Source organism: Homo sapiens, chromosome 13 (genome assembly GCF_000001405.40).
Source record: "Homo sapiens chromosome 13, GRCh38.p14 Primary Assembly".
Classification (NCBI taxonomy): Eukaryota; Metazoa; Chordata; class Mammalia; order Primates; family Hominidae; genus Homo; species Homo sapiens.
The window spans coordinates 80076786-80185313 of record NC_000013.11 but is presented as its reverse complement, the minus strand read 5'-3'; the positions used below and the strand labels follow the sequence as shown (position 1 = coordinate 80185313).

Genomic DNA, 108528 nt, shown 5'->3' with positions numbered 1-108528 from the left:
AGATGGGTCTGTAGAAAAGGAAGATTAGAAAGACTTAGCGATGCTTGAGGTTGGGACTGAGGGGACAGGCGGGAGGGAAAGAAGGAGGATCTGGGACAAGTCGCACTGGGAAGAGAGACTAGAGAGGGAACAATGTATAAAAGAATGCTTGGACATCACGCACCTCAGACTGTTTGCCCATTTTATGACAAGAATTATTTAGATCTTGTAGGATGGAAAAATTGAAAGTGCCGTTTTCTGGCTATTTGGAACCACTGTCGAGTTTATATTGGGGTCAAGCGGCATTGCAGAAGAAGATAAGGCATCTAGGTTTTAGGTCAGGTGTGATCTGGAGAGGTTTTAAGTTCTTGAGAACACAGGCTAAGGGAGAAGAAGGAGGAATGGAGGGTGGAGAAGATAAGGCATCTATGTTTTAGGTCAGGTGTGAGTTGAAGAAGTTTTAAGTTCTTGAGAACACAGGCTAAGGGAGAAGAAGGAGGAATGGAGGGTGGAAGGTTGCCCATAGTGAAGGAGGCAAGCCCAGAGAAAAGAGAGAGTAGAGACATGGAGGGAAGGGGTTTGGGGGTTCTTAGCTTCCAGGAAAGCGGGAAAGGAGTCGGGGCATGGAAATAAGGGGTTGGGGCACAGAGATAAGAGGTCAAGGCGTGGAAATAAGGGATTGGGGCACAAGAGATAAGAGGTCAGGGTGCGGAAAGAAGGGATTGGGGCACAGAGATAAGAGGTCGGGACACGGAAATAAGGGATTGGGGGTTCTTGCCCCCTAGAAAAGTGGGACTTGCTGCTCAGGGTCAAGGAGAAGGGCTTGAGGGGTTCTTGCCCCTGCCCCAGAAAAGCGGAGAAGGGGTAGAGACACAGAAGGGGTTGGGGTACTTGCCCCTCCCCCAGAAAAGCAGGACTTGCAGCTAAGGGTGAAGGACCAAGGCAGGCATCCCTGTGTGGTCTGACACCTCTGAAACCTCAGTGAATAATCAGAGAGGCATCCCTGCAATGATTAAACACCAAGTGAAGGCTGCCTTCCCAGTCCGTGACTGGCACCGGAGTTTTGGGTCCGTGGATAAAACGTGTCTCCTTTGTCTCTACCAGAAAATGAAAGGAATTGAAATTAAGAGAAGGGAGAGATTGAAGTGTGGTGCCAAGATTGAAAGGAGAAAGAGGTTGAGGGATAGTGAGGGAGGTTGGAGAAGAGAGTAAAAAGAGGCCACTTACCCGATTTAAAATTGGTGAGATGTTACTTGGGCTGGTGGGTCTGAGGACCCGAGGTCGTAGGTGGATCTTTTTCACAGAGCAAAGAGCAGGAGGACAGGGGATTGATCTCCTAAGGGATGTCCCCTGATCTGAGTCATGACACCAAATTTCACGTGCGTCCGTGTTAAGAGACCACCAAACAGGCTTTGTGTGAGCAATAAAGCTTTTAATCACCTGAGTGCAGGCAGGCTGAGTCTGAAAAGAGAGTCAGTGAAGGGAGATAGGAGTGGGGCTGTTTTATAGGATTTGGGTAGGTAAAGGAAAATTACAGTCAAAGGGGGGTTGTTCTCTGGTGGGCAGGAGTGGGGGTCGCAAGATGCTCAGTAGGAGAGCTTTTTGAGCCAGGATGAGCCAGGAAAAGGACTTTTACAAGGTAATGTCATCACTTAAGGCAAGGACCGGCCATTTTCACTTCTTTTGTGGTGGAATGTCATCAGTTAAGGCAGGGCAGGGCATTTTCACTTCTTTTGTGATTCTTCAGTTACTTCAGGCCATCTGGGCGTATATGTGCAAGTCCCCAGGGATGAGATGGCTTAGCTTGGGCTCAGAGGCCTGACACCAGGATCAAGCAATTCTCCTGCCTCAGCCTCCTGAGTAGCTGGGATTACAGGTGCCCGCCACCACATCTGGCTAATTTTGTAGTTTTTAGTAGAGATGGGGTTTCACCATGTTGGCCAGGCTGGTCACGAACTCCTGACCTCATGTGATCCGCCCTCCTCAGCCTCCCAAAGTGCTGGGATTACAGGCATGAGCCACCATGATGGGCCTCATGTCAGCTTTTAACTGGATTATTACAAATTTCCTAACTAGTTCCTCTCCCGATATTCTCTTCCTCTTGCAAATTACTCTCCCAAATGCTGTTCAGGTTGTCATCCTGAAGAAAAATTGGATCATATCACTCTGGCTGCCAGCCATTCTAAAAGAGAAAAGCCCCAACTTTTTAAACCTAGTCTATGAAGTCTTTTACAAATTGGCCCATATCCCCAGGCCTTTGCTGTCTTTTTCTCTCACTTTAAATTCTAACTGCATAAACTTTCTCTTGTTCCTTGAATATGCTGCACCCTTTATTCTTAGTGACTTTGCATTACTATTCCTTATCTCTGGAATGTTCTTTCCTACCTATTTGCCTACTGAGATGTAAAGATCCTGCTTTAGGAAGTCTTTTCAGACAGCTTCAGGCAGAATCAGTTTCTCCCAGGCCTTAGGCAAAATTCCCTCTTCCTATCTCTATTAGCATTTTATATTATTTCGGCTCATTTACCTACCTACTCCTTAACTTGACTTTGTAAACTCCTGGAGGCCAAGGCCTTTGTATTAGTTCTCTTCCTAGCCTCCACGTAACATTATAAATATTGGCTGAATGAAAGAAAGAATGTGTTTTAAAGAATTCCGTTATCATTTGGTTTCCAAAATGCTAAAAATGGCATTATCAATGTATATTAGATGGAGCTACCGTATAATTGTGGGTCTTGAATTACACTTTACATTTATTTCTGACTACCTGATGTTATATTAGAGAAAATGATTTTACCTTTCAAATTATGTTGCTTTCCATTGACAGAAATCTTGAAATTAAAGATTTGTTTTCAGAGGAGGCAAAAATAAATCTATGAATTGAGTTGAAAATTATGATTAGGGCTAGGTGTCAGCCAGATTTCAACGAGCAACAGGTTTTTTTTACTTGAATTCTGAATTTTGTCCATGGAACTGAGAGTACAAATGCCTGTTGTCAAGGAACTCACATGCTGTTTAGCTAATACAACTGGGGCACTATTCTTGCTTTGATTTGAAGGTTCCATCAGCAGTTTGCTTTTGGGTGCTTTGATAAAGTCATACTGTTTCTTGTGATATTGGAGACAGCCAATAATTTTGTGCATGGTGGGTGACCACTGCCTTCTTTAGGTAATCCTGTGTTAGTGAGGTCAAGGTCTGGATATTAACATCAATTGCCAGGTCTGACCCTTTTCCCTCTCTGGGACCATTTGTAGTTGGAGTCCCAGAAGGGGAAGGCCCTTTTTTTCTTCTCATTCTTCATTTTTTACTTACATGACATTATCCGCTTTTGTAGGTCCAGTTCCTAGCATATTTAATATGGTTAATGGCCCTCAAATTATACCTCTAGCCTGATAATTTCTTCTAAACTCCAAATATCCATTTAGCTATATTTATATCTATATTATATCTGTATCTCCATTGCCCACTGAACTTGACTTTCCTCATAAACTCTGCTTGTCCCCTCTCATTCCCAACAGAAATGGCATCACAATGGCATCACTTGAAATTTGCAAGTCACCTTTGTTTTGATTGTTTCCCTATGATTTCCTCTTCCCTTGCAACATATCAATTCAATCACATGCTCCTTTGTGTTTTACCAGTATATAAGTCTTCAATCAGTCTATTTCTCTCCATCTCCAGTATCCACCCCAGTCTAGCAGTGAGCAGCCTCCTTTCCCTGGACCAATCCATTAGACATTTGCCTAGCTTTGCATCCACTCAGGCCTGCCTCCAATGTGATCCCCCAACGGTAGCAGAGTAGTGTCTTTAAAAATAAAAATGTGATCATACATCTCTTTGTTAAAAAAATTATACAAATATGTATGTATACATGTATGAGTGTGTGTGTGTGTGTGTGTACGCGTGTGTGCATGTGTATACATCAACTTTTATATAGTGCTCATGATACTCAGGTACTCAGTTTTTTGTCTGTTCTCACTGATTCAATTCTTGGAACCTTTTGCTGCAAGTACTGTTATTATCCCCATTTTACATATAAGGACACTGAAGAAAAGACAAGGGAAGCGCTTTGCTCCATGTCCTACTGTTAATATGTAGTGACAGACACATGAATCTGGGCAGTCTGGCTCCAGAGTCTGTTCTTTCTTTAAAAACAATTCAGTGGCTTTTGTTTATCCCTAAGAAAAGGTGCAAAATTAGCAACATGTTCCCTGAAGCACTTCATCTGTCCCCTGATTAGTTAGTTCTTCAGCCTTTTTAAGTGACACTCTTCCCATTCTCTCATTTCCAGTTTCACTGACTTTGTTTCAGATTCTGGAATGTGCCATTCTGCGTCGTAGCACAGGGCCTTTGCTACTGTCACCTCTCTGCCTGAAGTGTGCTCAGTCCTTCTACCTCATCTCCCAGAGCAGGGCTTCCTGTATCTCCCCAGAACCCACGCAGCTCTTTCAAACCAGCTGTCGACTTCACACTTGCCTGAGCCACGCTTATTTTCTTGCCTATGCTGCACATAAGCGTCGGGAAGGCTGGGACCTTCTCTCTCATATTTCTTGCCTGCTGAAATTTCCAACATTTAGTACACATACCTGTCAAAAAATAGCTTGTCAAAAAATAAACAATTCATTATTTATTCCTTTATTCACAGAAATTTATTGAGTGCTTACCATGTGCAAGGCAATATATTATGTACTAGAGGGCTTAATGGAATAAGACAGGTTTCTTTACTCTCCTGAGTTTTATATTATTTCTTTAAGATGAAAGGAAAGAAGTGTAATGGTTTAGAAATGTCTTTTTTTTCTTACTCATCCTAGTTTCATGGCTGATGGCTGAGACCTCTATAAAAAAAGATTCAGTAATAAGAGAAAAGAATACAAATTTATTTAATATAAGGTTTATTTTATTTATTTATTTATTTTTGAGATAGAATTTCACTCTTGTTGCCCAGGCTAGAGGGCAGTGGTGCAATCTCGGCTCACTGCAAACTCTGCCTCCTGGATTCAAGTGATTCTCCTGTCTCAGCCTCCCGAGTAGCTGGGATTACAGGGCCTGCCACCACACCTGGCTAATTTTTGTATTTTTAGTAGAGATGGGGTTTCATCATATTGGTCAGGCTGGTCTCGAACTCCTGACCTCAGGTGATCCGCCCGCCTTGGCCTCCCAAAGTGCTAGATTACAGGCGTAAGCCACCGCACCCGGCCTATTTAATGTAAGTTTTATGTGACACAGGCACCATCTTCATGAAGGAATGAAATCCTGAAGACATGGGTAAACCCTCTATTTTTAATGCTAGGTTTGATTTTTTAAAAGTAGGTAGTCATGTAGAAAAATGATTGGATAATAAAGTATGAGCTAATATAAATAAACTGGGGGAAAACTTAGCAAGCCCCTTTTGTTCAGAATCTTCCCTTCATTCTTGTGTCTTCAGAAAGAAGGATGTTCTTTACTTGGGCTAGGAAGGATCTTTCTCAAATTAGGTTCTTAAGACCCACTTCAGGGGAGAATGGTGGAGGAAGGTAACCTTCCTGCTTCTGTGCTTTTTTCGGATGCCAACATCCCATATCTTGGGGTAGCATGTCTTGAACACTATCAGAAGAAAGGATTGAAGACAGAGGAGAGAGAGAGAGAGAGAAAGTAAAAGACATAAAGTACCATGAAAACAGAAAAAATTTATAAATGGTGAGAAAATGCTCAGACTCAGAAATACCTAATAGATTTAGTTTTTAGTAAATGCATGATGGATGTAGTTTTTAGTTTACAAATGAGAATACTTCTATTAGGTATATATTATATATATATAAGTATGTATATGTTATATATAAGTATGTATATATTATATATATATGTATGTGTGTGTGTGTGTATATATATATATATATATTTTTTTTTTTTTTTTTTTTTTTTGAGACGGAGTCTTTTTGAGACTACTGTGTCACCCAGCCTGGAGTACAGTGGCGTGATCTTGACTCACTGCAACCTCTACCTCCCGGGTTCAAGCAATTCTCCCTGCCTCAGCCTCCCGAGTAGCTGGGATTACAGGTGCCTGCCACCATGCCTGCTTAATTTTTGTATTGTTTAGTAGAGGCGGAGTTTCACTATGTTGGCCAGGCTGGTCTTGAACTCCTGACTTCAGGTGATCCACCTGCCTTGGCCTCCCAAAGTGCTGGGATTACAGGCATGAACCACTACGCCCGGCCAGTATATTTGTTTCATTTCAAATTAATTTAGATGAAGTGAAAATTTGAGTTCCTTGTTCTAAGCCCAGAATTATCTCTCTGGCTCTTTTCAGATAAACTCATACTGGGATTCCTATTATTTCCTAAAATTTACCACAGACAAAATCAAACTCATCTCCTTTTCTTTTAATTGAATGCTTCTTTAAGATTCCCCATTTTCATTAAAAGCATCTACACTACTCTGCTTTATCCTTGATTCCTCCTATCATCCTCACTTCCAACTAGAGAGCATGTTTATTAGTTCTTCTGCTAAGCAATCTTGTGTTCTATCACAGTATTTCTTAACTCTATGACAATTCTACAAACTAAGACTTTATCTTTATTTCCATGAAGGTAAGAAAAGTGTAACTGGTCCAAGGTCACATAGCCATTATATGACAGCCAGTAGCTGAATCAAATTCTACTTGAGAGTAAAGTTTACGTTGTTTTGTAACATGATGGCTTCCTAACTTCCGAAAGATCCCCAGGAACCATTTCAGCCCTCAGTGATCTCTAACTTCTCCAAATTTTATAGCACTTACTATCTGTGGAACTCATACATTCAAGCATATAATTCATCCCGATGTATTTAGCTACATTATGTGAATGCCTTATATACCAAACAAAATGGAAAATTCCTGAAAGGCAGAGATTATATCTTGTATTTTTATTTTGTTTCATAGCCTATAAATAGAAATGTACATAGAGTTGCCTCTCAAATTCTAATTCCAACTTAGAATCTTTGATTTTATATCTACCTGGAAGGGCCATCTAGTCAATTGGGATTGTCTCTCCTGCCATGTAAGGTATTATAGATGATTTCCATTTTACAACTAGGTACATGGAGACTTGAAAAACTATATGACTTGTCTAGAATCTCCCTGGTAGGAGACCAGAAATCAAGTTTTCAGATTTTGGGGGCAAAAAAATGAAGTGAAAACTGATAAAGCTTTAAAAAATACATTCTAAAGAAAAGGATAAAAATGTTTGGCAGAGTTGGCCAGGCATGGTGGCTCACGCCTGTAATCCCAGCACTTTGGGAGGCTGAGGTGGGCAGATCATGAGGTCTGAAGATCGAGACCATCCTGGCTAACATGGTGAAACCCCGTCTCTACTAAAAATACAAAAAATTAGCCGGGCGTGGTGGCGGGCGCCTGTAGTCCCAGTTACTCAGTAGGCTGAGGCAGGAGAATGGCGTGAACCCAGGAGGCGGAGTTTGCAGTGAGCTGAGATCGCGCCACTGCACTCCAGCCTGGGCGACAGAGCCAGACTCCATCTCAAAAAAAAAAAAAAAGGAAAAAAAAAGTTTGGCAGAGTAATTTTTTTTTCCTAATAATTCTGCTCTCACATATTTCAAATAAGGACAAGTTATATCACTTTACTCATAGAAAGTAAGTTCTGTCACTGAAGTCTACAATGTTTCCCAGATTTGTGAATTAACAAGCCCGATGAGCTGCATCTGTTTTCAGATGTAGAGAACATATGAAGAGCGAATCGCAAAATACTTCATAAATGCCTGCAAGTGTCCTTAAAGAAAATGCTGATAAGTAAAGGATGGGCCCAAGCCAGGTGCTTGAGAACAGAAGACAGGGGCTGAGTCATTCACATGAAAGGGAAGCAAGCTTCAGCCTGGGGCTGCCAGATCATAAGGGGGGAAAAGGAGAGACAAAAGAAAATCAGAGTAGTAAGAAAGAAAAAAACAAAATGTGAGATAGACCACAAGGAAAAAAATATATATATATAAAAATTGGTCCAAGGTTACATAGCCATTATATGACAAAGCCAGTATCTAAATCAAGTTCTACTTGTCAATTGACAAGTATTATCAAATACAAGTCAATCAATATTGTATATATTTTATATATAAATATATATTAATATATTTATATTTTAAAAGTTTAGTTATATATTTATATTTATATTATAAATATATTTTATATATTTAAACATATATATTTATAAAATATATGTAGATATACATCTATATATATAAAGCAAAAATAAAAATAAAACAAGAGAAACAAGAGAAAGGAAGAAGCCTAGAGCTCACCACAACAAACAAGAGACAGAAGAGGAAATGGTAACAATTTTTAAAGTTCCCAAAAGAAAACATACCTACTTTTAATCAGATCTTCTCCATTTTCCCTTTCAGCAATGTTCCATTTGGCTGGGCAGCTTCCTAACTGATTGCATATGCCACCTCCTCTGTAACTTTCCTTAAATTATCCCTGGTTTGAATATATTTTGGAAACTTTCAGTAAATGAAAACATTTTTTTCCTCTTTTTGAGTAATTTCTCCTATAACCTTAAAATTTAAGGATTTTAAAAACTGCTTTTAATTGCAAATAAATAGCTTATAACTTATATTGTGTATAAATATTTGATAGTTATTACATTTATTCAATAGAGGTTGTTGACCGCTTATTATGTATGAGACTTGTTTTCAGTGCTGTGTTCCTGCCTGCTCTCAGTCAAGTGGCTAATAAACACCTTTACACAAACTATCAAGTAGCATTCACTGTAAAAAAAAAAAGTAAGTAAACTATTTTACAAATAGTTTCAGACCTACAGAAAAGTTGAAAACAGTACCTGAACAAAGAGTTCCTGTATATCCTTCATTCAGTTTCCCCTGTTGTTAACCTTTTACATTACTATGGTACATTTATTACTACTAAGGAATCAAATATGTGTTCATTACTGTTAACTAAACTCCATACTTGATTGCATTTCATGAGTTTTTTCCTAATGTCTGTTTTTCTGCTTCAGGATACCACATTACATTTAATCATGTCTCCTCAGGCTCCTATTGGCTCTGATAGTTGCTCAGACTTTCTTTGTTTGTAATGACTTTGACTTTTTTTTTTTTTGAGACGGAGTCTTGCTCCTGTCGCCCATGCTGGAGTACAGTGGTGCAATCTCAGCTCACTGCAACTTCCGCCTCCTGGGATCAAGTGATTCTCCTGCTTCAGCAGCCTGAGTAGCTGGGACTACAGGTGCACCCCACCATGCCCAACTAATTTTTGTATTTTTAGTAGAAACAGGGTTTCACCATGTTGGCCAGGCTGGTCTTGAACTCCTGACCTCAAGTGATCAGCCTGCCTCAGCCTCCCAAAGTGCTGGGATTACAGGAGTGAGCCACTGTGCCTGACATTTTTTAGGAGTATTGGGGAGGTGTTTATAGAATGTCCTTCAATGCGTATTTGTCCAGTGTTTCATCAGAGTCGAACTGAGGTTACAGAGTTCTGAAGATAATGTCAGGGAAGTGAAGTGCCCTTCTCACAACAGTATATCACAGGGTGTTATGAGCTAGATGTTTGTGTCCCCTCAAAATTCATATTGAAATCCTAATAGAATAACCAATGTGACAGAATTAGGAGGTGGGGTGGTTGGGAGGGGATTAGCTCATGAGGGTGGAGCCCTCATGAATGGGATTAGTGCCCTTATAAAAGAGGCTCCAGAGAGCTGTTTAGCCCTTTTTCTGCCATTGTGCAGTCTGCAGTCTGGAAGAGAATCCTCAGCAGAACCTGACTGTGCCAGCACCATGATTTCAGACTTTCAGCCTCCAGAATTGTGAGAAGTAAATGTTTGTTTTTTAAGCCACCTAGTCTATGGTGATTTGTTATAGCAGCCCAAACTAAGACAGAGGATATGGCATCAAACTGCTGAATCACTGGTGATGTTAATCTTGATTAGTTGGTGAAGGTAATGTTTGTCAGTGTTCTCCACTGTAAAGTCACTGTTTTTCCCTTTCCATATTCTATTTACTAAATGATTCAGTGAGTCCATCCCATACTCAAGAGGGTGGGATGAGGAGTAATGAAGCTCCATCTCTGGGAGGAGGGCATATCTACATATATTATTTGGAATTCTTTTGTAAGGAAGATGTGTCTCTTCCATTTATTGATTTAATCAGCTATTTGTAGAATTGATATGGGTTTATTTATATTTTGGGTTAGACATCCAATATTATGTTATTGTCACTCCAATTGTTACACCTTTGGAGATTAGGGGCTCTTCCAAGTTGGCTCTTGTGTTCTTTAACATGTCCTCATCCTCTTATTTTTTGAGCAGTTCCTTACTTTTGGGTACCACACAATGCCCCAGGCTTACCATGTTTATTTCCTACCATAGTCCTATAACTTTTCCAATGAGCCCTGGTTCATTTTATTGGAGAATCGTATTAGAAATTGAGTGAATTGGCCAGGTGAGGTGGCTCATGCCTGTAATCCCAGCACTTTGGGAGGCTGAGGTGGGTGGATCACCTGAGGTCAGGAGTTCAAGACCAGCCTGGCCAACATGGCAAAACACCTTCTCTACTGAAAATACAAAAAATTAGCCAGGCGTGGTGGTGGATTCCTGTAATCCCAGCAATTTAGGAGGCTGAGGCAGGGAGAATTGCTTGAACCCGGGAGGCAGAGGTTGCAGTGAGCCAAGATCGCACCATTGCACTCCAGCCTGGGCAACAAGAGCAAAACTCCATCTCAAAAAAAAAAAAAAAAAAGAGTGAATTAGTCTTCACTATAACATTGTAAAGTTTCTGGTTTTGCCTTTGAAAGATTTCTTCCCCTAAGGGCCAAACTGTCTTGCACAGAAAGGAATATCTTTTTCTACTGTAAAATGCTCTTAAGACAGCTAAAGGAATTTTTAAAAGAGTAGTCAGAAAACTAACGGGTGTTTGGTTAGACATTCAATGGGAACAGTATTTATTATCTGAACAATTTAGAAAGATTAACGGGAAAATCATTATTAAAATATTCTTATCAACAAAGCAACTCTTGAAAACTCAAACCAAAGCTGTGTCTCCCAAATTAGTAAAACCTCAACCATCACTGAGCTTCTGAATCTCTTTTTTTTTTTTTTTTTTTGAGGCGGAGTTTCACTCTTGTTGCCCAGGCTAGAGTGCAATGGCACAATCTTGGCTCACCACAACCTCTGCCTCCCGGGTCCAAGAGATTCTCCTGCCTCAGCCTCCTGAGTAGCTGGGATTACAAGCATGTGCCACCATGACTGGCTAATTTTGTATTTTTAGCAGAGATGGGGTCTCTCCATGTTGGTCTGGCTGGTCTCAAACTCCTGACCTCAGGTGATCCACCTGCCTTGGCCTCCCACAGTGGTGGGATTACAGGCGTGAACCACCATGCCCAGCCACTTCTGAATCTTTTAATGGAATAAAGAACAATGCAAATGTGGAAAACAGGTATCTATTAGATGCTTTTCATTCATAAGTAATCTTTATTAAATTAATATTTAAAATTTTTGAATAATAATTATTGCTTCCACTTATTGAGAACTACTCACTCTGCTGACTACATACTTATTTTCTCATTTAATAATGCTCAAGAGATAGGATTTGATATGCACTATATTTATATTCCAAGAAGCCAAGACCATGTGCAAAAACCAAAGCAAAAACAACAAAAACTTTACCTTTCGTCTCATCCTAAATAATTAAAAGCAAAAGGTCAATATTAGATTTTAATCTTGCTCTTTTTTTTTTTAGAATTAGTTATATTTAAGAAACAAAAGGCAGGCAAAAGCTTGAAACAAAATACAACTATGGCACAATGCTTAAAAAGGGTCAAGCCCTACTCTTTCATCTTCTGATGAAAAAGCTGGAGTTCACCAATCTGGCAGCTTTCCCACATCACACTGCTGGTTAATGGCAGAATAAGAGTGGAACTCAAGGCTTTCGGTTCCCAGTTCAATGTACTTCCTCTAATCCAGTTCTCTGAGTCAACGTTTTGAGTCAATACCATATTGGAGAATAACTTGAAACCATCAGAACACAAGTGCAGAGCAAGGGAAGATACAGACCCTAAAAATGCTGTATACAGATTCACTCCACCTTCTCCTGGCTGTGAGAAGAAAGGCCTGTAATATCAATTTATACAGCATTGCCACAGTCAATGTGAGATGACTCTCTTCCTTCTCCCTACTTCCTTCCCTCCCTCCCTCCCTTCCTCCCTTCTTCCCTCCCTCCCTCCGTTCCTTCCTTCCTTCCCTCCTTCTTTTTTCCTTCTTTTTTCTTTTGTTGTCTCCTTTCTTCCTTTTATTTCTTCTCTTTTTTTTTCTTTTCTTCCTCTTTTATTTTTCTTCTTTCCCCCTTTTTTGTCCCTGGGAGCCAGGGACAGAGCAATAAAGAGCAGACTAAATTCTCAAAGAAGGCTGGTAACTATTGCTCTTCTCTGCTAGTTCTGCTGTGTGGGGTGTGTGTGTGTGTGTGTGTGTGTGTGTGTATATGTGAGTGACAGAGAGAGAGAGTGAGAGAGAAACAGAGACAGACAGAGATAGAGCAAACTGAGGTGAAGGGCTAGGTTTTTCGGTTTTTAATATTTAATCCATTATGAATTGGTATTGTTTTAAATACAATACAAATGAATTTTGTTACTAGAAAAATGAAATAACATGAAAAATAAGAGACTAGAAATATAATATTTGATACCTTCTTATTAGATTTAAAAGACATAATTTACCCAGTAAGTTTACTATAAAAATTTCTAAATGCTCTGGGTTTCTGTATTTACTTTATTTCTATATAAACAGTGAAAATCAGTTCCCACATTGGCATCAAGATGCAGGCAATGCTTTGTATTGTGTAGTTCTCAGCAGCAGCACAAACCATATTCAGCTTACACATGGTTTGCCTTCAGATTACAGTCATACCCACACCCCACCCCAAACCAATTAAATTAGAATCTTTAGGAATGGGGTCTAAATCTGGTTGTTGTTTGTTAGTTTGTTTTTATCAAATCTCCAGCTGATTCTAATGTGCCATCTTATAAGGACATGCTGTCATGACAGGAGGTCTGGAAAATGCCCCTTGCAGGCTCCTGATGTAAGTAAGCCCTCCAATGATGCCTCCAATGATTGGAGATGAATTTCGTTTTTTTTGAGACTGAGTCTGTCTCTGTCACCCAGGCTGGAGTATGGTGGCGTGATCTCAGCTCATGGCAACCTCCACCTCCCAGGTTCAAGCGATTCTTGTGCCTCAGCCTCCCAAGTAGCTGGGATTACAGGTGTCCGCCATCACGCCTGGCTAAGTTTTGTATTTTCAGTAGAGGCAGGGTTTCATCATGTTGGCCAAGCTGGTGTCAAACTCCTGACCTCAAGTGATCTGCCTGCTTTGGCCTCCCAGAGTGCTGGGATTACAGGTGTGAGCCACTGCGCCTACCTGGAGATGAATTTTCTTTAGTGAAGCAGGACCTGCGTGCTCCTGCTGTTTCTTAGATTCTCACTAAATCCATGGCCCTTTATTCTAGATAAACTTAACACGTGACAGGAAGTAGATATTAGGGTACTATTTGATTGCTGGGGTGAGTAGAGAGGTAGGGTATAAAAATGATGACCTTTTTAAATACTACTCATTATAGTTGTCAGGATCATTTACTTTTAGGAAATAGCAAACACATTTGAATCCCATTTTATTTAAAGTCAAACCAAAATGATGTCTAATTCCCATAATTAAAAATATTCTTTCGTTCACTCAACAAAAGCAGTAGCATAGGCACTAGAGATGCATTGGGCTGTTAGACGGTGCTGCTACCCTTGCAGGCTTAATGATCACTTTTAATTTTAGAGACAGGAGTGTTAATAACTTTGTTTTTAAGAAGTAATTCAATGTGAATTTGACCGATTAATTTTACTCAGACTCAGAGGGATTAGCAGATGCTAATGAGTCAAGACCATACAAGGATTGACTAAGTCCATTGAAAGACCAGGGTTTAACTTGTCCAGTACTAATCGCCCCTAGGCTTTCCTCCTGCAAAGCTACGTGAAAGCAGCCACAGTTGAGTAATTCAGGTCATGAACCTCGAAGTGGCCAAAAAGGTCACCTGCCTACCACAGCATGTAAGCTGTGATCTCAAGATCACTGATTATGCCAGGGGAGGGGCTGGTGCTACTCCAGCCATGAATGCTGCAGTACAAACCATGCCACTGACCTGCCATATTATATATCTGCAGCCATACAGTTTGGACCCCAGAATATTTCCTTCCCTAATGGTAAGTGCTTGGCTGATGGACCAGGGTTGGAGCTAAGATTTCGTCCATCATGTGGCTATGAGATCCCAGCCCCTGATTGTGCCAGAGGAGGGGCTGGTATTTCCCAGTCACTCAGTTTAAAGGTCTGAGGCTCTTCCTCTGGAGACTAGACTTTTGGGAGTCTCTGTGTACTGCCCTAGGATGTGACAGGTCACAAGAGAAGGGCACGCCTGCTTTTGCTCCTATCTTTGAGAATTTTTTGAAAATATAAATCTTATTCTGACAGCCTTGGCAGTGTGCTACCTGACTATTTGCTAGGTTTCTATGACATCTACCAACAGCAGGAAGCATAATGAGAGTATGCCTTGTGGACTAACTTTGCCAGAGAAACTAAGACCTTAGGAGATGTCAATCTAGGGGGCACTAGGAAAGGTTAGGGAGAATCCCCTTGTATAAGGAGTCCAGGAAAACTCTCCACAGCTAAAATTAGGGCTGTGTAATCTATCCACTTTCTGTTCTATGGAATTAGCAGGTATTACCCAATTCCATAGAAGTATGGCTTGGAGAGTTGCTAGCACATTGTGAGTACTGCCTTCCCTGGCTCATTCTTATGGGGAAAAAAATTATTAAGAAATAACCACATGCCAAAAACTGTAGAAGATAAGCACTAGGGATATGAAGATTAAAATAGAGTCTCTGTTATCAAGTAGCTAAGGCTGGTGAAGGAGACCGCTATGGACTAAACGTTTGTGTTTCCCTGAAATTCATATGCTGAAATCCTAACTCCCGATGTGATGTGATTAGGAGATGGGACCTTTGGGAGGTAATTAGTCATGAAGGTGGGGGATTAGATAAAATCCCTTCAGGAAGGGGATTAGATCTCCAGTAAAAGGAACCCCAGAGACCTCTCTTGTTCTCTTTCCCCAGCATGAGTATAAATGAGACGATGGCAGGCTGAGATCTGAAAAAGGGCCCTCACCAGAGCCTGACCATGCTGGCACCTTGGTCTCAGACTTCCAGCTTCCAGAACTGTGAGAAACAAATTTCTGTTGTTTATAAGCCACCCACTATGGTCTTTATTAGGATGGCCCTGACTAAAAGACCCACAGCTAAAATGCTATAATGCTGTAATGAGTTGTGCATAGAGTGCTCTGGAAGCACAGAGTATGAAATAGCGAACACTATTTGAGAAAAGTCCGGCCAGGTGCAGTGGCTCATGCCTGTAATCCCAGCTCTTTGGGAGGCTGAGGCGGGCGGATCACCTGGGGTCAGGAGTTTGAGACCAGCCTGGCCAACATGGAGAAACCCTGTCTCTACTAAAAATCCAAAAAAATTAGCTGGGCGTGGTGGTGGGTACCTGTAATCCCAGCCACTCAGGAGGCTGAGGCAGGAGAATCGCTTGAACCCAGGAGGTGGAGGTTGTAGTGAGATGAGATCATGCCGTTGTACTCCAGACTGGGTGACAAGAGCAGAGCTCCATCTAAAAAAAAAAAAAAAGAAAAAAAGAAAAGAGAAAAGTCCGAGGGGACTTCACATTCACAGAGGAAATGACATTTGCATGTGCCCAGAAATGTTGGGTTTTAAAAAGAAATCCTACTCTGGCAGTCTTGGTAGTGTGCTATTTGACTGTTTGCTAGGTTTCTATGACATCTACCAACAGCAGGAAGCATAAAGGGGTCATGACTATGGACTAACTTTGCCAGAGAGATCAAGACCTTAGGAGACCAAGGTCTCCTAAGAGAAACCGAGACCTTGTAGAATCCAAGACCTTCTACAACCCATTTGTGGAAACCTCATGCAGGAACCTCCAACCTTCACTCAGTTAAGATACTTCTGTTTCTAGCTGACATATGGAGCTTTTTTTGGAAGATTGGGCTCTACATACATGGTACCCTTGACATTTGCAAAGGAAACATTTTGAGACATCCAGAATCCCTAAATTCACAAAAACTAATTAAGATGTAGAGGCTGAACAGTCAGTCAGGCTTACTCACTGGCTAAGTACTTGCTTCTACACATGAGCCATGTAGCAGCACACATAGATGCATACAAACTCTCAAAGGTTGAAAGTACAAATGCGGTAAGTCTAGCATACTTTACAGACGGATCTTCCTAGGTGTTAGCAGGATCATTCCAGTGCTCCAGAGGGGCAGTGATACTGTGGGCCAGACAGTGAGAGAGTCATGATCTCTGCGAAGATGACCAGGGCAGGGCAGAGGAGCTTGCTGCATCCTTGGTTACTTAGAAGATACAGTACAAGTTACACAAAAGGAGGGTATTGGGGTCAGGCCTCATGTTACAAGACCTAATGGGCCATCATGGGCCAAAATAGATTTATTTCAGCTGGAAAGAATTAATGAATGTGTATCATTTATTGAATGCAGTCATTACGTTCCTGGCACAGTGCTAAGAGCAGCACAAATACATCAACATTCACTTGTCACTAAAAAAGCCCCTGTGAATTAAGCAATGTTACTTCCCTATTTCTGAGATGAGGAAACTGGGCTTGGAGAAGTAAAACAACATACTCAAGGTCATACAAAGTGGGAAGTTATCAAATGGGGTTAAGCCAGGGACATATAGTATCAAAACCCTCTGCTATTGGCTTTTCAACCCTTCTTCCTCTGTTAAAGATAGAGGACTATTGGCAGAGTTTATGCAGAAAGGAGTTGAGTCTTGAGGACTTGTAGTTAGCTGGGAACCTGCTCCTCTTCCAGGGCCTTTGCAAGTCTTACTTGCTGGTGGCCCGGGGAATTCAGGCAGGGGCTCCCATGCCAAACCTTGTCAGGAATCTGGTTTTTGTCTTTCACAGGTTGATGTGGCCCATGACAGGAATTACACGTCAGGGCCAAATATACATTACTAGAAATAGATTACATCAGGAAGCCAGATTTATATAGTTTAAATAGAAGTGAAGAAAACTGGAAGGAAGATACAGCAGTCTAATCTGTGGTTGAATCATGCACCATAATTAAGCCTCCTCATTTCCTACTCTTTCCTTCTGCATTTTGCAAATGTCTCCATCTGTGACTCATCTTTTTTTACAGCAACATCACTCCCTCATATTTCTTTTTCTTGTCTTGCTATTTTCTCCATCAATTCTGTCTCTAACTTTTCTAGGAAGATCCTATTGATTATTAAAATTATCAAAGAATAAGGGGAAAGAGACAATTCTTGAAGAAACATTAGGAATCCATATTATTAAATCAAGTCCCTCAGTAAAGCCAGAAGTTATAATTTGGTAGCTGATGTTAATGAGAACATTATACACATAATTTAGTTTAGCATATTTTATAAGAGCCTAATTTTCAGCTGGAACTTTGCTAGGTGCTGAAAATATCAAAATAAATTAGGCACAACCTTTTTCTTCCCCTAGGAATTAATAGTTTAATGGGTAAGTCCAAGACATAAAAAGATTATTTCAATAAAATGTGGTGTTATGATAGAAGTATATACATGTTATTAAAGGAGCTCCTTATTCAACCCAGGGGCTCCAAGAAAGTTCTTGAATGAAAAGATGAAATCTGAGCTCACTCATTAAAGATGAATTAGTGGGGAGAATGGAGAGGGGTAGGAGAAAGGGTGTTTCAGGTCCAGAGGACCCAGTACATGAGCAAAGGCACAGAGACATGGAACCACCTGGTCTGGTTGAAGAATTTCAAGCAGTGCAATGTTGCTAGAATGCAAAGTTGCAGGTGGTGAGAGGTAGAAGCAAGACCGGGGAAGCAGTCAGGACCACATTATGGGGTGCTTTTATGTCTGTTAGGGAGCATGAACTTCTTTAGGTGATTGAGTGGCCCTGAAGGACTTAAGGAAGAGAATTGACATGATCACATACATGAACATACTAGGTATTTTTGAGTAATCTCTTGGCTGGCAAAAAGAAGGAGAGATTTGAAAGGTGGAAGGCCAGGATCTGGGATGGGATTCCAGAGGAGAAGTGATGGGACCTGCACTGGGCTATCATCATGTGAATGGAGGAGTCATAACCTATCAGGATTTGGTGTAGAAGTTATGGGAGCAATACAAATCTTTCCTGAGGTTCTTGTGAATTGTTGTTTATGAGTAGCAAAGGTTACCATGATAGCGATGCCAAAGCCTGTCTAGGTCTTCCTGTGGTTCATTTTTGCAGACCCAAGTTGAATTCTAGTGCTTTCTTCCTTTGCCTTGGATCCAGGGATTCTACATGCTTTCCTCTCCTTCAGTAACTTCCAGCATTCCCTTGCTCCTTTGGGGGAACTGTGGCATGGGTCTCAGGCTTCTCAGATATCTTCTTGCTTGCTACCAAAAACAAAAACAAAAACAAAAAAAAACACCTTTCCTTCATAGCACTTATGATGATTAGAATTAATTAATAATGCCATCACTGTTTGTTTAATGTCTCCTTCTACTAGTCACTATTATTGGTGGCAAACATCAAACAGCAACTTTGTTAAACTGGAGCATTAAAAGGTATAGGAGAGAGATAGATGAGATTGCCGAGAAATCAAGGAAAGCAACTTTGTTAAACTGGAGCATTAAAAGGTATAGGAGAGAGATAGATGAGATTGCCGAGAAATCAAGGAAGGGAAATTGGCAGAAAGCCCGAGGCTAAGCCGCTGCAAGATAAGCCAGACCACACCAGGGTTCGTGTCTGTTCAGAACCTCACCATTGAGACTGCTGAATTCAGAACTCTTTTAGTACCAGAATTCTTGAAAAGTTTCTATTGCTTCTGAGCTATTGTCATGCACTCTCAAAGCTCAAATTCCTTGAGTAGAGCATGTCTGGTCTTGGGTGCTGGGAGATGGGAAAAGAGTGATTATTTCCCCTTAATTTCCACAGTGGGAAGGTGGGAAGCATGGCTCTCTTCCTCTTCAACTCTTTGGGGCTTCCTGCCAAAAAGTGGAGGGTATTTAAATTCTGAGTTTGTGTCTCTCTATCTCTATATCTTTATCTACATACACTCATGCATATATATTACACACCTGCCATTAATAACAGTGACTAGGCTGGGCACAGTGGCTCATGCCTGTAATCCCAGCACTTTGGGAGGCCAAAGTGAGCAGATGGCTGAAGGCCAGGAGTTTGAGACCATCGTAGCCAACATGCAGAAACCCCGTCTCTACTAAAAATACAAAAATAGCTGGACATGGTGGTGCATGCCTGTAATCCCAGCTACGCGGGGGGCTTGAACCCGGGAGGCGGAGGCTGCAGTGATCTGAGATTGTGCCACTGCACTCCAGCTTGGGTAACACAGTGAGACTGTCTCAAAACAGAAAACAAACAAACAAACAAACAGAAAACCAGTGACTAGTTCCATGAGGGTAGAGAATGTCTCATTTTTGTTCACTGTTGTATCCTCAATGCCAGATGAGTTAACACCAGGCAAGGGCTGATAGTAAGCATTCAGCAAATATTTCTTGAATAAATGGGAGAATCAGTGAATGAATGTACTGTTTTAAAAAAGCATTTTATCTCTAATCACTATAGGATTTTAATAAATCAATATTATTTATAGTTAGAGTTCCTAACCTATAGTTCCTAAGTCCCTTCTGAGATAGTAACTGGAGATGCTCCCACCCTCTGCTTGCTTTATGGAAATTTTAAAGAACCCACTTCTGAACCTCGAATTTTAGCAAAGGTACCATACACCACTTAGTCCATACTTCCCCTTTTCTCTGACTGAAAATGAATCAAAGCAATGCCATCAGTACGCCTAAAGTCAACTGAACTTTTACCTTTCCTTGGATCTCCAGACTTGGCAAGATAGCTCTGGAAGATAGCTCCAGCTCAGGAAGAAGACCCTGCAGCCCATTTCCTTTCAAAAGGCAGAGATGAACATTTTCCCTGGCCGTCTTGAAATGTGAGTTGTCAGTAAGACCTATAGGCGTGGATATCCTACAACTTTAGAGCTATTTGGGATTTGAACCAGTTGTTTTCTCTAATCAGCAACAATATTGAAATTCTAGGAAAATATAATCATGTTTTCAAATAGATGATCTATTTTTGACTTTCTAATTGTTTTAAAGTGTCTGATGGGCCAAGCCATATAACAATGACATATAATTTTTTAAGAACATTACAAACTTAAAAATCATATTATTAAAGACTCACATTGTCATTTGATTTATGTTGCAAGTTAGAAGATTTCATTAACATAAAGTAACCAGTTTAATGCTAATAATCTGTCCAGAAATAACTCTTCTTCCATAGATTTTAGCCTGAAGGATTTTGAACATCTACACACACTTCAAGGATTCTACTGATGTCATCAGTTTCTTGATTAATATTGTCTCACTATGTGGGCTTGCTAGGTTTTTCTACAGAGGCTATATTTCGAAATTCCTTTAATTTTGGTTATTGGTAGTTTCTTGCTTGAACTGGGATTCATATTTCTCCCCGCTGAGAATAAAATTTGTTCTCAGAATAAAGCATATTTGACTCTTTCTAGCTGCCAAAATGTGAAGTCTTGTGGTTAGGTATTTTGGAAAACCGGCAGGTTTTGTTTACATACTGTGGTCTTTCTCCAAATTTATCCCACATCCCACACCCCACAAGTCTAGGACCCCTTCCAGCGTAATTGCTGTGGGACAAGTGCAAGGCAAAGGCTTCCGCAGTCACCAAATCCTTTCCATCTTTGAATCAGACACAGCAAGTACCAGAAGAGCTTCCCCTGCTTAAAAAAAAAAAAAAAGAAAAGAAAAGAAAAGGAAAGAAAATGCTGACCTATAGAAATACCTGAATCTAATTTGCTGTACAAATGGAAACCTTTTCTTTTTAGATTGGATGCAGAAAATGTATTTTCAATGTTTATAATTTAACAATTGCTCAAAGCCTTTCATATGAAAGCAATTTACTCATGTTGGGCCCAATTATCCTAACATGCTTAAAAATTAACCAGTATTTTTCATCTTTAACCTTCGTGCGTTAGTCTCCTTGGATAGGGCCTTTTTACCGACAGTGAATCTGAAATCTAATCACAGAGGTGCTTTATGGATTAAAGTGCTAGAAAATCCTTCTTGTCAGGGAAAGAATATCTTGGAAAGTGACACTGTTTCTGTATATTCTTCTTACAAGGATTAAAACTTTGGGGTTTGAACTAGATTCACCGATTCCATGTAATATTCAACCGGAAGAGATGTTGAATCATGAACCCACACTTATTTTCTGTTACCTTCATTTTGAAAGAAAGCAATGTGGCCCATCTACTGCACATATGTTAGCTAAATCTGGCACCAACAAGCAGTCTAGGGCCATCCACTCTGGCCATTTGTATGGCTTATTCAGTCAATTCACTCGAGAAATATTTATTGAGTGCTTACTCTGTGTCAGGCTCTATGCTAGATGTTGGGGAGAAAGTGATGAAAAAGCAAGATATGTTTCTGTCGAGGAGTTTATAATTCTGAGGGAGATAACATGGGCACAAAGAGTATTATAATTAACAAATGGCTAATACAATATGGCTATAAATACTATGTTGCAAAAAAGAATTCAGTCTTAGGAGGAGCTTGTGGCTGAGATAAAAGGCAGGAAGGAAGGCCTGCAAAAGAAGTGAGAGCTAAGGTGAAGCATGAATGGGTGATGAAGAGGAGATAGGTCAGATGAAGAGGAGTAGGTAGCACGTTTGGGGGAGGAAGTAGTAGCATGTTGGGAAGCCAATAAGTCACGTGTTTGAGGAACCAAACAGGTTTCATTTTGCCAGAAGGGTAAAGTGTAAGGTTGCATGTGATAAAAGATGTTGCTGAGGCTGGGCACGACGGCTCACACCTGTAATCCCAGCACTTTGGGAGGCCGAGGTGGGTGGATCACAAGGTCAGGAGTTTGAGATCAGCCTGGCCAACATGGTGAAACCCCATCTCTACTAAAAATACAAAAATTAGCCATGCGTGGTGGTGGACACCTATAGTCTCAGCTACTCGGGAGGCTGAGGCAGAAGAATCGCTTGGACCCAGAAGGCAGAGGTTGCAGTGAACCGAGATGGCACCACTGCACTCCAGCCTGGGTGACAGAGTGAGACTCTGTCTAAAAAAAAAAAAAAAGAAAAGATGTTGCTGAGAGATCAGCAGAGTCCTATTCACTAGGACCCTGCAAACTCTAAGAGAAAGCTTGGAGATTTTCCTGAAGGGAACTGAGAACCTTGAGAAGATTTTACACAGAGGACCAGCAGGAATTGATTGCATTTTTGGAATGATTATTTTGGCTGTACTGTGGGGACTAAATTGTATGTGGATTGAAGCTGGACCTTGACTGTCATAGAGAAGGACATTGGTTGGTCTGAATGATGGTGATGACCATGGAGATAAAGATAATTTGAACTACTCAAGTGAAAATCACTTGGGTGAATTTGTTGCAGTGACTGACTAGACATGGGAGAGATAGGAGTCAAAGATAAAGCTCAGGTTTAGCTTAGTGATTTTCCTACTGCTGCTGATTTAACACCACTGGCCCAACTTTCATGAATTCTCCCAGGTAATTAGTTTCATGAAACATTGTTGAGTGGGATTTTCTTCATCTCCAGCATTCTTGGGAGTATTCAAAATATCCAACACTTAGATACTATTATATTATGTTAAGCAGTAAATTATCAGAATGACAAAATAAAACACATAAACTATATAAAACAGGAACTAAGAAAATGGCATAAGTGGCCGGGCACTGTGGCTCACCCCTGTAATCCCAGCACTTTGGGAGGCCGAGGTGGGTGAATCATGAGGTCAGGAGTTCAAGACCAGCCTGGCCAACATGGTGAAACCCTGTCTCTACTAAAAATACAAAAATTAGCCGGGCATGGTGGCAGGCGCCTGTAATCCCAGCTACTTGGGAGGCTGAGGCAAGAGAATCGCTTGAACCCGGGAGGCAGCAGAGGTTGCAGCGAGGCAAGATCACATCGCTGCCCTCCAGGCTGGGCAACAGAGTGAGATTCTGTCTCAAAAAAGAAAAGGAAAGAAAGAAAGAAAGAGAGAGAGAGAGAGAAAGAAATAAAGAAAATGGCATAAGCACTGAAAAATTCTGTGACTAATCCTGTGAATACACTTACCTCATTTGCAAATATAGGCTTTCAAGCTAGAAAGCGACAGAGTAGAAGTCTGTGATCAGAATCCATGTTGGTTGCATCACCTCAGGGAGTTCAAATCGTGTAGGACCCTGTGGCACCATCCCTGCCCTGCCTTCCCTGGAAGGGGTAGCACTTCCAGGCCCACTCATAGCCATCTCTGCTCCAATCGGAGCAGCCCAGCTTTTGCTGTTTTATACAATGGGTTTCTATAGAATATTACACTTGACAAAAATAACAAAAAGAAAAAACTCACATGAAAACATTTAAAAATCACCATCCTTTACAACTATCTTCTGAAACTCTGAGAGTTATTAGCCATGGTCAAGCTGTTGCATTTCTCAAGACCCAGTTTCTCTATTGACAAAATAAGATTACAATTTTTCTTTCCTATGTCACAGGATTGTTTAGATGAGCAAATGAGTTTATTTGTGTTAAAGTACATTAAAAAATCAACGTTATTGAGGTATAAGTTGATATAGTTTGGATATTTGTCCCCGCCCAAATCTCATGTTGAATTGTAATCCCCAATGCTGGGTGGAAGTGGGGCCTGCTGGGAGGCATTTGGATCATCTGGGCAGATCCCTCATGGCTTGCTTCTGTCTTCGTGAGAGTGAGTTCTCATGAATTCTGGTCATTTAAAAGTGTGTGGCACTTCCCCCCACCATTCTCTTTCTCTCTCTCTTGCTTTCTCTGAGTTATGTGCCTGCTTCCCCTTTTGCCTTCCACCATGATTGAAAGCCTGCTAGAAGCCAAGCAGATGCCAGCAACCATGCTTCTTGTAAAGCCTGCAGAACTGTGAGCCAATTGCACCTCTTTTCTTTATAAATTACTGTCCCAGGTATTTCTTTATAGCAATGAAAGAATGGCCTAATACAAAGTTATGCCCAGTAAACTGAATCCATTTACAGAACACAATTTGATGAGTTCTGACAAGGTCTGCACCTGTGAAACCATTACCATAATTAAGTTATAGGATATTTTCTTCACTCCAAAAGATTCCTTGTACTCCGTTGCAGTTCATCCTTCCTTCTGCTCCTCTTCCCTTTACCCCCTTGAAATCACCAATCTTCTTTCTATCTGTATAGATTAGTTTACATTTTCTAGAATTTTATATAAATGAAATCATACCATATGTACTATTTGTGTCTGGCTCCTTTTATGCAGCATGATGATTTTTGAAATTTCTTTATTTGTTGTAACAGCGATACTTTTTAAATTGCTGAGTAGTATTCTATTATATGGATGTATATTTCACCCATTCACCTGTTGATGGACATTTGGATCATTTTCTACTTTTGGCTATTGTGAATATAGCTGCTGTGAATATTCATGTACATGTTTTTCTACAGACTTAAAGAGTTATTTGAACTGCAATATGGCATTTAAATAGAAGCTTTCATTATTCAAATGTTAAAATCATTCTGGCTTTCATGAGAAATTTCTGTCTCATGTAAGAGCAATATCTGTTTATTGATTTCTTGGGGACAATTATGGAGTTAATGCACAAATTCAGCATACTCTGAATGTTGTCAATATACAACCTCATTTCAAAATAATTTGCAATGTTTCTTATTATAGATAGGTGCAAATAAAACTTTTTATTTGAAATATAAAATTGCAAAGTTATACAAATTTTAAAAAATATAGAGAGCCCTTTGTAAAAAGGTTTTGATAAATATATAGGTTAATAATTCAGGCTACTATGATATTCCCTTGACACATGCACTGAAATCCCTTTAACTCCATGGGACTTGTGCCCATAAATTGAGAAAAGAATATATGCAGCAATTGTGTTAATTACAATAGAGTTATTGTTCAGATCAAAAAGCATCTCACTGGGGCTGTGCCTGGGGAGTCAGCATTGACCTCTTATTTGCTCTTTGACTATTGAACTTAAAGGAATCTCCATCTGCTTCCTACTTAATATTTTAGAAACTTCTTATGTTGCACTGTTGATCCCAAGGAAGTAGATATATATAAACTATAATATATAGCTAGTGACATACCAATGGTCAAAGAATCTGGTCCTCACCTCCTCCTGGAAGTTTTTCCAGATTGCCAAGAAATATAATTTTATTCTTTCTCCTTCCCTTATGTGAAAACAAGCTTTTTAACATTTTTGAAAAATCCCTTTACTGTCTAGAATATCTACTCTGCATTTTTTTTGTTTTTTACAATATCACACTTCACATGGTCTCTGGAAAACCACTGCATTTCATCAGTTTTACATCATTGTCCAATACCATTCCTGGATCTGTATTTATTATAAAATTTGTTTAATAAACATGGCACTAAGGAGGAGAGAGAAAATGTCAAAAATTCTGATCATGAAAATGGTACTGACCTGAAGATCCTCTCAAATACATTGGAAGACTCCATTCCCCCCCACCGACTGAGATTCCTGAATAAACTTTATTTTATTTTATTTAGACAAGGTCTCACTCTGTCACCCAGGTTGGAGGGCAGTGGCACAAGCTCACTGCAGCCTCGACCTCCCTAGCTCAGAGTATCCTCCTATCTTAGCCTTCCAAGTAGCTGGGATATAGGCCCAAGCCACTGCACCCAGCTAATTTTTGTATTTTTGTAGAGATGGGGTCTTGCCATGTTGCCCACGCTGGACTCTAACTCCTGGGTTCATGCAATCTGCCCACCTCAGCTTCCCAAAGTGCCGGGCCTACAGGCATGTGCCACTGTGCCCGGCCTCTGAACAAATATTAAAAATTGCTGTTTTAGTCATTGATATAGTATGATGCATGTTTAATTAGAAAAACAAAGCTCATGAAAAGTAGCATGTTTGGACTTCTCTCATTATCAAGTCTTCTAATCAATTATAACAAATATAGCGAATCTACTGGAGACTATGATTTGTCTCTTATCTGAGGCAAGTGAGAAAGGTGAGAAGGTGACAAAAACTGCAAACTCCTATTATGAAACTTAACACAATATATTACAATTCTTAAATATTGTCATACCGGAATATGATCTCTTTGAAGGCAATCACTGTGTCTTTTCATCAATATAATCTCATCACTCAACACCATTTCTGGATCTGTGTTTATTATACAATTTATTGAATGAAATAAACTGAGTATACCCCATAAACTTACTGTAGAATAATCTAGCTATGTAACTCTAATACATTATTGACAAAATTACTTCCAGACTTAGAGATGTCAACAATTAAAAATTTAAGTGTGCAGGCATCCATCCTATCTTCCAACTTGGCTGGCACTGATGCACAGGTGGTGAGACATTGCCAGGGCTGGCAGGACCACTCCATGGTAGCTTTTTAAGAGAACAGTTTCAGAGCATAACCAGAGGTCAAGTTCAGCAAGGTCCTTCCAAATGCAGCCAACCAGACAAAGAAAGACCCAGGATGAGCTAGAATGCCAGTCCAGCTGTAAGGGAAAACAGAAATGCCTAAGTTGGAAAGTGATAGGAAAAACAGAAGAATAGACAAGGGAATGTCAAAAGGAACATGACCTAAGTCAGATATGGTGTGTAAAGACATATGAAGGAAGAGAGAGTTTGATTTAGGATAAATCCTCTTTGATGTTGGTCTTCTATTATGGTACACATTTATGTATAGGTTCAGTGTTCCTGACTTTTAGGGGCTGAGCCTCAAATTCCATGGTTTTTTGTTTTTTTTTTTTCGGTGGAGTCTCGCTCTGTAGCCCAGGCTGAAGTGCAGTGGCGTGCTGCACTGCACTTCAACCTCTGCCTCCCGGGTTCAGGCGATTCTTCTGCCTCAGCCTCCCAAGTAGCTGGGATTACAGGCGCCCACCATCATGCCCGGCTAATTTTTGTATTTTTAGTAGAGATGGAGTTTCACCATGTTGGCCAGGTTGGTCTCTAACTCCCGACCTCAGGTAATCCGCCCGCCTCAGCCTCCGAAAGTACTGGGATTACAGGCATGAGCCACGGGACCCGGCCTCAAATTCCATCTTATGATGAAATTGTTGATGATTTTTAGATCTTGAGCTTAATGAAATTTGATGCAGTATTATTATAAAACTATCCACTGGGTTCCTAGAGACACAACTAGCTTGCTGGCTTTTTGGTGTGTTCTCGGCCTTCCTTCCTTCTTTCCTTCCTTCCTTCCTTCCTTCCTTCCTTCCTTCCTTCTTTCCTTTCCTTTTTCTCTTTTAGCTGGATGTCACTATATCCTGTACTGTTGGGTGCAAGTTCCAAATCTGCCCTTAGGTGTGTTTGTATTCTTCATGGAATCTATGCCCACATATGGTATATCCTAGAGCAAGTCCTTAGAGGGCTGCAGGCTTCTTCAGGCCTATTGTCAGCATAGTATAGCCCTGACTTTACACAGTGCATTATAACATATCTTTTCCTGGGTGTGCACTTTAGAGTCATAAGCACATGGAATTTCCTGAATGTCTCTCAAGGGCTTACAACGAGTGCAGGCAAATGTTGAGTTGGGAGACTTTCCCAGAACAATGTGAGAATACCCACAGTTGCTACAAACTGTGAAATAGCATAAAATGCTCCTTTTTATTAGTTACATATTGTAGTTATTGCACAGACACCTCATGAGATCTCAAACGTAAAGACTGAACTCACTATTTTCCCCATACACCCATTCTTTCTGTGTTTCTACCCTCTACTCAATATCAGTACCAGACCCCGAGTCATACAGATTAGCCAGTCTGATTTGCTTCATCTTCTTCTGTTTCCTCAGATAGAGTGAGTTGCTAAGTTCTGTCCCTGATATATTTGCATCTCCCACTTTTGCTTTCTTCCTCCCAACTGAAGCCCCTCATCACCTCCCACATGGACCATTGTAATGCTATGAGTCCCTGCTCAACCTCAGTTCCACTTAGCAGCAAATAATTGTACTACTGGCAGGGTAATCTTCCAAGAACACATGTTCAGATAATGCTGTCTCATATTTACAAAGTCTTTATAGCTTTGTATTGCTTAAAGAAATAAATTCCAACTCCATAGTTTGTTTTGTTTTTTTGAGACAGAGTTTCACTCTTGTTGCCCAGTCTGGAGTGCAGTGGTGCAATTTCAGCTCACTGCAATGTCTGCCTCCCAGGTTCAAGCAATTCTCCTGCCTCAGCCTCCCAAGTAGCTAGGATTACAGGCATGTGCCACCATGCCTGGTTAATTTTTGTATTTTTAATAGAGGGGGTTTCACCACATTGGTCAGGCTGGTCTTGAACTCCTGACCTCGGGTGATCCACCCACCTCGGCCTTCCAAAGTGCTGGGATTACAGGTGTGAGCCACTGCACCCGGCCGACAGCTGTTTTTAACCTATCTTTAAATCTTTTCCCCATAGGAGCCCTCAAACCAATTTTATCCTCCTCTGAGCTCATTTGACCTTTCATACCTTCATGTGCTGTTTATGCTCATCTTTCTGCAATGTTCTCCTCTTTAGATCTTGGTTCTTTGGGTTTTAGCTGGGAATTTGGGGCTCAGTATGTATTTAATGATTAGATAAAGGAGCAAATGAGCCTATTCTTTCCTCGTTGACTATTTATTTGTATAAGATGGAGAACCAGAAGCTAGGTGCCAACACAATCATGTTTTAGATTGTTGAATGATTTTGTCTAGGGGTTGCTGACTGTAGGATCCCTGAGTGCATGAAAGGAAAAGAGATGTCTTTGGTAAAACTTCTGGTCCTCCCACCCCCATCTTCATTTTTCTTTTCTTTTTTTTTAATTTTTTTTATTTTCTTTTTTATTATACTTTAAGTTTTAGGGTACATGTGCACATTGTGCAGGTTAGTTACATATGTATACATGTGCCATGCTGGTGCGCTGCACCCACTAACTCGTTATCTAGCATTAGGTATATCTCCCAGTGCTATCCCTCCCCCCTCCCCCGACCCCACAACAGTCCCCAGAGTGTGATATATCCCTTCCTGTGTCCATGTGATCTCATTGTTCAATTCCCACCTATGAGTGAGAATATGCGGTGTTTGGTTTTTTGTTCTTGCGATAGTTTACTGAGAATGATGATTTCCAATTTCATCCATGTCCCTACAAAGGACATGAACTCATCATTTTTTATGGCTGCATAGTATTCCATGGTGTACATATGCCACATTTTCTTAATCCAGTCTATCATTGTTGGACATTTGGGTTGGTTCCAAGTCTTTGCTATTGTGAATAATGCCGCAATAAACATACGTGTGCATGTGTCTTTATAGCAGCATGATTTATAGTCCTTTGGGTATATACCCAGTAATGGGATGGCTGGGTCAAATGGTATTTCTAGTTCTAGATCCCTGAGGAATCGCCACACAGACTTCCACAATGGTTGAACTAGTTTACAGTCCCACCAACAGTGTAAAAGTGTTCCTATTTCTCCACATCCTCTCCAGCACCTGTTGTTTCCTGACATTTTAATGCTCGCCATTCTAACTGGTGTGAGATGGTATCTCATTGTGGTTTTGATTTGCATTTCTCTGATGGCCAGTGATGATGAGCATTTTTTCATGTGTTTTTTGGCTGCATAAATGTCTTCTTTTGAGAAGTGTCTGTTCATGTCCTTTGCCCACTTTTTGATGGGGTTGTTTGTTTTTTTCTTGTAGATTTGTTTGAGTTCATTGTAGATTCTGGATATTAGCCCTTTGTCAGATGAGTAGGTTGTGAAAATTTTCTCCCATTTTGTAGGTTGCCTGTTCACTCTGATGGTAGTTTCTTTTGCTGTGCAGAAGCTCTTTAGTTTAATTAGATCCCATTTGTCAATTTTGTCTTTTGTTGCCATTGCTTTTGGTGTTTTGGACATGAAGTCCTTGCCCATGCCTATGTCCTGAATGGTAATGCCTAGGTTTTCTTCAAGGGTTTTTATGGTTTTAGGTCTAACGTTTAAGTCTTTAATCCATCTTGAATTGATTTTTGTATAAGGTGTAAGGAAGGGATCCAGTTTCAGCTTTCTATATATGGCTAGCCAGTTTTCCCAGCACCATTTATTAAATAGGGAATCCTTTCCCCATTGCTTGTTTTTCTCAGGTTTGTCAAAGATCAGATAGTTGTAGATATGCGGCGTTATTTCTGAGGGCTCTGTTCTGTTCCATTGATCTATATCTCTGTTTTGGTACCAGTACCATGCTGTTTTGGTTACTGTAGCCTTGTAGTATAGTTTGAAGTCAGGTAGTGTGATGCCTCCAGCTTTGTTCTTTTGGCTTAGGATTGCCTTGGCGATGCAGGCTCTTTTTTGGTTCCATATGAACTTTAAAGTAGTTTTTTCCAATTCTGTGAAGAAAGTCATTGGTAGCTTGATGGGGATGGCATTGAATCTGTAAATTACCTTGGGCAGTATGGCCATTTTCATGATATTGATTCTTCCTACCCATGAGCATGGAATGTTCTTCCATTTGTTTGTATCCTCTTTTATTTCCTTGAGCAGTGGTTCGTAGTTCTCCTTGAAGAGGTCCTTCACATCCCTTGTAAGTTGGATTCCTAGGTATTTTATTCTCTTTGAAGCAATTGTGAATGGGAGTTCACTCATTATTTGGCTCTCTGCCTGTTGTTGGTGTATAAGAATGCTTGTGATTTTTGTACATTGATTTTGTATCCTGAGACTTTGCTGAAGTTGCTTATCAGCTTAAGGAGATTTTGGGCTGAGACAATGGGGTTTTCTAGATATACAATCATGTCGTCTGCAAACAGGGACAATTTGACTTCCTCTTTTCCTAATTGAATACCCTTTATTTCCTTCTCCTGCCTAATTGCCCTGGCCAGAACTTCCAACACTATGTTGAATAGGAGTGGTGAGAGAGGGCATCCCTGTCTTGTGCCAGTTTTCAAGGGGAATGCTTCCAGTTTTTGCCCATTCAGTATGATATTGGCTGTGGGTTTGTCATAGATAGCTCTTATTATTTTGAAATACGTCCCATCAATACCTAATTTATTGAGAGTTTTTAGCATGAAGGGTTGTTGAATTTTGTCAAAGGCTTTTTCTGCATCTATTGAGATAATCATGTGGTTTTTGTCTTTGGCTCTGTTTATATGCCGGATTACATTTATTGATTTGCGTATATTGAACCAGCCTTGCATCCCAAGGATGAAGCCCACTTGATCATGGTGGATAAGCTTTTCGATGTGCTGCTGGATTCGGTTTGCCAGTATTTTACTGAGGATTTTTGCATCAATGTTCATCAAGGATATTGGTCTAAAATTCTCTTTTTTGGTTGTGTCTCTGCCTGGCTTTGGTATCAGGATGATGCTGGCCTCATAAAATGAGTTAGGGAGGATTCCCTCTTTTTCTGTTGACTGGAATAGTTTCAGAAGGAATGGTACCAGTTCCTCCTCGTACCTCTGGAAGAATTTGGCTGTGAATCCATCTGGTCCTGGACTATTTTTGGTTGGTAAGCTATTGATTATTGCGACAATTTCAGAGCCTGTTATTGGTCTATTCAGAGACTCAACTTCTTCCTGGTTTAGTCTTGGGAGGGTGTATGTGTCGAGGAATTCATCCATTTCTTCTAGATTTTCTATGAAATTCTGGGTTGAAAATTCTTTAAGAATGTTGAATATTGGCCCCCACTCTCTTCTGGCTTGTAGGGTTTCTGCAGAGAGATCCGCTGTTAGTCTGATGGGCTTCCCTTTGAGGGTAACCCGACCTTTCTCTCTGGCTGCCCTTAACATTTTTTCCTTCATTTCAACTTTGGTGAATCTGACAATTATGTGTCTTGGAGTTGCTCTTCTCGAGGAGTATCTTTGTGGCGTTCTCTGTATTTCCTGAATCTGAACGTTGGCCTGCCTTGCTAGATTGGGGAAGTTCTCCTGGATAATATCCTGCAGAGTGTTTTCCAACTTGGTTCCATTCTCCCCATCACTTTCAGGTACACCAATCAGACGTAGATTTGGTCTTTTCACATAGTCCCATATTTCTTGGAGGCTTTGCTCATTTCTTTTTATTCTTTTTTCTCTAAACTTCCCTTCTCGCTTCATTTCATTCATTTCATCTTCCATTGCTGATAACCTTTCTTCCAGTTGATCGCATCGGCTCCTGAGGCTTCTGCATTCTTCACGTAGTTCTGGAGCCTTGGCTTTCAGCTCCATCAGCTCCTTTAAGCACTTCTCTGTATTGGTTATTCTAGTTATACATTCTTCTAAATTTTTTTCAAAGTTTTCAACTTCTTTGCCTTTGGTTTGAATGTCCTCCTGTAGCTCAGAGTAATTTGATCGTCTGAAGACTTCTTTTCTCAGCTCGTCAAAGTCATTCTCCATCCAGCTTTGTTCCGTTGCTGGTGAGGAACTGCGTTCCTTTGGAGGAGGAGAGGCGCTCTGCTTTTTAGAGTTTCCAGTTTTTCTGTTCTGTTTTTTCCCCATCTTTGTGGTTTTATCTACTTTTGGTCTTTGAGGATGGTGATGTACAGATGGGTTTTTGGTGTGGATGTCCTTTCTGCTTGTTAGTTTTCCTTCTAACAGACAGGACCCTCAGCTGCAGGTCTGTTGGAATACCCTGCCGTGTGACGTGTCAGTGTGCCCCTGCTGGGGGGTGCCTCCCAGTTCGGCTGCTCTGGGGTCAGGGGTCAGGGACCCACTTGAGGACGCAGTCTGCCCATTCTCAGATCTCCAGCTGCGTGCTGGGAGAACCACTGCTCTCTTCAAAGCTGTCAGACAGGGACATTTAAGTCTGCAGAGGTTACTGCTGTCTTTTTGTTTGTCTGTGCCCTGCCCCCAGAGGTGGAGCCTACAGAGGCAGGCAGGCCTCCTTGAGCTGTGGTGGGCTCCACCCAGTTGGAGCTTCCTGGCTGCTTTGTTTACCTAAGCAAGCCTGGGCAATGGAAGGCGCCCCTCCCCCAGCCTCGCTGCCGCCTTGCAGTTTGATCTCAGACTGCTGTGCTAGCCATCAGTGAGACTCCGTGGGCATAGAACCCTCCGAGCCAGGTGCGGGATATAATCTCGTGGTGCGCCGTTTTTTAAGGCGGTCCGAAAAGCGCAATATTCGGGTGGGAGTGACCCGATTTTCCAGGTGCGTCCGTCACCCCTTTCTTTGACTCGGAAAGGGAACTCCCTGACCCCTTGCGCTTCCTGAGTGAGGCAATGCCTCGCCCTGCTTTGGCTCGCGCACGGTGCGCGCACCCACTGACCTGCGCCCACTGTCTGGCACTCCCTAGTGAGATGAACCTGGTACCTCAGATGGAAATGCAGAAGTCACCCATCTTCTGCGTCGCTCACGTTGGGAGCTGTAGACCAGAGCTGTTCCTATTCGGCCATCTTGGCTCCTCCCCCCCATTTTTCTCCTTCTTCCAAATTAATAGCGTTTTAGCTAGACACAGGGATGCCCAGCTAAATACTGTATTTCCCAGCTTCCCTTGAAGCTAGAAATGGCCATATGACTAAGTTCTGGACAATGCTTTGTAAATAAAATTAATGGGTATCATTTGTGAGATTTGTCCTTAAAATAACTGTTTGTGTACTTCTCTGGTTTCTTCTCCTTTTCCAGATGCTTAGAATGAGACTGAAATGCCATCTTAGGTCTACAAGTAGGGGCCATAAGTTAAAGAAGGCAGAGATGCCACTAGCCTTAGAGTGTCCACTTAACTCTAGACTTTTATACCACTGCACTTTGAGGTTTTCAATTATAGCACCTTAGCCTGTACCCTACCCACTCCCTTTCTTTCTTAAAACAAAATGAAACAAAAATAAATTTTGTTCAGGATAATTACATACTCAATGAAAATTTATTATCTCCTCAGACCCTTTTGCCATATCAGGTGGCCATAGGATCCATTTCAGGCCATGAGATATGACTGGAATATTCCTAGGAGGACCTTCCAAGAAATCTATCATTTTCATAATTAAAAAAAATAGACTGGACTGGTGTAAGTCATTTTGTTTCTTTTTTTTTTCTGCCTAGGAACCATTTATGATGTCATTGCTAAGTTATGCCTTCCCTATTGAAAATCTACACCTCACAATGACTAAAATACTATCAGATTTTGTTTCTACCTAGGACATTCCAAGTCATCAATCTAATGAATGGTACACATTGAGCTACAGCATTGATTTATATGTTTGAATTAGACAAGGCTTTACTCCATAGAACAGCCCTGGACTGACTACCTTAGGATTTCTAAATACCCAAGGAAACAAACAAAACAAAACAAAACAAAACAAAACCATCTTTTATTTTTTATACTCTGCTATATTCCCACTGTCTGGCTTATATAATAAATGTTCAAGAAAATCTGCTGAATAAGTAAATAAATTAATACCATTATAGACTATTTTAACTTTTCAACTCCTTGGGAGGAGTTAATTAGTATAAATTAACATAGCTGGGAATTGTTTTATGATTGACAGACCAAATCCTTTAACATTCATTCTATGATATAATTGAAATACATTTGGAGTTCCTATATGAAAACATTCTGCTACGCACTACGAGACACAGAAGTAAATACATAGGCAAGCATAGGCTCTATTGAGGTTAGAATTAAATAAAAAATTTGTGTGATGCTTTAATGTAATATCTGCTTTATTTTAGTGGACTGGAAAGAAACTTTGAATATCTCTGTGTTATGCCTGTAGTTCTCTGATGGCTATTTGGGTGAAAGAAACCATATACGAATTATCTAAGTTTTAAGATATATTCGTTGATATTACAGAAAGATGAAGATTACCAAGCATTTGTTGAGTTTCTGTTTCACTGGTGCAGTTGGTACCAGGCAGAAGGCTTAGTTGTACAGTCAGTGAGAGGGATTTTTTCTCCTGCCTTGCATTTCACTACCACCGATGAAGGGTATTGCTGATATTAAATATTCAGACAGATCTAATCCAATCACCACTGAAGAACTTTACTAGCAGATAGAGAGCAGTTTACAAGATATTTAAGAATCCAGTAATATGGTTTCTCAAAAAACTACCACACAAATAGTTGTTAGCAGAAAACTGAATACAAAGAATAATTCCAGGAATCGTGGAGGCTGAAAGATATAATTTAAGCCTTAAACTGAAATACATCATTTATTAGACCTCATTCTTTGATCTTTAAACCCAAAACTCTGCGTTCATTGAGATATTCCAGGAATATCTTAACCACAAATTCAAAAGTGTTTTGTCAATATTTTATCATTACAGTTCATAAGAGCCCTTTTGTGGAAAGGAACAAGATTTGTAATCATCCCTATTTGGCAGTTGTGGCAACACCAAGGGAAAGTCATAGGGAGCTGGCCTTGGTCTCTAGGATACAACAGTTGTATTTACTCTAATTGTAGCTGCCCAATCTGAGAAGTTTGCATCAAACTGATGAGCGCTTTCTTCTCAGCATACTAAGCAGTATGCTGAGTTTTAATAGGATCTGGATCGGGTCTAGTGAATACATGGCATTGCAGATGGACTCTGGAGAGCTTGTGATTAGAAAAGTTCTCTGAAATTCCTGTCGCCTGTAACAGAAAGATGGTGAGAATAGAAACCTATGGACATTGAAAAAAAAAAAAAAAAAAAGAAAAAACCTTCTAACTAACTATCCTTTAAGGCCAACCCAAACCACCTCCTCTATGGAGCCTTGCCACATTCCCTCAATCATTTATAATCCACCCTTCCTTTTACTCTCTATAGCATTTGGTTTAGTTTTGGATTTTTTTTTCAAATCCCTTCCTTTAAAACATTATTTTGTTTTAATGGACTTATGGTGACTTATGTAAACATTTTCATTTCTTATACAATAGTCATTTTAATTCTAACCTCAATAGAGCCTATGCTTGCCTACGTATTTACTTCTCTCTCTGTCTTTTGTAGTGCTTAGTAGAATGTTTTCAGATAGGAACTCCAAATGTATTTCAATTATATCATAGAATGAATACTTTGTTTTATATGTAAATAGATGTGCTATCATTCAGGTTTTGTTATTCCATTTATAAAGCACAGAGTAGAGGTAGTGTAGTTCTTAAGGGTCCTAGGATTTTCAGAATATTAAATGAGCATTGGCTTCAACTTAAAGTCACTAGCTGTATTAGCCCCTAACAAGAAAATTGGTCTGACCTTTGAAGCTTTGAAGTCAGCCATTGTCTTCTCCTCTCTAGCTACAAAGTCCTAGATGGCATCTTTACCAATATAAGGCTGCTTCATCTTCATTGAAAATCTGTTGTTTAGTGTAGCCACCTTAATCAATGATCTTAGCTAGATCTGTTGGGTAACTTGCTGCAGCTTCTTTGTCAGCTTTGAATTGAAGAGAATTAGGGCCTTGCTCTGGAGTAGGCTTTGACTTAAGGGATGTTGTGGCTCCTTTCATCTATGCAGACCACTATAATTTTCTCCATACAAGTTGAGTATCCCTTATTTGGAATCCATGGGATCAGAAGTATTTTGGATTTCAGAGTTTTTCAGATTTTGGAATATTTGCATCATACTTATTGGTTGAACATCCCAAATTCAAAAATCTGAGATCTCAAATGCTCCAGTGAGCACTTCCTTTGAGCATCATGTTGGCACTCAAAAATTTTCAGATTTTAGAACATTTCACATTTTGAATGTTTGGATTTGAGATGCTCAACCTCTGTCAGCAATAAGACTATTTCACTCTCTTATCTTTAATGTGTTCACTGGAGTAGAACTTTTAATTTCCTTCAAGAACTTTGCCTTTGGCTTCACAACTTGGCTAACTGTTTGGTGCAAGAGCGCTAGCTTTCAATGTAGCTCAGCTTTCGACATGCCTTCCTCACTAAGCTTAATCATTTCTAGCTTTTGATTTAAGCTGAGAAATGCACAACTCTTCCTTTCACTTGAACACTTAGAGGTCATTAAGGGTTATTAATTGGACTGATTTTAATATTGTTGTTGTTTCAGGGATTAGGGAGGCCCAAGCAGAGGGAGAGAGATGAGGAAATGCCTACTTGGTGGAATAGTCAGCACACACACATTTATCGATTAAGCTTGCCATCTTCTATGGGTATGAGTCATGACACCCCAAAACAATTACAACAGTAACACCAAACATCACTGATCACAGATTACCGTAACAGATATAAAAATAATGACAACATTGGGAATATTGTGCGACTTACCAAAATGTGAGGCAGAGACACAAGGTGAACATGTGCATGTGGAAAAATGGCATCAATACACTTGCTCAATCCAGGACTGCCACCAATCCTCATTTGTAAAAAAATATCTGTGAAGTGCAATAAAACCAGGTATGCCTGCACATATGCTCAGATAGTTTAGACAAAGCCATGTGTCTGTTCAACCATGATTAAATGTCTAATAGGTTTTTGAAGCATTGTTCTGGCCTGGCTGTTTAATGAAGAAGAAGACTTGGTCTCTGTCCTCAAAAGAGTGTATAGTTTAGTGGAGGGAAAAAGAAAAGGGACATCACAATACATGAGATTAGAGGTAGGAATCAGCAGAGTGGTAGCACAGTCATTTAATCTCTGGAGTCGCAGAAAGATAAATTCTGCCTCATCTCACTTATAGCTGTATGTGTAATATACAAAAGTCAAACTTATAGGAACAGAAGTAGAAGGCAGTTACCAGAGGCTGCGGGTTGGGAGGAAGAGGGATGTTGGTTGAAAGACACAAAATTTAGTTAGGTGGAATAATTTCAAGAGATCGAGTATATGTTGATATGGTTTGGCTCTGTGTCCCCACCCAAATCTCATCTCAAACTGTAATCCCCATGTGTCAAGGGAGGGATCTGTAATCCCCCTGTGTCAAGTGTAGGAGGTGACTGGATCATGAGGGCGGTTTCCCCCATGCTATTCTAGTACTAGTGAGTGAGTTCTCACAGGATCCGATGGTTTTATAAGGCAGTTTTCCCTGCTCCTTCATTCTACTCTCTCCTGCCACTATTTGAAGAAGGTCCTTGCTTCCTCTTCACCTTCTGCCATGACTGTAAGTTTCCTGAGGCCTCTCCAGCTATGTGGAACTGTGAGTCAGTTAAACCTCTTTTCTTTATAAATTACCCAGTCTCAGATATTTCTTTATAGCAGCATGAAAACAGACTAATACATATGTCGTGGTGGCTATAGTCAATTACGATACATGGTATAATTGAAAATTGCTAAGAGAGCAGATTTTCAGTGTTCTCACTATACACAAAAAATAAGTTTGTAGGAGCTGGGCACGGTGGCTCACACCTATAATCCCAGCACTTTGGGAGGCTGAGGCGGGCGGATCATGAGGTCAGCAAATCGAGACCATCCTGGCTAACACAGTGAAACCCCATCTCTACTAAAAATACAACAAATTAGCTGGGCATGGTGGTGGGTGCCTGTAGTCCCAGCTACTTGGGAGGCTGAGGCAGGAGAATGGTGTGAACCTGGGAGGTGGAGTTTGCAGTGAGCTGAGACTGCGCCACTGCACTCCAGCCTGGGCAACAGAGTGATACTCCATCTCAAAAAAAAAAAAAAAAAAAAAAAATTTAAAAAAAAGTTTGTAAGGCAATGCATATGTTAAATAGCTTGATTTGGTCATTCATAATGCATACATTTACCAAAACATGTTTTACACCATAACTGTATACATTTTTTTATTTGTCAATTAAAAAAATAAGTTTAAAAAATCAAAATAAAAGTTTTCCAGGAGAGGTGAGATTTGAAGTAGTTTTCATCATGTGAATGTGATTTTGAGAGGCAAGGAGGTTTGGGGCAGGGGAGCAGGGAAGACATAGGACCTTAAATGAATTTGCTGACCTTTGGGGAATTGTTTGGCACTGAAAATGTTTCTGTCCTCAAGAAGGCAGGAAGAGGAAAACTTCAACTGCATTCTGACCGATTTGTACCTACTCTGATTTAGTTATCTTCTCTTTCTCTCTACAGTGAAGCCCAGCAGGTTGTAGCTGTATAATATAATTTATACAGCACATATTTATATCACATTGTATAGTTATTTAAGTGCATTTTAAATCGCCCTTGTCTGATTTTTACAACACCCCTGTGAGTGAGATGGGTGAAGATATTATTTGTTGAAATTATTAAGAGCATGGGCTTTGAAGTCCAACAGGCCTGGCTTCAAATTCTTGCAAGTTTGGGCCAGTTATTTAATTTCTCTGAGACTTGGTTTTTTCTTCTATTTTCCTCTCACATGCCTGTAATGTCACACTTTGCTCTACTGATCAGATCTCTGTAGTGGATCTGACATTCCATTTTACTTGGGAATACAATCTTTGCCAATTTCAGAAGAAGCAGAGAACAGAGATTCAGAGAAGGAGCTTTGCAGTCTTATTGTTTGGGTTCAAATTGTGGCTGTATTCCTTTTCACATAGGTCAGGACCTCTGCTCGTCTTTGGAAGGCAACTTATTGACATCTGGAGACCCAGTTTCCCTCCTGCTTCTCTCTTCTACCCTAGACCACAGTACCCAAGCTTAGGCAGAGATTCCTTCCATAATTCACTGTAGCAAGAGCTGAGACATTGTTATAATATTCATACAATCACTAAAGGCCTGAGATAAACAGAAAACTTAACACTCAATGCTAGCTTCAGTTGCTCCTAGAATCCACAGTCCTCAGACCCCACAGAGGTCCTCTTTTGGGCATTCTTCTCGGTCCACTGTTACGTGGAAGGGGTCAGTACTCCCCAGGATTGACACTTGTGCCTGGCTCTGTACCAGAGAAGCCATCTCATTACAAGTTGGTAGAAGTGGGGAAGTAGTTTTCTCTCACTCTCAGCTAACACCTGTTATTAGAGGTTACCCTCCCCATCAGGAATTCACTCTTCCCAGGATGATTGACAGAGGGCATGCTAATTTCTTTAGGAGGAAACCTTCACCCCTACCAGAATCCCATGCAGCCGTGCAGTACTCTCAACAAGCTAAAATTCTGGCTGGACTCCCAAAAAGCAAAAATTTTGGCTAGGCTACAAACTGCTATTTTTAAGTATTCCACACTTATTTAATAGGGACTTTTTTTTTAATTAATAAAAAGACTAAGTATCTTGTTAAGTTCAAAGGAGGAAATTAATATATAGTTTAAATATAAAATAATATTCTTATGTATTTGACATTATAGGCAAGAAACTTAAAATACCTTCTCACTCATGATTGACATCTGTTTTGTCAGGAGCAAGAAAATCTCCTTCATTGGTCCTGGAAGGAACTGCATAACGTGATGAAACCTTTTTCTATTTGTTTTATTGATGGTTTAGCCCACCTTAAAAATTGGTGCTCCAGCTAGCTACCCAAGGGCCCAGTATCCTAAATATAGCACTAAATTTATCCTCAGGAAGTCACCTGAACTTCAGTTCATAATATATATCTGAGAAAAATTTGAGAGTATGATTTTTTAAATCTGTCTTATTCAGTTTTGAATAATGTTGTACAAGGCACATGAATTGTCCAGTTCAGGTTGGTTTTCAGTAGGTACAAATCTCAGCATCTACAACCTAAACATGAATTGAAGATACCATCTCTGTACCTACTTTGTACTCTTTTAGGCCTTAGCACCTAGTCTTTTTTGGAGAATAGCTTAATAAGAAAACACACACACACACACACACACACACACACCCTGCCAAAATAAACACTAATGAGTTTCAGGTATACCATAGTCAGTCTGTATTTAGAAAAGAGACTTCTCTACTGAAAAAGAAATGTCTTCCAGAATGAGGACATCTTTTTACACTAAATTCAGAACAAGCCAGCCCTTTTGAGTTCTCTCAGCTCCTCCAGAGTCCACTCCCTCACCTTCCTTCAGAGGTGCCACTAGCCTGCCTTTTTGATCAAAGACTTTAGTCCCCAGTGAAGGTTACCAAAACACTATGTTACTTACCTTGAATTTCTTATAAAGGAGATTGTGCTGTAGGCATTCTTAGAGACTTACTTCCTTTACCCAGCATTTATATTTTGTTTGCTTTCAAAATTTCTGAAAACCTTTCTGTTTTTGGTGTATCTCTTGAGCTTTGTTTTATGCTCCAACATGAAAGCCTTTTAAACAATTTTTAATGTTAGTTTAATGCAATAAAAATGGGCTTAGATTAAGTTTGGCATAATTTTATGCCATATTTTCTATTTTATTTGCTTTTTAAAATCTCTAAACTTGAGCTTTTTCTTTTCTCTGTTTTCTAGGAGGAATATAATTTTTTCTTAAATTTTATATAATTATTTTGTAGTAGTTACCTTTGTAATTATTACTCTATATTATACCCTTAGGCCTTAATTTACATGGACAGTATTTATTACTTTCCTACTATGGATAATGATGAAAATAATATACTTTGCTATCTTCCTTCTCTTCCTTTATTTTCTCCATCATGCTATTTTAGTAAAGTACATAAATTTTCTTAGTGTTTTCATTTGTTCATTAAATACAATTACAATGTTATTACTTGGTTTGTTAAATCTAAATAATATTCTTTGATTTCTGATCAATATAGATGAGAAATCAGCATTCTTTACTTTCTGCTGTTTTTCTCTTTTTTCTTCCACATATATATAGACATATATATACATAAATATATATATATACATAAATATATATATATATACACATAAATATATATATATATACATATATATATATATATATATATATATATACACACACACACACACACACACACATTAGACAAAGTCTCACTCTGTCACCCAGGCTGAAGTGCACTGGTGGTGCAAGCTCGGCTCACTGCAACCTCCACGTCCCAGATTCAAGTGATTCTTGAAACAGGGTTTCACCATGTTGGCCAGACTGGTCTCAAATTCCTGACCTCAGGTGATCTGCCTGCCTTGGCCTCCCAAAGTGCTGAGTTTACAAACATGAGCCACCGTGCTCGGCCACCTTCCATATTTTTATTAGTCAAACTATATACACCCACACCCACACACACATACACCCACAGTTTACCTTTGTTCCGTCACCCTAATGTCTACATTTGCTTTGGTCTTCATTGCATGGGGACATAAAGTTCTCACTACTACCACCAGTCTTTTTCCAAAGTTTCCTTTTGGTTCTCTAGTCTTGATTCTACATATTGCCTGAGTTATTAGATGAGAAATATAGTTTGTTACTTTTATATTCAAATAGCAAGTTAGCTGGGCATAAAATCTTTGGGTTGTACTTTTTATTTGCAAAATATTTTGCTGGGGCCGCTCTTACAGTACTGAATGATATCGTAGAAAAGTATATTTAGCCTTATATTTCCCCCTCATAAGTATCCCAATCCTCCGGCCAGCTATCCATGAAAGGCTTTATCTTCAACATTTGTTACTAATGAGGATATATCTCACTGTTGACAACAGTGAGTAATTTTTCCCTGATATATTATGCATGTCTTCAAATAATAGGTTCAAATGATTTGAAATCATATTTCAGGAACTTATTCTTTAATTACACTTTGAAATGTTTCTTCTGTTGCATTATTTTAGTTTTATGCTTTGAGTAAAGAACTCTAAAGTCTGTGTTGTATTTCTTTTGACTGTTTTCTATAGTTGTCATTTTATTTACAATTCTTTTGGAAATTTTCTCTTATTTCAATTTTATTTTGTCACTTTCATCATTTACACACTTTGTGTACCTACTTTATTTTACAGTGTCCATTCTCCCTTATTATCTGTCTAGTGTTACCTTTTATTTGAGACAGTCTTGCTCTGTCACCTAGGCTGAAATAGCAGTGGCACAATTTTGTCTCACCACAACCTCCGCCTCCCGGGTTCAAGTGATTCTTGTGCCTCAGCCTTCTGAGTAGCTGGGACTACAGGCACGTGCCACCATTCCCGGCTAATTTTTCTATTTTTAGTAGAGATGGGGGTTTCACCACGTTGGCCAGGCTGGTCTCGAACTCCTGACCTCAGGTGATCCACTGACCTGGGCCTCCCAGAGTGATGAGATTACAGGCATAGGCCACCATACCTGGCCTTAGTGTTGCCTTTATTTTTGAGATGTTTTTCCCCACCATTTTTCTGAGCAATGCTAGCTTTTCATTTCTTCAATTATTTGCATTAATTGTTGTATTTCTGCTTGGCATCTTGTCATAGACCATTTAATACCTCACCACTAAAATATTTTTAAAAATAAAGACCAATGTTTTTTCACAATAAAGATAAATGTTTAGTCACAATTTACATATTTTAAAATTAACATTTATATAGAACTTACTCTGTACTTGGCATTATTCTAAGCATTTTACAAACATGAGTTCATTTAGTCATCCTAACAACCCCATGCAGTAGATATTCCCTTGAACTCTATTTTACAAACTGAGGAAACTGAGGCACAGAGGTGTTAATTAACTTTCTCTAGAGATTTGTAACTGGGTAGTCTGCTTCCAGACTCTATTGTATTAATAATTATGCTATGCGGCCTCCAGGGTATTAGCTGTTCAATTTTTATTATTTCCTCTTTTTTTTTTTTTTCCTGCTAGTATCTCTTTATAGATCCCATTCTTGTTTTTCCTTTTGAACTCATCATTGAAAAAGGCGTGTTTTTCTGGACCAACTACTACGGGAGTTTCAGATGTAAAGGAGGAACCAGAGCTGTGTTACAGGTTAGCAGGATTTCTGCACATTGGTTTATGTAGCTACTACTTCTCTCCAGCCAGCTGGGTGTAGGTAGATGCAAGACAGTGCAGAGACTATCCTGAACCATGTGCTTCCTTGTATATATGCTGGTGTGTGTGTGATTCCTTATTTAGATTTCCTTCTTCTTTGTCTAAAAATCAACTCAGGTCCAGGGTTGCTTCTGGGGCCAACACAAGTGCCCCAATCCTGCATTGCAAAGGAAGATCTAGATCTAACAACAGACTGGGCCCCTCGCTTCGCAGAGCTGAATTTTGCTCGCTCTCTCCTATCTCAGAAGCTGGCCCTCTGCCTGCTGCTATGGAATTCACTCTGTGGCATGTTCTCTGGGCTTCCTCCCACATGAGTCTTGCTCTCCTCTGCTTAGTCTCCACTGCTTTTGGCAGCCCTTACACCTATTTTGGGCTCTGGGGGGGTTTAGCTGTCTTCTACTTCTGCTGAAAATGAAGTTTGCATTTTTGTTTCCCTTTCTCCTTGTTGCTTTTGGATGTTCTCCAGCAGGAGAAGGGGGATGTGCTTAACTGCATGGTCTACGTTCAGACCACAAGTGCCCCCTTCGCATTTTTATTCTTCCATTTTTTTCCACAGTCAAAGACTCTTAAATTAAAGTTACTAGACCTCTGACAAGAATGGCTAATAAAATGATTATAAAGATTTTCATGAATGAACTGTTATGACTGAGAGAATGGGAGTGAGTATTAACACTGCGGGCCTCATTTGATTAGGCTCACGCAGACAGACTCTATTGAAATCACTTTTTACCCTATTCTCGTTGATGAATGTTACTAGTATGCTGTTTACTTCCTCTACCGAATTGCAAATGAATGCAATTAAAATTCTAAAGCAAAAATCCAAATCCTCCTTGCCCTGATTTAGTACACACCTAAAGTGTCCAGTTTCATACACAGTATCTGTTCAATACATGCAATGAAATAAAATAAAAATGCTCTTCAGTTTAAAGGTTATTTTGTGGTTATGCTTGAATTATTTGAGAAAAAGTATGGCTCTCCTTTGACATTTCCATAAAATATGCAACAAAATTGAAAGTAGTAAGACAAAATATGGTCTTAATCATCAGCTAAACATTTATTTTTAAGGTCATTCATTTCATTGTCAAAATACTCTAGAAAACAGACCTTTTAAACTGTATTTTCACCATACAATGCTGAAATTGAAAATCGGTGTTGTTTTCTATTCCAAATGTTAAAATTATTGTAAAATAAATACCATTCAGGCAATGACAGTTTCAGGAACTCTCTGGAAGTTCTCAAATTGCAAAGTGAAATGTATGCACATATTGTTTCCCTGATTGTTGGACTTGAAGCCTCCCTTCTATGTTCCAGGTAAAAATATTATCCATGTTTTTGTATGATCATTCCTTAATGTTTTATATGCATTTCTTCCCATGTTTAATCCCATTTGATTTATATATGCAGGCTCTAATATTCCATTTCCCTTTTCATTAAATAGTGACTTAAGAAACTAAAAGAATTTGTAGCAGGAAAGAGCTAATCTTGGTGGTGCTAAATGAAATTGATATTTAAGTTGAAACATGGCCTTCCTTGCCTCTCAACCCCCATAATTCCTCTTATGTCTTAATTGTGATTTGTCAGACCTATAATTTGGCTATAATTTGCTTCTCTGAGAAAGTTTAAGAAATGAATCATTTTTTAAAATCCTTATTAGTGAGAATTTTTTTTCCTCTCAATTTTCTCACCTTCTAATTTTCAATACAAATGATGAATCATGAAGTCAGTGGGATTTTCCTAGGCACATTTGCCAACCTTTTTAAATTTCTGGCTTTTAAAGGAGTTTAATTTGGGATTTTTATTACAGGAAGAAATCACTTAGTTCCTGAACAAAATGTGTTGGTGAAATAGATTAAGAACTTCTATAGGACATAAATTCAAAAAAGTTTATATTGCTATATTGTATCTTTTTATTTGAATAATATTCCATTATCTTGTTTTATGTTGATGTTTACTATAGTATGTCCATTTTAAGGTATGTCTAAATTTAAAATTAATAATAAAGTAAAAAAATGCCTTTTACAATTGGCTGCAAAATAACATGTCATATAATTGTCTGATAATGGCAGAACATGTAAGTGCTTTTGTTTTAATTTGAAACTTTGCGTTTGTTGAATGTTGATAGACCCTCAGTGTTAAATGAATTATTGAATGAACAAATGATATTAGAATCTAGGAAAAAGTAAAGTAACCAACTAATCCAGTTTGTCTAGGATTGCCCTGCTTCTTAAACTAACAAACATTTCCTTGTCCTGGAAACCTGGGTGATTGGTCATCTAGAAAATGTGAGTTTACCTTGTATACCTTTTGCTATGTTTAAGAACTGTGGTCAGGAAACTATGAACCTTGGCCAAATCTAGCCTGTTTTCGTAAATAAAGTTCTGCTAAAATGCAGTAACACTTATTCACTTATATATTGCTTATGGCTGTTTTCACACTACAACCACAGAGTTGGGTAGTTGAACAGACTGCATAGCCTATAAGGCCAAAATATTTACTACTATGCTCTTTACAAAAAAAGGTTCTGTATTTTCACATTCCGAATTTTAAATTATACATTTTACACAATTAAAAGAGATCCTTTTAGAAAATTACTTTCGGAAATTTGTGACTAAACTTGATCAAAATTATTATTTATGATTTGGGGTAAAATAAAATGTGTTGACATTCTGTGATCTTCCATTAAATACCAGCTACTGTGCTGACTTTTAGGAATAAATATAAAAATAAATAAGACATTATCTGTGGCCTTGGGAAACTCATTCTAAAGTCAGAGAAATGCAGAGGTGATGTTAGTAAATATATGCAAATTTCTTTAGATGAAATATTTTGGATCAGATGAGATAATGTTTTAAGACAGTGATCATTTTTAAAATTTTAACTAACTTTTTTTTTTTTTTTTGAGACAGAGTCTCACTGTCGTTCAGGCTGGAGTACAATGGCACGATCTTGGCTCACTGCAACCTCCGCTTCCCAGGTTCAAGCAATTCTCCCACCTCGGCCTCCTGAGTAGGTGGGATTACATGCACCCATCATCATGCCTGGCTAATTTTTATATTTTTTGAGATAGGATTTCACCATGTTGGCCAGGCTGGTCTTGAACTCCTGACCTCAGGTGATCCGCCTGCCTTTGCCTCCCAAAGTGCTGGGATTACAGGCGTGAGCCACCGCGCCCTGCCTAAAATTTTAACTTTTGTTTTCTTTTCCACTCGAGTCTATCCTCTATTCATCACCTCAGGGTAAGGATAAAACAGAAAAGAGAGAAAAACAAGAATCTCGGCTCCTTATAAATTTCTTGATTAAAGCTTGAGACTTATACCTGGCACATAGATAAATAGTTCAGTGACAATTCTGTTAACAAATGTTCTCTCCAACACTTTCATGTGCTTTTAAATTCGTGCTAGTATGGTGAGAATGGAACAAGCAGGACCATGTAGGGGAAAGTTTGGATTCAAACCAAACTTGAAAAAGATGACATCTGGGAATCAGAGTTGCTAAGATTACGTGTACACTTAGAGGACTAAGTACACTAGAGGACTTTCTTAGTGAAAACATAGTCTGAGGAGAGAGAGAGAGAGAGAGAATAAGTTGATCTATATTGGAGAAATAGCAAATGAAAAGATTGTTAAGCAAAAGTAATAGGATTTATTAAGATCTTACTGTATGCTGTCATTTAAACTCTGGAGCCAGCTATGCCTGAATTCTACCTTTGGCAATATGAACCATCAAGTCACATTTCTACTTAATTCAAGTTTCAGTTGAGGTTTCCATCACTTGCAGTTGGTAAAAATCCCAAATAATATATATATAGTGCTCCCCCAAATTTCCCTTGAAATAGCAGAGGAAAATAAAAATGAATCTGTAGCACTCTGAAGATGTAGTTCAGGAATGTCCAAAGCATGTATAAAACTTCTTTCAAATCTCCCATTTCATCTTAATCAGAATCTTGTGTCATTCTTTGTAATATCTGTTTTTTTTAATTAAAAGATATGTATTTCAGAAAGAAGGAAAAAATAGAGACTTACACCTCATTACATAAAATTTCACAAAACATTTGCAATTGGTGGTGTCATTCCCATTTTATAGATGAAGAACTCAAAGCTCAACGAGATTAAGTAACTTATTCAGGGTCACAGAGCTATAGATTGAAAAGCCAGTATTCAAATCTAGGTCAAGTTTATTGCCAAATTTTAACAATTAACCTGAGTCTCCATAATCATGGACCAGAAAGAACACATATGTGGGGAGCACCAGAATTGAGACAGGCCAGGTTTATCCTAAAGAAATGAATATGAGGTTAAATATAAGAGTAACTACAACAACTAAACAACCTCTATGAGTATCTAATATATATCAGACACTGTGAGCAAAAGAAATCAAGGGATGGCTAGAAGCCCTTGGAAGGAACTACCAAGTGAACAAGTAACATGAGCGTGTGCAGAAAATTAACTTCAGCTGTACATAGTTTACACCACCAAGGGCTCCTGACGTTCCATGAGCATTGTTGTGCTACTGAACTGACTTGGTATGGTGAGCTACAGAAGCAATGTGATCAAATGGATGACGCGAGAGAGCTGCAGAAAGTACAGTCTGAATTAAATGGCACCATCTTGGGAGACTAACTTACTGTGCTCCCTTCTCTCCTGTTCCCTTCCAACACAGGTGGTAACAGTGGAAATGTAATGCCAGAAAACCTGATTAGCAGAACTTTCTGTTCCATTTTATAGTGATTTCAACCTTGATTAGTTTTCTATCCTGAAACTTGGGACTCACTGGCTGAGTGAGTGATTAAGTAATAGTGATTATCAAATATGTTTTTAATACAGAAACATTTTTTAAATTACCTTGAAAATAAATTTATTACATAAGGTTGCGGCAGAATTTTTAAAAGACTCATCCAAGATAATATATTAATATATAATGCATATAAACACATATGAATACTTTGTTGTACACTTTAAAAAAAAACAGTAAAATACCGTTGTGTCTGAACGGTAAAAAAAAGATATGAAAAGTTAGTTATTACTCAGTTAATCCAGAATTGATAAAACAAGAAAACTCAAATTCTAGAGTGTTTTGTTTTTTAATTTTATGAAAGGGAAGGAATAAGCAGAATTAATGTTTTGCTCATTCAAGTGACAACAAAATTTGTATAATGCTCTACAGGTTATAAAACTCTTATCCGAGTTAGCTCATTTAATTCTTATAATAGAAGGATGTGACTTTCCATAAAGGTTGTAGTTTCAACTAAGCCTAGGTCTCTGAATCAAATTCCATTCCTTTTTCATCCCATCGTCACTTCACTTCACTTCACTTTTACACCATGTAAGGTCTTCATGGACTGAATTCCTAAACAAACAAACAACCCCAAGACGCTACAAAGAACATGGGAGTACAGATCTCTTCAAGATCCTCATTTCAGTTTTTTAGAATAAATACCCAGAAGTGGGATTCCTGGATCACATAGTAGTTCTATTTTTAATTTTTTGAAGAACCTCCATACTATTCTTCATGGTAGGTGCATCATTTTACAATCACACCAACAGTGCCTGTGAGTTTCAATTTCTCTGCATCCTCATCAACACTTGCTACTTTCTTTTTTTTTTTGAGACAAAGTCTTCCTCTTGCCCCCAGGCTGGAGTGCAATGGCACGATCTCGGCTCACTGCAACCTCCGCCTCCCGAGTTCCAGCAATTCTCCTGCCTCAGCCTCCTGAGTAGCTGGGATTACAGGCATCTGCCACCAGGCCCAACTAATTTTTTTGTATTTTTAGTAGAGACAGGGTTTCACCATGTTGGCCAGGCTGGTCTCAAACTCCTGAGCTCAAACGATCCACCCGCCTCGGCCTCCCAAAATGCTGGGAATACAGGCGTGAGCCATGGCGCCCGACCATTAATGGCAATCTTAATAGGTGTGGGGTGATAGCTCCTTGTGGTTTCTGATTTGCATTTCCCTGATAATGACTGACAATGAGCATCTTTACATATACTTGTTGGCCATTTGTATGTCTTCTTTAAAGGCATGTCTATTCAAGTCCTTTGCCCACTTTTTTGTTTTTCTGAGATGGAGTCTCACTCTGTCACCTAGGCTGGACTACAGTGGTGCGATCTTGGCTCACTGCAACCACCGCCCCCTGGGTTCAAGTGATTCTCCTGCCTCAGCCTCCTTAGTAGATGGGATTACAGGTGCCTGTCACCATGCCCAGCTAATTTTTGTATTTTTAGTAGAGATGGGGGTTTCACCATGTTGGCCAGGCTGGTCTCGAACTCCTATCCTCTGGTGATCCACCTGCCTCGGCCTCCCAAAATGCTGGGATTACAGGCATGAGCCACCACACCTGGCCTTGCCCACTTTTTAATTTAGCTATGTGTTTGACTGCTACTAGTTGTAGGAGTTCCTTATATAATTTAAATATAACTCCTTATCAAATATATGATACTTGCAATCCTATGTTCATTGCAACTACTCACAATATCCAAGAATTGGAAATAATCTAAATGTCCATCAGTGAATGAATGGATAAAGAAAACAGGCTATATACATAAAATGAAATACTATTCAGTCATAAAAACAGGGAAATCTTGTCATATGCTACAACATGGATGAAACTTGAGGACATTACTTGATGTGAAATTAGCCAGTCACAGGACAAATACTGCATGATTCCACTTACATGAAGTATCTAAAGTAGTCAAAGTCATTAAAGAAAAAGGTATCATGACGGTTGCCAGAAAATGGGGGAAGAGTAAATAAGGAGTTGCTGTTCAATGGGTATAAAGTTTCAGTCATGCAGGATAAAAATGTTCTAGAGCTTTACTGTACAACATTGTGCTTAGAGTTAACAATAATGTACTGCACACTTAAAAATTTGTTAAGGGTATAGATCCCATTTTATGTATTTTTTTCTATAATTTTAAAAAATGAAAAACAAAAATGAAGAATGAGAGAACTAAAAAGCAAAATCTATTCAAATGATTAGTTGACTATTTCTGAATCTAAATCTACTGCAGATGACAATTCAGGCCATTACTCAGGGCCAGTCTTTGTTCCACTGATAAGCAGTTGGGGCAGTGAGGCAGGAAAGCCACCTGCTGAGAACAGGGTCTAAAAGAGACCAGAGGTGGGATACATGCAATTAACCCTTAACCTCTTCCCGGCTCACCATGATGGAGCAGCTGATTTGCCTGGCTCTCCTCCTCTCTATATTTTCATCTCTATATGCCCTTAAAATGTAGCTGCCCCAAATTCACCTCCTTTTTTGGGGAAAGTAGGTATGTATGGATCTTCATATTCTGATCGTCTTGAAATGAGTTAGGAGAAGCAGTATTTTTCTTTTCTGGTTAACAGTCAAGGAGATCTCTGGTTTATGAGAGTAAACTTGGTTACATTTTCAGCTATAAATGACTGGCTCTCTTAGGAAATACAAATGGACAGTACTTGGAGGCTGGAGGAGTATGGAAAATCTGACGAGGAAGGTGTGGACCTGGCCAGTGGAAAGCATTTTGGTGGGTCTAATGATTTTGGGAAAATCTCTGCAAGGCTGGAACATTTTGCCACACGTAAGTGGTTATTTCCTTAGCCTCTTCTACATTCACTGAGAGCTCTGTGTAGCTGATTGGAGAGTGAGAGAACTGAAAAACAGTCCCAGTATGAGTCTGTCAAGAGAGATGCTTCAGTGTAAGTAAGTTTTTCAGATGTGTTGCATGTAACAGAGCCTGGTTTCAAACAAAATCTGCCTCATTCTGGTCCATTTAATTCTTGGAAACATAATTTTATATATCCAGAAAGTCCTTTGAGCCCTTCGAGGGAGCACTGTAAAGGCTTTCACCACCACCTTACCGCCGTTCTGTCAAAGCAGGAAATCAAGTCCTGCCAAATGCAAATGAGCTCAGACTCCAAAAGGCCAAGTGTCAAGATGCAGAATGCTGCCGGATTTAGAGATCATGCCCCACATAGATATTTGAGGGTCTAACAAACTATAGAAAGTCATCCTGAACATATTGAAAATGTGTGATTTCAGAAATCCTAGCACGTGCAAAACCATTTTTATATTAGTAAGTCAGAATACCTTTCCTTCCTTTTCATGGTGGCTTCAGAACCTCCAGGGAATTTATCAGAGCCTCCTGTTACTATGGTTGTCTGCTTTCTGTTTTGGAAGAGAAAGGCTTCTTTTTGATTCACATGTCATAGCTGTTCTAAAATAATGCTGACTCAGTGTCTGAAAGATAGCATTGGCTTTGCTGAAAGAAAATAGAAACCGGTCCTCTAAAACCTACTGCTGTCCCTCAAAGAGTTAACGGAGTCAGTTCCAAAGGAGTTAGGCAACGGCTGAAACAGGATAATAAATGTGACACTCTCAGATTATCAGTAGCAAATATTTGATCTTATCAAATAACAGAGGAAGTAGTTTAGTTACAAATAAACCAATCTCTCATAAAACAAGTTTTCACACAGGTTCATTTCATTGAGCTGGAGACAGTTAGAGGCCACTTGTAGGCAGAACTCCCACTCTGTACACTCTGTAACAGCCCCTCGTGATTAATGGACAGCCAGGGGGAGGCTGCATCCTGCGGCTCCAGGCTTCATATCAGCAGAACAGCCATAAACAGCATCTCAGGATTATTGCGAGGAAGTGACTCCTCCTCTGGGAACATAGCTGGGCTTGTGCTCCTTCTCCCTCACCACCCGCCTTCTTTCTGTCCCGCTCGCTCTTTTTCCCTGTAGAGCAGAGACCATCGTGTCCTAGAAACTATAGTAGATGTCACTGCTTGGCACTTGCTGTGCAAAGAGAGGACAAGTATGTGGGTGTGAGGGGGAGGTGGAATGCTACTCTTAAAGTAACAGGGACTGTGCTAGCCAGGGCCTCGATGGAGGCTTTTTTGTTCCAGTCTTTGAAACCACTTTGGTGAAGGCATCCAACTTGGAGTCCAGAAAAAAGTACAAACACTGTTTTAGAGTAGGAAAAAAAAAGTTAGAGCTCCTTCTTTCAAAGTAAAATTCTCATTGAGATTAAGAAGAAGTAAAAAAAAAAAAAATCCTGGTAAGATTAGAGTAAATTAGCAAGTAAAAAGAAAAGGAGAGAAAGCTGGCAAATTTTTGGTGTGTGAATATCATCTCTAATGAAATAGAAATATGAATACTTCTATGTTATAATTTCATGGAAAGTTTGTTTTACTCCCCCTAAGGATTGTAAAAATAAAGCATGCAGATTATATGAAATATGGAAATAGAAACATAAAGCTGAAAAAATTCAACCATGACACCACCATTTGAAGGCAACCATTAAGAACACTTTAGTGGATTTTCTTCCAGGCTTCTTCCAACATCTTTTAAAAAGAGATTGTTGAGACCTTAACCATATGTAGAATTTTCTTTCTTACTATTTTCAGCCAACATTTTAGCATAGTCATGACCCCATCATGTTATTCAGTCTTTTCTTATGTATAATCTTCAGGTTGTAAAATATTTATTTTGCAATTTTAACAAACATAGGGCAGTTTTTAGAATAGGTATGTATTCACGCTAAAAAGCAATGCTTGACTGCTTTATTTTTCAGATGTACTCATTTATTAAAAATTATTTGCTTCGAATAAAAAATTTGTTAAATTGTAATAAAAAATTAAAGGGAAAATTCTATGCTATTATTCTCATGGTTAACTCATTAACTTTTATGTTTAAATATTCTGGGAATTGTATTTTCTGCAGAATTAGAAAAGATTCAGTCCCAATCCCCTAGCCTTATAATGTACTTAACCCCACTAATGCTCTTTCAAATGCATAAATCCAGAAGTCAAGATGAATTTTAAAGACATGACATTCACATTTACCCATTGTTCCCCCTCGACCTACAGTACCTGAATTGAGATACATTTTGCTTATATGAGATATTGGGAACTACTTTTGGTGACCATTATCTTTTCTGATCCAGGAACTGGACACATTTTCTCCCAATCAGCCTCAAAGCCATTATACATTCTCCACAGTAATTTCACTGTGTCTCTCCAACAATGCTTCCCTCTTATTTAAAACCCAAAATAAAAGTTCTGCTGGAAGTGTTTGCATAGAAATATAGTTTCTATGCAAAAACAACAGGCAACCCTCTTATTTTTCTTATCCTGAATTCATTTAAAATATGAAACTTGCCTTTTGGAATAAGATGGGTCCTTTTCCTGTTTCCAGAACAATGCCCACGAAGGGTTAAAACACTGTGGTCACTCAGTCCCTGGGGGCGGGGCTGGTGGAGACTGCACTGCCTGCTCCCAGGGCGTGGGATTCAGCTTGTTTCCAAATAGATTTCCTCTAAATTGACTTTCATTTTGATCCCTATGAGACTTACGTTAAAGGGCAAAAAATAGTTTCCTCTTAGAATAAAATCTAGACTTAACTAGATTTTTTTTTCTTGCCCCCAAATAGATGTAATTTAGAATATTTTGGTAGTTTTGAAACCTACTTCTTTTTGCAGAATCCAAACCGAACGTTAATAGGCTTCCAAACATTTTGTTACTTGTACTCAGAACTTCTTGAGAAAGCAAATCCCAAATACTGAAGCATATTGTACTTGCAAAGCACTAAATTTTAGCCCCGTGTCTCTCTTAAGAGATTTTCTTTAGGTTAACGGTAGCTCTAAATTAAAAGAAAGTTTGCAAGATAAAGAAACCTACAATTTGCACTATCAATTTAAAGAAATATTATTTCTTTACCTTTTTCTTCAAAACATTTGTAGTAAGTAAAAAAACTTACTTATGTTGAGTAACATTATATGACGATGGAAGTAAATGAACATTTATTAAGCACGATAGTACCTGCCAGGTTTTATATACACTTAAATATTTAATTTAAACCTTACAACAATAATGGCTTGGGATAGGTATTATTATCCTAGTTTTATCAACCAATTAACTGGGTGTGGTGGCTCACATATATAATCCCAGCACTTTGGAAGGCCAAAGAGGGAGGATTGCTTGAGCCCAGAAGTTCAAGACCAGCCTGGGCAACATAGCGAGGCTCTATCTTTGTGCATGCATGTGCATGCTTGTGTGTGTGCATGCGTTTGCACGCACACACACACATAATTAGCTGGGCATGGTGGCACAAGCCTGTAGTCCCAGCTACTTGGGAGGCTGAGGTAGGGGGATTGCTTGAGCCAGAGAGGTCAAGGGTATAGTGAGTCGTGATTGCACCACTGCACTCCAGCCTGGGTGATAAAGCAAGACCCTGTCTCAAAAAATGAAATAAACAATCAACCTAGTATAATTAATAAAGTCTGGAAGACAAATTATCTCAAATTTGAAAGGGAATTTATTCACTTAACAAAGGTGTTTCTTGTAACATATGACATTGAAATACAAAACTAAAAAGTGAATTCCAATCATAGTGATAAATTCTAAAAAAGGCAAACCCATTTAAAGACGCAATATTGTTTTCCTCCCCTGAAAATTCAAAATTGATATTTTTTATCGTTTCTAAGAACCATGCAAATGTTCGATGGCAGAGTCAGTCTCGAAAGTCAAGGACTAAGTGTGGATATAGTTTCAATACCATAATCTGAGGTTCCCAGCAATCCTCTTATTTTTCTTATTCTGATGAACTAAGATGTTTAATATTTTTCTCGCTCACTCTCCAGTTTCCCTGATTATTGTTATAGCTCCTTGTTGGATAATTTGCCTCAATCCGATTTCTGCATGGTCAAACCACATTTCCATTATTGGAACAGAGGACACGAAAAGCCTTGAAAGGGAGGTAGTTGAAGTAAACATGGGGGCAAGGAAGAACGCCATGTGAATCATCACTGTAGCTACTGTTTACTGAGGGCCAGCTCTGTGGCCAAGTTGGTGCCAGGTGCCTTGCTTGTAATTCTCACAGCAATTCTTATGTCTAGTTGAGGAGTTTGAGGTTCAGGTATTTAAAAACTTGCTAAAGATAAAAGCTAGGAAGTGCTAGAATTGTTATTTAAACTGAAATCTGTCTGACTTCAAAACATTGACGTTTGTAGTTGTAGTGATTTTCTAATATTCTCATTTATCACAGTTCAGAGGCAGATATTGGCAAATAAAAAACAAAAAGGACCCAAATGCATCACATCTAAAAGGTTATCAAGAAACTAGTTTATTAGAGGAGTTTGATGTTCGTTTTTCTCTAGGTCTTGAGAAAGAACTGAAAGAATCATATTTCTTTCTTGGATTTATGAGATCTCAGTCTGCGACTAGACCAGCACTTTCTCAGATCCCTTCAGTTCTGTAATTCTTTTTTTTTTTTTTTTTTGAGACGGAGTCTCACCTGTCGCCCAGGCTGGAGTGCAATGGAGCTATCTCGGCTCACTGCAACTTCTGCCTCCTAGGCTCAAGCGATTCTCCTCCCTCAGTCTCCCGAGCAGCTGAGATTACAGGTGTGTGCCACCACACCCGGCTAATTTTTTTTTTTTTAATCTTTAGTACGTATGGGGCTTCACCATGTTGGCCAGGTTGGGCTTGAACTCCTGACCTCGTGATCCACCTGCCTCAGCTTCCTAAAGTGCTGGGATTACAAGCATGAGCCACCGCTCCCAGCCTTAGCTCTGTAATTCCATGTTCTGTGTTGACTACCTCTTCTAGCTGAATATTCCATAAAGTATAACTAGAACAATTACTTGAAGGAATAAAAGTGCGTGATGATAATTAACATACAGTCTTCTACACAACCCCATTTTCCCCTAAGATTTCCAATGACAGTTGTCTTAAAATTAGGGCATATAATAGAATAAGAATCAGCTGGCTATTAGAGAACTGCATACTCTCATTGGTTTGGTTCTATTGGTTCCCTCAACTTTCAATAGATCCTGAGATGGCCTGATTGCCCTAACATGGTGCCCTAAATGACTAGCCACACTCACTGGGGCTGTCAGGAGTCAGTAATGTTTCCGTATTGCTTTATTTCAGATTTGTATGTGTTATCCCTGTGCTTGATATAAATCATGTTTCAAATAAAACAGCTGTTATTAAATATCTTGGCCTTTTTCCTGAATTGATAATGAACAAGTATGCTTCCCTACAGTTATTGAGTTAGATCAACTCAACATCAGTATATATACATGTTTTTATTACAGGATAATATTTTTTATAAATATAAAACCAATCCATTAAAATTTTTCCTTTTATGTAAAATTTCCTTTGCATCATTTCAAGGCTGAGCCATAACCTAAAACTTCAGTGCAGGATTACACAGGGCTCTGATCCTACAGCAAAGCAACGGGCTTTAAAAGGTGGGCTTTGTGAAGAGTGGTGCTAGTATTTGTTAAGCTCCTTGATCATTCCCTACTTCATCTAATTCCTTCCTGCAGTACTCACACACACTAGTCTTAATATTTGAACAACAGTGACGGGAAGACCCCCCTCATGGAATCATCCAAATTTAGAGAGAAAATATCCACATTTATCATTAAGATTTAGCCTAGAAGCCTGCCTTTGGAAGGAAGAAAATAAAGCAAAGGGGAAAAGCCATCCTTTTCATTCCAGGGGATTTGGGGAAGAGGAGAAGAAACACTAGCGCTTGAAAATATATTTGCTTTCCCTAATGTTTTGGTTTCAGATAGCATCCCATCTTCCCTGCTGAAAAGGTACTGTTTGAGATAGCAGTTAATAGGCAAGAGCTGAGGTGGTCCCAATCCCTACTTCATGTGGTATAAAAATAACAATGTGAAGAAAGGATAAACACTCATGGAAAGCTAGCAGTGTGGACACCTAGCATTCATAGTGTTGCTTTTACATGCTTAGAGTTCAGATTCTGTGCGGGAGTCCTTCACACAGCCTTTAGCAGGTACTGATGGACTTTGGGGAGATTCTGGGGTTCACCCTCCACACCTCAGTCACTCAGAGGAAACGGATAAGGTTAGAGTATCAAGGCAAATTACTGAAACTGCTTTATTTACCTAGCTAATTACCAGAATGAGTCCCAGTCTGAGCCCTCAGCTGAATTTCTAAATCTATGGTCATTGCAATGGTGCCCACAGGCTAGATAGATTCAGTGGTTCTCCACCCTGGCTTTACGTTAAAACTGCCTGGTGAGCTCCAAAGACACTCAAGCTCAAGCCCAAACTAAGACCAATTAAACCAGCATCTCCAAGGGTTAGAGCCCTGGAGCCACTGCTTTTCAAAATCTCCCCAGGTGATCATAATGTACAGCTGAGGCTGAGAATGACTTTATTAGCTGCAGATTACTATTATTATCCAACAGTGGCAAGCAATTTTCACTCACCTTATGCCTGAGTCAGAGATTCTTAATTTTATTTATCACCCAGGGAGAAAATATTTTAAGCACAGAAGAATCTTTCATATACAGAAGGATACATTGTATATTTATTTCATGTTTAAAGGAGTTATATTATGACAAGAGCACAAATTGAGGCATTCTATTAAATCACAAAATAAACATTGTTCTTAGTTCACACACATGCTCTGCTCTTTGTAAGGTGGGAATTAAGCAGGGATCCTCAACCTTGGCACTACTGACATGCTAGTCTTTTTGAGGGAGGCTGCCCTGCACATTGTAAGATGTTTAGTATTTGTCTCGACTTCCTCTCATTTGCTGCCATTAGCATCCCCCTCCCAGTTGTGACAACCACATCCAGACAATAGAACAACATCATAGTGATCCAGACATTTGCTTAAACCAGGAAGAGGGGAGGAAAAGGCAAAAGTAGGCAAACACTAATCCTGGAGCTTAATCCATTACAGTCAAAACTGCTGTCAAGATAAGTAAAATTTCCAGTCTAGCCATCCTTGACAGCTACTTCCTCCTGAGAATCTTTTCTCTTTCATTGTGACTGTCACTGGTTTTAAGGAATGCAACTGTCTGTAACCCCAGAAAGTAGGTGTCAAATTGAGGGCTGTTTAGAACTCCAGGTATGGTCTGGAAAGAAGACATTAAGATGTGAATTAACAAGAGCTTTGTGTTTTTGTAATTTCTCTTTTTCTCTCTCTTTTTTTCCTCACTCTCTTTTTAGATGTCAAGCATGTACATAATTAAAACCAATCAGGCTCTAGTTAATTCTGTGACACTACAAAACATATTTTATCATTAGTGATTATTCCAGGTAAGAAATTATGCTGACAAAGCTCAATTTATGAGAAATGCATCAGAATCATTAAAAGAATCTTGTGATACAAATTTCTGTAAATATATTGTATAGGAAGACAATCTCTTTTTAATATAGGTGAGTTATATCTTTGGATATTAAAATTCGAAATTGAGGCCAGGTGCAGTGGCTTATGCCTGTAATCCCAGCACTTTGGGAGGCTGAAGCAGGTGAACCATGAGGTCAGGAGTTTGAGACCAGCCTGACCAACATGGTGAAACCCCATCTCTACTAAAAATACGAAAATTAGCCAGGCATGGTGGCGGACACCTGTAATCCCACTACTTGGGAGGCTGAGGCAGGAGAATCGTTTGAACCCAGGAGGCAGAGGTTGCAGTGAGCCGAGATAGTACCACTGCACTCCAGCCTGGGTGACAGAGAGAGACTCGGCCATAAATAAATAAATAAATAAATAAAATAAAATAAAATTCCAAATTGAAAATATAATGGACCAGTCTTCAAAAAAATATTTTCTAGAATAGCAACAGTGTACTATCAGTACTATCATTGAAAACTGGAAACATAGATAGGTTAGGAAACACTTTAAGAGGCCAACTAGTCCAAATCCAATTCAGGGAAGATTGAAATACATCTGCAGTTGGATGATCCATGATTCTTATTGTTAGTTTCAAAATTACTCTTTGGTTTTAGGGGTTTATAGGATGCCCCCCACCAAATAAAAATCTTACATAAGCCTTGTGCCTATGTGAAAAGAAGTAACCATTAGTGTATAATTTGATTTTGAATATCCCAAAGCTTTAGGGATTAAACTGGCAAACAAACAACAAACAAACAAAACCTCCCCTTTTCCAGTAGACTGGAAATTTGTATCACAAGATTCTTTTAATGATTCTGATGCATTTCTCATAAATTGAGCTTTGCCAGCTTAATTTCTTACCTGGAATAATCACTAATGATAAAATATGTTTTGTAGTATCACAGAATTAACTAGAGCCTGGTTGGTTTTAATTACGTACATTCTTGACATCTAAAAAGAGATTTCTCCAGGTTTTTTGTAAGATTCCCAATAGGGAAGCCCAACAGAGAACTGTCCTACTGTGACAAAAAATTTTTAAATTTACTTCCTGGGTTTTGAACCTAGCTTTCTTCTTTGGTCTTTGATTTATATCAGGACACACATGCATTTTCACTCTATGCTCATCTCCTTCCAGTTCCGTAAGGAAAATGGATATCTATCCAGGCCCTTGACTTTGAACAATGAGACTCACAAGTTGGTTCACTTGGCATTTACATGGTGTTAGGCAAATAATAGCCTATGTTTGTGTGTGTGTTTGTGTGTGGCGGGGGGCGTTTGAGTGGAGGTCGGGTAGGGGATTGTTCGGTCTCATAGTGACTCTGAGTTTAGGCTAGTGTGTCCTTGTAAATATGTTTTGTTACTTTTTAAATTTAATTATGTTAACATTTATACATATTTGAAAGTTAATGTTTTTCATGGTTAAACATTTCTTAGTTTACAGATTCGTTACTTGTTGCTATTGAAAAGCATTGTGTGTTTCTTTGTAACATTAGCCTAGAGCCTCCCCACAAAGCCATAAAATTACTGAGTACAATAAAATAATATCTAAACAAAGAAATCCATTTTAATATAATTTTATCATTTCTCTAAAATTATTCATATTTAATCTTAGGCTACTTGGATCTGATTTTTGTGCCATTTATTATTTTCTTTTTGAATGGAAAACTTCAAATGTAAAATGAGTAAAAAAGTAACTTGAGTTTTCCACCTACAAAGTTTGCCAAACTCTCAGTTAAAAGCATCGAGTCTCATATGGGAGGAAAGAATTCTAAATGCCAAGCATTCAAAGCTAATTGACTAATAAGAGATACCTTGGTAAGACCCTCGACATTCCAGGACTATGTCTGGAAATCAGTTACCAAATTTCCAAATACTGAAATGTTTGGGCACAAATCTTCCTGGATTGCTACTGAATCACATTTTCATTCACAGTAACGTGTTTTCTATGTCTATCCTTACATCACAAAAGTAGCTTCCTTTCCAACATTTTCCAACTTTTGTCTCTGAGTTGGTGGTCATTACACAAAGAAAAAATGTATTAGAGTCCTGAGAACTGAGAGATCAAAGAGTTGATTTGAGGTAGAAATAGGGGTCGTGCCCCTTCCTTATGCTGGGTGCTAGCACTGCCACATGACATCATTCAGTTGGGCCTTAGCAAAGTCTTAGTCACTGCAGAGGGTGAACTATCAGTATTGCTTGCGAGTAGTGAAATTCACTACTGTTAACTCTGTGGATGTAGAGGGACTTAAAAAAAATTGGATGAGTTTTCCCTCTCCTTCCTCCTCTTTTTTTCTTCCTCTCTTCTTACCCTTCTGGGTAAAAGCAGCTGGATAGCGGTTGAGAACTTGGACTTTGGAGCCAGGCTGTCTGGCTCTTGTTCTACCACTTACCAGCTAGCCGCTTAGTCTTGGGCAAGGTATTTAACTTCTCTGTAACTGAGTTTGTCCATCTGTGAAACCTATCCCTTATAGTGTTGCTGTTAGAATTAAATGAATTAATATATATATAACTTTTCTAGCACTGCCTAATACCTAGTATTCACTAAAAAAACAAAAACAAAAACAAAAAACAAGGAAACGAAAAGGAGCTCCTATTGTATATCAAGTGCTTAGCTAGGCACTAAAAGGGAATCTCTGACATGTGGGATATGCTATGTACATGACCAACACAGCCCCCACTTTATGTCACTCAAGTGCAGCCCCGATAGAGATTGACTGGTACTTCTGATTCCCAGCCTTATTTTTCCCAGGAGAGAAGGTATGATTGGCCCCAACTTGTGCTAGATATTAACTGCAAACTGAGCCTCTGTGGCCATTAGACCAAAGTTTTTTTTTTGGTCTTTTTTTGTTTTTGAGACAGAGTCTTGCTCTGTTGCCCAGGCTGGAGTGCAGTGGTGTGATCTCAGCTCACTCCAACATCTGCCTCCTGGATTCAAGCGATTCTCCTGCCTCAGCCTCCCAAGTAGCTGGGACTACAGGTGTGCACCATCACACCGAGCTAATTTTTGTATTTTTAGTAGAGACGGGGTTTCTATGTTGGCCAGGCTGGTCTTGAACTTGTGACCTCAGGTGATCCACCTGCCTCGGCCTCCCAAAGTGCAGGGATTACAGGCGTGAGCCACTGCTCCTGGCCTAAACCGAGGTTCTTTAGTGTAGCAGTCCCCAACCTTTTTGGTCTCAGGGACCAGTTTCGTGGAAGACAATTTTTTTTAAAATTTTATTTATCCGAAAATAAAAGCCTGCATGTGTCTATCATGTTGGGAAAGATGTCCATTCTTCAGGTCATTAACTTCCCTTGAATAGAATAAAATCTCAGTTAAGCAACAAATAAGACAAATCTCATTAATTTAGGTAGACAGTTGTGCTAAAAGAGACCAAATGAGTAAATTTTAAATTCCTATAAAAGCTCTTTCTTCTTTGGAAATTTTTTGTTTCCTTCAAACCATAATTGATAGTGTCTCCTTGGAAACAATCCTAAGAGATGAGTTGGATTCCTGGGAACCATGCAGTTTAAACTTAAATTATAGTAATATGTTGCCTGTTCCTATTAATGTCAGCCAGTCTTGCTAGTAAAGAACACTTGAGGCCGGGCTCAGTGACTTATGCCTGTAATCCCAACGCTTTGGGAGGCCAAGGTGGGAAGATTTTGACAATATAGAGACCCTGTATCTACAAAAATAAATAAATAAAAAATAAAATATTAGCTGGGGGTGGTGGCACGTGACTATAGTCCCAGCTACTCAGGAGGCTGAGTTGGGAGGATTGCTTAAGCCCAGGAGTTTGAAGCTGCAGTGAGCCATGATCGCACCACTGCACTCCAGTTTGGGCAACAGAGTGACACACTGATGAAAAACAAAAAACAAAAAACAAAAACAAACAAAAAAAACCAAATACCTTTCTACTTTTCTACCATGTGGTAGCTGAATCTGATGGAAAGACATTCTAAGAAATGTGAGCTGAGATGTAAGTTTCTTAGTGTAAGGTAATATGTTGACATTTTTATTTTATGTATTGGTTTCTTGAGCTAGGTTAATGTAGCTCCACACCCAAAAGAGACAGTCAGCTTACTAAGCTTGCAAAGGTTTTGTGGGAAATTCTTTAAGCTCGCTTCACGAGCTCATGTCTCCCTCATGATACCCCAACAATACTGTTGGCAAATGCTTAAAACAGGGTCAATAGTAATGCAGTTCCACTACCCTCTTTTATTCACAATACGCAAGCTACTGTCCCAAGGGTCTTGAAAATGAGAAAGTGAAATAGACTTGGCTCCCAAAGGATTCACAATTCAGTTAGGGAAATTTAAATTGACTTCACTACTCACCACAATGTAGCATGTTATATTGTAGATACAGCAGCCATTTGGGAACACAGGAGGAAATAAACTTTTGGAAGACAGAGGTGTGCAGGTACAGCAAACTGACCACTGGGTGTCCAAGGCTCTGTCTCATCACAGTGGTCGCACCAGCAGGGGAACAGCGGAGGTGATTTTCCACCAAAGCCTGTTAGTGACTTTGGGATGCACAAATGGGAGGAAGGGGGCAAAATATTCAGCTACCATCTCCCTGGAAGTCTGTATTAATCCTGCTGATAATAAAAGGTTTACTTAATTTTACTTATTATTTTTTACTACCTAGACACCAATATGTTTGGAAATAAAGAGACTTGGCTTCCTGGTCCTGCTCTAAGATGGGAGCTTAAACCTATGGAATGTGACACCACTTTGGGCAAAAACAGAATTCTTAGCAAAGAAATCATTGATGTTAAGGTAAATTTATTAAATGTGAGTGAGTTCATCTACTTCTCAGATAATTAAGACATTACTTATGGTGAACAAGCTTATTTATTAGCATGTGTTTCCTTTATGATATTGCATTATGAATATATTATAATTGAACATGCATGGCTGAACTGTTTTTGGCACAATTGCTAGAAATTAGTGTTTAAATGCTCATATATTTTTTTTTTGGTTTGTTTGTTTTTTAATTGACAAAGCATATGTTTTCTGTGGAGCATATTTTATTTTCTGTTGGGATTTAGATATCAAATCTTCATTGCACTAAGACTAATTTTATTTTTTGGCAAGTGCCTACAACTTACAGATTTACTCATCACTATGATTTGAATTAGAAACTCAGAAAATAGAGGTGATACCTTTACAGAGTCATGGTAATAGAATAACAGCTGCCTAAACTTGGCCTGAATACTGGATGATCATTAATTATTACTTAAAATATAAATACTTGGTGGTAAGACTGTAGTGTATCTATTCAGAAACTAAATAAAGATAGACCCAAAGTTACAACTCCTTCAAGTTACCATGCCTGCCCTGTCAATGAGTCAGACATTATGTGAAGAGAGAAACTAAAACCTCCTTATTCTGAACTAATTTCTCAGTCTGTTCACCAAAAGAGATTTTGCTCTCGACTACTGACCTTCAGGCTTTATTCTTCCATTTCCTTCCTTACTTTGTCATGCAATCTCAAAGCTCATTTCTCCAACTATTATCTTGGTTCCTTTGATAATAATTCTACTGCTTCTTTTCTACTCAACATTGCTTTAGGAAACATCTCAAATTGCTACAATACAAATAAATTACTAACCAATAAACATGACTTCAATATTTTTAAGTTATGTTAAGAGCTAGGCAGCTTCCTATCATACTAGGTTTTAAGGTTTCCAGTTTCTGATTCAATTTAGAACAGTAAATTTGAAAACACAGAGCTTATACATTAATAACTGTATTAGTCTGTTCTCGCATTGTTATAAGGAACTACCTGAGACTGGGTAATTTATAAAGAAAAGAGGTTTAATTAGCTCATGGTTCTGCAGGCTGTACAGGAAGCATGGCTGGAGGGGCCTCAGAAAATTACAATCATGATGGAAGGCAAAAAAGAAGGCGGCACCTCTTACATGGCTGGCGCAGGAGGAAGAGAGAGCAGGCAGAGGTGCTACACACTTTTAAACAACCAGATCTTGGGAGGGTTCACTCACTTTCACGGGAACAGCAATGGGGAGATCTGCCCCTGTGATCCAATCACTTCCCAGCAGGCCCCTCCTCCAACACTGGGGTTTACAATTTGACATGCGATTTGGATGGGGACACAAATCCAAACCATGTTAATAACCCCAAATACATCATTTCTATGTTGAGAACACTGCGCCTCTAAAGTTGAAAGCAATATTAAAAAATTAATTTTTAAAAATGCTTTTATTGGATTTTCAGCTACATACAAATAGGACTTAAAATGCATGCAATTCCACTTTAAAAACCATAAAAAATAAAGTCCACATGATTTCTTAATCACTTTCTACTTTTGCCTGTAGTTATAATAGAGTATAGAATAGTTGAAAATAAGTGAGGATGATAATGATAATAATGATGATTTAATATCATGTAGAAATATAAAACCTAATGTGCTAGTTGTGGACATTTGACACCCTGACTTTGACCAACACATTTTGATGGTGTCAAAGGATGTTTTTGAATACCCCACAAAGAACAATCAGCCAAATGTCTATGAATGCTAAACACCTATGAGTAGCTATTCCTCTTCTGAACTCCTATAAACTTCATTTGTGTCTTTATTATGGTACTTATCACTTTATTCCTTGGGATATAGTTACTTGTGCAACTTAGTTCCCCTAACATAGGGGAACTTTAGGGCATGATATGTATCTGATTCTTCTTGGAATGCCTCCATAACACCTATCCCAGAAGTCAACAAATAAGAATGACAGATAGTTTTAAACTTATATGAGCATTCCAGAATTAATATTGACAAATTCATATTGGCATGTAACAGATTTTGGAAACAAAGTTCTATGCACGTGGGTGTCAAAAAGAATAATGCACATTTCTGAATGAAGGATAGCAGATGACTTCAAAGCCACTAGCAGACTGTTTACTTTATCTGGGATCAAGGACCCTGCATGGATAAAAGGCAAAGGAAGTCATCCACCTTGAAAAAAAATATTTTCTTAAAATAGAGGTTTGGTATCTAAAGCTCCTTTAATTCATAGGTTCAGCTCTATGAAATCATTCTCTTTGATGTTTAATCATCCCAAATCCTATAATAATAATTTGGGGAAAAATAGGTTGCCATGGAAAACAGTGTGGGGTAGGGTTATGAGTCTAGCATTAGGAAGATTTGACCTGGTTATAAAATTCATTCATGAAAGCACTGTGGTTAGAATTCATGGGAAACCACCCAGCTTTATGCTTGCTAAAAGGAAGTAATAGGATATAGAGAGAGATGCCTTCAAACAAAGCTGTTATAAATCTGCAACAGACAATTGTAACGCCTAAATTACTTAAACGAAAGCAGATGCTTTTACGTATATTAAATTTGAGTTTTTTGTTTGTTTATATGTTTATTTTAACAAAAGAAAGCAGAGACATTGGAGGAAAGTATACAAATTGTTCTAGATATGCTTTGCTTAAGAAAAAAAAAAATTGTAACATGGGTGAAGAGTAGAAATACTCCACTGCCAATGAATGTAATTCCTCCGCATTCTCTCATTTCACTCACCTTGTCTCTCGTTTGGCCTCAGATTTTGCAGCTCTAGCAGGGATTGTGGTTTATATGAAAAAGTAGATTTTTTCCTTTTAAATGGACATATATATCTTCAGATGTAAAACTTCAGAATTTCAAAATATGATAAAATTTTGTCACTTTATAGGTTTTGATTTAATTTATTTTAAAAGTTTCACTATTCTTTTGATAGTAGCTGACAGATCCAATCCTGTTCCCATATGCTTTCTGCTATTTTAAAAGAAACAGTACACAATTGCCTCAGAGAGGCACCATGTGTTTCCAAAGTGTGAATCTGAAAACCATCCATCTGGGCATGTTGGCATCTTCCTGAATCGTATGTGATTGAAAGAAATATTTTCAACATTTTTCAAGTCTTTGACTACATGAGAAAGAGAATAAGGTAAAGGAGATCTTTTTTCATTTCCAGTTATTGAGAATCAAGTATGATCCTTAGATTGGAATACCTTGCCCACCCTTCTGCCTGGATAGCCCCAATCATTCATCAAGACTCAGGTCACCAGTGGCATTCTTAGTGAATTACTCTGTCACCCTAGCTCTTTATTTGTCGCATAACTAACTCTATGCATACTCATATGAAAATGCTTATTTACTTTGATTAAAATTATTTCTTCAACTGTTGCTTCCCCTATAATCTATGAGCTCCTAAAATGAAAAGCAGATGGTCTTTAATGCAATTCAATTCAACAAATATTATTACAATGCTCCAGATACTAATCTAGAAGCTGCAGAGACAATTCTGAATAAGAAGAGAGCATTTTTGCCCTCCAGAATTTACAATCTAGCTGGGCAGAGAGAAATTGAACAAGTAATTAGACTTAAAGATGATTCTTGGTGAGGAGTTAGGATAACTGCATCTGAAACCTCACATAGACAAAAATAAAGTTGAAAGTTCAAACTTACTTTAATATTGTTTTTATTAATAGTACTTTTTGTGTTGTATGACATAGATATTCAGAGTGATTTTCTAGATTGTTGAGATCATCATACATATTTCTTGTGAAGCTAAGTAATAGTCACTAAATTATGGGCCAGGCATATGGCTAGGTTTATGTATGTATATGTACACACAAGTTATATTATATATAACTTATAGTGAATTTACAAGCCCTCTATGACCAAGTTACTTTATTTTTTGAAACTTAAATTAATCCTAAAAGTAAAGGTTTTTTTTTTCAAATCATTTAAAAAGCAGATAAATTATATTGCATCATTATAGCCTCAAACACATGGTATCAAAATATGGCCACATGTTAATCAATAAAACGAATAACTTTGTGGTAAACTAAGAGACTGAGAAATCTTGCCACTAAACATTAAAGGCAGAGTGACTTCCATGTTTTGATCGTGTTAGAGTTGTCTGAGTCATTTTAGGCTGGCCTAACAGAATACCAATGGACTGGGTAGCTTAAACAGCAGAAGTGTATTTCTTGCAGTTCTGAAGACTAGGAAGTCCAAGATGAAGGTGCTGGCAGATCTGGTGTCTGGTGAGGGCCCTTTTCCCTCTGGTGAGGGTTTGTAGATGACTGCCTTCTCGTTGGATTCTCACATGGTGGACAGCAGAGAGAGAAGAAGCAAGCTCTCTTGTGTCTTTTATAAAGATGTTAAGCCCATTCATAGAGGCTCCACCCTTTTGACCTAATAATCTCCCAAAGGTGCAACCTCCTAATACTGATATTTTGGAAGTTAATATATCAACATATGAGTTTTGGAGAGACATAAACATTCAGTCCATGGCAGGGTGCATAACTGGTTCCATTGTTCAAAGAAAAATTCAGTAAAAATAAAAAATAATAATTCCATCAGATCTTGGTTAAGTTGATTGTCACAGAATTTGGTTCATTAATAAAATAACCTGTTTCTACCCTAAATGGGGATACTTTGATTAAGGTTTCCACTTACTAGTGACCAAATTCCTCAAGAGAAAGCACTGTCTCTACTTTTTTCAAACCTCATTCATAGTATTTGGGTTAGGATTCTACACAATATGAGAGCTTTGTCAAAGTTGAGTAAATCAACTTGGACCTCTTTTCTTCTTATTAAAATGCAACAAATTTAATTAATAAACACCCTTTTATTGATACAGGTATCCCCTGCTATCTGAATTCTCTCTTTTAATGAAAATTATTTTCCTATCCAAACTCTAGAACTGAATTGAAGCTCTACTCTTCAGACCAAAAAAAGGTTGCAGAATATAAATTTAGGCACTTTTTGGAGGGCTGGAGGTCTGTACACTGTTGTTAGGAAGAAACTGTCTACTCTCCAGCAGAGATGAGAAAAAAAGGGGAATTGTTACAAAATTAATATGAGACCAGATTAAAAGATGTATTGAAAGGAAAAGAGAGATTAGAATACCAGCCAGGAGGCAATAATATTGAAAAAGTGAAGTTTTCATATCTTGTCAAAAGAAAATGTTTACTTTTTCAAAGTTTTTTTAATGTTGTATATTATGAATACATTTGAAATCCAAATTATTGTTCAGCCATGTTGAATATATTTGCTACTCTGACCAGTTTTTAGAATGCTCTGATGAAACTTGTGTGATCTCCAAATTTGTATAGTGAAGAGAAAACCCTGAAAATCTTTCACTTTGTCATGCCTGCGCTGAGGGCAGATGACTCACTGTATGAATTCAAGTTAAATCACTTAACCTTTTTCTCTTATTCAACCCATCTGGGAAGCTGAATACAAGCACTTCACTATGAAACAGATGGTGAGCCTAAGCTACATTTTCCCAGATTAAAAAAAGAAGAATGTGTTATAAGGACTAAAAGAACCAAATGTGGAAAAAACGCAGGGATTACACGGAAAAGAGCTATAAGCTGGATCAGACATTTTCACCTGTAAAAAATAATGTAATGCTTAAAAAATAAGTCCTAGGAGATGATATGGGGACAAAGTCAGTAAAACCTTTTCATAAAGCACCATATGTGTAATGTGGTCATGAATGTTGGTATGTACAGTGAGTAAAATGCTATTTGTTTGCTGGTTCATTTACCTGTATGTCTCAGAAAACAAATTTGGTTACTTTAGGATACTTTTAGGTTATCTATTTGATAACTGTAAAGCTAAATGCTAATAAAAACATCTCGAGAAAATTTATGAGACCCATCTAAATTATAGCTCCAGTGAAATTTAACACTAGTTGGAAAACAAAAACTTTCCAATATGTTCTAGGATAATTGTTTTCTAATCTTTTATATGCATATAAATCACTTGGAAGTAAGGCAAGTTATTGCCCCTTGGTAACTTTGGATTTTAACTTTATTATGCATAAAATTATATTAAATTCAAATGTATTTACATGTGGATATTTATATCTGTCACATTTTATGGAAGAAGAAATATCTGTTGCAGCTATTTTGATATTTTGATGAATAAAGTAGAACATATTAAAAAGTATCTGCATCTTCTTATTTCCTGACCAGTTGGGATAAAGTTGGGGAAAATTAGCTTACTATTTAAAAGACATACTTTGCAGATGAGGCTGGATACAAAATCTAAGAAATTCACATTATCAATTTCCAGATGCCACAGTGTAAAAATCCAGACTGTCCCTATTGAAATAACAATAATATTCTTCATAGAAAAATCCTAAAATTTGTATGTCACCACAAAAGTCTCCAAATAGCCAAAGCAATCCTGAGCAATAAGAACTGGCCGGAGGCATCACATTACCAGACTTCAAAATATGCCACAACACCATAGTAGCCAAAACAGAAACATAGACAAATGGAACAGAATAGATAACCCAGAAATTAATCCATGTATCTACAGTTAACTGATTTTTGACAAAGATGCCAAGAATGCTCATTGTGGAAAGGACAGACTGTTCAATAAATGGTGCTGAGAAAACTGGATATCAATATAGAGAGGAAGGCAATAAGACCCCTACCTCTCACCCTATACAAAAATAAACTCAAAATAGATGAGAGACTTAAATGTAAGACCCCAAATTATAAAACTACTGGAAGAAAACAGGAGAAATTTATACCACATTGGTCTGGGAAAAGGTTTTGTGAATGCAACCTCAAAATCACAAGCAATAAAAGTGAAAATAAACAAATGGGATTATAGCAGACTAAAGAACTTCTACACAGCAAAAGAAACAATCAACAGCGTGAAAAAGCAGCATGCAGAATGGGAGAAAATATTTGCAAACTATTCATCCAACAGGGAATTAATACCCAGAATATACAAGGATCTCAAACATCTCAACAGCAAAAAAGCAAAAGATCCGATTTAAAAATGAGCAAATGATCTGAACAGACATTTCTCCAAGGAAGACATACAGATGGTCAATAAATATATTTTTTAAATGTGCCAACATCACTAATTATATGGGAAATACTAACAAAAACCATAATGAGGTATCATCTCACCCAGTTAGGATGATTATTATCAAAAGCGGTTTTTTAAACTTTAAAAAATAATTTTAAAAACCAAAAAAGTTAAGGCTTTAAAGGAATAACAATCAAACCCTATAAAGTTACAAATGGAGTACATTTCTTTTTTAAAAAAATTTCAATTTAATTTTATCTTATGTTACTTTGAGTTCCAGGGTACATGTGCAGGATGTGCAGGTCTGTTACATAGGTAAACATTTGCCATGGTGGTTTGCTGCACCTATCTACACTTCACCTAAGTATTAGGCCCACCTTGTCATATGCAACATTTCTTAATGTCTAGGGCAATCAATGAACAATTGTTGAATCATAAAAGATGTTAACAGTCTAGTCAGAACTAGATTTCTTTATGAGTTGGCCATAAAAACACATTCAAGAAAATGAATGTTTTCCCATTTTTAGACTAGAGCATTTCTGACAGCTCTCTTCCCCACAACAATTTAAATAATATGTAAATCATTTATGTACCAATTATGTTTTCAGTCAATCTGATCCAAGGTTTTCAAATATAGTCCCTTGAGATAGTTTTAAAAAGAATTCTACAGACAAATAAGTTCTGGAGAAGTTCTCAGTACCCAGTAACTTCTTGGAGTTTCATATTGTACATTCATTCATTCATCTAATATTGACTTTGAGAGGATCTGCGGTAAAGAAGCTATTTACCTTTATTGGTCATGAAGCCCTTTCGGGGCTTATTCATATTCTATGAAACTACCACTTCTTAAAACAGACATTGGAAAATTTTGGTGCAATCTTTTTCAAGTGGAAAGATTTCTGTAGGCTGTAATATTTAAGTAGCTCAAGTGCTCAATAATTAATCTTGTATTTAGAGAAGAAGGACAGCTACAGAGATATTGATTAAAAGTGCTAGAATGTTAAAAAATGCTTAACATTTGACTTTTAGTTCATTAATCTAGTTAAATGTTCCTTAGCAGAAAAAATTAGTAGCATTTGACTGCATTTTGTGATAGTACCCAATGTGCTATTTTTGGTTTTGTTTTTAAATAAAACAATATTCAGCTTTCAGAACAATGTGACAACCCAGGTCTCACCTTTCTTTAGTCTAAGCATGCTAAACTCATGGGAAAGTCTTCCAAGGGCTTCTTATCACTTGATCATTGAGAATCAGGCCATCAAGGCAAATAGCAAACCAGAACCTCTTTTCTGCTCTCCTCCTGAAATTGGCCACAAGGATTCCAAAGGGAATCTATTACAAATAAACAGGCCTTTGTGGTTTTTGATGGTCTTGCATTTTCATGATTTTGTGTCATTTTTACTTACAAATATAGAGGACTAAGATCCAACCTCCTGTCCTTTTACTTCTTAACTAAGGCAATATATTCATACACAATACAGGAAATTGTGTTCACTTCAGAGTGTTCATTCAACTATCTATATAGAGTTTTCAAAATACAATTAAAAGTTCATCTGTTTTTCATTACACACCTATTAGAATGGTTAAAATAATAATACAAATAAAATACTGGCTGTGCCAGAGCTGGCAAGCATGTGGAGAAATGGATTTCCTATGAATTACTCTTGTGAATGTACAGTACAGCCACTCTAGGAGTTTGGATGCTACTTATAAAATTTAACATATATTTACCATATGATCCAATGACCACACTCCTGGACTTTTATTCTACAGACATGAAAATTTATGTTCATGCAAAAACTTGTAGATGATGTTCACAGTAGTTTTAATTGTCATAGCCCAAAACTAGAACAAGCAAACCCAACCCAAATGTCCTGCAATGAGTGAAAGTAATCCATAGCATGGAACATTATGGCAGCAATAAAAAGGAACAAACTATTGATATTTGCAGCAATATGAATGAATTTCAAGGTGATTTCATTGAATGTAAATAGAGCCAACATAAAAATGTTACATACTGCATGATTTCCTTTATATAACATACTTAAAATGATGGAACTACAGGAATGGCGAACAAATCAGTGGTTAAAAGCATTGGTGAAGGGGGAGGTGAAACTGTAAAGAGTACAGAATAGTTCCATGTCTCAATTGTGATAGTGCTCATATGAATCTATATATGAAATAAAATTTCACAGAACTACACTCACATGTATACAAAAAAAGGGGAAGGGTATATACAAAACCCTCTAAAATCAACATAAGATCTATAGTCCAGTTAATTGTATTATGCCAATGTCAATTTTGTGTGTGTGTGTGTGTGTGTGTGTGTGTGTGTGTGTGTGTGTGTGTGTGTGTGTTTTTGAGACGGAGTCTCACTTTGTTGCCCAGGATGGAGTGCAGTGGCGCGATCGTGGCTCACTGCAACTTCTGCCTCCCGGGTTGGAACAATTCTCCTGCCTCAGCCTCCCGTGTAGCTGGGATTACAGGTGTGTGCCACCACGCCCGGCTAATTTTTGTATTTTTAGTAGAGATGGGGTTTCACCATGTTGGCCATGCTGGTCTTGAACTCCTGACCTCAGGTGATCCACCCACCTCGGCTTCCCAGAGTGCTGGGATTACAGGCGTGCGCCACCAACCCCGGCTAATTTTGTGGTTTTGATAATGCATTATAGTTACATAAAATGTTCCCATGAGGGGAAGCTAACAAATGGGTATAGGAATCTTTCTGTACTATTTTTGTAATTTCCTGGGAGTTTATAATTATTTCAACATAAACATTTTTTAAAAAACTTTCAAAATTTTATTTGTTTTTAGGAAGGCAGGTGTCTTGAGCCATTTATGTAAATCCAGCTATGTAAAATAAGTTATCTGACCAATCTGAAGTTCTGTCCTTGCCTAAGAACTCCTGATCATAAAGTGTCTTATCATGAAACTCAGAAGTAAGTAAGAAGTCTTGACGTTTTTGGTTATATGAAGCTAGCTGAGGTCTCATAAAGAACAAATGAAGATAATTTTCAACTTTAGAAAGAAAATGTTATCTAAACTGACTTTCTAAGAACAATAGGAGTTAAGACATAAGGTAAGGTTTTAACTGCAGTTTCATGGGCAACACTTTTTAAGCTATGAGAAAATTACTTAGCAATGTTTCCTTTGGTATGAATTCATAAGAGAAATGCAGAGTAGAAGGATAATCAAAAGATGAAGAGAATGATCTGGTTAAGTGCTTACCTGATTCAAAACCAGTGTAAAATGTGTGATTCTAGGTGTGGCACGTGGTGGGATTATCTGTGAAAAATCTTAAATTTCTTACTGGTGACTTCAAGGTCTAAAACTACAGTGTTGATAAAAAACAAAAATGGGAGGCTATATCTAGGATATGGCATGAAACTGAACAGACTCCTGTAGTGACTTCTAGAAAAATATCTATTTATTTACAAAATTTACCCTGGTGACATTTTCCTTATGTAGAGCTGTAGATGCCTGGTATAGTAGCAAAAAAAAAAAAAAAATAAACAAATTGCTTAAAATAATTTTTTCATGATCCAATCATGACTAGATAGGCAGTTATCTTTCTCACTTTGCATTGTCTTACCCACTATGATCTATACAATGTCTCTGCTTTCTTTCAGGCACTTGTTTCCAACAATTTGTTTAAAACCTTCACCAGAATGTCTTAGAGGCCTTATATACCATACCTCAATTTTAGCATGTCATAATCGAGTTTAGGATTTGCTCTTGCAAATCCGTTTCTCTTTCACAGGTCTCAGTCTTGGGTAATGGTATAAACATCCACTCAATCCCTAAACTGACCTAGCTCCTTCATCTAGCTCTGCATCTCATCACCAAATGCTCTCTACTTGCTCTCACAAACATTTCCCAACTCAGATGCTATTGGTCACTGTAATTGCTATCTCCATCTGAGCATGTCATCCCTCTTGGGTTAAAGCCTCCATTGGCTCCTTGTATTGTTGTATTAATTTTCTATAGCTGCCATAACAAATTACCTCAAATTCAGTAGGTTAAAACTACACTGAGCTAAAATCAAGGTGTTAGCCAGGCTACATTCCTTCCTGGAGAATCTATGGGAGAATACATTTCTTGCTCATTCAGGTTGTTGGCAGAATTCAGTTCCCTGTGGTGGTAGGGCCAAGGTCCTCATTTCCTTACTGACTATTGGTCAAGGGACTGTTCTCTGCATCCAGAGGCTGCCCAATTCCTTAGTTTGTGGCTCCCTTACTCCATCTTCCAAGCCAGCAATGGTTGATTGAATCTTTCCCATGCTGCATCTCTCTGATCATTCGTTTATTGTTGCATCTCTGTTTGACTTAACCAGGAAAGACTCTCAGCTTTTAAAGATTCCTATGAGTAGATTGGGGTAATCAAAGATAATCTAGGGTAATCTCCCCATCTCAAAATTCTCAATCTTAATCACATCTGCAGGGTTCCCTTTTCCACATAAGGTAACATATTCACAGGTTCAGAGGATTAGGATGTAAACATCAGGGGATTAGGATGTAAATACTCCCCCATCTTTGGGGGCCATTTATTCTGCCTTCCACAGGTGTGATTGAGTTTTAGGAAAGCCAATAAGTCGGGAACCTTTCCCTTCTAAGTCAAGAACCAATGGGGAGAGAAGATATGCACAAGTCAGACAGACTGAAGGACACAGAAAAGTCACGTTTTATTCCTAATAAGGCTGACTGAAGAATTTAACTTTAGATTCAGGGTAAATGGTCTTTCTAATAGCTCACCTCTGAATTAGGCTTTACCACCCAGTCACTGGCAATAGGGGCAGACAGAACATGATCCTGTGAGCTTTACCTGTAAATGAGATGTGTGTTTGAGCTGCGCATGCTCAGTTCCTTCCCCAAATCTATCTTCCTGTAGCCTTCTCTTCTGGAGAGGAGTGTGAGCAGGGTGGAGTGAGAGAATGTTAAGTTCCTCCGCAGGGAAACATGAGACATGGAGACTAAAAGTGTTCCCTTATCACAGTCTCTGGACTGTGTGCATGCTTTAAAAATCGTAACTTTCAGAGTCCAGCCCCACCCGCTATTCTGGCCTTATTTCCTGTCACTGCCCTGCTTGTACCCTGCCAGGTCTTCTTATTGTTCTTGAGTAGCAATGCCCCGTGTAATTCCCCTTTCTTCTATTTGCCATCTCCTCTACTTAGCTGACCTTTCCAGTCATTGTGTGGCAAACTCTTACTCATGCTTGAAGGCAACTTCCTATGTCTCCTCCTCTGAGGAAAGTTTTCTGTGCCCCTTCAGACTCCTTTCTCCTAATGTGATGCCTTCTCATGATGTATTTCCAATGTCCCACATAGTATTTGGATTTGGAGCATAATGGGACCTCATGAGATGTTTTTGAATGAATCTCATGTTTTGAATGAAATTCATAAATGAATTTCTCTGTTACTTTCTTCCTCTAAGAGAAGTTATTGTCTTACTCATCTTTTTAGCCCCAGCTTTGTCTCCCATGCCTGATATACAGAATGTTCTCCATAAACTTTTCAATAAGAAAAGGCAAATTAATTATTTAAATATTTCTGTCAAAAGCAGAATATATCATTGGAAATGTTCATATAACCATAAACAGATTCTTTGGCCTATTAGCTCTCAATTTTTAAAGGGAACCTTTGATATGCAAATCCAGAGCCCTTCCAGTGGCCAGTGAGATCCTAAACTGTCTAGTGTCAGGACACTTCTTTGATCTGATTATCAAATACTCATTTCTAGCTCTTTCTCCTGTTTTGTTTTTATTTTATAGTGGGTATAACCATATACTTAATATTATACTAATGTTATGTTTGCTACATTATATGTTGGTTTATGTCCTTTCTGTCTAGATGAACTATAAGCCCACAAGGGCAGCCATGTTGCTTTATTGAATAGATCTAACAGTGCCTGCCACGTAATAGGTGTTAAGCAAATACTTGTTTAATAAATCAAAGAATGAAGAAGATAGTGTGAAATGAGAGAAAAAGTAGGACTTTGGGATAAGAGAGGGCTGGATTAAAATAGTAATTCTCCAATTTTTTTAGCTACCTGGACTCAAAGAAATCATTTGATGACTAATATTACCTGTCTTGCACGGATGGCAGGATATTGGCAATAGTATATATAAAATACCTGGCACTTACTAAATGTTCCAGAAATGTTGGCTGTAACTATGGCATTTGCTTTCATTGTTAAAGATTTATAAAAATTATTAATGGAGATCAATTTTCTTAGGCCTGACTGAGTTTGTTTCTGTGTACTTCTTAACAAGGAATGAAGTGAAATTCTATGGTGCATACCCTGTTGTTATCAGCAGAGTCAAGTATCTTTAATGGAATATCATAATATCTACCAAATTTATTAGGAATGCTATGAAAGGATTTTAAACATTCCTAAGCAAGGATTATTTCAAAGTCATCCAAAAAGCTCTCCAAGTTTGCTCTTCCCATTCCACCTCAGAATGCAAGGTAGGAGGGCAATTATAAGACACCTATGGGCTTTTGCAAGGCCAAAATGCTTTTGTATGTCTGTACCATACAATCTGACTCATGAAAGAAAAAACCTAACCCTTCCATTTTCACATTGTTTTGTTTCATCCGTGTCTATACTAGATTTTATAACAAATTCAATTACAGTTCTAAGTCGATGGTAATATAGAAGTTTTCATCTTATATTATTTTGATTATTTTGAATGTAATAATTATTTTGCATTGATATCTTATGGATTTCAAAGAAACTTTGTATTCATTGTGTTTGTAGGATAGGCAGCCATATACTGTGCACTGCAGGCATGTCATATGGATTAACCTTGTACCATCCTGTAAACTAATGTCAGTTTTCACTCTTTGTTACTGAAGCTGTGGCCCCAGACATCCTTGACTTCCCCATGGCTACAGGAGTCAAAGCCTAATTGGTGTGTAATGTAATAGAAGGAATATATATATATATATATATATATATATATATATATATATATCATATATATATTATATATATATATATATATCATATATATATATTTTTTAATTTAGTTCAGTTCTCAGCTGTGCAACTGGTTTTACGTCTCTGCAAATCTCTAAGCCTTAGTTTTCTCATCTGTAAAATGGAGTTAGTCCCACAAGACTAAATGCCAATGTTTAAATGAAAAATCTAAAGATGTGGTAATTTTGGAATGCAGGTACTTTATACATTCTTAATATCATGTGACCAGAACATAAGTCTCTGACGGAGCTCAGTGGTCTTTTAATATACTTCCAGATTTTTCATGTAAGAAACATATTATATATTCATGTAATACGCCATTTTCTCTGCTTTGTTTTCAACTCTTATGATTGAATCTTGTAAAGGACATGCTCTTCCTGCTTTACTGAATCATAGATCATTTGGTCATTGATTCGTTCATTTAACCCCTCTTTTATGGCAGACACTATTCTAGGCATTGGACTTATGGTGTTGAATGAGACAGGAAAAGCTTATATTCTTTTGGGAGTGCCAAAAACTATGAAATTAAATAACTAAACAAAAAATTTAGATACCTGGATTAGGATTTGGGCTATAATAAAAATAAAACAATGTAATGAGTTACAGAGTAACTTGGGGCATACATATATTTGTATTTTAGGGACACCAGTCTTAGGGAAGACTTAGAGAAGACATCTCTAAGACAGACTAAAACCAGGATAAGGAGTGGGCTCTATGAAGTTTTAGGGAGAAAAGAAATCAAGGCAAAAGGAAAAGCTGGACAGGTATGAGCCTGAGGGGCAGAAACAAAAGAACCCTAAAGAGATCAAGTTTGCATGGAGTGCAGTGATAAGGGAGAGGTGGTGGGAAATCAGGGCAGAGAGAAAGGGAGGGTCTGATCAGATAGGGCCTTCGGGGCCAGAGTAAAAGTTTTGGATGGTATTCTTTATATTGTGCAAGATCACTCAGGAAGCTAAGAAGACAATGTTTTGTGAAGGGCAACGATGGAAACTACAAGATGAATTAGGAAGCTGCTAGTTATCAAGAAAAAGCAATAAACGTAGAAGAAGAGAAAAGGATGAAGAGGGGGCAGGTGCTACTCCAGAAAGGGTGATCAGGGAAGACATCTCTGAGGAAGATTTGACATTTGAGAAGGAACCAAGTTAAGTGAGGAGGAAAAGCATTTTAGGTTCCTGGATTAGGCAGTAACAGTACAGATACAGAGAAACAGATGGATGAAGGATGCAGAGGTGACAATATCTGCAGATGGATTGGATGTGTGTGTGGGTGTTATGGAAAGAGATAAATCCTAAGCCTTGAGTAAATGCATAAATAGTGGTTCCACGGACTCAGATATAGAAATCTAGGAAAGGAGATTTTTGAAAGGATGAGTAAATAAAAAAAAATCCCATTAAAAAAGGGCAAAGGACACGAATGGACATTTTTCTCCTTCCTTCTTTCCTTCCTTCCTTCCTTCCTTCCTTCCTTCCTTCCTTCCTTCCTTCCTTCCTTCCTTCCTTCCTTCCTTCTTTCCTTCCTTGTTTCTCTCTCTCTTTCAACAGGGTCTTGCTCTGTTGCCAAGGCTGAAGTGCAGTGGCACAATCATAGCTCATGTAAACTGGAATTCCTGGGCTTAAGTGATCTATCCACCTTGTCCTCCCAAAGTGCTAAAATTACTGGGATGAGCCATCATGCCCAGCTCTGAATAGACATTTTTCCAAAATAAAGGTGTGCAAATGGCTAACACGTATATGAAAAGGTACTCAACATCACTAATCATCAGGGAAATGAACATCAAAACCACAATAAGCTATCACTTCACACCTGTTAGGATGGCTATTATAAAAAGGACAAGAGATAACAAATTAGGTGAGAATGTAGAGAAAAGGGGACCCTTGCAAACTGTGGATGGCAATGTAAATTAGTACAGCCATTATGGAAAGTAGTATGGACCTTACTCAAAAAATGAAAAATAGAACTTCCACATGATCCAGCAATCTCAAAGAAAATATCTCAAAGAAATAACAGTTGGGGCAGTTAGTATCTCAAAGAAATAGCTACTGCCCTACGTTCATGGAGGCATTATTCACAAAAGCCAAGATATGGCAACAACCTGTGCGTCACAAGAAATGAATTCAAAAATGTGCCACAGATAGATTATTTAGATATGAAAAAAGGAAATCCTGCCATTAGCAACAACATGGATGAACCTGGAAAGCATTAAGCTAAGTGAAATAAGCCAGGCAGAGAAAGACTAATACTATATGGTATCAGTTATATGTGGAATCCAGAGGGAAAAAGAAGTTGAACTCATAGAAATAGATATTAGAATGGTGGTTGCCAGGGGCTGAGAGGTGTGGGTAATGGAGAGAATGATGGTCAAAGGAAACAAACTCTCAGTTATAAGATGAATAAATTCTGAAAATCCAATAAACAGCATGATTGACCATAGTTAATAATACCATATTGTATGTTTGAAATTTGCTAAAAGAGTAGATCTGAAGTGTTTTCATGCCCCACCTCCTACAAAAGGTAACTAGGTGAGGAAATAGAAGTGTTAATTAAGTTAATTGTGGTAATCATTTTGCAGTGTATACGTGTATCACATCAACATGTACACTTTAAAAGTGTACAGTTTTAATTCTCAATTATACCACAATAAAGCTGAAGAAAGAATTTGTTTTGTTTATGAGATAAAAATTTAACTATCAATTAGCTATCCACAAAGAAAGCAGCAAACTTTCATCACAGCTTCCTCAGTTGTGATGGCTCCATTTTTCAGAGGAAGTCAACCCTTAGCAGGTCCACCTGGTCTGCTGCTGTCCCTGAGTGAGAAAAGAGACTCCTTTGTTGAGGGTTCTGCTGAGAAAGAGCCCAGTGAGGATCACACTTGCCCTAGGTTGTAAAGGTGGAGAGCAGGACCACAGCATAAACCTGGAGTGTCTCTTTGAGAATCAGTTTTACTCACGGTTTGAGGAGAACACAGTGTTTTCATAGAAATACAAATATAGATAAGTTATGGGGTAGAGTGAAATGGTTGCATGGATTTTAAAAATGAAATAAGCCCACAAAAGTTACTATACAAAGAAACATAATTGTGTGTGTAATGCTTTAGGTAGAAGACATACAGAAATCCAAGGATAAAAATGCATAATTCTGAAATGTAGAAAATGGGAATTATTGATTCTCCCTTTTAGTTTTGTCACTTAAAAAGAGAAAAATTAGGCCGGGCGCGGTGGCTCACGCCTGTAATCCCAGCACTTTGGGAGGCAGAGGCGGGCGGATCATGAGGTCAGGAGATCGAGACCATCCTGGCTAACGCGGTGAAACCCCGCCTCTACTAAAAATACAAAAAATTAGCCGGGCGTGGTGGCGGGCGCCTGTGGTCCCGGCTACTCGGGAGGCTGAGGCAGGAGAATGGCGTGAACCCGGGAGGCGGAGCTTGCAGTGAGCCGAGGTCGCGCCACTGCACTCCAGCCTGGGCGACAGAGCGAGACTCCGTCTCAAAAAAAAAAAAAAAAAAAAAAAAAAAGAAAAATTAGATGAAGTATGAAAAGTTGTATAAAATAGAAACAGAGAATTTTTATTATAAACTATATTGATATTGAGGCATTCTCAGGATTCAGATACAAAACACTGCTTTTCCATCAGAATTTTAATATGCATAATTACCTACTTAATTTTTTCACTTCATTTTCTCTTTACTTTTCTTATTTCTATAATCTTAATTTGTAGTTCAATTATATTCTGTTTCTACAGTTTGGCAAATAATCTACTAACTAATTAACCAACCCATTAATTTTATGGGAGGAAAAGTAATCCAGGCATTTATTTGGCATTACATACAAATGAAGTTGATCTCTTTTAATTGTTTGATTTTTACTTAATTTGCAACTGAGATATTAAAATATTTGAGGAACCTGGGTTTTAATCTTGCAAATTCTCTGGGCAAATGTTACCTCTTGTTCCTAGGTCTGATTCCATAGAGCTAGGCTTTTTAATGGCAGCTTAGGGAATCTGTTATCCTGATATATCAGCATTGCCCGATCTCTATTTAAACAGAAAAGGAAGTGATTATGTACTTGTGTCCCTTAAAAGAAAAGCCTGATGAACGGATTTTGATCAGAGTAGCAATGTTTAAGTTATTGAGGCAGAAATAGCATGGGTAAAAAAATATGAAGTGGCCCCAAGAGTATTAATGTATTACTAAAATGACTCCATATCAACCTCATTAGACAGTTCAATGATAATTTTTCTATTGTAAGTACACTGCATTTTTATTCACAATGGCATAAAGAAAAAAGGAATAATTATCTTCTCTTGCATTTTAACAAAAGAATTTACAATGACAAAATAGTTTACTCAAAATAGCAGTTGAGGGGTCTGTTGTAATTCTATTGTTACTTTCAGAGCATATGCCATGTCACATGCAAAATGCCAAGAACACAGAAAAATATTTTTAGCTGGGTAAAAATATGTGACATTTAAGAAAGAAATGGTAGTGCCTTGATTCATTTGTTAATTAAGCACTTCAACATTTTCTATACTCAATTGTTTGAAAGTTATAGAATGCAAGAAAGATTCAATCCTTGCCTCTATGGGATTATATTTTTAGACAACTAAGATAAATTGTTCTCTATAATTTGTAATACATGGGAGAAAAAGAGAAAGACAAATGGTAGATAGATCAAATGTATTCTTGGCCTCATTAGGGAGAGGCTCCAATATTAGTTTTAATATGACAGAAGATAATACCCTGGGCTAGTCATTAAGGACATAAATGCCTTAAATGAGATAAATACATTTGCTTGACTAGACGTTGAAAATAAGAAAGAAATATTGTAGGATGTGGCAGAAACTTAGATACCTCAGAAGAAATTAAACAGGTGTTTGGAAAAAATTAATGGCAGAAATTGTCTTAACTAATTGGCAAATTCTTTCAGCAATATTTAAGATACAGGAGTGTATGGTAAGATAGAAATAGATAACATTTTAAGAGCCTAAACTCTGAACATAGACAACAAAAGCAAATATTTTAATATTTAGAAAATCTTAGAAAATCCATTCATACATGGATATCAAAGTTATAGGTACTAAACTATTACATGCAATGGGTACTCTGTAAAATAGAACCTCAATAATTTTTAAAACTAAAACATTGGAAATTAATGCTGCAAGTTGTTATCTATCTTCTAAAATGAAGACACAATTAATTTTGGAGCAGATTTTCCCATTGTTTTATAAAAAATATAACATTGGAAGTGGACATTTTAGAATGTGTATGTATCCAAGTAACCATTCATGTCCTTAGAGAAGAGCTGAATGCAAGGAATTAAATCAAACATAATACTACAGACAGATGGCTATTTGTGTAGTTTAGCATTGAAAATTGGGTGTTTTGTTAGGAATTGTGTCTCTGCAAATCTTCCCTGATGTCTCTGCAAATTTCTGATAAAGGTAAATTTTTTTCCCAACAGTGAGTCTTGATTTTTTTACTTGAATATTGACTCTTTCACTTAGGAAACACGTGTGTGTGCCCTTGCTTAAATAGCTGCCTATAGGTGATGGACAAGGAGACCCTGAAATCTGAAAGCAAGGGATGAAAACCTGATGATGTTCCTTTCATCTTATGACCATGTGCTATAGGAATTAGACTGAAGTTTATGTAGCCCAACCTAGACAGAGGTAGGGATGTCTCACATGTAAAGATATTTAAGAAAAATAACCTGGCATTTAGTGAATGTATTGATACTAAACTCTTATATTCTGGTGGCTTTTGGAACAATAACAACCCCGGGCACAGAAGGATTTATTACTGTGGTAGGCACAATGGCTCCCCAAGAGGTCCATGTCCTAATCTCCAGACCCTGGGACTATGTCATGTTGCATGGCAAGGGGGAATTAAGGTTCCAAATGGAATTAAGTTTGCTAATCAGCTGACCCTAAAATAAGGCGAGTTATCCTGGATTATTAGAGTAGATCCAATGAAATCACAAAGACCTTTTAATGTAGAAGAGGGAGGCAGAAGAGCCTGAGAAGATGTGGCAATGGAAGCAATGTTGGAGTGAGGCAAAGGGAGAAAGATTCAACCAGCCTTTGCTGGCTTTGAAAATGGAGGAAGGGACTGAAAGTCAAGGTCTGTGGGCAGACTCTAGAAGCTGAAAAAGGCAAGGAAATAGATTCTCTGTTGGAGCCACCAGAAGAAATGCAGCCCCGCCAACACCTATGTTTTAGTCCATTGAGACCTGTTTTGGCTTTCTGACCACCAGAACTGTAAAAATGCATTCCTATTGTTTTAAGCCACTAAGTTTGTGGCATTTGTTAACGACAATAGGAAACTAATAAAATCTCAATTGCCGTGGATGTACCAAAGGTCAATCATCTTGAAGGAAACTCAAAGAAGGAGCAAAAAAGATTTAAGGGACAAGCCTAAGGTTGCAAATTTCCCTCTTCGTTGCAGTAGGAGCTCTTATCTTGGATTCCATGGAGATAAGCAGAGCACACTCTATGGTGGAGAATAAGCCAGCCCTTGCCTTACAGAGTCAGGGCCAGAATGAGGCATAGAAGTAACCTGGAAAGAGACCCCAAGCCATGGTCATAGGTGTGTGAAGGTTTCTTTCTTTATCACAGAAACTTTAAAAGAGTTTCATTAATCATGACTAATTAGTCTTTGCTGTGCAGTGAGAAATTAAGCACGCTCACTAAAGAGAGCACAGTGTTTTTTTTTGTCCTTCTCCCCAGGAAAAGAGTGGTGATGGTGATGGCAGTCATCAGCAAAGAGCATGTCAAGCAAAGCACTGATACCACAAGAAGAATGTCCAGTTGCAGCAATCACATAGAAATGAGACAGGGAGGATGGGCAGGAAATCACTCAGGAGTTTCTGGAGATTTTTTGGATGTTCTTGCAGAAAGAGCTGGGGTTAAGAGAGGACAGTGCTCATCTGGGGGTCAGCCTTCAGTTATCATAATGTGAGTTCCAACAGTGAATATAAGAGTCCTGACTCATTGTAATGAATGAAAACATTAAGTAGCCTTAATTGAATTCAGAATTAAATTGAACGAAATGGGCCAGAAACAGAAAAAGCCAGAACTGAGAAACACATGAAGAAAGCAATCCAAGTAATACAGCCACAAATCAGCAATATGAAAGTAAATTAATTATTAATTTTATTAATTAAAATTATTAATTTTCAGGCATATTAAGGACCTTAGCTGATAGAAACTACTTTTTTTTTTTTTTAAGACGATATCTCGTTCTTGTCTCCTAAGCTGGAGTGCAATGGCGCGATCTTGGCTCACTGCAACCTCCGCCTGCCAAGTTCAAGCGATTCTCCTGCCTCAGCCTCCTGAGTAGCTGGGATTACAGGCGCCTGCCACCATGCCCCGCTAATTTTTTGTATTGTTAGTAGAGACAGGGTTTCACCATGTTGGCCAGGCTGGTCTTGAACTCCTGAACTCAGGTGATCTGCCCGCCTCAGCCTCCCAAAGTGCTGGGATTACAGGCGTGAGCCACTGCGCCTGGCCAGAAACTACTTTTTGAAAATTCAGAAACAGATCCATACATGGAATAATAGATGTCACTTGGTGTATGGCAAGCATGGCATGAATAGTCATTGAAAGCTTTTAAATAAATGATACTGGGACAATATTTCTGTATGTAAAAAATATAAATTAAAACATTACTTCACACAATGTAAAAAAATCAATTCAAAGTGAATTTAGCATATGAAAGTAAAAAGCTAAACTTTAAATCTTTTAGAAGAAAAAATAAGATAATATTAATATGATATTGGATTAAGGAAAGATTTCTTGGACAACTCACAAAAGCACAAAGATTAATGGAAAATATTAATAACTTTGATAGCATTGGAATAAAAGTATCTAGAACATTAAATTATCAGCAAGGTGAAAAAAAGTGAAAAAATAATTGCAAGCATAAAAATGAAAGACTTGTACATTGAATATATAAGGAATACATAAAATACCCAAAACACCCCATAAACTGGACAAAGTTCTGAATAGGTGTAATTCATATAAATAAGTACTTGGAAACTGGGTAATGAAGTGAGACCCCCATCTTTACAGTTAAAAAAAAATTAGTTGGATGTAGTGGTGCGTTCTGTAGCACCAGCTACTTGAGAGGCTGAGGCGGGAGGTTTGCTTGAGCACAGGAGTTCAGGGGCTGTAATGAACTATGATTGCACCACTGCACTCCAGTGACAGAGTGAGACCCCCATCTCTAAAAGAAGAAAAAACTTTGTTGTCTAAGATGTATATATAAAACACACACACACACAAAATGATTCTCAAAATCATAAGTAATCAGGCCAATGCAAATAAGTGAAAGTAATATAAAGGCACTAGTCTTCAAATTAGCAAGATTTTAAATCTGTCAGTATGGAATGTTAGTAAGACTATTTAAAAATAGTAAATCTCCCAAGTTGCTGCTTGGAATTGAAATTATTATGATTACTTTGGAAATTATTTGACAATATTTAATAAAGATGAAGATATGTGTGTGTGTATGTGTGTCTCCACTCCTCCCCACAAAAAACCACTCTGACATATGCAAAGCAGACATCTAAAAATAGTTTTTGTAATGGTATTGATTTAACTATAAAATTATAAATTACCTGAATGTCTATCAGTAGAAAAATACGTTCAGTAATCTGTGCTTTAATATGAATGCAATATTACAAAATGGGAATGAATGAACTGGAGTCCTATCTATCAGATAGACATTTTAAAAAAATCAGGTCACAGCAAGGTATAAACAGCATTAATCTCTTATATAAAGTTTCAAAACTTGAAAAACTGTCATACATATTGCTTTTGGTGATATATCTACATAGTAAATCACAAAAACATACATGACAATCTAAAAGCATGGTCTGAAGCAAATATTTCTAAATGTTTAGTTTTTTTTGTAACTAAGTGGTGAGTTTACAAATATTTTCTTTCTTTTCTTTCTTTCTTTTTCTTTCCTTCTTTCTTTCTTTCTTTCCTTTCTTTTTCTTTCTTTTTCTTTTTTTTTTTTTTCTTTTTTTGAGATGTAGTCTCGCTCTGTCGCCCAGGCTGGAGTACAGTGGTGCAATCTTGGCTCACTGCAAATTCCCAGGTTCAATTGATTCCCCTGCCTCAGCCTCCCAAGTGTTATATTTATTTCTATATTTAAGTTTCCTAGTATTTCATAGTTTTAAAATGCAATAGAAAAAGCAAAATAAATATGACTGTGCTTTGGCTCATTGAGAGGCATATTTTAGATACATGAGACATGGTGATATGAGCTAGCATGTATGCGTGAAATTGGAAGAGCGCTTGGAGAGGACTACCCTTCATAAACAGGGCAGCATAATGTCAATTACTCACACTACAGGTTGAGCATCCCTAATCTGAAAATCTAAAATACTTAAAAATGGAAAGCTTTTTGAGTTCAACATGATGCCACAAGTGGAAAATTCCACACCTTACCTCTGGACAAGTCATGGTCAAAATGCAGTCAAAGCTTTGTTTCACGCACAAAATTGTTGAAAGTACTATGTAAAATAACCTTCAGGCTATACGTGTGAGATATATATGAAACATAAATGCTTTTTGTAGTTCAATTTGGGTACCATCCCCAAGTTATCTCATTATGTACATGCAAATATTTAAAAATCTGAAAAATATCAAAAATCGCAAACAATTCTGGTCCCAAGCATTTCAGATAAGGAATATTCAACCTGCACTAAGAATGTTAAGAAGCTACATAGTGAAATAGCAATTATGTGACAAGTTTTCCATTCAAATAGACATAGATTTTAAAAAGTTCTTGAAAAGCTCAAGCTCATTAAAGTCATAATTTTGTAAAGTGAATGAATGTAATCTCCTATAAATCGGCATTGAGACAGTCTTCAGTAAGTAAGATCGGATTCTATTATAGCTTCATGCTTCAAGGGTTTTGAAGGAAAGCTTTTATTTCAATTTCCACATCCCATGCTCCATTAAAAGAAAAGAAAATTAAAGTCTTTACTGTAATTTCTATTGCCTGAATCCCAAGGGGACTGATTCAGAGAATATAACATTTAATCCCAGCTGGGGATATATATTAAAATGCAATTATGAAATCTGTATGAGTTTTTTATTTTATGCTTCCTCAAAAAAAGCTATTTAAAAGTACACATTTTCTTCATATTTTATCTTCGGATTTCCCAATAAAAAGAAACTTTTCTTTTAGAACAACCATTGAAATAATAATTGAAAACTTCCAGGTAAGTAAATACTACATGATTACTCGTTGATTTTTAACACTTAGTATGACATTTATACAACTTAAAATTATTCATGAACAAAATTTTAAATTCTATTTTGAGATTTTGTTTGCTTTCTATTAGTACTTCTGTTTTAATCATATTTGAAACTTTGAATATAGAAGAAATTTAAAATTAAATTTTATATGTAAAACATACTTAGATGACATTTATGTTCAACATAATCTTAGTCAAAAAGTTAAAGAAATATCAGTGATTGCTTAGAAAGGAATACATACATTTATGAAATTGTATCTATCACTTAACCAATATTTAATGGGTACCTACTATCTACCCAGAATTATGAAATAATAATAAAAAAAACCAGCCAGTTAAAGTTTAGTGTACTAAACCCAAGTTGTAAAGCCTAGAGCAATTTTCAACCAGTCGTCTGCTAATCAACTAGATGCCTGATTTATTAAAGTAAAAATCTGAAAAAGAAACCTCTTCTTTAATTATTGACATCATATTCACAGATTTCTTGTTCTTTGGGTATAAATAAGTTAGCAACAAATTGCAGCCATATATTAAGGCAAAAATAATCATAGCCATTAGGGAAGAAGAGAGGTATTATGTAAAATAACCTCCATGGAGGGCCATTGAGAGTGGAATGTCAAAGAACAGGGGGAAAAAACCAAAGACTGCAAGGAAAGTTCCATTTAAAGCCACAAAGACAGGGTTTCTGTAGGTAGCTGGAGTGAGAAATGTTTTTTTTTTTTCTTTTTTGTGGAATGAACTTCATGCTAGCAGTTTGCACTTCAAATATTGTGTAACAAATCAAATTTATTCTTGAATCAATGTTAGAAAAACTTCATGATTCACCCTAAGAACTGAAGATAACTGTTGGTGGCCAGTCTTGACTCTATAAAACATAATTGCCTCATCCTCATGTTTGCCTTCACGAATACCACCAGGTTCCTGCTGGTAAATTCATCACTCTCTATTTAAAAAACAAAACGTTATAATTGGCAGAATTATTGATGACCAAAAGGAAAAAAAAAAGTGCAAGTTGCAGGAAAGCCCAAACAGACTGGCCACTCATTCAGTCCAGTAGCAACACTGAATGGTGCTCCAGTTGCCAATATAGATGGATAAGTTTTTAGAGACGCTCCAAGTCAAGGAAACAGAATGGAGAAGACAACTGAACTCTCCTACTCTGAAGATCTCAAATATAGAGAAAGTGAAGATATAGTAGGCACATAAATTTAAGTAATATCATATATTGTTGTATTTAAGTCAGATCACTCTTATGAAAATAAAAAGGTAAAATCAAACAGAGCTCAAACCCCACCTCTAACCCTTCACCCCATCAATTTCCAACATTCTAATACTGGTCTCTATCCTACACAGGCTTGTGAGGACGTTTATTTTTCTCTTTATTTATTTTAATTACATATTGGAGTCAGTAAGTGAAATAGCAATTGTCTGAAATAAGAAATATGAGTTCTTTTAAAAAGCATTTTAAAAATAAGACTGAAGAGCAAGAGAACAGAAATGAGGGAAGCAGAAAACAAAATTGGATCAGTGACACACTGGTGGGTGGGTTCTGAATGTAATGAGAGATATGTCAATCATAGAGGCCTGCTAAAATATCTGCACTTCAGAATTTCTCTCTCTACAAACTATTTTAGGGTCTCCAAACTGAGAAGAGAGATTGAAACAGAAAGAGAGAGGGGAAATATAGAGGGGCTCTGTGTGTGTGTGTGTGGTTGAGAAAGGAGGTAGACAGAAAAAAAAACTTTAAAATTTCAAGGTCTTGAAAACACAAAGTATTTAGATACAGGTTTGAAGTTTAGTTATGCCATTTAAAAAATAATTGCAAACTATGAGAAACTTGAAGGTTAACTTCTAGATATCCATGTAAACTTAAAGGCAGCCCAAGAGGCAATTCTAGTAGATTGAAGATTAGTGACCTGGCAAGATAAATCACACAACTCTGGGAGGTCAAGGCGAGAGGATCACTTGAACCCAGGAGTTCAAGATCAGCTTGGGCAACATAGCAAGACCCCTGTCCCTGCAAAAAAATAATAATAAAAATTCAACTGGGCATGATAGTGCATGCCTGTGGTTCTAATTACTCAGGAGGCTGAGGTGGGAAGATTGCTTGAGTCTGGGAGGTTGAGGCTGCAGTGAAATATGATCATGCCTCTGCATCCAGCCTGGGCAACAGAGCAAGATCCTATAAAAAAAAAAAAGAAAGAAAAAGAAAGAAAGAAAGAAAGAAGGAAAGAAAGAAGGAAAGAAAGAAAGAAAGAAATTTTTCAGACTGTTCTGAGTTTATACTACAGTATTTTTAGTCAAATTCAGGCTGAGCCCCCAGATCACTTAAGCCCAACTTGAACCACAAGGGACTGAAAACCAGTGAGAAAAGGACAGAAGTCATCCTCTAGGAAAAATACAAAGGGCTAATTCCAATAGGAATAAGGAACCAGTGTGGGCAGTTATTCAGTAAATCTATCACCAGTTTAGAGACATCTCACATATAAATATGTTATAATAAATAAAGGGCTGAATAAACCGGGGCAAAATATCTGCCTTGCCAACACTTTGATCTCAGATGTCTAGTCTAAAGAACTGTGAGAAAATATATTTCTGCTGTTTAAGCCATCCAGGCTGAGTCCTTAGTTTGCTAGGTCTCTGTCACCTTAGGTTTCATAGTTTTTGGCCACAACCATCTCTACAAGTTAGTTACAGAACACATGCAAATTTTTCCATGTTTATCTTAACAACAATGCCATAAATCTAAAAAAGTTGCAGTCTCCATGGCTATTAAGGACTAAAACAATGCTATTATTAGAAGACTTCCCCAAATAGCAAGAAATAAATTCTAACACTAAGCTCTAGTTCTTTCTTCAATACTCAAATAGTGATGATTAAAATAAATGGAAAAAGGAAATTCTAGACCTAATGATAACTCTTTATTAGGATTTATTACCTAATAAAACTCTATTTCATTTCTTATCAATGATCTGTTTACTTGATCATTGATAAGAAATGAAATAGATTCATTCTTAGGTAATGGTTCATTCTTAATCACCACCTGCTTTCTTATTTATATTTCTTTGTGTTGGTTTTGTGTTTGTTTTAGAAAAGGAAGAGTAAACTTGCAAAATAACATTAACCTGAGGGGCGGGGGCCAAGATGGCCGACTAGAAGCAGTTGTGATTGAAGGCTTCCATCCAAAAGATCCAAAACAGCATGTGAATCCTGCGCTAGCAACCGAGGTATCCAGGTTCTGTCATTAGGACTGACTAGGTGGCTGACATGACCTACCGAGAGGAAGAGTAGTGTGGTGCAGCGGCCCACCTGAGAGCCACAGGAGTAGGGGAGCCCCCACCCCCAGCCAAGGGAGGCAGTGACTGAGCGTGCTACCCAGCCTGGGAAACCGTGCTTTTCCCATGGAACTGTGCAACCAACAGATCAGAAGATCCCACTCAGGAGACCATGACACCGGGACCTTGGGCCCCAACCATGGAGCCACATAGATTTTCAACACCCACTCGACTAGAATCGGCCTAAGTCTGCCACATTTCCAGGGGGAGGGGCGGTCATAATCACTGCTGTGGCTGTGTAAGATTCTCGGAGGATGAGTGGCAGCCAATACTTCAGCTGCGTGGCCTCCGTGCAGGAACTTGAACTCCAGCCGGGGGCTCAGGGACAGAACTCTCATCTCCCTGGGCATGAGTTCCTAGAGGGAGAGGTAGCCGTAGTCTCGGTGAGCCAACAGACTTACTCTTTCCTCCTGCTAGCTCTGAGGAGTCCGGGCAGCCCAGACAAGTGGGTTTCCCCAGCGCAGTGCACCCCCTCCACCATAGGACAGCCAAAGTGCCTTGTTAAATGGATCCTGCTTCCTGTGCCACCCGACTGGGTGAAACCCCCATAATAGGGGTTGTCAGACACCCTATACAGGCGTGTTCTTACCGGCATCAGGTTGGTGCCCCTTGAGGTCAGAGATCCCAGAGAAAGGAGGAGGCACTCATCTTTGCTGTGCTCCAGCCTCCTTGAGTAACGTCTCCAGAGGCAGGAGCAAACCAGATAATTAGGGCCTGAAGTGAACCCCCAGCAAGCAGCAGCAGTCTTACAGAAGAGGGACCTGAGTATTGAAAGAAAAACAAACAGAAAGCAACAACAACAGCATCAACAAAAAAAGTCCTAACAAAAACTTCATCCATGGGTCAGCAGCCTCAAAGATTGAAACTAGACAAACTCATGAAGATGAGAAAGAATCAGAGAAAAATGCTGAAAACCCAAAAGGCCAGAGTGCCTCTTCTCCTCCAAATGACCGTGACACCTCTCCAGCAAGGGCACAGAACTGGATGGAGGATGAGATAGACGAATTGACAGAAGTAGGTTTCAGAAGGTGGGTAACAAAAAACCTCACTGAGCTAAAGGAGCATGTTCTAACCTACTGCAAAGAAGCTAAGAACCTTGACAAAAGATTAGAGGAGCTGCTAACTAGAATAACCAGTTTAGGGAGGAACATAAATGACCTGATGGGGCTGAAAAATGCAGCATGAGAACTTTGAGAAGCATACACAAGTATCAATAGCCAAATTGATCAAGCAGAAGAAAGAATATCAGAGATGGAAGACTATCTTGCTGAAATAAGGTAGGCAGACAAGATTAGCAAAAAAAGAATGAAAAGGAATGAACAGAACCTCTGAGAAATATGGGACTATGTAAAAAGACTGAACCTATGATGGATTGGAGTACCTAAAAGAGATGGGAGGATGGAACCAGCTTGGAAAACACACTTCAGGATATTATCCAAGAGAACTTCCCCAACCTAGCAAGACAGGCCAACATTCAAATTCAGGAAATACAGAGAACCCCACTAAGGTACTCCATGAGAAGATCAACCCCAAGACACATAATCATCAGATTCTCCAAGGTTGAAATGAAGGAAAAAGTATCAAGGGCAGCTACAGAAAAAGGCCAGGTTACCTACAAAGGGAAGCCCATCAGACTAACAGCGGATCTCTCAGCAAAAACCCTACAAGCCAGAAGAGAGTGGGGACCAATATTCAACATTCTTAAAGAAAAGAATTTTTAACCCAGAATTTCATATCCAGCCAAACTAAGCTTCATAAGTGAAGGAGAAATAAAATCCTTTACAGACAAGCAAATGCTGAGGAAATTTGTCACCACCAGGGCGCCTTGCAAGAGCTCCCGAAGGAAGCACTAAATATGGAAAGGAAAAACTGGTACCAGCTACTGCAAAACACATGAAAATATGAAGACTAATGATGCTATGAAGAAACAGCATCAACTAGTGTGCAAAATAACCAGCTAACATTGTGATAACAGGATCAAATTCACACATAACAATACTAACCTTAAATGTAAATGGGCTAAATGCTCCAATTAAAAGACACAGACAGGCAAATTGAATAAAGAGTCAAGACCCATCAGTGTGCTATATTCAAGAGACCAATCTCATGTGCAAAGACACACAAGCTCAAAATAAAGGGATGGAAGATTTACCAAGCAAATGGAAAGCAGAAGAAAGCAGGGTTTGCAATCCTAGACTCTGACAAAACAGACTTTAAGCCAACAAAGATGAAAAAAGACAAAGAAGGGCAATACGTAATGATTAAAGGATCAATTCAACAAGAAGAGCTAACTATCCTAAATATATATGCACCCAATACAGGACCACCCAGATTCATAAAACAAGTTCTTAGAGATCAACAAAGAGACTTAGACTCCCCACAATAATATTGGGAGACTAACACCCCACTATCAATATTAGACAAATCAATGACACAGAAAGGATATTCAGGACTTGAACTAGTCTCTGGATAAAATGAACCTAATAAATATCTACAGAACCCTCCACCCCAAAACAACAGAATATACTTTCTTCTCAGTGCCATATAGAACTTACTCTAAAATTGACCACATAACTAGGAGTAAAACACTCCTCAGCAAATGCAAAATAACTGAAATAATAATGAACAGCCTCTCAGACCACAGTGCAATCAAATTAGACCCAGGATTAAGAAACTCACTCAAAACCACACAACTACATGGAAATTGAACAACCTGCCCCTGAATGACTATGGGGTAAATAATGAAATTAAGGCAGAAATCAAGAAGTTCCTTGAAACCAGTGAGAACAAAGAGGCAATATACCAGAATCTCTGGGATGCAGCTAAAGCAGTGTTAAGAAGGAAACTGGTAGCACTAAATGCCCACATCAGAAAGCTAGAAAGATCTCAAATTGTCACCCTAACATCACGATTAAAAGAACTAGAGAAGCAAGAGCAAACAAAACCCAAAAGCTAGCAGAAGACAAGAAATCACTAAAATCAGAGTAGAACTGAAGGAGATAGAGACACAAAATCCCTTCAAAGAAATCAATGAATTCTGGAGATGGTTTTTTGAAAAAAATAATAAAATAGATAGATGCTAGCCAGACTAATAAAGAAGAAAAGAGAGAAGAATCAAATAGACACAATAAAAAATGATAAAGGGGATATCACCATTGACTCTACAGAAATACAAACTACCATTAGAGAATACTATAAACACCTCTATGCAAACAAACTAGAAAATCTAGAAGAAATGGATAAATTCTTGGACACATACACCCTCCCAAGACTAAACCTGGGAGAAATCAAATCCCTGAATAGACCAATAACAAGTTCTGAAACTGAGGCAGTAACAAATAGCCTACCAACCAAAAAAAGCCCAGGACAGATGAATTCATGCCAAATTCTACCAGATGTACAAAGAGCAGCTGGTACCATTCCTTCAGAAACTATTTCAAACAATTGAAAAGGAGGGAATACTCCCTAAATCATTTTATAGGCCAGCATCATCCTGACACCAAGACCTGGCAGAGACACAACAAAAAAAGAAAAGTTCAGGCCAATATCCCTGATGAACATTGATGCAAAAATCCTCAAAAAAAAAAAAAATACTGGCAAACTGAATCTAGCAGCACATCAAAAAGCTTATCCACAGCAATCAAGTTGGCTTCATCCCTGGGATGCAAGGCTTGTTCAGCATACATAAATCAATACACGTAATCCATCATATAAACAGAACCAATGACAAAAACCACATGATAATAGATGAAGAAAAGGCCTTCAATAAAATTCAACATCCCTTCATGTGAAAAACTCTCAATAATCTAGGTATTGATGGACCATATCTCAAAATAATAAGAGCTATTTATGGCAAAACCACAGCCAATATCATACTGAATGGGCAAAAACTGGAAGAATTCCCTTTGAAAACTGGCATAAGACAAGGATGCCCTCTCTCACCTCTCCTACTCAACTTAGTATTGGAAGTTCTGGCCAGGGAAATCAGGCAATAGAAAGTAATAAAGGGTATTCAAATAGGAAGAGAGGAAGTCAAATTGTCTCTGTTTGCAGATGACATGATTGTCTATTTAGAAAACCCCATCATCTCAACCCCAAAACTCCTTAAGCTGATAACTTCAGCAAATCTCAGGATACAAAATCGATGTGCAAAAATGACAAGCATTCCTATACACCAACAATAGACAATCAGAGAGCCAAATCATGAATGAACTTTCATTCACAATTGCTACAAAGAGAATAAAATACCTAGGAATACAGCCAACAAAGGATGTTAAGGACCTTTTCAAGGAGAACCACAGACTCAAGGAAATAAGACAGGATACGAACAAATGGAAAAACATCCCATACTTATGGATAGGAAGAATTAATATCGTGAAGATGGCTATGCTACCCAAAGTAATTCATAGATTCAATGCTATTCCCATCAAACTAACATTGACTTTCTTCAGAGAATTAGAAAAAACTACTTTAAAATTCATATGGAACCAAAAAAGAGCCCACATAGCCAAGACAATCCTAAGCAAAAAGAACAAAGCTGGAGGCATCACGCTACCTGACTTCAAACTATACTATAAGGTACAGTAACCAAAACAGCATGGTACTGGTATCAAAACAGACATATAGACCAATGGAAAAGAATAGAGACCTCAGAAATGAAATAAGACCACACATCTACAACCATCTGATCTTGGACAACTGGACAAAAACAAGCAATGGGGAAAGGATTTCCTATTTAATAAATGGTGCTAAGAAAACTGGTAGTCATGAGCAGGAAACTGAAACTGGAACCCCTCCTTACACCTTTTACAAAATTAACACAAGATGCATTAAAGACTCAAATGTAAAGCCCCAAACTATAAAAACCCTACAAGAAAACCTTGGCAATACCATTCAGGACATAGGCACGGGCAAAGATTTTATGATGAAATTGCCAAAAGCAATTGCAACAAAAGCTAAAATTGACAAATGGGATCTAATTAAACTGAAGAGTTTCTGCACAGCAAAAGAAACTATCATCAGAGTAAACAGGCAACCTACAGAATGGGAGAAAATTTTTACAATCTACCTCTTTGGCAAAGGTCTAATATCCAGAATTTACAAGGAACTTAAACAAATTTATAGGAATAAAACAACCCCATCGAAAAGTGGGCAAAGGATATAAGCAGACACTTCTCAAAAGAAGACATTTATGTGGCCAACAAACATATGAAAGAATGCTCAACATTACTGATTGTTAGAGAAATGCAAATCAGATCCCACAGTGAAATACCAGCTCACACTAGTCAGAATGGCGATTATTAAAAAGTCAAGAAACAACAGATACTGGTAAGGCTGTGGAAAAACAGGAACACTTTTACTTTCTTAGTGGGAATGTAAATTAGTGTAATCATTGTGGAAGACAGTGTGGCAATTTCTCAAGGATCTAGAACCAGAAATACCATTTGACCCAGAAATCCCATTACTGGTTACCCAAAGGAATAGAAATCATTCTATTATAAAGATATATGTACACGTATGTTTATTGCAACACTCTTCACAATAGCAAAGACATGGAACCAACCCAAATGCCCATCAATGATAGACTGGATAAAGAATATGTGGTAAAAGGCCGGGTGTGGTGGCTCACGCCTGTAATCCCAGCACTTTGGGAGGCTGAGGTGGGCTGATCACCTGAGGTCAGAAGTTCGAGACCAGCCTGGCCAACATGATGAAACCCCATCTCTACTAAAAATACAAAAATCAGCTGGGCGCAGTGGCAGGTGTCTGTTATCCCAGCTACTCGGGAGGCTGAGGGAAGAGAATCACTTGAACCCGGGAGGCGGAGGTTGCAGTGAGCCGAGATCATGCCATTGCACTCCAGCCTGGAAAACAGGAGTGAAACTCCATCTCAAAAAAAAAAAAAATGTGTTACGTATACACCATGGGATACTGTGCAGCCATAAAAAGGAATGAGATCATGTCCTTTGCAGGAACATGGATGGAACTGGAAGCCATCATCCTCAGCAAACTAGCACAGAAACAGGAAACCAAACACCACATGTTCTCAGTCATAAGTGGGAGGTGAACAATGAGAACACATGGACACAAGAAGGGGAACGACACACACTGGGGCCTGTCGGGGTGGGGATGAGGGGCAGGGGAGCATCAGGACAAATAGCTTATGCATAAGGGGCTTAAAACCTAGGTGACAAGTTGATAGGTCCAACAAACCATCGTGGCACACATATACCTATGTAACAAACCTGCATGTTCTGCACAAGTATCCCAGAACTTAAAGTAAAAACAAACAAACAAAAAACCTATAGAGAAAGTAATATATCACTATAATATTACTATTTTAAAAATCAGTTATAAAATAAGACATCTTTTGAAAGGGTTAATACATTTGATATTTCATTATTGAAGGCTTACTCTACACCCTGGCATTTTCTTGTAGGTGCTGGAAAAGATAGGCTGCAAAAGATAGGCTTGCACCATGAAGCTCTAACTCCATTAGAGAAGACACACATTTAGCCATCACAAGGTGGTATGGACACTTAAAGGTCTCCATTTACTTGATCAAAAAGTCTAGGAGAGGGGTCAGCAAACTAGACTTTCTTTCCATAAAAGGCTGGATAGTAAATATCGTAGGCTTTGGTGCCACATAGACTATGACAACTACTCAACTCTACCTTCATATTTTGAAAGCACTCATAGACAATGTTTAAACAATTGGCATGTTCCAATAAAACTTTATGGACACTGAGCTTTGAATTTCCTATACAGTTTCCCACCGAATAACAATGTTTGGGTCAAGAAGGGACTGTATTATACAACAGCGATCTCATAAGATTATAACGAAGTTCAAAAATTCTTATCACCCAGTGTTTACCATACTTTTAAAATTTATTTTATAGTCTATTCCTTCTACTTATTTTAAAAGTTAACTGTAAACAGTCCCAAGCAGGTCGTTCAGGAGAAGGTATTCCAGAGGAAGGCATAGTTATCATAGGAGATGACAGCTCCATGCGTATTATCGTCTCTGAAGGCCTTTAGTGGAGCAAGATGTAGAAGTGGAAGGCAGTCACAGTGATGATCCTGACCCTGGGCAGGCCTAGGCTAATGTATGTGTTTGTGTCATAGTTTTTAACAAAAGCCTTAAAAAGTTAAAAATAGAAAAACGCTTATAGAAAAGGGATATAAAGAATAAAACTATTCTTGTTCAGCAGTGCAATGTGTTTGCATTTTAAGCTAAGTGTTATTACAAAAGAATCAATAAGTTAAGATTAAAAAGTTTATAAAATAAAATAGTTATAGTAAGCTAAGGTCAATTATTATTGAAGAAAGAAAAATACTTTTGTATAAATTTAGTGTAGTTTCTGTATACAGTGTGTATAAAGTCTATCATAGTGTACAGTAATGTCCTAGGCCTTCACATTCGCTCACCACTCACTGACTCACCCAGAGCACCTTCCAGTTCTGCAAGCTCCATTCCCAGTAAGTGTCCTATATAGGTGTATTATCTTTTACCTTTTATGCTGTATTTTTACTGACCTCTCTTATGTTTAGATACATAAATACTTACTATATTATGGTTGCCTATAGTATTTAGTACAATAACATACTGTACAGGTTTGTAGTCTAGGTGTGTAGGAGGCTGTCCCATCTAAGTTTATGTAAGTACACACCCCAATGTTTGCTCAATGGTGAGATCACCTAATGATGCATTTCTCAGAATATATTCTTATCGTTAAGAGATGCATGACTGTACTTTGCGTATATCATAAAATCTTTTCCTTCTGATTCTTTTCAACCATTTAAAAATGTAAAAATCATGCTTTGCTGATAGTCACAGGGCATTAGAGAAGATCTAAGGAAAGAGCATCTAAACTGAGAGCTGGGGAGAAGTAAAATTAATCAAGGGCAAGTTTGGAGGAGGGGTGAATTAGAGCATACTCCTAGTTGAAGTTCCCTGAGGAGCAATAGAAAAATTTGCACAAAAGGCCAGCTGTGATGGCTCACACCTGTAATCCCAGCACTTTGGGAGGCAGAGGTGGGTGGATAGCTTGAGGTCAGGAGTTTGAGACCAGTGTGGTCAATGTGGCAAAACCCCGTCTCTGAAAATACAAAAATTAGCCAGGCGTGGTGGTACATGCCTGTAATTCCAGTTACTCGGGAGGCTGAAGCAGGAGAATTGCATGAACTTGGGAGGCAGAGGTTGCAGTGAGCTAAGATCATGCCACTGCACTCCAGCCTGAGGGACACAGCAAGACTCCGTATCAAAAAAAAAAAAAAAAAAAAAAGTTCACTCTGTTGAAGCTTTCTACCCTTAATAAAAGCAGTTCAGGATATACATAGCAAGGGGAAACTTTTTTGTAACTTTCAAATCACACAACACATGTGACCACCTAAGTTGACTACCAGGAAGACTGGACTGACTATATACGCTGAGTGTAATTTTCATTGTATTGCATTTGCCTGAAGGCCTGTGAAAGCCACAAATGATTACCTTATTTTCTTGCTACTTTGGCAAAGCAGATATATTAGTGCAGAAAATATGAGATCACAAGTGTGTGTTCATTTAACAATGCTTTGGCAATATAAGTTCCAGTTGTCCTTTAGCTCCATTGGTACAATTTTTTGTAACATTGGACAAGTCACTTTCCTTCCTTTACGTCTCCATTGGTACCCGCTAAGTAAAACCAATATCTACCATCAAGTCCACCATAGTTATCCTAAAGCACACAAAATATTCTGCCATGCATATCAAAAGAAAATCCTCAATTTTAGAGACACTAGATAAGTATGTATCTAAGAGTAAACATTCATATTGTACAAAGAATAAATTAATTCAAATTCTGATTTTAAAAAAATTCCTGGAGGATGGCTTGAGGCCAGGAGTTTGAGACCAGCATTGGCATCATGGTAAGACTCCCATCTCTACAAAAAAAAAAAAAAAAAAATTAGCCAGGCATGAGGGCATGTGCCTGTAGTCCTAGCTACACAGGAGGTTGAGGAAGGAGGATCACTTGATCCCAGGGGTATAAAGCTATAAGCTATCATCGAGCCACTGAATTCTAGCCTGGGCAACAGAGTGAGATCCTGTCTCTAAAAAATTAAATTAAATTAAAAAATTAAAAGTTACTGAGTGTGGTGTTGTATATTTGAAAATACGATATGGTTTTCACTATTTGGCTGCTCTCAAAACACGTGCATTTGGAAGCCATGGTTTTTTCAGTTTCTTTTTAAACTGATGTGGAAAATAAAGTAGATTAATAACATTCAATTTTAATCAATATCAAATTTGTTCCATGTGCTAAAATGCAAGATAATCTAGCAAAAAATAGTGAGCATGTATTTGGTGCTGGGTTCAATACTTGAGTGGAGATAAGGCAAAAAGATTTTCCTGCTAATCAAGCCAGCACTGTGTGCTTGCAATATTAATTTAACATAACCACAGTAACTAAAGTGTTAAGTGCTATCAAGGGTTTGAATCCACAAAGGTTAGTAAATAAATAAATAAAGCAGCCCTTCTGCTCATTAGGAAGCCATCCAAAGCCCGGAAGAGAGAATCAAGTTCCTAATTTATGAGTCAGCCACTTAAAAAAAAAAAAAAAAAAAAAAAAAAAAAAGAGTCAAAGCTAACACACTCATTCCAACAGCTTTTCCCATGCTGGTCTTTCTGGAAAGATAAATTCCTGCAGGATTATTTTTTGGAATTACTACCAGTAAGTTCTATTATACTGTCAGACCTAGAAAAAATTATTTCACTAGGACTTCAAACATGAGATTGAATAAATGATTATGGCAAATTGTTGTTCCTAATTAATTAAAATGATTTATATGGCATGCTGTGTAACTGAAGAATGCAAAAAGTGAAAAAAAAGAATGTCTTTGTAGTAAAGTAGATTTGTGTAAGTGGAATAAAAGCATAAGAATAAGCTTCCATGAGCGAGTTCTACAACTGAGTCATCTATTTAGCCTTCATTTTTGGCAGCATCATTGACCAGTGAGCAGGGATTTACCAGAAAATTGTTGACCACAATAATCAAATTTTGCAACAAAAATTCACAGATTGGACGTCATGCCGTTGACTATATAAGACAAGTTAGAAGACACAATCTATTTTGCTTTTGATTCTCAAAAGCAACAGTTTGTTTTATGCTTTTAAAATTCCCCATTAAAATAACTTCTGATTCTATTCTCATTGTCTCTTTTGCTCCTGGTTCCCTTCCTTCACCTCCCCTCCTGCTCCCTCCAATTCTGACCCACTGTGGTCTCCTGGCATTGTTCTGACATTTGCCTGGCAGAACATAAAACAACAAATATGTTCAATTTGAGTGGTTTCCTGCAATGTTATTCTATCAAACTGGCAATTTCCGAAAGGATTTAGAAAGGAGCATACAATTCCTCAGACACCGGGAGGTCTGACAGTGACTGCCAAAACAGTCCATGCTTTTAGCGGGCCGTAATATCTGAGCACACAAAAACATCCCTTTTTCTCAGGTTTATTTTTTATGCTTAATACCGAACAGACTTCAGAGACTTTCTAAGTGGCCAGAGAGTACTATATTTAGCACCTTAAAACTCAAAGGAGTTTAGAATATTTTGATATGCATGGTGCATGGAGATCCAATTTATTCTACAGCAGTCACCTATGGTAATGAAATGTTAATCAAGATATTTAAATTACAGCTAATGGAATGATGGCATCGTATAAGGACCAGATGTAAAATTCATTACCATAGGCTCTGTTTATTCCCTGTATAGTCATTTCCTGCTCCCCTCACCCAACATTTGACATTTCCAAGATGGTGGCAGCTTTGGAAATTTTATGATTTGATTGTGGTTTGGCTTGAGTTCAAATTATAGGGTCTGAATTTGATCAAATTAGACAACTAATGCCTCAGGCAGGAACAGTGCATGCCAATGTCAATGGTGTTAAGATGTACTATAGCATTAACTTGAGACAGAATACTGCAAACCCTTATGGTTCATAATACTTCATGTCCACAAACTATCCTTAAAACTATAATAGATGGATGTGGCCTGTGATGTATTATTATTATTTCAGCTCTTGGAGGGCTGAAATCTTTTGATCCAGAAACATGGACTTCTTGTGAGTCAATTCATTTGTGTTCACCAATGTGTACAGCAACCACATCCTTAACCCTCCCTCCTCTGCAAAAGCAGCATTGTTGAGGAGTCATGGTGGCATGCTTGTGTGACTTGTCTCATACTCTACTGCAGTTATTGTATTCATTCTTCCATTTCATGTCAAATTCTGGCACTGTGTTAAAAGACATTCCAGTGTAGTTTTTGCTTTAAAACAAGAGAAATGAGTTTATAGATTCCTGCTCAGAAGATATTTGAATAAACAAATCCTTACATTTTTATCTTTGATGAAAACTCATCTTGTTTTATTTCCCTTATGCAGGCTGTCTCATATCCTAAAATTCAGCAAGCACAAGGGACACAGTCTTTGGGCTTCATGCAGTGTGACAACATGGCCTTTTGGCAAAACATCCTAGCACCAGGCAGTGTCCTAAATAATGCCTTGTAAGTAGTTGTAAGCCCTTAGCTCTGGAAGGGCTTCCATAACTGTGTCCTCTCTCAAACTTCTGAGGTCCTGGGAGCTAGTAGAGTAAGGAAAGATGTTTAGTTTCCCTGCCTGACAGCACCCACCTCCAACCTTCCTCTCCTGCATGACTCCAAATTTCATCACTTCTCAGGTCTAAGAGGAAGGCTCTGAACAAAGCATGATGGTGTGGGAAAAAGTCACAGACTAGGACTCAGTTACCTGGTGTTTGCTTGGCAACTAACTGCATGCCCTTGAGCAAGTGATTCCACCTCCCAAGTCTTCAATTTATTCAAGTAATCAAGTAAGAGGTTACAGTCCATGATTTAATAACAGAAACAGTGACTGAATTCTTACACCTAAAACTGAAAAAATATTGAGTTAATAGCAATTAATATTGTTGAAATAGAGTAGATGTCAATTCCTCCTATATAAATAATGCCCTGCTTGCCTTTATGATACTTTTGTAGCAATTACTTTACTGTATGCATGTTAATCAAAAGATCACACTGGGCGTTTGGGACTTCACCTCTGGCTTTGGTATGAACCAGGTCTTAAATAACCGTGTGACCTCAATAGCTCACTTATTTTTCTTACCTGAAAAACAAAGAAAAGAGATCGATTTCATGGTCGCCAAAATCTCTTTGTCTGTTATCCCATAAATGATGCCTATGCTCAGCCTGGTGCCTTTGGGAAAGTCAATGAAAGCAAACATAAGATGATTAAGAGCTAAACTATGTCTTTAGCATGACACAGGTTTGCCTCAAACCTGGAAACTGGAACTCTTAGAATTAATAGCAGGAAAACAAGTTATTGTATAATTGATTTTTCCTTAAAGTATGCATTTTCATTTATCAATTACCACGTAAGAGGTCATCTCAACATTAGAGGACTTTAGTTCATAAGCATATAGCTGTTAACTTCTTGGTATATTCCAAAGTCTCTGGTCTTTTAAGTAAATCTGCTGACTTTAGTATCTAACTACCTAGTTTCCCTAGATACTATCTGATCTGTCTTGATTACTGTCAGAACCTCCGTTATAATTAGGGTTATTCCCTAGTTGAAGAGGAAAGATAAAATTATAAAACTCTTTTGCTAAAACACACCATTTCATTTGGCATATTCTGTGCTTTTCCTAATCCACCCCCAACCCCACATATTTAAAAATGAGAAGTGAGGTAAAGGATGGTTTTTTCTCAGTCCAATGGAGAGAGCTGACAAGCCAGACTAATAGCTAGTCGTAGGAGATCAGATAACATTGTCCTAAAAGGAAATGGAGGCTGGGGGTCTGCAGTTTTATTAGATCTCCAGACTGTGTGATATCCCAATTATAATATCCTTGGCTCATTTTATGCATCTTAAACTCATCCCAAAAACAATATTGAAATTATCTTTCTATCTTTTCATATGTTTAATTTTCAGAGACTTTGAGTTTGATTTTTGTAAAAAAAGATTTTATTTTTCATAAGAAATATAAGAAATATCATATACATGAAGCCTGGAGTATAAAATGATCTAGATTTCTAAATAAACTTATTTCAGTCTACAGCCATACCACCCTGAATGCGCTCAATCTCGTCTAAATAAACTCACTTCAGAAAAAATTTAAAATAGCATTTGTAACTAAGAATGTTCAGAGGAAATACTTCTTAAATATTGGAAGTTTTTCATATATATATATATATTTGTGTATGTGTCTTGTTTTCAGAAGAAAAAATGTCTCAATTCTTCTAATGAAGATCTCAAATTAATAAATTTTAGAAATCAGGATTATAATTGTGACTGTCTCACAAAATTACTTTTTTACTTAGGGAAAAATAAATACTTCAAACACTTTTCTATTTAGCAGAGTCTTTTTTAAAAATTGAATGTATGTAGTCCAATGATTAAATTATAGCTTTTTCCATTCATAGTTTGTAATTACTATTAAAAAATGAGTAAATAAAATGAACAATATTTGCTGAATTCTATAAGTTTTCAAATGTCTATGATACATTGGCAAGTGATGTATATTCAGTGATCTTGCCTGTAAAATAGGGGTTTTGTCAGCAATGACCTCAAATAGATGCATAGCTTGAGAGTTGACAGTTCACAGACATCAACTGCGATTAACTTACTGGCGTTAAATAAAAGATCTCTCACTAGGGCTAAAACCATTAATTAGTACGCAAGATGACATTTCTTTCAAACCTTCATTATGATAAGAGCTGTCAGATCCAGAAATGCCATCTGACCTTCTGATTCATGTACAATATTAACGCTTGGGAAATAATCTTTACCAATTAACCTTTGTCTTGGAATCAAATTTAAGTTGTAAGACCATAATAGACTTTACTCTTTGTAGAGAGCAGTAAAATATCAGCACTTATACATACAGGAGAAAGCAGAAATGAGATAAAGATAAAAATTTGTCCCAATGTGATTGAAAATGAAAAGTATGTGTAGACGTCATAATTGTTGGGTAATACCATCCTATTGAAAGACAGGTCAGAAGGCCTTAGAATCATTTATATGTCCTATTGTTAACCCGGTTTAGGCAAACCCGTTTATTTGATACTTTCTATTTGCTAAGTACAAAGCTAGATACTGTGGATGCACTGAAGAATCAGTCAGAATGTATGCCATCAAGGAGCTTGCAGTAATGGTATAATAATGTCGAGGGCTAAAATAGAGTTATGTAGAGGCTAAAATAGAGGCAGCAGCACACAGGGTTTGAAGATATGAAGTCTGGATCCCAGGTGCATGGGTTTGAATCCTAGCTCTGTCACTTATTAGCTGTGTTTCTAATTGCTTTGTGCCTCATGGATAAAACAAAGGATGCTAATAACAGCAATCACCTCCTAGAGTAGTCATGATGAGAAAATGAGTTATTATTCATACAGTACTTAGAAACATGCCTGGCGCATAAGTGGGAAGTATGTGTTTGTTAAATAAAGCCCTGTGGCTTGGGAAAATAATTAGAGAAGAAGAAACTATTTTGAAGTACATGATTAATTTTTCATGGTGAAGAAGGTAACATATTATCCATATCAGGTACTTATTCCATTATTGCTGGAAACCTATATACAAAATAAGAAATCTTAATCCTGGCCATTCAAGGTAGGATTTTGTTGACCAAAGTCAGATTGCTTTAGGTTTTAGAACTATATAAATGTTCTTTTCTTGAGCAACTTTCTAAATTATTGGGCCTTAATTTAAAAAATAGACACTTGGGGGAAGAAAATTTTAATTAATGATTACATAAATGTTTGCAGAAAATGAACTATGTCTACATTGTTCACAGAACTAGCTGCTATGGAACTGCTACAAAATCAGCTTAACTCCTCTAAATTGAGCTGTATAAAAAAGGCAACATCTACCCAGCCAATATTAGTTAATTCTCCCAGCCCAAAATATTCTCTAGTACATCAAAGCAATAAAACTGATGAGAAATTCTGAGTAGTAGGCAGAGAATCATCTCCAAACCCACCTCTTCTCTATAATGCAGCCTGGTCATAATTGCATCTCTCTACCCCTTAGGACCAACTTGTGACCATTAGATAATTTCTCTGCAAGGAAGCAGTACAGAAAGGAAAGCATAACCTTTCAGATTTGAAGGATAATACATGACTCTACTCTCCCTTATGCATGTGTTCACTACATATTTAGAATAAAAGAATCCATTTTATCTTGTCTTCACTTACAGCATCTAGAGATTTGGTATATCCATGGTTAAAATTCAAAATGATTCCAACATTACCTACCAAATAAAGCTCAAATATGACTGAATGTCATATAAGGCCCTCCAGAATACAGACATCCCCCTCGTGCCCTCAGAACCCTGCCTCTCATCATCCCTTGAAACTGATTAAAATTGTCCATGCATTCTTTGACCCTTCTCCAATCCAAAGCTACAGTCTATGTCTCCTCCTCTGACTCGACTGGTTTGTGCTTCCCTCAACCAAGAGAATGTGGTGGGGGCCTCACTGTGCCAGATTCCAAGTCCAGGCCTATGAGACTAGCAGTTTCTGCTCCCTGTCTCTTGGAACTTTTGCTCTAGGAGAAATTGCCAGGTAATAAGTATGACTACCCTGAGACCACCATTTGTGAGAGACTCCAAGCAGGCCACATGGAGAGGCCTGGCAGAGAGAGGTGCCTACCTATCCTCTGACTGCTCCAGCCATTCCATCCTGGCAGTCAGGCTGTGAGGTGAGAAGTCTTCAGAGGAATCCAGCCCCCCACTGCCATCTTACCACAATCACATGAGAGTCATTAGCTGAGCCCATCACCTCCTAGAATTGTGAGATATAATAATGAATTGTTATTTAAAGCAGTGAGTTTTGGGCTAGTTTGTCATATAGCCATAGAAAACCAGAATATCCCCGTGCACACTTCTGTGCTCCCATCCCTTCCAGATTACTTGAAGTTACCCAAGGAGCCTGAGCTGTTTCTAAGCAGCTTTTCCATCTACTCGTTGCTCCACATAGAGTTCCAGCTCCAAACCTTGAAATTCAGTGCAATTATTACACACCTCAAACTTTCCTTTACCAATTGCTTCCAAGTGCAAATATTTATTTATCAAACACAAAAAGCACTTTATTCTAAGTATTCTATGCATTCAGTCCTCCTATTGGTCCCATTTCACAGATGAGAAAACTGAGAGACAAAAAGATTAAGGAACTTAGATCAAACAACTAACAACTCGAAGAACCATGACTCAAACCCAGAGTCTAACTCCAGATTTTGTTTCATGACCTCTCCAGTTTGCCCCTCTCTGGAGCATTCCTCCCCACTCTTTCTGGAACTGTGCATGGACACCATTTATTCTCTGTCAGGTCACAGCTCAAAGGACAGTTCCTCAGACAACTAGTCACTGATCATCTGAGTCAAGTAGCATTCCTCACTCCACCCCATCTTCCCGGCAGGTCACGTTCTACTACTCTGTTTTATTTTTGACACAATATTTATAGTTGCACAAACAATTTTTTGGCAATGATTCTGTCTTATTCCACATGATATCCCCATAATCTAGAGTATTGCCTGATGGATAGTAGGGCTTAATAAACATTTCCTGAACGAATAACGAATAATGAATGAATGAATGAATGAATGAATGCACGTTCTTCATCTTTACTGTGGACACAGATGGAATCCACCTAGACTGATCTTTATCAATAATATGCTTCATGGCCACTCGCTAATGTTGCAGCAAAAATGTAACATGAGTTCAACGTGTATCAGTATAACTTAGCCTCTTTCGTTTTGTTTTTGGGTTTATGACTGCATGAGTATATCTGAGTTCGTATAAACATCCTGTAAATAAAGAAGGGAACTGTTCCCTGATAACTTTCTCAAAAAAAAAAAAAAAGGTGCTAGAGATCTTGTAGGGTCTAAGTTATATTCAAACTGAAGTTAATGCCTGGGGCCAATATTTACCAGAATTATGATGGTGGCTTTCTGGGTATGCAGTGGTCTTTCACAGGTGGCCAAGATAAGCGTTGTGAAAAAGTGTAAGAAAAATGAGGGTTCCTGGTCTTTTTTTTCTTTTGCCTAAAATATTACCTTTTTTCTCTCTCACGGTATAATTTCTCATAGTGTAATTGTCCAGAAGAGGATATTAACTTTACTACATTATTATCAACTAAACTACAGATCTTATTTGAACTTCACCAATTTTTATTGATGTCCTTTTTTTTCTATTCTATGATCAATCCAGAATCTTCCATTGCAGGTAGTTGCTGTTTCTCTTAGTCTCCTGTCTGTAATAGTTCCTTA

The 108528-nt window shown here is 38.2% G+C and overlaps 1 long non-coding RNA gene across 1 annotated transcript, besides 3 other annotated features; it reads left to right on the top strand.

Annotated features, from left to right (window-relative positions):
• Nucleotides 1-18919: 18919 nt before the first annotated feature.
• LOC105370275 (uncharacterized) lies at nucleotides 18920-63523 on the top strand. Its single transcript, XR_942116.3, has 3 exons — nucleotides 18920-19000; nucleotides 19908-20014; nucleotides 63438-63523. It is a non-coding gene; the product is annotated as an uncharacterized LOC105370275 (long non-coding RNA).
• Nucleotides 32886-33180: an enhancer, noted in NCBI's record as "tiled region #9192; K562 Activating non-DNase unmatched - State 24:Quies". NCBI's record gives its function as "activates a minimal TATA promoter and a strong SV40 promoter by Sharpr-MPRA in K562 cells {active_cell/tissue: K562}" and the evidence as "EXISTENCE:reporter gene assay evidence [ECO:0000049][PMID:27701403]".
• Nucleotides 37694-37797: a silencer, noted in NCBI's record as "fragment chr13:80721652-80721755 (GRCh37/hg19 assembly coordinates)". NCBI's record gives its function as "represses an EF-1alpha promoter that drives an FKBP-Casp9 reporter gene in an ReSE screen in phorbol 12-myristate 13-acetate-treated (for megakaryocytic differentiation) K562 erythroleukemia cells {active_cell/tissue: K562(+PMA)}" and the evidence as "EXISTENCE:reporter gene assay evidence [ECO:0000049][PMID:32094911]".
• Nucleotides 51769-52268: an enhancer, noted in NCBI's record as "H3K27ac hESC enhancer chr13:80707181-80707680 (GRCh37/hg19 assembly coordinates)". NCBI's record gives its function as "activates a minimal SCP1, AML or CMV promoter by ChIP-STARR-seq in primed H9 embryonic stem cells {active_cell/tissue: H9 hESC(primed)}" and the evidence as "EXISTENCE:reporter gene assay evidence [ECO:0000049][PMID:30033119]".
• Nucleotides 63524-108528: the final 45005 nt, after the last annotated feature.